Source organism: Somniosus microcephalus, unplaced genomic scaffold, assembly GCF_052327205.1.
Source record: "Somniosus microcephalus isolate GS21.2 unplaced genomic scaffold, FLI_Smic_1.0 unresolved_chr1, whole genome shotgun sequence".
Classification (NCBI taxonomy): domain Eukaryota; kingdom Metazoa; phylum Chordata; class Chondrichthyes; order Squaliformes; family Somniosidae; genus Somniosus; species Somniosus microcephalus.
In genome coordinates this window covers 212531-356709 of record NW_028225179.1, presented here as the reverse complement: position 1 = coordinate 356709, position 144179 = coordinate 212531, and the positions used below count along the sequence as shown (strand labels likewise).

Here is a 144179-nt window from a genome sequence, read left to right as displayed (position 1 = left end):
TCTCTCCTCAGTGTGATCTCCCTGGTGTGCTTGCAGGTGGGATGAACAAACAAATCCCTTTCCACACACGGAGCAGGTGAACAGACTGTCCCTGGTGTGACTGCGCCATTGAACTTCCAATGCTGACGGGGAACTGAATCCCTTTCCGCCGTCCCCACCTTTACCCGGTTTCTCCCTGGTGTGACGGTGCACGTGTCTCACCAGGTCAGGTGATCGGCTGAATCCGCGTCCACACACTGAACACGTGTGCAGTTTGTCTGCGTTGCGATCCCTGCTCTCTCCTTCCATGTGCAAAGGCCGATGATATTCAGGTCCTGATGAATCCAGCGACTCTGTCAGATCTTGACGTGGTGTTTGGTCTGAGCTTCCCGCCTGTAACTGCTCCACTTCTATAACCCTGTAAATTGAGATCAGAAAAGGATCAGAGGCAAACTGTTGTTCAATTTTTCCCTTTCCGAACCTAGGGGCAGTGAAGCCAATTTTCAGGCCCCAGCTGCTGCACAAGTTGGTTGAAAGGATCAGCAGTAATGGCGGCTGTAATACCCACAAGGCCCCGGCTCTGCAGAAAGTGCTCTGTTGATTCTGAGTCCCGCGCATGTGCTCATGGCCCCCGTGCGCTCCCTCCTGCTCTACAATCGCCCGCCCCGATCGGCCCACAACACGCATGCTCAGCACACAAAACCCCGCGGTTGGAACATCGGGCGTGCATGCGGAGCCACAACATCTGGTCCCCGTGAGCGGCTCAGGTGGGGGCGAGTCGGTGTTCCGCCTCAGCCGCCAGGGAGGTGCGCATGCGCAAGAGGACCCAACATTCTTCCCGTCAGCAATCACTCCCTCGTTTCTTTAATAAAAACAGAAAATGCTGGAAATACTCAGCAGGTCAGGCAGCATCTGTGGAGAGAGAAACAGATTTAACGTTTCAGGTCGATGACCATTCGTCAGAACTGCTTGCTCTTTAGTGTCAGCCGGTGGCTCAGTGGGTAGCACTCGCGCCTCTGAGTCAGAAAGTTGTGGGTTCATAGTCCCACTCCAGAGACTTGAGCACAAAAATCCAGGCTGACACTCCAGTGCAGTGCTGAGGGAGGGCTGCACTGTCGGAGGTGCCGTCTTTCAGATGAGATGTTAAATTGAGGCCCTGTTTGCTCTCTCAGGTGGATGTAAAAATCCCATGGCATTATTTCAGGAAAGAAAGACTTGCATTTATATAGTGCCACCAGATATCCGAAAGTGCTTTACAGCCAATGAAGTAGTCACTGTTGTAATGTGGGAAAGAGCAGGGGAATTATCCCCAGTGTCCGAGCCAATGTTTATCCCTCAATCAACATAAAAAATGATAGATTATCTGGTCATTATCACAGTGCTGTTTGTGGGAGCTTGCTGTGCGCTAACTGACTGCCGTATTTCCTACATTACAACAGTGACTACACTGCAAAAGTACTTCATTGGCTGTAAAGCACTTTGGGACGTCAGGTGCTGGTGAAAGGCGCTATATAAATGCAAGTCTTTCTTCCTTCACTGGTCTGACCAGCGACCTCTTCTGGCAGTTGGTTGATGACAGCCGAGAGTCCACGCATGCGCACAGGGAGCGGCGGTTTGGGCCGAGTCCGGCACAGTGACCCCTCCCGGTCACCAAGGTTAATGACCGCGCATCCCCAGAGGAGACCAACCCCCCTCCCCCACTCGGAGCTGCGCCTGCGCACTCGGATCCTGCCGGACGGAGTCAGCGCGGGGCCATTCCGGGGAAAGGCCTTGGTGTCGGTTCCAGAGTCCCGATCGGTGACGCAAAGTGAGTTTTCTCCGCTCCGATTGGGTGGAGAATGGCGCGGGGTGGATCGGGAGAGAATCGAGTGAAATAGAAAAACCTCAGAGTCCGCGAGGCCCCGGACCGAGCGGCGGCACTTGGACGGTGCACGTGATCTCCTCGGGGACACGTCACCTGGGCCCGCGGCCTGATTGACGGCAGCTTCCCACCAATAGGGAGCGAGCGGGGCGGGGCTGGAGGAGTGAGCCGGCGGCGGGTCCTCCAACCAATCGGGCAGCCCGAGGGGCGGGACTAGCAGCACCCAGTGGGCGGGGCTGGAGGAGCGAGCCGGTGGCGGGTCCTCCAACCAATTGGGGAGCCCGAGTGGCGGGACTAGTGCCGGCTGTCTGATCCGCAGGGCAGCGAGTTTCTCCAGTCCCTTGTTCAGGGCCCGGGGCCCGGGGAGGCTGTGGGCCTTCATTCCCCGCATTGGACACAAGGCTCTTTGTCTCAGGCATAGGGTGACGTCACACTGAAACTTTCCGCCCTCCTTTACAAAGATGGCTGCCGTTAACCTGGGTCTGTAAGGGGAAGAAATCCCTGCAACTGCAAACATGGGATATTCAAGTTATTATTTGGGGGCTTGCCTCCTGCACGAGTTGTTTATGAAGCCCCCCACCCACCTACTGGTCCATTACTCCCTCTGTCGCGATTTTTACCCGCTGCACCATCGCGCTCCCGGCTTCAGCTCCTCTCCATCTCCAGTAACGCACTGCGCATGCTCAATATACCGGTCCCTCCTGCGCCTGCACGCTGGGCTCTTGTAGTCTGGGTGCGGCACGTGGTCCACCGCGGGGAATGCTGGGTAAAAGACCAGATTAGTGAATGGAACATGATTTACTGTGATCAGATTGAGGACTGAACCATGTTCATTCTAGTAGTCATGGTTTGTTTCTGCTGATCTTAATAACTCCTGTATCTGCGCTGGAGATTAATATTCTGTTTAAATAGTGAATAAATAAAGCTCGAGGAACAGCACCTCATCTTTCGATTCGGCACTTTACAGCCTTCTGGACTCAACATTGAGTTCAACAATTTCAGACTTTAACCCTTACTCCCATTTTACATGCTGTATGATTTTGCCATCCCCATTTGCAACATTTTCCAAGACTCGGTTTCACAGCCACATTTCTTTCCTCAGCACCTGTCTCCGGTTCCAACTTATTCCACGTGGATTCCAACTGAACTTCCACCCTTCGTGTTTCAGATCCACCCAGGATAACTTTCCTGCCTCTTACCTTAGTAATATCTGTTACATCTCCAGCTTTTTCCAGTTCTGATGAAGGGTCCCAGACCTGAAACGTTAACTCTGTTTCTCTCTCCATGGATCCTGCCTGGCCTGCTGAGTATTTCCAGCATTTTCTGTTGTTATTTCAGTGAATAAATAAGCTTTGTTTCAAACACACAGTGTGTCAAATATTTGATTTCTCCATGATAAGAGAAGACGAATTGATGTTCTGTTCCAGACTGTTTAATTTTCGGGCCTTTTCTTACTCTAGATTATTTCCGTTCTCATCTCGTTTGCCTTCTACCACATCAAACCCCAAACTTGCTCCGTTTGAGTACACAACTTGTGGGTGTCATAGACTGAACTGTAGTGTCTCACTTACACTCAACTGCCATCAACTGGTCCAGGCAGCGGGCGGTCGAGGGGGTCGTTCGGCCCGACTGCCTGCCTCTCTTCCGGTGGCCCTGGAGATGGAGCACGCGGTGTCCGCCGGCAGGCTCGAGGCCTTCCGCGACCGGTGGGCGCTGCGGGGACTGGAGTGCATCATCACCCCGGCCAACGAAATTTTAATTTAATTTGTTAACTTTCATTTAATGGTTTTTTAAGTTACAGTTTATTTGTTTATGGTCCCTACAAAAGAGTAAACTCATCTACACACCGCAGGGACTGGGGTGCTTATCACCACAGGTAATGAAATGTTAATTGAATTATTAAGTTTGCTTTAATGTTTTAAGTTAAGCTACAGTTTATTTGTTAGCACAAAAGAGCACTCTCAGCTGCAATTCCTTTGAACCATAACTTTATAGAACTACTTGCATAAGTTTTGAAATCTGTTATTATCCGTATCATTTAACCCTTTGTGGATTCGATTTAGTAAAACTCCTCCAGACGGACTGCACGTGATAACCTTTGAAAGGTTCTGATCTTTGTAGTAGTAATTTCTGAGCTTGATGGTCTAGTTGATTTAATCTCTTGTTACTAACATACCTTGCACTATTTCTTTCATCGAGATAATTATTTCAAATACTTCCATTATCAGGTCTTTATTTCCTCCATTGATCCCTGTCAATGGTCCTTTGTTAGGGGCTGGGGTTAGGGTGTAGGCTTAGGGGTTAGTGGTTGTGGCCAGTGGTTATTGGTTAGGATTGGGGTTAGTGGTTGGGGTTAGTGGTTATTGGTTAGGATTGGGGTTAGTGGTTGGGGCCAGTGGTTATTGGTTAGGATTGGGGTTAGTAGTTGGGGCCAGTGGTTATTGGTTAGGATTGGGGCTAGTGGTTGGGGTTAGTGGTTATTGGTTAGGATTGGGGTTAGTGGTTGGGGCCAGTGGTTATTGGTTAGGATTGGGGTTAGTGGTTGGTGTTAGTGGTTATTGGTTAGGATTGGGGTTAGTGGTTGTGGGTAGTGGTTATTGGTTAGGATTGGGGTTAGTGGTTATTGGTTAGGATTGGGGTTAGTGGTTGGGGTTAGTGGTTATTGGTTAGGATTGGGGTTAGTGGTTGGGGTTAGTGGTTATTGGTTAGGATTGGGGTTAGTGGTTGGGGCCAGTGGTTATTGGTTAGGATTGGGGTTAGTGGTTGGGGTTAGTGGTTATTGGTTAGGATTGGGGTTAGTGGTTGGGGTTAGTGGTTATTGGTTAGGATTGGGGTTAGTGGTTGGGGCCAGTGGTTATTGGCTAGGATTGGGGTTAGTGGTTGCGGCCAGTGGTTATTGGTTAGGATTGGGGTTAGTTGTTGGGGCCAGTGGTTATTGGTTAGGATTGGGGTTAGTGGTTGGGGTTAGTGGTTATTGGTTAGGATTGGGGTTAGTGGTTGGGGCTAGTGGTTATTGGTTAGGATAGGGGTTATTGGTTGGGGTTAGTGGTTATTGGTTAGGATTGGGGTTAGTGGTTGGGGCCAGAGGTTATTGGTTAGGATTGGGGTTAGTGGTTGGGGCTAGTGGTTATTCGTTAGGATTGGGGTTAGTGGTTATTGGTTAGGATTGGGGTTAGTGGTTGGGGTTAGTGGTTATTGGTTAGGATTGGGGTTAGTTGTTGGGGCCAGTGGTTATTGGTTAGGATTGGGGTTAGTGGTTGGGGCTAGTGGTTATTGGTTAGGATTGGGGTTAGTGGTTGGGGCTAGTGGTTATTGGTTAGGATTGGGGTTAGTGGTTATTGGTTAGGATTGGGGTTAGTGGTTGGGGCCAGTGGTTATTGGTTGGATTGGGGTTAGTGGTTGGGGTTAGTGGTTATTGGTTAGGATTGGGGTTCGTGGTTGGTGCCAGTGGTTATTGGTTAGGATTGGGGTTAGTGGTTGGGGCTAGTGGTTATTGGTTAGGATTGGGGTTAGTGGTTGGGGCTAGTGGTTATTGGTTAGGATTGGGGTTAGTGGTTGGGGTTAGTGGTTAATGGTTAGGATTGGGGTTAGTGGTTGAGGCCAGTGGTTATTGGTTAGGATTGGGGTTAGTGGTTGGGGCTAGTGGTTATTGGTTAGGATTGGGGTTAGTGGTTGGGGTTAGTGGTTATTGGTTAGGATTGGGGTTAGTGGTTGGGGCTAGTGGTTATTGGTTAGGATTGGGGTTAATGGTTGGGGCTAGTGGTTACTGGTTAGGATTGGGGTTAATGGTTGGGGCTAGTGGTTACTGGTTAGGATTGGGGTTAGTGGTTGGGGCTAGTGGTTATTGGTTAGGATTGGGGTTAGTTGTTGGGGCTAGTGGTTATTGGTTAGGATTGGGGTTAGTGGTTGGGGCTAGTGGTTATTGGTTAGGATTGCGGTTAGTAGTTGGGGTTAGTGGTTATTGGTTAGGATTGGGGTTAGTGGTTGGGGTTAGTGGTTATTGGTTAGGATTTGGGTTAGTTGTTGGGGCTAGTGGTTATTGGTTAGGATTGGGTTTAGGGTCTAATTGAAGCCTGAGCGGGCCAAGTGATATACGAGGTCGACGCGTTACCCAACTTAGACTTATGTGAATAAACTCACACAACCAAATAGTTTGAGAGAAGTAAAAATGCACAGTTTAATGTAGAGAGCGCTCTGGGAGAAGAAGAACAGTAGACCCCGCGGTCTCAGCTGCCAGCTTCTCGGTTTTACAATAGTAGCCGAGCTTCTTTTATACAGTTTAAAAACAGGAAAGGTACCAGATCAGCAGTTATTACATTAATTCCTTGGCCAATCTGGTACTTTAGCATCCTTCAACTTTGGCCAATCCGATACCTTAGCAACCCTTAATCACATTCTGTCAAAAACAAGTTAATTATATTATTATACCGTTAGCTAGCTTCTTTCACAAACAACTTAATTATATCAATGTTAGCTAGCTTCTTTCATGTGACATGTTGGTATTTCGCAACCCTATTCTCACAGTGAGACCTATGTCCTGCCAGTTGCGTAACCCCGCCCTTAAACACCCTTTACCTCCCTTGTTCTTCCTAAACATAATTTTTCGCTCTTACAGTTTTACCCCAACAGTTGACTAGCCGTTCCTGTCTTACGTCTGTACAAGTGATATCACAAGTTGGTGCAAGCAGATCAAGTCAGCTGTCTGTTATGCCAGTGTCTGCAAAATGTCAATAAATGTCAAGTATTTCAGCAGGCACTATGGTGCCATTTTAAATTGTCCTCCAACAGCCCCTCCTTTTGGTCCTGGAGCACGATCCTCTTGCTCCCAGATGACCATCGTTCTTCGTTTCTTCACAGGGTTGGTTTACAACCACTGACTCATCTCGTGAGAACCGGTCGTTCCGGCCACGTCATCATACGTTTCTTCTTCTTCACCCGTATTTCTGGGCAGAAGGTCGGTGTATTCTTCGACAGAAGCTACTGGCAGCACAGCTTTCACAGCAGTTTGACAGCACATTTTAATGATACTCAATGCACAGCACAGCAGTATACATATCACAACCAAGATCAATATCATTTGCATTAGCCAAGCACCCCAGCCTGATCCTCCCAGTAACCAATCAAACCATCCGCCTCCAATATTGGATTGATGGAGCAAAGCTACTTGTTTTTGAATATGGTCCGCTAGGTTGGTAATATTTTCAGAACTGTCTGGGATATATGTACAGCATTCTGCTCCGATCATGGCACGTGTACCTCCCTGTGCAGCTAGTAGGTAATCTAGTGCCATTCTATTTTGTAGGGCAACAGTTCTTAGGGCTACCATTTCGGCACTCATCTCTCTCAGGGATTCAGCCATGTCATTGGCTACTCCCTCAATTATGGTTGCCAATAACCATATTTCTTGAGAAGTAAACACTATTCCAGCCGTGGGGAACATAGCTCCTAGTACCACCTGCCAGGTGGGAAGTTCTCTTTTAGTACGACTATGCTTGTGGTGGTCTTTCAATTCTTTTATGTGGTGCATATATGGTACTACATACCCCAAATAGCATGATCCTGCCCAATTCTCTGGTAGCCAGGGGTATGCTCTATGACCGCATATGAAGTATGTCCCATTATAGGCTGTCATTATCTGTCCCGGTTGTTCGGGGTTTATGTTGGCGCGGAAGATGGTAAAACCCATCTGGTTTTCAGTATCTGTTCAACTGGTCCCATTCCATGGTTTATTATTTGTCAAATTCATCAAATTGGTAGTATTGAACCACCAGCTTTCCATGGAATTTCCTGCATTATATGTGGTAAAATTTTGTATACAATGACTTTTTCCCACATCAATTCTGATCCCTTCAGTCTGTTCTGTACCACGCTCCCAACATATCTCCCCGATCGGCTGGCCCTTTCCTGACGTATTGGTAAGAACTAAAAAGGGGGGTTCTTTCGTATAATCATATGTTGGCTTATACCATTCTTTAAAATTTTCTAACGAATATCCTCCCCCCCAGAACTCATTCCTTAGGCTAGTCCATTTCTGTTCCCATGTTTTTCCGAAGGTGGATAAGGTGGTATTTTTCTGTTTCGTATGATTTTTATTAATTATCCATTCTGCCATATCTGTGAGGTTCAAGGGTATTGGTCGCAAGGGTATCCCTCCTTTTGCATGAGTGGGAGTATGGCTACATACCCAACAGGCATCTATCCCACTCAGTTTGGATTACTTATATGACATATATAAAAACGTATTTACATGCAGCTCCCTTTTCTTGCGGGAGTTAAGTATACCTTCCGTGACAATACCAATTAACGCAACTATACATAAAACACTTAACAGCCTCATGTTGTTTTGGGGCTGTCACCTTTTGCTTGCAGTATTCAATTTGTTGGTTTAAATTACATGTTTTTTTTCTCTCTGGAACAATTTATGGGTTATAGACTTTTAATTGGGTCCAATGTTTCCACTTTCCTACACCCCTTATGTCCAGACAGGCACAGGTGTCTCCATTGATTATAACCTCATAGGGTCCAGACCATTTTGGGGCAAATCCCGGTTTTCCAGGTAAGTTTTTTAACATTACCTTAGATCCAACGGGTGGAACCTCGGGGAGCATTTGTAATTTCAGCTCCTCGTCCCTTTCCTGTTGACGGTTCCTAACCCCCCACCCTCATTTCTTTCAGTTGGTTACTTAGTTCCAACACATATCGTTTTAGCCTGTCTTTTAAGGGCCCCACATCTGCTCCACCTGTTATAATGCCTTCTGGTAATTGCATTGCTCGTCCTGTCATTAGTTCATAAGGGGTTAGTCCAGTGGTACGATTGGAAGTTGCTCTCAACTTCATTAATATTATGGGTAACACCTCCACCCATGTTTTTCCAGTTTCGGCTATAGCTTTGGCCAGAGCTAATTTCAAAGTTCTGTTCATTCTATCTACCATCCCGGAGCTTTCGGGGTGGTAAGGTATGTGGAATTTCTGTTTGATTCCCATCAATTTGCAAATGGTTTTTACCACTGTTCCAGTAAAGTGCGTTCCTTGATCAGAATCTATTTGCAATGGTACTCTCCACCTTGGGATAACTTCTTCTGCCAAAAGACGCGCAACTGTTAATGCGGTACAATTTCGGGTAGGAAAAGCCTCTACCCACCTTGTAAACTGATCAATTATTACTAAACAATATATTTTTCCATGTGATGATGGCAGGGGGCCAGTAAAGTCAATTTGTAAGTGTTCCCAAGGTCCCCTAGGTTGAGGCTGATGTGCCATTCTAATTTTTACAGGCCTGCCTGGATTATATTGGTGTGGAGATGCCGGAGTTGGACTGGGGTGGACAAATGTAAGAAGTCACACAACACCAGGTTATAGTCCAACAGCTTTATTTGAAATCACAAGCTTTCAGAGCGCTGCCCCTTCACCTGAAGAAGGAGCAGCGCTCCGAAAGCTTGTGATTTCAAATAAAGCTGTTGGACTATAACCTGGTGTTGTGTGACTTCTTACATTGGATTATATTGTGCACACGTCACACACCGGTGACAGTGTTTTGCTATATCTCTTCCCATTCCAGGCCACCACCAATCTCTTGAGAGAGCTTCCTGCATGGCATCTCGTCCTGAATGCGTCAGGCCATGATGCAGATCCAGTAACGTTAACCTTACACACTCTGGTGCTAATACTTTAGTATCCTTCCTCCAGTTCCCATCTGATCCTTGTACTGGCTGTGATAAAAATGCTAACTTCCGGGAAGTTATGTCATCACTTCCTGTGAACTATGAACTATGAACTGTGTACATACCTCACTTCCTGTAAATGTCACTTCCTGTTGGACTGGTATAAATACTGGTCTGTTCAGTATTGTAAGAGGCTTCTACCAGAGGCATGGTAAAGACCTCTCTTGTATATAGTGTGTTTATAAGTTACTTAAAGCTTACTTTAAAGTTACTTGATGGTCAGTCTCCTTTTCTTACATCAATTTAAGTAACTTAGTATTTACACTGACAAATACTAGACCTTCAGACAAACTCGGAAGTTAAGGATCCAGGGAACCACCCATCATGGATAAAATCCTTAGACCTATTCGTCTGGACTTGGACCCGAATACACCAGCAGCTGGCAGGGTATGGAAGCATTGGTATCGTACTTTTGAGAATTTTCTGGATGAATGTAAAGTGGATGCTCCTGCTAAATTGAAGATACTTGTCAATTATGTGACCCCAAAAGTGTTCGAATATGTTGATGAATGGGATAATTACGAAGAGGTGATTCGGGCACTTAAGAAACTGTATGCGAAGACCCCAAATGAGGTCTATGCTAGACATCTACTGGCCACAGCCCGACAAGGGCCAGGGGAATCAATTGACGAATTCCTGCAAGAACTTCGCAGGCTCAGCGTAGATTGTAACTTTCAGGCAGCCTCAGCTGAGCTGTACCGCCAAGAAATGATTCGTGATGCTTTCATCTGCGGGATTGCCTCTCCATTTATACGCCAGCGTCTACTAGAAAGTAAAACACTTGAGCTACAAAAAGCTTTTGACCTAGCTTGTTCACTGGATTTGGCAAAGAGAAATGCAGACCTCTATCAGCTGCCCAGATCTCGATCTGCTGCTGTAGCTGCAACCAGACAATTCAAGCGGTCTCAGGTGAACCCTATCATGGGGGAATCTAATTCTGATAATTCTGATGAAGAAGAGGAGGACGACCCCACTTTAGCAGCCTCTTGGCAATCTAGGAAGGAATGCTTCTTTTGTGGAGATGCTTTTCACCCTAGGAAAACCTGCCCTGCTCGCAATGCAATCTGCAGTTATTGCGGGAAAAAAGGACACTTTGCTAAAGTTTGCCTATCAAGGGCCTCTACGAGGGCCAATCCAGCTAAGGCCTACCGAGCTGCCCCAATTAGGGCCTATCAAGATGCTCCAGCTAGGACCTATCAAGCTTCCTCTCGAGCTCTCTCCCGAAGAAGCACACCGAGAGTTTTAGCCACTCTCTGTGCAACGACACCAATTACAGCTGCTTGCCCACAGAACCTGTCTCAGGCAGCCACAAAAATTTCAATTAAAGGGCATACCTTAGATGCCTTAATTGACTCAGGAAGTACTGATAGTTTCATTAAGGAACAGATTGTTGCGAAATTGAAACTACATGTCTTCCCATCGGACCAGGCAATTGCGATGGCCCAGTCATCACTTAATACCAGAATCTCCGGCTTTTGTGTTGTTGATATGACACTTCATGGTCGTATGTATCCCTCCACCCGACTTTCAGTGCTCAAAGACTTATGTAGTGATCTCCTCTTAGGGCTGGACTTCCAAAAACAGCATAAGAAACTCACCATTGAGTTTGGTGGATCCAAACCCGGACTTACTATTTCTAATATACCATCTAAATTACCATTTTGTGCATTATCAGCAGCTTCACTTGATGAACCCTCATTATTTGCCAGTATTCCGCCTCAATGCCAACCGATAATAACGAAATCGCGGCGCTTTAATCAGGGAGACCAATCTTTTATTGCGGCTGAAATCTCTCGACTTCTAGCAGAGGATATCATTGAACCATGTTCGTCGCCCTGGCGGGCTCAAGTTGTCATTGTCAAGAACCCTCTAAAACCTCACAAACAGCGACTATGCATCGATTATTCGCAAACCATCAATCAATATACCGACTTGGACGCCTACCCATTGCCACGCATTGATGATATGGTTAATAAACTGGCCGAATACAAAGTGTTCTCAACTTACGATTTAAAAAGTGCCTATCATCAGTTACCCTTGAAGGTCTCAGATAAGCAGTACACAGCCTTTGAGGCTAATGGACGGCTGTACCAATTTCGTCGCCTCCCATTCGGGGTTACTAATGGAGTGGCTGTCTTTCAACGGGCAATGGATGGCCTGGTTAAGCAGGAAAACCTAAGGGACACTTTTCCCTATCTTGATAACATTACCATTGCAGGTCACGATCAACAGGAACACGACTCCAACCTCCAAAAATTTCGGGATGCCCTCCATCGCCGTAATTTGACCCTGAATGAATCCAAATCTGTTGAGTCGCAACCGACCATCAACATCCTTGGCTACTGCGTAGGCAATAGTATCATTAAGCCAGACCCAGAAAGACTTCGCCCGCTCCAAGAGCTCCCGTCACCTAAGAATCCGGCTTCTTTACGTCGGGCTCTCGGTCTGTTTGCATACTACGCTAAATGGATTCCTCATTTTTCGGACAAAATCCAACCCTTGCTGCATGCTAGATCATTTCCACTGGGAACAGCGGCTGTTGCAGCCTTTAACCTTCTCAAAAAACAGTTGGAGAAAGCGGCTCTTCACTCCATCGATGAGAATCTCCCTTTCGTGGTTGAATGTGATGCCTCGGAGGTGGCGATCTCGGCTACTCTGAATCAGGAAGGTCGTCCTGTAGCATTTATGTCCAGGACCTTACAAGGTGCCGAGCTACATTATCCTCCGGTTGAGAAAGAAGCCACAGCCATCATAGAGGCAGTACGGAAGTGGAACCATTTTCTAGCTCGCCAGCACTTTACATTGATCACGGACCAACGATCAGTCGCCTTCATGCTCGATAATCGAAAACGAACCAAAATTAAGAATAATAAAATACAACTTTGGAGGATGGAACTGGCCTCTTTTGGTTATACCATTCTCTATCGGCCTGGCAAGGAGAATGTGGCCCCGGACACCCTCACACGGGCATTCTGCTCCACTATGTCATCCTCCACTCTCATGGATGTCCACAATGGTTTGTGTCATCCTGGCGTTACGCGCATGCTACATTTCGTACGATCACGGAATCTCCCTTTTTCCACTGGAGATGTAAAGAAAATATGCTCAGAATGCCGGCTTTGTGCGGAATTAAAACCTCAGTTCTTCCGCCCCTCAGATGGTATACTCATACATGCAACCCAACCGATGCAACGACTTAGCATCGATTTTAAGGGCCCAGTGCCCTCTTCAACTCGGAACACATATTTGCTCACCATGATCGACGAATATTCACGTTTTCCGTTTGCCTTCCCCTGCTCCAATATGCTGGCGTTCACAGTAATCTGCTGCCTTGAGCAGGTATTTTCTCTCTGTGGCATGCCGGCTTATATTCACTCAGACCGGGGTCCATCCTTTATGTCAAGGGAACTCAAGGACTACCTCTCAGAACGGGGAATTGCTGCAAGCAAAACAACACCATACCATCCCATCGGAAATGGGCAGGTAGAGAGGTATAACGGTATCATCTGGAATTCCGTACGTCTCGCTTTAAGATCTCGGGGCCTACCAGACCAGCAATGGGAAACAGTGCTTCCGGATGCATTGCACTCTATACGGTCCCTGCTTTCTACAGCCACAAATACTACACCTCATGAGCGGTTCTTTGGATTCCAGCGTCGCTCATCTCATGGAACATCACTCCCGTCATGGCTAACTACTCCTGGACCTGTATTACTCCGAAGATACGTTCGGACGTCTAAAAATGACCCTCTTGTAGACGAGGTCGAACTAACCGATGCCAACCCCACCTATGCAAACATACGATATTCCGACGGCCGAGAATCTACCGTATCATTACGGGATCTGGCTCCCTGCCCACCAGGACCTAGTGGGACATCGGGTGATGGCATTTCACCAGGAAACTCTTGGGACCTATCGGGTACCCCTCTCCAGGATCCTGATCGGACACCAACTAGCTTGGTGCCGGCAGAACCCCGTGCTCAAGGTTGCGACCCTCCCAGTACCGTGCATGAAAGTACTGATCCGCCACAGACCAGCTCTGCACCTCCCTCTGAACAGAGGCAGTCCGACTTTGAACCTATTGGGGCTCGCACTCGAAGCCATGATCTCCCCGACCCTTCACAGGGCAATCCAGGCCACACAGACTCTGACCAATGGCCAACCGCATGTAAGCGGACCAGCGACCCTCTACGACGGGAATCCAAACGGGTACGACTCTTCCTTGTTCGGCGGCTGCGGACCAAAAGGTAGACCACAGCCTCCTAATCCTGCAGGAGGGAAGAATGTGATAAAAATGCTAACTTCCGGGAAGTTATGTCATCACTTCCTGTGAACTATGAACTATGAACTGTGTACATACCTCACTTCCTGTAAATGTCACTTCCTGTTGGACTGGTATAAATACTGGTCTGTTCAGTATTGTAAGAGGCTTCTACCAGAGGCATGGTAAAGACCTCTCTTGTATATAGTGTGTTTATAAGTTACTTAAAGCTTACTTTAAAGTTACTTGATGGTCAGTCTCCTTTTCTTACATCACTGGCCCTTTCTGTTTCCATTCATCCTTTTCTACTGGCGGGGTATCTTTCTGCAATTTCTGTATTTCAATTTCTTCCATTTGTATGCTCCCTACGGGATAACTGTCTTCCTCTTCCTCTAATTCTAGAGCTGCCTTGGCCGCCAAATCGGCCGCCTGATTACCCTGTTGCTTTAGCCAGTCAGGGTTACCCTGTTCTGGGGCCTTCTGGTGTGCCTTTATTTTTATAACGGCTACCTTACTTGGTTTTGCCGCCGCATCTAATAAGGCTCTTATTCGTTGTTGATGTTTAATAGGTTCCCCAGTAGTGGTTACAAATCCACGTCTTCCCCAGGCTGTCATATAGTCGTGTACTACCCCAAAGGCCTACCGGCTATCTGTATAAATATTGACAGTTTTTCCTTCTGCTAATTCAAGGGCTTTGGTTAGGGCGACTATCTCCGCAACCTGTGTGGATAGTCCTCCTTCTAATCGCCCGGATTTTACTGTTTTAAGAGGATTGTCCACTATTGCCCAGCCTGTTCTAGGTAAGCCGTTAATATGTTTGCGGGATCCATCTACATAGAAGACCTCTTCTGTCTGTTCCAAAGCTTCTTCCTTAATCCAACTTTCCTCAGCTTCCTCATCTATATCCCCACACTTATGTGGTTCTCCTTCGTTTAACATTCCTGCAGCTGGGTTAACTCCGGTGTCCCGAATTATTCGTACTGATTTATCCACTGGTACTAATACGGCTTCCCATCTTGCCCTCCTCATATTTGAAACTGACCTTAATCTTCCGGTATTTAACATTTCTACCAAGGTGTGTTTGGTATGGAGGATAATTTCTCCTGTCATTACGATGGGCTCACTAACCTTTACCGCCCATGCTGCACAATCCAGGGCAGCTACACACCGCGAAAGTCCGGCTGCTGCCGGACATCGTCGTGTGGAATAATAGGCTACCGGTCTATTATCACCCCCGTGGTCTTGAGTGACTACCGCAGCGTAGAAGCCTCCTTCATTTTCACAATAGATGTGAAATGGCTTACCTATATTGGGTAATCCTCATCCTGGAGCTAATGTTAAGGCAGTTTTTAGTTCGGTATACGCATTTTCTTGTTCCGATCCCCATTCTATCTGATCGAGGGCCGCTTTCCCTCCTTTTAATAATCTTTGTATTGGCTCCGCTATTTTAGCAAAGTTGGGGATGAAGTTCCTACTATAGTTAAAGAGTCCTAATACTTTCCTAACTCCTCTAACTGTACTGGGTCTGGGCATAGCCCGTATAGCCGCTTTTCTATCTTCTGGCATTGTTTTAGTTCCTTGCGAAATTTTATGGCCCAAATAGGTTACTTCTGATTTCCCAACTTGCGCTTTTTTGGGGTTCACTTTAAACCCTTTACTATTTAGTGCTCATAACAGCAAATCGAGTGCACAATTGTGGTCTTCCTCCTTCTCTGAAGCAATGAGGAGGTTGTAGTGTCCGTGTGTAGATAAAGACACTGAAGACAGGAGTTGGTTCATAGGTATTTACTAAGCAAGTCTGGGGGGGGTTCTAAAGGATATACACAATACACAGGCTTATATAGCCCAAGTGACAATTACCGGCATTACGCACACCTGGGGCTCTTAAAGGCACATACACCACAATTGCTCTTAAAGGCACATACACCACAATTCCTCCCCTTCTAGCTAACTAGTACATCATATTTTAAGTAATTATTAATTACATGCTATATGCAAAATAATATACATTGCTGTATTAATTAATTATAAGTTAGTCTCTCAGGAGGCTTCCTGACTCGGTCCGGATAACGCCTCGGGGGTGTAGTAGTTTCTGGTGGTGTAGTAGTTTCTGGTGGTGTAGTAGGTTCTTCTGGCAAGGCTGATTCGGCTTGAAGGCCAGTGTCGGGTTCATCGGGTTCCAGTATCACCGGATCGGAGGTAGATATGGGTATCTCTACTTCATCGTTAGATGTATAGCGTGGTGGTGTAGGTTGTCCCTTTTCGGATGACTTGATGATTTGGTCAGCATGGCGCCTTATTATGCTTTCTCCGATGTCCACGGTATACATCAGTGGTCCTAGTCGTGTGCAGATAGTTCCAGGCTGCCATTTCTCGGTACGGTAGTCCCGGGCCAAAACCGGTTGGCCTATCTGGAAGGCCCTAGTTGGCCTTTCATTCATGCCCTGAAACTGCCAGTTCTCCACGTCCCTTCGGATGTTGGGCTTGACCAAATCCAGCCGGCATCTTAGGTTTCTATTGTAGAACATCATGGCGGGAGTTTGGTTTGTAACCATATGTGTTGCATTCCTATATGCAAATAAGAAGTTATCCACCTTGTGCTGAAGTTTTATGTCTTCATTACCCATGGCCTTTATGGCCTTCTTGAAGGTCTGGAGAAACCTTTCAGCCAATCCATTGGTGGCGGGATGGTATGGGGCGGACGTGTAGTGCTTTACCCCATTGTTCTTTAAGAACTTTCTGAATTCTTCGGACACAAATTGCGGTCCATTATCAGAACATATCTGTTCCGGCAGCCCATTCCTGGCAAATATGGTCCTTAATACTGTGATGGTTTTTTCCGTGGTGGTGGAGGACATCTTTATTACCTCCGGCCACTTGGAGTGTGCATCAACTGCGATTAAGAACATTGAGTCCATAAATGGACCAGCAAAGTCGATGTGCACCCTTTGCCAGGGAGATGAGGGCCACTCCCATGGATGTAGAGGGGCCTGTGGCGGAGCATTTTGGACCTTCTGGCATCCTAGGCAGCTCTTGGTCATGTCTTCGATGTCTCCATCGATACCTGGCCACCATACAAACGCCCTAGCTAGGTTCTTCATTTTCACTCCACCCAGATGCCCCTCGTGAAGCTCCTTTAGCACTTTATCCTGGAGTTTGGGTGGAATCACCACTCTGGATCCACACATCAAGGTTCCTCGGCACACTGACAGCTGTTCTCTTCTTTGTGAGAATGCTGGCAACAGTGGTTCGCCATGTGCTGGCCCTCCCTTCACTGTTAAATCGTAGACCCGTGAGAGAGTAGGGTCATTTCTTGTCTCCCTTTCAATGGCAGAATTTGTCACCGGTAGACATTCCACTATGGTAGAGTGGAATATCTCTACTGGGTCTACTGTAGGTGCCTCTTCTATCGTTGGCAACGGCAGGCGTGATAAACCATCAGCATTCCCATGCTGTTTTGACCCTTTGTATTCAATGTTGTATTGGTGTGCCCCTAGAAAAAGGGACCACCTCTGTAGTCTTTGTGCCGTCATAATGGGGACACCTTTCTTAGGGTTGAATATGGAGATGAGGGGTTGATGGTCAGTCAGCAAGGTAAATTTTTGTCCGTGTAGGTCATGGTTGAATTTCTTCACTCCCCATACCAGGCTGAGTGATTCCCTGTCTATCTGGGAATAGTTACGCTCAGCTGAGTTCAATGAGCGTGACGCAAAAGCTATCGGCCGTTCCGAGCCATCAGGGAATCTATGGGACAATACCGCTCCTATGCCGTAAGGGGATGCATCGCACGCCAGTCTGATTGGTAGTGATGGGTTGTAATGAGCCAAAACTTTCTCGGATGTGATTAAGTCTTTACATTTATGGAAGGCACGTTTACAGTCTTCGTTCCATTTCCAAATCACTCCTGTGTGTAGAAGATCATTAAGAGGGTGTAGAATAGTTGATAAGTTCGGTAAAAATTTATGATAGTAATTTATTAATCCCAAGAATGACCTCAAAAGTGAAACATTTTCAGGTGCTGGGGCTTTTATAACTGCTTCAATTTTTTCAGGTGACTTATGCAACCCTTCCTTATTAATTATGTGGCCACAATATGATATCTGATTTTGGAAAAATTCGCACTTGGGGCGATTTGCTCGTAGGCCCCGTTCTTTCAGTCTAGTGAGCACCTGCTCCAAATTGGCAAGGTGCTCGTTGTCGTTTTCACCTGCTATAAGGATGTCGTCTAGGTAGCATTGAGTCCCTGGAATCCCTGCAGGACTTGCTCCATAGCTCTTTGCCAGATAGCTGGAGCTGATGCTACTCCAAAAACCAGTCGATTGTACTGGTACAGGCCTTTGTGTGTGTTTATTGCGAGATACTTTTTAGAGGTCTCCTCAACCTCCATTTGTAGATATGCCTGTGCCAAGTCAATTTTTGTGAAACGTTTCCCTCCGGATAGTGAGGCGAAAATATCTTCTATCCTCGGAAGAGGATACTGTACCGTGTGAAGGACCGGGTTTACAGTCACCTTAAAGTCCCCACAGATGCGAATTTTTCTCTGTTCCTCAAAGTTATTTTTCAATGCTTTTTTCATGACTGGAACGATGGGTGTTGCCCATTCGCTCCAATCTATTTTGGATAATACGCCTGACTTTTCCAAATTCTCCAGCTCTGCTTCGACTGCCGGACGTATTGCGTATGGCACTGGCCTTGCCTTAAAAAATTTTGGAATTGCTGCATCTTCCAATTTTATTGAGGCAGTGATGCCTTTCAAGGTTCCTAGTTTCTCTTGAAACACTTCTTTGGCGTTGGCCAAGATGTCTTTTAATCGTTCAGGTATGATGTCATCATTGTTTTTTTCCTTATTGGTCACCGTCAGTGCCTGAATGGAGTGCCAGTCTAAACGTATCTTCCTTATCCATTCACGTCCCAACAACGGTGGACCACCATCTTGTAGAATGTATAAATACAACTTTTGTATTTCTTTGCCGTTTTATACCACAGGCACCTTTATTTTTCCTTTGGGGTATACTTTCTGCCCCGTATATGTTTTTAAGATAATGGATGTGTCTTTTAGAGGTATATGCGAAAATAGCCTCTCGTAATCTCGTCGATTTATTACGGTTAGAGCTGATCCTGTATCTAGCTCCATTTTAACTGGGGACCCTGCTATTATGAGGGTAACCCAAATGGTCTGGTAATCTTCATTGGCAATTACATTATGTAATTTGAGAGAGCTTAGTCTCTTGTTCCCGGAGTCGCTATCGCTCTTCTGGTCTTTGGAGCTACTGTCCGTCATCATTTGTACCTTTCTGTGCTTTTCCTTATTGATTCTTTTCCCGTTAGTGGATTTTTTATTTTCAGATCGGCATACACATGGAATGTGTCCCATCTTTCCGCATCGCCTGCATGCTTTTTCTTTGAACCAGCAATCCCTCTGGTCATGGTTGGATCTGCCGCAGCGATAACATCTCTCGAAACCGCGTGTCATTTCATGGGTGCCGAAGTCCTGTGGCCTTTGCTGTATCTTTGCCGCTCCTATTGTACTGAAAGCCTTGTCCAGTGTTAAATCTTTTCCAGAAGATACCTTTTTTTGTGTTTCTACACTTAGGGGATCGCAGATGAATTTGTCTTGCAGAGAATCTGCCAGTCCTGCCTCGAATTGGCAGTGTAGGGTATCAACAATCTCTTCAAAATTCTTGTCCATCGGTTCGGCTGGAGTGATTAAGTTGCGTAACAGCTTGTATGTTTCTGCGCCCATTAGATCCAGAAGCACTGAAGCTTTTTTTTCATCTTCTATTCCATTTGCGGTGCAAAACACCTCCACTCTTTCTACATATGTGGTCCAATCCTCTATCTTGTTATCAAAAACATCAATATTGCCAAAGTTAGGCTCTGTTTCCTTATCAAAAGCATCAATATTGCCAGACTTAGGCATTTCAAAAAAAAGATATGGCGCTTCCCGCGCTTTTTTTTTCTTCTCTGTAGCAACGATATGGCGCTTCCTGCGCTTTCCCACCGCTGCTACCGATAACAACGATGTTTCACTGTGGTTTCCGTTTATTCACTGTTGGAGACTCGTTCCCGACGGAGGTCTAAACGCTGACCTGCTTGCCGCGCCGGCCGTCTCCCGAGTGCACCCTCCCAGTCCGTTATTGCTTGCCTCCGATTTCGCTGCCTGTCTCAGCTGTAGAGCCCGCCGCTGGAGCCCCAGCCTGACGCCCAGGAAGGATTAGCGCAGTACCTGCCACCAGCTTGGCCAGCTGGTGAAACCACAGTTTCTATTACTTCTTTGAGTCTTCTGGACGCTGGAGGAATCGATGTCCTTGAGGTGCTGCCGAATTGCAGGTAAGTCCGTTTCCACTTCGTCGCCACTGTAGTGTCCGTGTGTAGATAAAGACACTGAAGATAGGAGTTGGTTCATAGGTATTTACTAAGCAAGTCTGGGGGGGGTTCTAAAGTATATACACAATACACAGGCTTATATAGCCCAAGTGGCAATTACCGGCATTACGCACACCTGGGGCTCTTAAAGGCACATACACCACAATTGCTCTTAAAGGCACATACACCACAGAGGTCATCCACATATTGTAGAATAGTACTTCCCTTCGGGAGGTCAACTGTCTCCAGTAGAGACTGCATGACTCTATGGAATATAGCCGGACTGTTATGGAACCCTTGTGGCAAGCGGGTCCATGTGTATTGCGTATCTCCTATAGTGAACGCAAATTTCTCCTGGGATTCTGGGTCCAAAGGTAATGACCAGAATCCATTTGCAATATCTAATACTGTGAAAACTTTATGTTCTGCGCTTAACCCATTTAATATTGTCGCTGGACTTGCTACAATAGGTTGTAACTTTGGTGTTACTTTATTTAAAGCGGTATAGTCAATAGTTAATCTCCAAGTTCCATCGGGTTTTCCTACCGGCCAGGTAGGGGAATTGGTTGTGCTTTCCGTTTTACGCACTACTCCCTGTTCTTCCAATGTTTTAATTATTTCCGTAATTGCTTTCTTAGCTTTGGGTTTTATTGGGCATTGTCTATGCGGTTTATGCTCTGGTCCAGGGATTTTAATTGGTTCCATTCTTACTTTTCCAGTATCTAATTTATCCTCTGCCCATACGCCTTTTACGGCATTACATATTGTTCCAAAATTACCAGTTTCTAATTTCCAATCCCGGGAAAGAGGTTTAGCAGTTGCTATTTTAGTGCAATTTGCAGCATATTGGTTTACTTCAGTTTTACTTCCATCCTGTCTAGGCCAGATCAATTTTCCTTTATGACAGTCAATCAGGATTTTATATTCCCTCATAAGGTCGTTTCCCATTATAGTTCCTTCATTATTTTTACACACATAAAATCTCATCGGGATCAAATGGCCATCTAATTCGACCACTTGTACTGTACTTAAAAAGGCGGGGGTCTTTGTTCCCCCTAATCCGGTCAAATAAATGTTAGTTTATGTGATGGGTAAAGGTAAATCGGTTATAGACATCGATGCGCCAGTGTCCACTAGCATGTTACACTGTCGGCCCCCTACTAGTGCGGACACATAAATTCTACTATCTCCCTTATCTTTAATTACGGGGGCCGCTGCATGTCAGTGCCCTCCGTCCCGAGCATCCCTAAAGGCTTGGAGTTCTCGGTATTCATCACTGGTCATTTTTCCCGGTTCTGGATTTAATCTACTATAACATTTGTCCCATGTGTGACCTCTCTTTTTACAAAATGAGCATTCCTGTCGCGGGGCTCTACATTCTTTAGCAAAGTGTCCTTGTTTCCCACCATTCTCTTTGTGCTCCCAATGTCTGACTCGTATCCCATCCATCTCTCCGCATTTTTTTAATTAGGGTTCTCCTATCAGCCATATACTGATTACTAAGGGAGCCCGAAGGCCCCCATGTTTGACCCTTACCTGTGATCTTGTAAATCCTCTTCTTACCCTGTGTTGTCAGAGGTACGTCCTCCTCACGAAGAGAAGCAAGCGTACGTGCAACCTATATATCGGTGGTTCCCCGGGACCTTCTGCCGGTCCAACCCCGAAGGTAGTAAGCGACATCAACGAGTTTTACCTTATGATCCTTATAAATGCTCTACGAGATACAAACAAACAAAGAATACCACAAACTTTCGGTTAACTGTGAATTCTCACCTCTCGTCAAACCCCTTTCTTGTTCTTTTGATCAGTCGGTGCTCCGGTGTCACCCGTCGAGCGTCGCTAATTGATGGATGGTCAAAAATTTGACTACTCGCCCGAGATCACCTCTGGGTGCTCCGGCGCCCTCCGAGCTGATCCTGCCGACTACGTCAATTTGTTAGGGTCTAATTGGAGCCTGAGCGGGCCAAGTGATATACCAGGTCGACGCGGTACCCAACTTAGACTTATGTGAATAAACTCACACAACCAAATAGTTTGAGAGAAGTAAAAATGCACAGTTTAATGTACAGAGCACTCTAGGAGAAGAACAGTAGACCCCGCGGTCTCAGCTGCCAGCTTCTCGGTTTTACAATAGTAGCCGAGCTTCTTTTATACAGTTTAAAAACAGGAAAGGTACCATATCAGCAGTTATTACATTAATTCCTTGGCCAATCTGGTACTTTAGCATCCTTCAACTTTGGCCAATCCGATACCTTAGCAACCCTTAATCACATTCTGTCAAAAACAAGTTAATTATATTATTATACCGTTAGCTAGCTTCTTTCACAAACAACTTAATTATATTACTGTTAGCTAGCTTCTTTCATGTGACATGTTGGTATTTCGCAACCCTATTCTCACAGTGATACCTGTGTCCTGCCAGTTGCGTAACCCCGCCCTTAAACACCCTTTACCTCCCTTGTTCTTCCTAAACATAATTTTTCGCTCTTACACTTTTACCCCAACAGTTGACTAGCCGTTCCTGTCTTACATCTGTACAAGTGATATCACAAGTTGGTGCAAGCAGATCAAGTCAGCTGTCTGTTATGCCAGTCTCTGCAAAATGTCAATAAATGTCAAGTATTTCAGCAGGCACTACGGTGCCATTTTAAATTTTCCTCCAACAGACACGATGGGCCGAATCACCTCCTTCTGTGCTGTTAGATTCTATGATCAGTGTGAAGTCGCTGGTGTGTCAGCAGGTTGGATGACTGAGTGAATCCCTTCCCGCACACGGAGCAGGTGAACGGTCTCTCCCCAGTATGAACTTGCCGATGTAACAGCAGGCGGGATGACTGAGTGAATCCCTTCCCACACACGGAGCAGGTGAACGGTCTCTCCCCAGTGTGAAGTCGCTGATGTACCAGCACGTAGGATGACCGAGTGAATCCCTTCCCACACACGGAGCAGGTGAACGGCCTCTCCCCAGTGTGTAGGTGTTGGTGTCTCTTGAGCTCCCGGGAGCTTTTAAAACTATTCCCACACTCAGAACATTTAAAGGGTCTCTCGTTAGTGTGAACTCACTGGTGCCCCTTCAGCTCCCCGGAGCTTTTAAAGCTCTTCCCACAGTCAGAACATTTAAAGGGCCTCTCGTCAGTGTGAACTCGCTGATGTGTCAGCAGGTTGGGTAACTGAGTGAATCCCTTCCCACACACAGAGCAGGTGAACTGTCTCTCCCCAGTGTGAACTCGCTGGTGTACCCTCAGGTCCCTGGAGCTTTTAAAGCTCTTCCCACAGTCAGAACATTTAAAGGGCCTCTCGTCAGTGTGGACTCGCTGATGTGTCAGCAGGTTGGATAAATGCGTGAATCTCTTCCCACACACAGAGCAGGTGAACGGCGTCTCCCCAGTGTGACCTCGCTGATGTACCAGCAGGTTGGATGAATCAGTGAATCCCTTCCCACACACAGAGCAGCTGAACGGCCTCTCCCCAGTGTGTAGGTGTTGGTGTTTCTTGAGCTCCCTGGAGCTTTTAAAACTCTTCCCACAGTCAGAACATTTAAAGGGCCTCTCGTCAGTGTGAACTCCCTGGTGTCCCTTCAGCTCCCCGGAGCTTTTAAAGCTCTTCCCACAGTCAGAACATTTAAAGGGCCTCTCGTCAGTGTGAACTCGCTGATGATTCAGCAGGTTGGATGACTGAGTGAATCCCTTCCCACACACAGAGCAGGTGAACGGCCTCTCCCCAGTGTGAACTCGCTGATGTTCCAGCAGGTTGGATGACCGAGCAAATCCCTTCCCACACACGGAGCAGGTGAACGGCCTCTCCCCAGTGTGTAGGAACCAGTGTTTCTTCAGCTCCCGGGGGCTTTTAAAGCTCTTCCCACAGTCAGAACATTGAAATGGTCTCTCATCAGTGTGAACAAGCTGGTGTCCCTTCAGATACTGAGTGCTTTTAAAGCTCTTCCCACAGTCAGGACACTGAAATGGTCTCTCCCCAGTGTGAACTCCCTGGTGTGTTTGCAGGTGGGATGAACAAACAAATCCCTTTCCACACACGGAGCAGGTGAACAGACTGTCCCTGGTGTGACTGCGCCGTTGAACTTTCAATGCAGACGGGGAACTGAAGCCCTTCTCGCCGTCCCCACCTTTACCCGGTTTCTCCCCGGTGTGACGGTGCACGTGTCTCACCAGGTCAGGCGATCGGCTGAATCCGCGTCCACACACTGAACACGTGTGCAGTTTGTCTGCGTTGCGATCCCTGCTCTCTCCTTCCATGTGCAAAGGTCGATGATATTCAGGTCCTGATGAATCCAGCGACTCTGTCAGATCTTGACGTGATGTTTGGTCTGAGCTTCCCGCCTGTAACTGCTCCACTTCTATAACCCTGTAAATTGAGATCAGAAAAGGATCAGAGGCAAACTGTTGTTTAATTTTCCCCTTTCCGAACCTAGAGGCAGTGAAGCTGATTTTCAGGCCCCAGCTGCTGCACAGGTTGGTTGAAAGGATCAGCAGTAATGGCGGCTGTAATACCCACAAGCCCCCGCGCTCCAGAAAGCACTCTGTTGACTCTGAGTCCCGTGCATGTGCTCATGGCCCCCGCGCTCTCCTTCCTGCTCTACAATCGCCCGTCCCGATCGGTCCGCAACACGCATGCTCAGCACACAAAACCCCGCGGTTGGAACATCGGGCGTGCATGCGGAGCCGCAACATCTGGTACGCGTGAGCGGCTCAGGTGGGGGCGATTCGGTGTTTCGCCTCAGCCGCCAGGGAGGTGCGCATGTGCAGGACGACCCAACATTCTTCCCGTCAGCAATCACTCCCTCGTTTCTTTAACAAAAACAGAAAATGCTGGAAATACTCAGCAGGTCAGGCAGCATCTGTGGAGAGAGAAACAGAGTTAACGTATCAGGTCGATGACCATTCGTCAGAACTGCTTGCTCTTTAGTGTCAGCCAGTGGCTCAGTGGGCAGCACTCTCGCCTCTGAGTCAGAAAGTTGTGGGTTCATAGTCCCACTCCAGAGACTTGAGCACAAAAATCCAGGCTGACACTCCAGTGCAGTGCTGAGGGAGTGCGGCACTGTCGGAGGTGCCGTCTTTCGGATGAGATGTTAAATTGAGGCCCTGTTTGCTCTCTCAGGTGGATGTAAAAGATCCCATGGCATTATTTCAGGAAAGAAAGACTTGCATTTATATAGTGCCACCAGATATCCTAAAGTGCTTTACAGCCAATGAAGTACTACAATGAAGTAGTCACTGTTGCAATGTGGGAAAGAGCAGGGGAATTATCCCCAGTGTCCGGGCCAATGTTTATCCCTCAATCAACATAAAAAATGATAGGTTATCTGGTCATTATCACAGTGCTGTTTGTGGGAGCTTGCTGTGCGCTAATTGACTGCCGCATTTCCTACATTGCAACAGTGACTACACTGCAAAAGTACTTCATTGGCTGTAAAGTACTTTGGGACGTCCGGTGGTGGTGAAAGGCGCTATATAAATGCAAGTCTTTCTTCCTTCACTGGTCTCAGCAGCGACCTCTTCTGGCGGTTGGTTGATTGACAGACGAGAGCCCGCGCATGCGCACAGGGAGCGGCGGTTTGGGCCGGGTCCGGCACAGCGACACCTCCCGGTCACCAAGGGTAATGACCGCGCATGCCCAGAGGAGACCAGCCCGCCTCCCCCCACTCGGAGCTGCGCCTGCGCACTCGGATTCTGCCGGACGGAGTCGGCGCGGGGCCATTCCAGGGAAAGGCCTTGGTGTCGGTTCCAGAGTCGCGATCGGTGACGCGAATTGAGTTTTCTCCGCTCCGATTGGGTGGAGAATGGCGCATGGTGGATCGGGAGAGAATCGAGAGAAATAGAAAAACCTCAGAGTCCGCGAGGCCCCGGACCGAGCAGCGGCAGTTGGACGGTTGTGATCTCATCGTGGACACGTGACCCGGGCCCGCGGCCTGATTGACGGGAGCTTTCGACCAATAGGGTGCGAGCGGGGCGGGGCTGGAGGAGCGAGCCGGCGGCGGGTCCTCCAAGCAATCGAGGAGACTGAGGGGCGGGGCTGGAGGAGCGAGCCGGCGGCGGGTCCTCCAACCAATCGGGGAGCCCGAGGGGCGGGTCTAGCGGCACCCAGTGGGCGGGGCTGGAGGTGCGAGCCGGCGGCGGGTCCTCCAACCAATCGGGGAGCCCGAGGGGCGGGACTAGCGCCGGCTGATTGTCTGATCCGCAGGGCAGCGAGTTTCTCCAGTCCCTTGTTCAGGGCCCGGGGAGGCTGTGGGCCTTTATTCCCCGCATTGGACACAAGGCTCTTTGTCTCAGGCATATGGTGACGTCGAACTGAAACTTTCCTTCCTCCTTTACAAAGATGGCTGCCGGTAACCTGGGCCTGTATATGTTCCGATGTAGTCCTCCCACCACTGGCAGCGACAGTGATCCGTTCGTGCGACATAGCTGTACCGCGCAGGCGTAGTACCGCTCCCTTTCCTCTCTCTCTCTCCCGCGCAGGCGCAGTGCCGCTCCCCTGCCCTCCGGCGCAGGCGCAGGACCGCTCCCTCACCCCCCGCGCAGGCGCAGTGCCGCTCCCTTGCTCCCTCCCGCGCAGGTGCAGTGCCGCGCCCCTGCCCTCCGGCGCAGGCGCAGTGGCGCTCCCTTTCTTCCTCTCCCGCGCAGGCGCAGTGCCGCTCCCCTGCCCTCCGGCGCAGGCGCAGTGCCGCTCCCTTTCTTCCACTCCCGCGCAGGTGCAATGCCGCTCCCCTGCCCTCCGGCGCAGGCGCAGTGCCGCTCCCTTGCTTCCTCTCCCGCGCAGGCGCAGTGCCGCTCCTCTGCCTTTCGGCGCAGGCGCAGTGCCGCTCCCCTGCCCTCCGGCGCAGGCGCAGTGCTGCTCCCCTGCCCTCCGGCACAGGCGCAGTGACGCTCCCCTGCACTCCTGCGCAGGCGCAGTGCCGCACCCCAGCACTCCGGCGCAGGCGCAGTGCCGCTCCCCTGCCCTCCGGCGCAGGCGCAGTGCCGCTCCCCTGCTGTGTGCCGGGCCGGGCGGCGCGGGTTGATCGGTGCGTGAGGGTCAGACACAGGCTGGTTGCCCGGGTTACAGGGCCCGTTCTGTGACTGAGGGAACTCGGCCCGACAGCGGCTACTCAGCCCCGAGTTTGGATCACAGCGAGGGAGGGTCACTGCTCCGGGCAGCAACTCCGCACAGAAAATGGCGCATTTCCGCCTAGAGCTGTGAGAATGGGGGAGTCTCAGGAGGCCGGAAATTTACTGTGAGCAAAATCTCCAAACTAAACACACAGCCCCGCAACTGGGGATCTGAGCAAAGGCACAAATTCAAACAAATGCTCCGCCTTCACATTGGATTATTAGTAAGCAGATTAAAAGTCTACATTACATTATTTCACGCTTTCAATATTGTTCTTATTTTCTGCTTTGCCACAATTAGACCTCCCGGTGAATGATGGTGTGATTGACGAAGGTGATCACCTCGAAGTAAACAGGGATTGTCGACTGAGGAACAACAGCCGGTTAACCAGCACAGGATTGTGAGCACCAACCGGAGAGAACCCTTCTGATTCAAAGAGCTTTCAGAGATTGACTGTGGAACAAGGTAAGAGAGAGTCCCATTGACTCAGATACACACTGGTCCTGGAGATAGACTGGGGAGCAAGGTAAGAGAAAGTCCCATTGACTCAGATACACACTGGTCCTGTAGATGGACGGGGGAGAAAGGTCAGAGAGAGTCCCATTGACTCAGGTACACACTGGTCCTGGAGATGGACTGGGGAGAAAGGTCAGAGAGAGTCCCATTGACTCAGATACACACTGGTCCTGGAGATGGACTGGGGAGAAAGGTCAGAGAGAGTCCCATTGACTCAGATACACACTGGTCCTGGAGATGGAACGGGGACAAAGGTCAGAGAGAGTCCCATTGACTCAGGTACACACTGGTCCTGGAGATGGACTGGGGAGCAAGGTAAGAGAAAGTCCCATTGACTCAGATACACACTGGTCCTGGAGATGGACTGGGGAGAAAGGTCAGAGAGAGTCCCATTGACTCAGATACACACTGGTCCTGGAGATGGACTGGGGAGAAAGGTCAGAGAGAGTCCCATTGACTCAGATACACACTGGTCCTGGTGATGGACTGGCGAGAAAGGTCAGAGAGTCCCATTGACTCAGATACACACTGGTCCTGGAGATGGACTGGCGAGAAAGGTCAGAGAGAGTCCTATTCTGATCTGAACCTAGACTCACGTCCACTTCCCTGCCCTCTCCCCGTAACCTCTAATTCCCTTATCTGCTAGGAAAATGTCTATCTCCGTTTTAAATTTATTTAATGTCGCAGCTTCCACAGCTCTCTGAGGTAGCAAATTCCATAGATTTACCACCCTCTCAGTGAAGGAGTTTCTCCTCATCTCAGTTTTGAAAGGGCAGCCCCTTATTCTAAGATTATGCCCCCTAGTTCTAATCTCACCCATCAGTGGAAACATCCTCACTGCATCCACCCGATCAAGCCCCCTCACAATCTTATATGTTTCGATAAGTTCGCCTCTCATTCTTCTCAACTCCAATGAGTAGAGGCCCAACCTACTCAACCTTTCCTCATAAGTCAACCCCCTCATCTCCGGAATCAACCGAGTGAACCTTCTCTGAACCGCCTCAAGGGCAAGTATATCTTTTCTTAAATATGGAAACCAAAACTGCACGCAGTATTCCAGGTGTGGCCTCACCAATACCCTGTATAACTGCAGCAAGACTTCCCTGTTTTTATACTCCATCCCCCTTGCAATAAAAGCCAAGATTCCATTGGCCTTCCTGATCACCTGCTGTACCTGCATACTAACTTTTTGTGTTTCATGCACCAGGACCCCCAGATCCCTTTGTACTGTAGTACTTTGCAGTTTCTCTCCATTTAGATAATAACTTGCTCTTTGATTTTTTTCTGCCAAAGTGCATAACCTCACACTTTCCAACATTATATTGCATCTGCCAAATCTCTGCCCACTCACTTAGCCTGTCTATGTCCTTTTGCAAGTTTTTTATGTCCGCCTCACTCACTGCTTTCCCTCCCATCTTTGTATTGTCGGCAAACTTGGATATGTTGCACTCGGTCCCTTCCTCCAAATCGTTAATATAGATTGTAAAGAGTTGGGGTCCCAGCACTGACCCCTGCAGAACACCACTAGTTACTGATTGCCAGCCCGAGAATGAACCATTTATCCCAACTCTTTGTTTTCTGTTAGATAGCCAATCTTCCACCCATGCCAGTATATTACCCCCAATCCCGTGATTTTTTATCTTGATCAGTAATCTTTTGTGTGGAACCTTGTCAAATGCCTTTTGGAAGTCCAAATACACTACATCCGCTGGTTCCCCTTTATCCACCCTGTATGTTACATCCTCAAAGAATTCGAGCAAATTTGTCAAACATGACTTCCCCTTCGTAAAACCATGCTGACTCTGTCCTATTAAATTATGTTTATCCAAATGCTCTGTTACTGTTTCCTTAATAATGGACTCCAACATTTTGCCAACCACAGATGTTAGGCTAACTGGTCTATAGTTTCCAGCTTTTTGTCTACTTCCCTTCTTGAATAAGGGTGTTACATTAGCAGTTTTCCAATCTGCCGGGACCTTTCCTGAGTCCAGGGAGTTCTGGAAAATGATCACCAATGCATCCACAATCCCTACCGCCACTTCTCTCAAGACCCTAGGATGTAGGCCATCAGGTCCGGGGGATTTATCCGCCTTAAGTCCCATTATTTTACTGAGTACCATCTCCTTAGTGATTTTAATCGTGTTTAGTTCCTGCCCCCCCATTGCCCCCTGTTTGTCCAGTGTTGGGATATTTTTAGTGTCCTCTACTGTTAAGACTGATACAAAATATTTGTTTAGTGTCTTTGCCATCTCCATGTTCCCCATCACTAGTTTCCCGGTCCCATCCTCTAAGGGACCAACGTTCACTTTAGCCACCCTTTTTCTTTTTATATAGCTGTAGAAACTCTTGCTATCTGTTTTTATATTTTTTGCTAGTTTACTTTCATAATCTATCTTCCCTTTCTTAATTAATCTTCTAGTTATTGTTTGCTGGCTTTTAAATGCTTCCCAATCTTCTATCCTCCCACTAGATTTGGCTACTTTATATGCCCTTGTTTTCAGTCGGATACTATCCTTTATTACTTTACTAAGCCACGGATGGCTGTCTTTTCTTTTACTCCCCTTTTTCCTCAGTGGAATATATTTATCTTGAAAGATGTGAAATGTCTCCTTGAATGTAGACCACTGCTCTTGTGCCGTCTTACACTTTAATCTGTTTTCCCAGTCCACTTTAGTCAATTCTACTCTCATACCTTCATAGTCTCCTTTATTTAAGCTTAGCACGCTGGTTTGAGTTCCAACTCTCTCACCCTCAAACTGAATTTGGAATTCAACCATATTATGGTCACTCAGTCCAAGGGGATCCTTTACTAGGACATTTTTTATTAATCCTGTCTCATTACACAGGACCCGATCTAAGATTGCCTGCCCCCTGGTTGGTTCAGTTACATACTGCTCAAGGAACCCGTCCCTAATACACTCTATGAACTCTTCCTCAATGCTGCCATGCCCAATTTGATTAGTCCAGTCAATATGAAAGTTAAAATCCCCCATGATTATAGCTGTTCCCTTATTACAAGCCCCAACTATTTCCTGATTTATACTCCGACCAGCAGAGTTGCAACTGTTAGGAGGCCTATAGACTACGCCCACTAGTGACTTTTTCCTCTTATTATTCCTTATCTCCACCCAAACTGTTTCACTATCCTGATCCTTTGACCCAATATCATTTCTGACTATTGCAGTGATTCCATCCTTGATTAACATAGCAACCCCACCTCCCTTTCCTTCCTGTCTGTCCTTCCTAATTGTCAAATACCCTTGTATGTTTAGTTCCCAGTCATGATTATCTTGCAGCCATGTTTCCGTAATGGCCACCAGATCATACCCATGTGTAGTTATTTGCACCGTCAACTCATCAATTTTGTTACGAATGCTGCATGCATTCAGATAAAGAACTTTCAAATATGTTTTCTGACAATTTATTCCTGCTTTTACCCCTTTTACTACTTTACCTTTATCATTATTCATTCTGTCCCTTCCTGACATGCTCTGGTTTTTAATTCCCCCACTGCTACCTTGCTCTATTGCCTTCTCCGCTGTCATTTTTATTTTTCGCTCTCTTGAAACCTCCCCCCCACTAATTAGTTTAAAGCCCTCTCTACAGCCCTAGTTATTCGATTCGCCAGGATTCTAGTCCCAGCACTGGCCAAGTGAAGTCCATCCCAACGGAACAGCTGTCTCCTGTCCCAGTACTGATGCCAGTGTCCCAGGAAGCAAAACCCATTTCTCCCACACCAGTCTTTGAGCCACGCATTTAACTCTCTAATTTTATTTACCCTAGCCAAATTTGCACGTGGCTCAGGTAGTAATCCAGAGATTATTACCCTTGTGGTTCTGCTTTTTAATTTGGCCCCTAGCTGCTCAAACTCCCTCAGCAGAACCTCCTTCCTTGTCCTATCTATGTCGTTGGTGCCAACATGGACCACGACAACTGGATCCTCCCCCCTCCCACTCCAAGTTTCTCTCTAGCCCAGAGGAGATGTCCTTAACCCTGGCACCGGGCAGGCAACACAGCCTTCAGGACTCTCGCTCTCGGCTGCAAAGAACTCTATCTATCCCCCTAACGATACTATCCCCTACCACTACAACATTTCTTTTAACTCCCCCCACTTGAATGGCCCCCGGCTCCACGGTGCTGTGGCCAGGTTGCTCATCCTCCCCGCAGTCCCTGTTCCCATCCTCACAGGGAGTAAGAGCCTCAAACCTGTTGGACAAGAGCAAGGGCTGCGGCTCCTCCAACACTACCTCCTGGATCCCCGTACCTGCCTCACTTCTAGTCCCTGGCCACGGACTACATCTGAATTAATTAATCTAATTGATGTGACTACCTCCTGATACACAGAGTCCAGGTAACTCTCCCCCTCCCTGATATGTCTCAGTGTTTGAAGCTCGGACTCCAGCTCTTCAACACGGAGCCGGAATTCCTCGAGCAGCCAACACTTACTGCAAATGTGATCACCGTGAGCATCAATGGTGTCCACCAGCTCCCACATATTGCAGCAGCAACACATCACCTGATCTCCCATTCTATGTAATTAATTACGTTTATTAATATTATTTTTAAATACCCTCTGCTCTGATTCTAGATGATGAATATCGCACCTTAGAAACTATAAATCAGAGTTTAAGCTTAAAAAAAAAGAGAAATACCTACCAACCAATCACTTACCCGCTTTCTGATGACGTCACACTTGGATTAATTTTTACCTCTCTCCTTCCCTCCGAGTTCGGAGACTGGTTGGCCTTACCTGGTCTCTGGGGCCTTTTATAGCCCCGCTCTGCCGCTCGAGATTCCCGCCGATGCTGTGAGGCCTTACCTGGTCTCTGGGGCCTTTTATAGCCCCGCTCTGCCGCTCGAGATTCCCGCCGATGCTGTGAGGCCTTACCTGGTCTCTGGGGCCTTTTATAGCCCCGCTCTGCCGCTCGAGATTCCCGCCGACGCTGTGAGGCCTTAGCTGGTCTCTGGGGCCTTTTATAGCCCCGCTCTGCCGCTCGAGATTCCCGCCGACACTGTGAGGCCTTACCTGGTCTCTGGGGCCTTTTATAGCCCCGCTCTGCCGCTCGAGATTCCCGCCGACACTGTGAGGCCTTACCTGGTCTCTGGGGCCTTTTATAGCCCCGCTCTGCCGCTCGAGATTCCCGCCGACACTGTGAGGCCTTACCTGGTCTCTGGGGCCTTTTATAGCCCCGCTCTGCCGCTCGAGATTCCCGCCGACGCTGTGAGGCCTTACCTGGTTGTTAAAACCGGGTTTTCCTGGTATTCGTCTTGAGTTCCGTAGTACGAAGAATGATTTCAGGCTCGAGGGTTCGGAGAGTTAAAACAACATTTTATTACTTCCAACTGTTCGCAGTGGTCACACAGTATATTGAGGTCTTTTACAGTACATTCGTGTCCCGAGAGTCACACCGGGTTAAGCACGTGTTGCCAGCATTTACGTCCCCGGGAGGTGTCTGACTCTCTTGATGATCCACACGTCTTCTGGCTAAGAGCGAATACCGGTAGGGAAGCCCCTTTTATAGAGTGGGACAAGGGTCATTACATCACTTCCCTGGCAACAAGCGTTCTCCAATGGGGATCACTTAAGCCCTTTCAGTTTGGCCATGATCTGGTCTTCAGTCTGGCGGGCAAGTCCTGACTTGTCTCACTGCTGCATATGCCTTCCTGAAGTACCGGATCATGATTGGGCACCGCACAATAGCTAGTCAATCATCTTCTAGCTAGCAGTTAAGCCCTTTCAGTGACCTTTATTGCTCGTTAACACTTGGCCGCAGGCTGGGGCAGGTGTCTCTCTTTTCTGCTAGCTTTGCACTTTGCAAAGCTGGGGCTGCTCTTTAATCTAATCTAGACTTTCCTTGTGCGAAGCCATTTTTGTAAGCCAATTCATCGTACATTTTATTCACATTTCCACATGGTCTCTGGGGCCTTTTATAGCCCCGCTCTGCCGCTCGAGATTCCCGCTGACGCTGTGAGGCCATACCTGGGTCTCTGGGGCCTTTTATAGCCCCGCTCTGCCGCTCGAGATTCCCGCCGACACTGTGAGGCTTTACCTGGTCTCTGGGGCCTTTTATAGCCCCGCTCTGCCGCTCAATTTCCCGCCGACGCTGTGAGGCTTTACCTGGTCTCTGGGGCCTTTTATAGCCCCGCTCTGCCGCTCGAGTTTCCCGCCGACGCTGTGATACACACTGGTCCTGGAGATGGACTGGGGAGAAAGGTCAGAGAGAGTCCCATTGACTCAGATACACACTGGTCCTGGAGATGAACTGGGGAGAAAGGTCAGAGAGAGTCCCATTGACTCAGATACGCACTGGTCCTGGAGATGGACTGGGGAGAAAGGTCAGAGAGAGTCCCATTGACTCAGATACACACTGGTCCTGGAGATGGACTGGGGAGAAAGGTCAGAGAGAGTCCCATTGACTCAGATACACACTGGTCCTGGAGATGGACTGGGGAGAAAGGTCAGAGAGAGTCCCATTGACTCAGATACACACTGGTCCTGGAGATGGACTGGGGAGAAAGGTCAGAGAGAGTCCCATTGACTCAGATACACACTGGTCCTGGAGATGGACTGGGGAGAAAGGTCAGAGAGAGTCCCATTGACTCAGATACACACTGGACCTGGAGATGGACTGGGGAGAAAGGTCAGAGAGAGTCCCATTGACTCAGATACACACTGGTCCTGGAGATGGACTGGGGAGAAAGGTCAGAGAGAGTCCCATTGACTCAGATACACACTGGTCCTGGAGATGGACTGGGGAGAAAGGTCAGAGAGTCCCATTGACTCAGATACACACTGGTCCTGGAGATGGACTGGGGAGAAAGGTCAGAGAGAGTCCTGTTGACTCAGATACACACTGGTCCTGGAGATGGACTGGGGAGAAAGGTCAGAGAGAGTCCCATTGACTCAGATACACACTGGTCCTGGAGATGGACTGAGGAGAAAGGTCAGAGAGAGTCCCATTGACTCAGATACACACTGGACCTGGAGATGGACTGGGGAGAAAGGTCAGAGAGAGTCCCATTGACTCAGATACACACTGGTCCTGGAGATGGACTGGGGAGAAAGGTCAGAGAGAGTCCCATTGACTCAGATACTGGGATAGTCAGAGTCTGAAAGGCTTAGAGGGTGCAGTATTCTTAAAGTGCATCCAGGAGAGCTTTTTGAGCCAGCATGTAGAAAGTCCTACAAGAGAGGGGGCGGTACTGGATCTAATTCTCGGGAATGTGGCCGGCCAAGTGGAAGAAGTGTTAGTAGGTGAGCACTTTGGTGACAGTGACCATAATTCAGTGAGATTTAAGGTAGTCATGGAAAAGGACAGAGATGGACCGGAAATAAAGGTTCTAAATTGGGGGAAGGCCGATTTTAATAGGATAAGGCAGGATCTGGCCAAAGTGGACTGGGATCAGCTACTTGTAGGAAAATCCGCATCGGAGCAATGGGAGTCTTTCAGAAGGGAAATTGAGATCGTACAATGGCAACATGTTCCCGTAAAGGTCAAGGGTGGGCCCAAAAACCCCAGGGAACCTTGGATGTCAAGGGATATACGAGAATGGATTCGGAAAAAAAGGAGGGCTTTTGGCAGATACAAAAGGCTAAAGACAGAGGAAGCCCTAGAGGAGTATAAAAAGTGCAGGGGGATACTTAAAAAAGAAATTAGGAGAGCGAGGAGGGGCCATGAAATAACACTGGCGAGCAAAATCAAGGAAAATCCTAAGGTGTTTTATAAGTATATTAAGGGTAAGAGGATAACTAGGGAAAGAGTAGGGCCCATTAGGGACCAAAGTGGCAATCTGTGTGTGGAGCCGGAAGATGTAGGTGGGGTTCTAAATGAATTTTTTGCATCTGTTTTCACTATGGAGAAGGACGATGTAAACATAGATATAGGGCAGGGGGACTGTGATATACTCGAACATATTAGCATCGAGAAGGAGGAGGTATTGGCGGTTTTAGCAGGCTTAAAAGTGGATAAATCCCCAGGCCCGGACGAGATGTATCTCAGGCTGCTGTGTGAGGCAAAAGAGGAGATTGCAGGGGCTCTAACACAAATTTTCAGAACCTCTCTGGCCACAGGGGATGTGCCGGAGGACTGGAGAACAGCTAATGTAGTACCATTATTCAAGAAGGGTAGTAGGAATAAACCAGGGAACTACAGGCCAGTGAGCCTAACATCAGTGGTAGGGAAATTATTGGAAAAAATTCTGAGGGACAAAACTAGTCTCCACTTGGAGAGGCAAGGATTAATCAGGGATAGTCAGCATAGCTTTGTCAAGGGAAGATCATGTCTGACTAATTTGATTGAATTTTTTGAAGGGGTGACTAGGTGTGTGGATGAGGGTAGTGCAGTGGATGTGGTATACATGGATTTCAGTAAGGCTTTCGATAAAGTCCCGCATAGGAGACTGGTCAAGAAGGTAAGAGCCCATGGAATCCAGGGTGCCTTGGCACATTGGATACAAAACTGGCTGAGTGGCAGAAGGCAGAGGGTGATGGTCGAAGGTTGTTTTTGTGACTGGAAGCCTGTGTCCAGTGGGGTACCGCAGGGATCGGTGCTGGGTCCCTTGCTGTTTGTGGTCTACATTAATCATTTAGATGTGAATGTAAAAGGTATGATCAGTAAGTTCGCAGATGACACGAAAATTGGTGGGGTGGTAAATAGCGAGGAGGGTAGCCTCAGTCTGCAGGACGATATAAATGGGTTGGTCAGATGGGCGGAACAGTGGCAAATGGAATTTAACCCTGAAAAGTGTGAGGTGATGCACTTTGGAGGGACTAACAAGGTAAGGGAATACACAATGAATGGTAAGCTCCTAGGTAAGACGGAGGGTCAGAGGGTCAAGGATATCACTGAACGGCTGCAGGGCATTCTGAAGGGGGAGGGTGAACAGGCAGAGGTCGTGGTTCACATTGGGACCAATGACATGGGTAGGAAGAGGGATGAGGTCCTGCAGCAAGAATTTAGGGAGCTAGGTAGCAGATTAAAGAGCAGGACCTCAAAGGTTGTAATCTCTGGATTACTCCTGGTGCCACGTGCTAGTGAGTATAGGAATAGGAGGATAGAGCAGATGAATGCGTGGCTAAAGAGTTGGTGCAAGAGGGAGGGCTTTAGTTTCCTGGATCACTGGCTCTGTTTCTGGGGAAGGTGGGACTTGTACAAGTCAGACGGGTTGCACCTGAACCAGAGCGGGACAAATATCCTTGCGGGGAGGTTTGCTAGCACTGTTGTGGGGGGTTTAAACTAACCTGGCAGGGGGATGGGATACAGAGTGGAGCTACAATAGGGGGTGATGTACAGCCAAATATAGAGGAAAAAACAAGTCAGCTTGGAAGGAAGGGCAAATATGTAACGGCACAAGGGAGTAGGGCAAGGCTGGATGGCATTTATTTTAATGCAAGGAGTCTTGTGAATAAGGTGGATGAACTGAAGGTGTTGATTAACACATGGGAGTATGATATTGTTGCTATCACGGAGACATGGTTGAGGGAGGGGCAAGACTGGCAGCTCAATATTCCGGGGTATAGAATCTTCAGGCGAGACAGAGGGGGTGGTAAAAGAGGAGGGGGTGTCGCAATATTAATTAAGGAGTCAATTACTGCTATAAGGAGGGATGATATATTAGCAGGTTCCTCTAATGAGGCCATATGGGTGGAACTTAAAAACAAAAAGGGGGCAAGCACTTTGCTGGGAGTGTACTATAGGCCCCCAAACAGTCAGGGGGAAATAGAGGAACAGATATGTAGGCAAATCTCACAGAAATGTGCAAATAATAGGGTAATAATAGTGGGGGATTTCAACTTCCCCAATATTAACTGGGATAGTCAGAGTGTGAAAGGCTTAGAGGGTGCAGAATTCTTAAAGTGCATCCAAGAGAGCTTTTTGAGCCAGCATGTAGAAAGTCCGATAGCAAAATACTGCAGATGTTGGAAATCCGAAATAACAACAGAAAATGCTGGAAAAACTCAGCAGGTCAGGCAACATCCGTGGAGAGAAATTTGAGTTGACGTTTCGGGTTGGACCCTTCTTCAAAACTGGAAAGAAAAGAAACTAGATCGAAGGCAGGGCTGCGATCGGACAAAAGAATAAAAGAAACAAAAGAAGTAAAAGAGATTAGAAGCTAGATGAGATGGTAATAGGCTGGGATTAGGTGTAAAGTGTACTGGCAGGGCAAAAGATAGCTGCCAGGTGTGAGAGAGAAACAAAAGGAAAGGGGGTGGGGGGGAAAGGAGTGGAACAATTACAAGAGAAAATGAAATGGGGGCCGAGCTTATGATCTGAAATTGTTGAACTCGATATTGAGTCCGGAAGGCTGCAGACTGCCTAATCGGAAGATGAGGTGCTGTTCCTCTACATTGGGGAGACCAAACGCAGATTGGGTGACCGCTTTGCGGAACACCTCCGTTCAGTCCGTAAGGGTGACCCCGGGCTTCCGGTCGCCTGTCATTTTAATTCACCGCTCCATTCCCACTCGGACCTCACCGTCCTTGGCCTCTTGTATTGTTCCACGGAAGCTCAACGTAAACTCGAGGAACAGCATTTCATCTTCCGATTAGGCAGTCTGCAGCCTTCCGGACTCAATATCGAGTTCAACAATTTCAGATCATAAGCTCGGCCCCCATTTCATTTTCTCTTGTAATTGTTGCACTCCTTTCCCCCCCACCCCCTTTCCTTTTGTTTCTCTCTCACACCTGGCAGCTATCTTTTGCCCTGCCAGTACACTTTACACCTAATCCCAGCCTATTACCATCTCATCTAGCTTCTAATCTCTTTTACTTCTTTTGTTTCTTTTATTCTTTTGTCCGATCGCAGCCCTGCCTTCGATCTAGTTTCTTTTCTTTCCAGTTTTGAAGAAGGGTCCAACCCGAAACGTCAACTCAAATTTCTCTCCACGGATGTTGCCTGACCTGCTGAGTTTTTCCAGCATTTTCTGTTGTTATGTAGAAAGTCCTACAAGAGAGGGGGCAGTACTGGACCTAATTCTAGGGAATGTGGCCGGCCAAGTGGAAGAAGTGTTAGTAGGAGAGCACTTTGGTGACAGTGACCATAATTCGGTGAGATTTAAGGTAGTCATGGAAAAGGACAGAGATGGACCGGAAATAAAGGTTCTAAATTGGGGGAAGGCCGATTTTAATAGGATAAGGCAGGATCTGGCCAAAGTGGACTGGGATCAGCTACTTGTAGGAAAATCCGCATCGAAGCAATGGGAGTCTTTCAGAAGGGAAATTGAGATCGTACAATGGCAACATGTTCCCGTAAAGGTCAAGGGTGGGTCCAAAAACCCCAGGGAACCTTGGATGTCAAGGGATATACGGGAATGGATTAGGAAAAAAAGGAGGGCTTTTGGCAGAGACAAAGGACTAAAGACAGAGGAAGCCCTAGAGGAGTATAAAAAGTGCAGGGGGATACTTAAAAAAGAAATTAGGAGAGCGAGGAGGGGCCATGAAATAACACTGGCGAGCAAAATCAAGGAAAATCCTACGGTGTTTTATGTATATTAAGGGTAAGAGGATAACTAGGGAAAGAGTAGGGCCCATTAGGGACCAAAGTGGCAATCTGTGTGTGGAGCCGGAAGATGTAGGTGGGGTTCTAAATGAATTTTTTGCATCTGTTTTCACTATGGAGAAGGACGATGTAAACATAGAAATAGGGCAGGGGGACTGTGATATACTCGAACATATTAGCATCGAGAGGGAGGAGGTATTGGCGGTTCTAGCAGGCTTAAAAGTGGATAAATCCCCAGGCCCGGATGAGATGTATCCCAGGCTGCTGTGTGAGGCAAAAGAGGAGATTGCAGGGGCTCTAACACAAATTTTCAGAACCTCTCTGGCCACAGGGGATGTGCCAGAGGACTGGAGAACAGCTAATGTAGTACCATTATTCAAGAAGGGTAGTAGGGATAAACCAGTGAACTACAGGCCAGTGAGCCTAACATCAGTGGTAGGGAAATTATTGGAAAAAATTCTGAGGGACAAAATTAGTCTCCACTTGGAGAGGCAAGAATTAATCAGGGATAGTCAGCATGGCTTTGTCAATGGAAGATCATGTCTGACTAATTTGATTGAATTTTTTTGAGGGGGTGACTAGGTGTGTGGATGAGGGTAGTGCAGTGGATGTGGCTTAGTGGCAGAAGGCAGAGGGTGATGGTCGAAGGTTGTTTTTGTGACTGGAAGCCTGTGTCCAGTGGGGTACCGCAGGGATCGGTGCTGGGTCCTGTAGTGTATGTACCCGTCTACCTTTAAGAGAACTATTGTATGTAACCGTTCACCTTTAAGAGAACTACTTTAGGTGTGGCACTACTTGTTTGGCTTCTGTATACTGTAATACCGACAGTGACCACACCGGGTGGTTGGAGTCTGGAACTGACTGCCTGAAAGGGTTGTGGAGGCAGAAACCCTCACAACATTTAAGAAGCATTTGGATGTGCACTTGAAATGCCATAGCATACAAGGCTACGGGCCAAATGCTGGAATATGGGATTAGATTAGACAGGGCTTGATGGCCGGCGCGGACACGATGGGCCGAAGGGCCTCTATCCGTGCTGTATTACTCTATGACTCTATAAGTGCTGTGGCAGGTTTTATTGGGCAGATTCGCCCTGACCTTCGAATAGTAAAGTCCTGTTGTATGTTACTCCTGAAGTCTGTGTCGTAATTAACTGCACAAACCACAGACTTTACAGTGGCGACGAGTCCGATCGTACCCTGCGGCAACAATACTTCCAAAGCAACTAAAGAGCGTCGAAAAGAGGCAACCGCCCTCGTCGTTCTGCTGGGAGAAAACCTCGAGGCTGCAGCAATAGAAAGGAGGAAGACTTTAGCGACAAAAACTTCCATCAGCAACAGGCACTGACTGTCCCTTCTGCCACGGTGCGGAGTGAGCCGATCAGCAAGAAGCAAGGCGGCCACGGTGACTGTGAGTAAGGGAAAGTGAAAAGAATAGCCGGAGGATAAGGGCTGTGCACTCGACCACGGTCGAGGGGGGAAGGAGCCGGACAATAAAAAAAAAGTCGGGTCCAACGGCGTCGTGAGACAGCTAGTCCGCGACCGGCGGGGAAAAGCTGGGCAGTGACCGAAGCCACGAAGCGCTGCGACCGGGAGCGTAGGCGCGGGAAGAGAGAAACTCAGCCGCAGCCGGGGAGGGAAGCACCGGACTGCGAGAGGGCTGGGAGGCGCGATTGGGAGCCGAGCAAGCGGGAGAGGCAGAGCCGACCAAGAGAGACAGCGCGAGAGCCAGTCCAGCGGCTGAACTGTCCTCCGTCAACGGGGTGTACCCAGCGCCGGTAGAGCCGAGCGAGCGGGAGAGAGACAGAGCCGAGCAAGGGGAACTGTGCGAGAGCCAGCCCAGCGGCTGAACCTGTTCGCCGTCAACGGGGTACCCAGAGCCGGTTGCCCTGCCAGGAAAAAAAAAAGGGGAAAGCCTTGAAGCCGACGCGCTGGCTGTGAACCTGAAAGCCAGCGGCCGTCGCCCGTGGGGAAAGTGTACCCCTCCCGCCAGGGAAGAAACGCGGGAAGCCGCCATTAGGCGGGGAAGAAGACAGAAGCGGGAAACCGCCATTGAAGTGGGCGGGGAGAGGAAATAAGAGCGGGAAACCGCCATCTTAGAAAAAAAAAATAATAATTTAAAGAAATACTTGTATTGTTCCCAAGGAGAGGAAGATGCCTAAGCGTGGTAACATCAACGATTTTAATTCTGAGATAGAAGACTGGGCCACGTACGTGGAACGCATTGAGATACATTGTAAGGCTAATAAAATAGCAAATGATGAAAAAGCTTTAACCTTACTTAACACAATGGGTGCGAACACATTCGGGTTATTGAAGCATCTTCTATCACCAGCTAAACCGGCGGATCAGTCTTTCACGAATATTGTTGCTGTCCTGAAGGATCATTTTAACCCCGAACCACTGATGTTAGTGGAACGATCAAAATTTTATGCGAGAACGCAACGGAAAGAGGAAAGCAACGCGGAGTACCTGATTGAACTGCGCAGGCTAGCGAAAGACTGTCAGTTTAGGGACAACCTGGAAGAGGCACTGAGAGACAAATTCGTGTGCGGAATGTTGAAGGAAGAAACACAAAAACGACTGCTCGAAGAGAACGATCTTACACTTGATAAGGCTGTCCTTATTGCAGCATCGAACGAAGCCGCAGTGAAAGGAACTGCGGAAATGCAGCTAAAGGCAGCGGCACTCAGGGTGCAACAAATTACTTCGGGTACAACAAAATGCTATCGTTGTGGGAAGACAACACACGACCAGAACCAATGCTGGTTTAAAAACCAAGAATGTAGGAAATGTGGCAAGCTCGGTCACATAGCTAAGGTATGCCGGTCAGGAAAGAAGACCAACAATAATGAGTCACCACAAAAGTGGTACAGAAAGGTACAGGAGGTGACTAGGAAGAGTCCGGAGGAACAGAAGTCGGACTCACACTCCAACTGCAAAGGACTGGATAGTCTGAGAATTCACAATGTGAGTAACGAAGCTGACCGACAAACTATCTGGATCACACTACAGATTACAAAAGTCCAAGTGAAAATGGAAGTGGACACCGGATCGGCGCTGACGGTCATGAATAAGCATGACTATAAAAAGTTATTCAAGCATATTCCCCTACGGGATACGGAACTAGTACTGCAGATATACACGGGGCACAAATTATTCCCCATCGGAAAGATAGAAGTCAAGGTGAGATACAAGGACAAAGAGCACCAAAGGATGGACCTGTATGTGTTGCCTGAGGGAGGTCCACCACTTCTGAGACGGGAGTGGATCCGGAAAATAAAGATAGACTGGCATTCACTAAACACCATGACGGTGGATTCCGGAAAGGAAGAGGTCAAACCTGAACGGTTGTCCAGAATATTGGACGAAGCTAAAGAGGTATTCCAGCAAGGACTGGGAACACTGCGAGGAATTAAAGCAAAGGTTAAGATTGCAGAACATGCAAGCCCAAAATTTTTCAAAGCCAGATCGGTCCCTTACACCATACGACCAGCTGTGGAGGCAGAACTGGAAGAACTTGAACGATCAGGGGTACTGTCAAAAGTGGACTGGAGTGAGTGGGCCACGCCCATTGTTCCCGTCATGAAGTCTTCAAGTAATAAGCCAGGGGGACCAGGGAAGGTCCGCATCTGCGGAGACTTCAAGATCACAGTGAATCCGGTGCTGCACACGGTACAATACCCGCTTCCGCGGATTGAAGATATCTTTGCTTCGTTTGCTGGAGGGAAACACTTCACCAAGATAGACCTGGCTCAGGCATACTTACAAATGGAAGTCGAGGAAGAGTCACGCCAGTACCTCACCATCAACACACACAGAGGCTTGTATCGTTATAATAGACTGGTTTTTGGGGTAGCTTCGGCTCCAGCAATTTGGCAGAGGGCCATGGAGCAGGTATTACAAGGAATTCCAAGCACGCAGTGCTACTTAGACGATATCCTGATTACGGGAGAAGACGAGGAAGAACACCTCACAAATTTGAAACTGGTGCTCACCAGGTTGAAGGAATATGGCCTTCGAGTCAATCGCAAGAAGTGTGAGTTTTTCCAAAAACGGATCTCGTACTGCGGCCATGTCATTGACCGAGAGGGGCTGCACAAGTCACCTGACAAGATAGAAGCTGTCGTGAAGGCCCCCGCTCCAGAAAACGTATCACAGTTAAGATCATTCTTGGGGTTGATTAATTATTATCACAAGTTTCTGCCAAATCTATCCACGGTGCTGCATCCGCTGAATGCTCTGTTGCGGAAAGAAATACCATGGAAGTGGAGTGAGGAATGTAAAAAGGCTTTTCGCAGAAGCAAGGAGTTGATTACCTCTGAAGAAGTGTTGGCTCATTTCAATCCAACGTTACCCCTTCGTCTAGCTTGTGATGCTTCCCCTTATGGAATTGGAGCAGTACTTTCACACAAGTTACCAAATGGCTCGGAAAGGCCAGTGGCATTCGCGTCCCGATCATTGACCTCCGCGGAGCGAAATTATGCTCAAATAGATAGGGAGGCCCTCAGCCTTGTGTGGAGCGTGAAGAAATTCAATCATTACCTGCAAGGTAAGAAGTTCACATTACTGACAGACCACCAGCCGTTGGTGTCCATATTCAACCCAAACAAGGCCGTTTCCACCATGACAGCACAAAGGTTACAAAGGTGGTCCGTGTTACTTGGGGCACACCAATATGACATCGAATACAAAAGGTCCAAACAGCATGGAAATGCTGATGGGTTATCGCGCTTGCCATTGCCGATAGTAGAAGAAGCGACTACATTGGACCCGGTAGAGATGTTCCACTCATCCATAGTGGAGTGTCTACCAATAACAAATTCGATGATCGAAAATGAAACAAGAAATGACCCGACTCTTTCACGAGTCTATGATTTAACGGTGGAGGGATGGCCAGCACAGGGCGAATCAACGCTGCAAGCATTTTCACAGAGGAAAGAACAGCTGTCAGTGTGTCGAGGAACCCTGATGTGTGGATCTAGAGTGGTGATTCCACCCAAACTTCAAAAGAAGGTGTTAAAGGAGCTGCACGAGGGACATCTGGGTGGAGTGAAGATGAAGAACCTAGCAAGAGCGTTTGTATGGTGGCCAGGCATTGATGGAGACATCGAAGAAATCACTAAGAACTGCCTAGGATGTCAGAAGGTTCAGAACGCGCCACCACAGGCTCCTCTGCATCCATGGGAGTGGCCCTCATCTCCTTGGCAAAGGGTACACATCGACTTTGCTGGTCCATTTATGGACTCAATGTTCCTAATAGCGGTGGATGCACACTCCAAGTGGCCGGAGGTAATAAAGATGACCACCACCACCACAGAAAAAACCATCACAGTGTTAAGGACTATGTTTGCTAGGAATGGCCTGCCGGAACAGATCTGTTCTGATAATGGACCGCAATTTGTGTCCGAAGAATTCAAGAAATTCTTAAAGAGCAATGGGGTTAAGCACTACACGTCAGCCCCATACCATCCCGCCTCCAATGGATTGGCTGAAAGGTTTGTCCAGACCTTCAAGAAGGCCATAAAGGCCATGGGTAATGAAGACATTAACTTACAACATAAGGTGGATAGCTTCTTGTTGGCGTACAGGAATGCAACACATGCGGTCACAAATCAAACTCCCGCCATGATGTTTTTTAATAGACGACTAAGATGCCGGCTGGATTTGCTCAAGCCAAACGTCAGAAGGGACGTAGAGAACCGGCAATTCCAGGGCATGAATGAAAGGGCCACTAGATCTTTTCAGATAGGTCAACAAGTTTTGGCCCGGGACTACCGTACCGAGAAATGGCAGCCTGGAACTATTGGAAAAAGGCTAGGCCCGTTGATGTATACGGTGGACCTTGGGGACAGTATAATAAGGCGCCATGTTGACCAGATCATAGGGTCAGCCACAAATGGCCAGCCTACTTCACCACCTTACCCGGTTACTGTTGAAACAGAGATACCCAGAACACCTACCTCCGATCTGGTAATACTGGATTCAGAGGAACCTGACACTGTCTTTCAAGCCGAATCGACTTTGCCAGAAGCACCTACTACCCCGCCGGGAATGACGACACCACTGAGGCGTTATCCGGACAGAGTCCGGAAACCTCCAGAGAGACTGAATCTGTGAACTGTCTTGCATAAAGTTGTATATATGTTATAATGTATGTTTAATGGGAAATCAGTATGTTGTAAGCTAAAAAGGGAGGATTGTAGTGTATGTACCCGTCTACCTTTAAGAGAACTATTGTATGTAACCGTTCACCTTTAAGAGAACTACTTTAGGTGTGGCACTACTTGTTTGGCTTCTGTATACTGTAATACCGACAGTGACCACACCGGTGCTGTGGCAGGTTTTATTGGGCAGATTCGCCCTGACCTTCGAATAGTAAAGTCCTGTTGTATGTTACTCCTGAAGTCTGTGTCGTAATTAACTGCACAAACCACAGACTTTACAGGTCCCTTGCTGTTTGTGGTCTACATTAATGATTTGGATGTGAATGTAAAAGGCATGATAAGTAAGTTTGCAGATGACACGAAAATTGGTGGGGTGGTAAACCACTGTTTGTATTCCACTGTGTACATGCCTGTACATGCCTCGGCTGACTCCTCCCACAAATCCTGGTGTAAAGGTGACTGCTCCGCAGCCCCTTTGTATTCTGGACCGGTCGACCACTCGAGGCACACCTTCATTCTCTTGTTAATAAAAGCCTGTTAATTACTCGCTTAATCTCAGTCTTTTGAGTTATTGATAGCGCATCAGGTGCTAAATAGCGAGGAGGGTAGTCTCAGTCTGCAGGACGATATAGATGGGTTGGTCAGATGGGCGGAACAGTGGCAAATGGAATTTAACCCGGAAAAGTGCGAGGTGATGCACTTTGGAGGGACTAACAAGGCAAGGGAATACACAATGAATGTTAAGACCCTAGGTAAGGCGGAGGGTCAGAGGGACCTTGGTGTGCATGTACATAGATCCCTGAAGGCAGCAGAACAGGTGGATAAGGTGGTTAAAAAGGCATATGGGATACTTGCCTTCATTAGCCGAGGCATAGAATATAAGAGCAGGGAGGTTATGATGGAGCTGTATAAAACGCTAGTTAGGCCACAGCTGGAATACTGTGTGCAGTTCTGGTCGCAACACTATAGGAAGGATGTGATTGCTTTGGAGAGGGTGCAGAGGAGATTCACCAGGATGTTACCTGGGCTGGAGCGCTTCAGCTATGAAGAGAGACTGGACAGGCTGGGTTTGTTTTCCTTGGAGCAGAGAAGGCTGAGGGGGGACCTGATTGAGGTGTACAAAATTATGAGGGGCATAGATAGGGTAGATAGAAAGGAGCTTTTTCCCTTAGTAGAGGGGTCAATAACAAGGGGGCATAGATTCAAGGTAAGGGGCAGGAGGTTTAGAGGGGATTTGAGGAAGAAATTTTTCACCCAGAGGGTGGTTGGAATCTGGAACTCACTGTCTGAAAGGATGGTAGAGGCAGAAACCCTCGCAACATTCAAGAAGCATTTGGATGAGCACTTGAAATGCCAGAGCATACAAGGCTACGGACCAAACGCTGGAAAATGGGATTAGGTTAGACAGGGCTTGATGGCCGGCACCGACGCGATGGGCCGAAGGGCCTCTTTCCGTGCTGTATAACTCTATGACTCTATGACTACAGTTCATTCTATGACACCCACAAGTCGTGTACTCAAACGGATCAAGCTTGGGGTTTGATGTGGTAGAAGGCGAACGAGATGAGAATGGAAATAATCTCGAGTAAGAAAAGGCCCAAAAATTAAACAGTCTGGAACAGAACATCAATTCGTCTTCTCTTATCATGGAGAAATCAAATATTTGACACTTTGTGTTTGAAACAAAGCTTATTTATTCACTGAAATAACAACAGAAAATGCTGGAAATACTCAGCAGGCCAGGCAGCATCCGTGGAGAGAGAAACAGAGTTAACGTTTCAGGTCTGGGACCCTTCATCAGAACTGGAAAAAGCTGGAGATGTAACAGATATTACGAAGGTAAGAGGCAGGAAAGTTATCCTGGGTGGATCTGAAACACGAAGGGTGGAAGTTCAGTTGGAATCCACGTGGAATAAGTTGGAACCGGAGACAGTTGCTGAGGAAAGAGATGTGGCTGTGAAACCGAGTCTTGGAAAATGTTGCAAATGGGGATGGCAAAATCATACAGCATGAAAAATGGGAGTAAGGGTTAAAGTCTGAAATTGTTGAACTCAATGTTGAGTCCAGAAGGCTGTAAAGTGCCTAATCGAAAGATGAGGTGCTGTTCCTCGAGCTTTATTTATTCACTATTTAAACAGAATATTAATCTCCAGCGCAGATACAGGGGTTATTAAGATCAGCAGAAACAAACCATGACTACTAGAATGAACATGGTTCAGTCCTCAATCTGATCACAGTAAATCATGTTCCATTCACTAATCTGGTCTTTTACCCAGCATTCCCTGCAGTGGACCACGTGCCGCACCCAGACTACAAGAGCCCAGCGCGCAGGCGCGGGGGGGGCTGGTATATTGAGCATGCGCAGTGCGTTACTGGAGATGGAGAGGAGCTGAAGCCGGGAGGGCGATGGTGCAGCGGGTAAGAATCGCGACGGAGGGAGTAATGGACCGGTAGGTGGGTGGGGAGGCTTCATAAACAACTCGTGCAGGAGGCAAGCCCCCGAATAATAACCTGAAGATCCCGTGTTTGCAGTTGGGGGGATTTCTTCCCCTTACAGGCCCAGGTTAACGGCAGCCATCTTTGTAAAGGAGGACGGAAAGTTTCAGTGCGACGTCACCCTGTGCCTGAGACAAAGAGCCATCTTTGTAAAGGAGAGTGGAAAGTTCCAGTGCGACGTCACCCTGTGCCTGAGACAAAGAGCCATCTTTGTAAAGGAGAGCGGAAAGTTCCAGTGCGACGTCACCCTGTGCCTGAGACAATAAGCCATCTTTGTAAAGGAGGGCGGAAAGTTTCAGTGCGACGTCACCCTGTGCCTGAGACAATAAGCCATCTTTGTAAAGGAGGGCGGAAAGTTTCAGTGCGACGTCACCCTGTGCCTGAGACAAAGAGCCATCTTTGTAAAGGAGAGCGGAAAGTTTCAGTGCGACGTCACCCTGTGCCTGAGCCAAAGAGCCTTGTGTCCAATGCGGGGAATAAAGGCCCACAGCCTCCCCTGGCCCCGGGCCCTGAACAAGGGACTGGAGAAACTCGCTGCCCTGCGGATCAGACAATCAGCCGGCGCTAGTCCCGCCCCTCGGACTCCCCGATTGGTTGGAGGACACGCCGCCGGCTCGCTCCTCCAGCCCCGCCCCGCTCGCTCCCTATTGGTGGGAAGCTGCCGTCAATCAGGCCGCGGGCCCGGGTGACGTGTCCCCGAGGAGATCACGTGCACCGTCCAAGTGCCGCCGCTCGGTCCGGGGCCTCGCAGACTCTCAGGTTTTTCTATTTCTCTCGATTCTCTCCCGATCCACCCCGCGCCATTCTCCACCCAATCGGAGCGGAGAAAACTCACTTCGCGTCACCGATCGCGACTCTGGAACCGACACCAAGGCCTTTCCCCGGAATGGCCCCGCGCCGACTCCGTCCGGCAGGATCCGAGTGCGCAGGTGCAGCTCCGAGTGGGGGACGGGGGTTGGTCTCCTCTGGGCATGCGCGGTTGTTACCCTTGGTGACCGGGAGGGGTCGCTGTGCCGGACTCGGCCCAAACCGCTGCTCCCTGTGCGCATGCGCGGACTCTCGGCTGTCAATCCAGCAACCGCCAGAAGAGGTCGCTGGTGAGACCAGTGAAGGAAGAAAGACTTGCATTTATATAGCGCCTTTCACCACCACTGGACGTCCCAAAGTACTTTACAGCTAATGAAGTACTTTTGCAGTGTAGTCACTGTTGTAATGTAGGAAATGTGGCAGTAAATTAGCGCAGAGCAAGATCCCACAAACAGCAATGTGATAATGACCAGATAATCTATCTTTTTTTATGTTGATTGAGGGATAAACATTGGCTCGGACACTGGGGATAATTCCCCTGCTCTTTCCCACATTACAACAGTGACTACTTCATTGTAGTACTTCATTGGCTGTAAAGCACTTTAGGATATCTGGTGCCACTATATAAATGCAAGTCTTTCTTTCCTGAAATAATGCCATGGGATCTTTTACATCCACCTGAGAGAGCAAACAGGGCCTCAATTTAACATCTCATCCGAAAGACAGCATCTCCGACAGTGCCGCACTCCCTCAGCACTGCACTGGAGTGTCAGCCTGGATTTTTGTGCTCAAGTCTCTGGAGTGGGACTATGAACCCACAACTTTCTGACTCAGAGGCGCGAGTGCTACCCACTGAGCCACTGGCTGACACTAAAGAGCAAGCAGTTCTGACGAAAGGTCATCGACCTGAAACGTTAACTCTGTTTCTCTCTCCACAGATGCTGCCTGACCTGCTGAGTATTTCCAGCATTTTCTGTTTTTATTAAAGAAATGAGGGAGTGATTGCTGACGGGAAGAATGTTGGGTCGTCCTGCGCATACGCACCTCCCTGTGGCTGAGGCGAAACACCGACTCGCCCCCACCTGAGCCGCTCACGCGTACCAGATGTTGCGGCTCCGCATGCACGCCCGATGTTCCAACCGCGGGGTTTTGTGTGCTGAGCATGCGTGTTGCGGACCGATCGGGACGGGCGATTGTAGAGCAGGAAGGAGAGCGCGGGGGCCATGAGCACATGCGCGGGACTCAGAGTCAACAGAGCACTTTCTGGAGCGCGGGGGCTTGTGGGTATTACAGCCGCCATTACTGCTGATCCTTTCAACCAACCTGGGGCCTGAAAATCAGCTTCACTGCCCCTAGGTTCGGAAAGGGGAAAATTAAACAACAGTTTGCCTCTGATCCTTTTCTGATCTCAATTTACAGGGTTATAGAAGTGGAGCAGTTACAGGCGGGAAGCTCAGACCAAACATCACGTCAAGATCTGACAGAGTCGCTGGATTCATCAGGACCTGAATATCATCGACCTTTGCACATGGAAGGAGAGAGCAGGGATCGCAACGCAGACAAACCGCACACGTGTTCAGTGTGTGGACGCGGATTCAGCCGATGGCCTGACCTGGTGAGACACGTGCACTGTCACACCAGGGAGAAACCGGGTAAAGGTGGGGACGGCGGGAAGGGCTTCAGTTCCCCGTCAGCATTGGAAGTTCAACGGCACAGTCACACCAGGGACAGTCTGTTCACCTGCTCCGTGTGTGGAAAGGGATTTGTTTGTTCATCCCACCTGCAAACACACCAGGGAGTTCACACTGGGGAGAGACCATTTCAGTGTCCTGACTGTGGGAAGAGCTTTAAAAACCCCGGGGAACTAAAGCAACACCAACTTGTCCACACTGATGAGAGACCATTTCAATGTTCTGACTGTGGGAAGAGCTTTAAAAGCGCTCAGTATCTGAAGAGACACTGGCTCCTACACACTGGGGAGAGGCCGTTCACCTGCTCTGTGTGTGGGAAGGGATTCACTCAGTCATCCAACCTGCTGACACATCAGCGAGTTCACACTGACGAGAGGCCCTTTAAATGTTCTGACTGTGGGAAGAGCTTTAAAAGCTCCGGGGAGCTGAAGGGACACCAGCGAGTTCACACTGGGGAGAGACTCTTTCAATGTTCTGAGTGTGGGAAGAGTTTTAAAAGCTCCGGGGAGCTCAAGAGACACCAACGCCTACACACGGGGGAGAGGCCGTTCAGATGCTCTGTGTGTGGGAAGGGATTCGCTCATTCATCCCACCTGCTGCTACATCAGCGAGTTCACACTGGGGAGAGTCCATTCACCTGCTCCGTGTGTGGGAAGGGATTCGCTCATTCATCCCACCTGCTGCTACATCAGCGAGTTCACACTGGGGAGAGACCGTTCACCTGCTCCGTGTGTGGGAAGGGATTCACTCAGTCATCCAACCTGCTGATACATCAGCGAGTTCACACTGACGAGAGGCCCTTTAAATGTTCTGACTGTGGGAAGAGCTTTAAAAGCTCCGGGGAGCTGAAGGGACACCAGCGAGTTCACACTGGGGAGAGACTCTTTCAATGTTCTGAGTGTGGGAAGAGTTTTAAAAGCTCCGGGGAGCTCAAGAGACACCAACACCTACACACTGGGGAGAGGCCGTTCACCTGCTCCGTGTGTGGGAAGGGATTCGCAAATTCATCCCACCTGCTGCTACATCAGCGAGTTCACACTGGGGAGAGACCGTTCACCTGCTCCGTGTGTGGGAAGGTATTCGCTCGGCCCTCCAACCTGCTGACACATCAGCGAGTTCACACTGGGGAGAGACCGTTCACCTGCTCCGTGTGTGGGAAGGGATTCACTCAGTCATCCAACCTGCTGACACACCAGCGACTTCACACTGATCATAGAATCTAACAGCACAGAAGGAGGTGATTCGGCCCATCGTGTCTGTACCCATCGTGTCTTTGGAAGAGCTGTCCAATTTAGTCCCAAACCCCAGCTTTATCACCAGAACTCTGCAAACTAGCCCTCTTCAAGGACTCATCCAATTACTGTTTGAAAATCCCTGTGGAACCTGATTCCAGCATCCTTTCAGATGGTGCGTTCCAGATCTGAACAACCCTCTGTACGAAAACAATTCTCCTCATTTCACCTATAGTTCTTTTAGTAACTATTTTAAATCTGTGACCTTTGGTTACCAACCCACTTGCCAGAGTGAACAGTTTCTCCCTACTTGCTCGATCAAAACCCCTCATCATTTTGAACACCTCTATTAGGTCTCTTAACCTTCTGCTCTAAGGGGAACAATCCCAGCTTCTCCAGTCTCTCCACATAACTGAAGTCCCTCATCCCTGGTACCATCCTGGTCAACCTCCTCTGCACCCTCTCCAAGGCCTTGACATCCTTCCTAAAGTGTGGTGCCCAGAACTGTACACAAGACTCCAGCTGAGGCCAAAACACTACAGCTGTACAAAACCCGGGTTAGACCACACCTGGAGCACTGTGAGCAGTTCTGGGCATCACACCTTCGGAAGGATATATTGGCCTTGGAGGGAGTGCAGCGTAGGTTTACCAGAATGATACCTGGACTTCAAGGGTTAAGTTACGAGGAGGGATTACACAAATTAGGGTTGTATTCCCTGGAATTTAGAAAGTTAAGGGGTCATCTGATCGAAGTTTTCAGGATATTAAGGGGAACAGATAGGGTAGATAGAGAGAAACTATTTCTGCTGGTTGGGGATTCTAGGACTGGGGGCATAGTCTAAAAATTAGAGCCAGACCTTTCAGGAGTGAAATTAGGAAACACTTCTACACACAAAGGGTGGTAGAAGTTTGGAACTCTCTTCCGCAAACAGCAATTGATGCTTGATCAATTGTTAATTTTAAATCTGAGATTGATAGGTTTTTGTTAACCAAAGGTATTAAGGGATATGGGCCAAAGGCGGGTGTATGGAGTTAGGTCACAGATCAGCCATGATCTCATAGAATGGTGGAACAGGCTCGAGGGGCTGAATGGCCTCCTCCTGTCCTATGTTCCTAACTAGTGATTTGTAAAGGTTTAGTGTAACTTCCATGTTTTTGTATTCAATGGCCCTATTTACAAAGCCAAGTATCCCATACGCTTTCTGAACCGCCTCACCAACTTGCCGCGGCACTTTCAAAGATTTGTGACTATGGGCCCCCAGGTCCCTCTGCTCTTGCACCCCCTCAAAATAGTCCCATTTAGATTATACGGCCTCTCCCTGTTGTTTCTCCCAAAGTGCATCACTTCACACTTATCCTCATTTAATTTCATCTGCCTTGTGTCTGCTCATTTCACAGTCTGTCTCTGTCCTTCTGAAGTCTGCTACTACTACACTCACAAAACTTGGCAACATAGTAAACAGTATCATCCGTAAACTTTGAAATTGTTCACCTATACCCAAGTCCAGGTCATTTATATATAACAAGAAAAGCAATGGTCCTAATTCCGACCCCTGGGGGAACCCACTGCATACTTCCCTCCAGTCAGAAAAACATCCCTCAGCACTGCTCACTGCCTCCTCTCCCTTAGCCAATTATATACCCAAATTACCATTAGCCCTTTAATTCCCTCTGCTGCTATTTTCAGAGTAAGTCTCTTATATGGTATTTTATCAAATGCCTTTTGAAAGTCCATATATACAACATCTGCTGCACTACCTTCATCAACCCTCTGTTACTTCATCAGAGAACTCAATCAGGTTAATCAGACACGATTTACCTTTAACAAATCCATACTGGCTGCCCCTTATTAATCCATGCTTCTCCAAGTGAGAATTAAATTTGTCCTTGACAATGGTCTCTAGTCGTTCACCCACCACTGTAGGGGTCGCAAAATCCCCTCAGCCCCCGAAGATCGGGAAATATTAATCCACATCGTGGACGAAGACTTGTGTGATTTAAATTGTCTCTGGGTTGGACAATGTTTTGAAACATACCCAGAACCGCAAAAGGCTGCGTTAAAAAGCTCGTAAGCTAGGCAGCACTTGGACACTGGAATCAAAGAACTTTGTGAAAATCGCACACTTTTAGATTGTACATTTTATTAAAAGATGTATACTTGAGTTTTGGACTGTTTAAATTGCCCAGGGCATAAAAATGGCTGAACAGACTTCATGGAAACAGAATTTTAAAAGGCAGCAGAAAAGGACAGACAGGCTGTTAGCATATGAAAAGCTCAGCGCTGCCCTGTAGTAAGTTTGAATGGAGACTGAGCTGTCAGTCACCCTGTGGTATTGGGTGGGTCTGGTAGCCTACAAGCTGCTTGTTTACACTGGGGAGTGGCCCATTTGAATCAGCCAATCATCGGACGGCAAGCACAATGGGTTGCTAACACACATCCATTCACTGAAATTGACTACTACGTGATGTCTCCATGTATGAATGGAGGAAGTTAAATGCCCTTCTCTTGTGTATTCGGACTTTTCGGCGCGAAAACAGCAGGGACCCCCAGGAAGTCCTCTGCCCCCTTTTTTGTCTCTTACTCTTTGGACTGCAGGTGAGCAAGGTTTTGACCCACTAGCAAGACAATCTAGGGAGAAGTAAAGGGGTGGTAATTTAAGGGAAATGTTGCTAAGATTGTACGGTTAACATTGTAGCCATTTATCCCTCGTTTTTGCCGTCTGCCTTCCCCTGTTAAGCAATTTTACCGTGATTACTTTGATCGTGTGGTGTAATTTCTTTAGTTTTAATAAAATTTGACTTTCTTGCATCCAGACCATTTGTCCGTTTTTAATATATCATTAATTATAAGTTCCTCAAGTCAGAACTGGAGGGTGGGGGGGGGGGGGTTTAGCAATTCAAAACCACTGATTGGAATTGGTCACAGTGCAGTGGCAAAGGCTGCCTGACCAGGTAAATTACCGTAAACCAGGTAAAGAATGCCCACCTACACCACTGACATTAGACTGATTGGCCTGTAGTTACCAGGTTTATCCCTCTTCCCTTTTTTCACCTGGGGACAGCGCGTCACAATCGGCCCCAGCGCACCTGAGTTGGAGAGGAGGCCCCGCCCCCTTGCCGCACCACCATTGGTTGGAGGACCAGGCCGCCCAGGTCAGTCCTCCCAGCTCAGCCCTCTTCCTATTGGTCAGAGCTCCCGTCAGTCCCAGGCCGGGCCAGTCTCCATCCACCTGATTGGGCCTCTTCCTCTGATGATGTCACAATCGGCGCTCCATTCGGTGTCCGCGGAGGTCCCGCCTGCCCGACTCTCAGGTTTGGTTTTTCTCGTCTTTTACTTTATAATCTCGCTCTCTGCTCCCCCCTCACCTCGATTTAAATCGATTCCCCAACACTTGACTTTACCGCGGCCGCTGATTCCGCCTCTTCCCCGTGCCCGGCCTTCCGCCTCCTCCTCGGAGGCCCCGCGCAGGCGTACTGGCAGCCTGGTGTTGTGAGGGGGCCGAATGAGCATGCGCGGCCCCGCCTCTCCACATTTAAAGGGACACCCACCCCCTCCACATTTAAAGGGACACCCACCCCCTCCACATTTAAAGGGACTCTGCCCCCCCCCGCATTTAAAGGGACATCCACCCCCTCCACATTTAAAGGGGCATCCACCCCCTCCACATTTAAAGGGGCATCCACCCCCTCCACATTTAAAGGGACACCCACCCCTCCACATTTAAAGGGACACCCACCCCCTCCACATTTAAAGGGACATCCACCCCCTCCACATTTAAAGGGGCATCCACCCCCTCCACATTTAAAGGGGCATCCACCCCCTCCACATTTAAAGGGACACCCACCCCTCCACATTTAAAGGGACACCCACCCCCTCCACATTTAAAGGGTCACCCACCCCCTCCACATTTAAAGGGACATCATCCCCTCCACATTTAAAGGGACACCCACCTCCTCCACATTTAAAGGGACTCCCTCCCCCACTCTCATGTCCTCTACTGTGGAGGAGGAATTCCTGGAGTGTTTACGGGATGGTTTCCTGGACTAATATGTCGAGGAACCAACCAGAGATCAGGCCATCTTCGACTGGGTATTATGTAACGAGAAAGGATTAATTAGCAGTCTTGTTGTACAAGGCCCCTTGGGTCGGTGTGATCATAATATGATCGAATTCTTCATTAAGATGGAGAATGAAGTAGTTGACTCAGAGACTAGGGTCCTAAATTTAAATAAAGGAAACTACGATGGTCTGAGGAGCGAGTTGGGTAGGATTGATTGGGGAATGGCACTCAAAGGGTTGACGGTGGATAGGCAATGGCAAACATTCAAAGACTGCATGGATGAACTACAGAAGTTGTTCATCCCAGTTTGGCACAAAAATAAAACAAAAAAGGTGACTCAACCGTGGCTAACAAGGGAAATTAGGGACAGCATAAGATCCAAGGAGAGGACATATACAGGAAACTTTCGTTTAACCGGAGGTTAAAAGTCCAGAAAGCTCTATCTACCAGCAAAATTCAGGAGCTGTTTTCTATAAGTTTTTTTACTTCTCGTTGCTTTTTTTTCCCCCAGTCAGGCTCTGCAAGGTCTGTAGCTAAGCAACAGCTTCAGCTAGAGACGCTTGCAGCTGCAGCCGACTGTTTTGAAGCTGTTGCTAAGCAAGAGGGTTTGTTGATTCACACGGAGCTGGAAAGCTCTGTATGTTTTAACATTCGCGCTGGTTTATACGGCTGTTTTGATCTAACGGCACCAGCTCGGTCCTGTCAGTGCCAGATAACAAAGTTTCCTGTAAATTGGCCAGAAAATGCGGTAAACCTGAGGATTGGGAGCAGTTTAGGATTCAACAAAGGAGGACAAAGGGATTAATTATGAAGGGGAAAATAGAATATGAGAGTAAGCTTGCAGGGAACATAAAAACTGACTGTAAAAGCTTTTATAGATATGTGAAGAGAAAAAGAACATAAGAAGTAGGAGCAGAAGTAGACCATACGGCCCCTCGGGCCTGCTCCGCCATTCAATAGGATCATGGCTGATCCGAACCTAGACTCACGTCCACTTCCCTGCCCGCTCCCCGTAACCCCTAATTCCCTTATCAGTTAGGAAACTGTCTATCTCCGTTTTAAATTTACTTAATGTCGCAGCTTCCACAGCTATCTGAAGTAGCAAATTCCATAGATTTACCACCCTCTGAGTGAAGAAGTTTCTTCTCATCTCAGTTTTGAAAGGGCAGCCCCTTATTCTAAGATTATGCCTCCTAGTTCTAGTCTCACCCATCAGTGGAAACATCCTCCCCACATCCACCCGATCAAGCCCCCTCACAATCTTATGTTTCGATAAGATCGCCTCTCATTCTTCTGAATTCCAATGAGTAGAGGCCCAACCTACTCAACCTTTCCTCATAAGTCAACCCCCTCATCTCCGGAATCAACCGAGTAAACCTTCTCTGAACTGCCTCGAGAGCAAGTATATCTTTTCTTAAATATGGAAACCAAAACTGTACGCAATATTCCAGGTGTGGCCTCACCAATACCCTGTATAACTGAAGCAAGACTTCCCTGCTTTTATACTCCATCCCCCTTGCAATAAAAGCCAAGATTCCATTGGCCTTCCTGATCACCTGCTGTACCTGCATACTAACCTGTGTTTCATGCACCAGGACCCCCAGACCCCTTTGTACTGTAGCACTTTGCAGTTTCTTTCCATTTAGATAATAACTTGCTCTTTGATTTTTTTCTGCCAAAGTGCATAACCTCACACTTTCCAACATTATATTCCATCTGCCAAATTTCTGCCCACTCACTTAGCCTGTCTATGTCCTTTTGCAGGTTTTTTATGTCCTCACTCACTGCTTTCTCTCCCATCTTTGTATCGTCGGCAAACTTGGATACGTTGCACTTGGTCCCCTCCTCCAAATCGTTAATATAGATTGTAAAGAGTTGGGGTCCCAGCACTGACCCCTGCGGAACACCACTAGTTACTGACTGCCAACCCGAGAATGAACCATTTATCCCAACTCTCTGTTTTCTGTTTGATAGCCAATCTTCCACCCATGCCAGTATATTACCCCCAATCCTGTGATTTTTTATCTTGTGCAGACTGATTAAATGTTCTGACTGTGGGAAGAGATTTAAAAGGTCCCAGGATCTGAAGAGACACCAGCCTGGGCTGGGAAAGGGGGACATGAGACAACATTCTCCCTCTTACCCCCTTTCTAAACTCCTTTTCCAGGGTTTTAGAAGTGGAGCATTTACAGACAGGAAGCTCAGATCAAACATCACCTCAAGATCAGACAGAGTCGCTCGATTCATCAGGATCTGAATATCATCGGCCTTTGTACATGGAAGGAGAAAACAGCTGTAAGAACCGGGTTTTTCTGGTCCTCTTTTTGAGTTCCGTAGTACGAAGAATTCCAGGCTCGAGGGTTCGGAGAGTTAAAACAACATCATTTTATTCATTACTGTTCGGAGTGGTCATACAGCATATCGACAGTACATTCGTGTCCCGAGGGTCACACCGGGTTAGACACGTGGTGCCAGCATTTACGTCCCCGGGAGATGTCTGACCCTCTTGATGTTCCACACGCCTTCTGGCTAAGAGAGAGAGAATACCGGTGGGGAAGCCCCTATTATACCGTGGGACAAGGGTCACTACATCACTTTCCTGGCAACAAGTGTTTTGTTACATCACTTCCCTGGCAACAAGCGTTCTCCAATGGGAATCACTCAAGCCCTTTCGGTTTGACCATGATCTGGTCTTCAGTCTGGCAAGCAGGTCCTGACTTGTCTCACTGCTGTGGGCACCGAACAATGGCTAGTCAATCATTCTCTAGTCAGCAGTTAGGCCCTTTCAGTGGCCCTGATCTGGTCGTTAGCACTTCGTTAACACTTGGCCTCAGGCTGAGGCAGATTCTCTGTTCTGCTAGCTTTTGCACTTTGCACAGCTGGGGCTGCTTTTTAATCTAATCTAGACTTTCCTTGTGTGGAGCCATTTTTGTAAGCCAATTCATTGCCCATTTTATTCCCATTTCCACATCCAAACCATTTTTGTAAGCCAATTCATTGCCCATTTTATTCCCATTTCCACATCCAAACCATTTTTGTAAGCCAATTCATTGCCCATTTTATTCCCATTTCCACATCCAAACCATTTTTGTAAGCCAATTCATTGCCCATTTTATTCCCATTTCCACATCCAAACCATTTTTGTAAGCCAATTCATTGTCCATTTTACTCACGTTTCCACATCCCTCCCTTTGATTCTTTATACAATCTACAAGAATCATTATATACAAGGTATACTCTTGATAGTGCACTTTATCAAAAACACACCCTGTGTCTCTGTTTTGTTTGTGTTCTGGCCATGAACACAACCAAAAGGGTTTTAATTTCGAATTTACAGATAACTGTGTAGGGGGGCACGGTGGCATAGTGGTTAGCACTGTTGCCTCACAGCGCCAGGGACCCGGGTTCAAATCTGGCCTCGGGCGACTGTCTGTGTGGAGTTTGCACATTCTCCCTGTGTCTGCGTGGGTTTCCTCCGGGTGCTCTGGTTTCCTCCCACAGGCCAAAGATGTGCGGGTTAGGTTGATTTGGCTATGATAAATTGACCCTTAGTGTTAGGGGATTAAATACGTGGGGTTACGGGGATAGGGTGGGGTATGTGTCGGTGCAGACTCGATGGGCCGAAATGGCCTCTATCTGCACTGTAGATTCTGTGATTCTGTGACCAAACAGGCTTCCTCTGGGGGTTCCCCCTGCTTTGCTGTGTCTACTTCTACCCTAATTCGGGAGAGACGAGGGGGTATAGTAGCTCCTGCATGACTTATACAACATTTGATACTATTTACAACAATAATAATTCCCAAAATTACACCACTTATAACAATCAAACCATACAGTAATTTCTGTCCCAATGTTTTCAGCCATGTAAACCATCCTTCACCCCCTCCGGCTTCAATGAAGTCGGCCAGTTGATTTTTAATCTTGTCTATAGCGTCTTGGATATTTTGTCTCTCACTATTGACGTTTGTAATGCATTTGTCTCCTATAATCATACACATACCTCCCTCTTGTGCCAAGAGGTAGTCCAAAGCATATCGGTTTTGCATGCTAAAAAGACGTAGGGTTGCCATTTCCTTATTTATGGCGATTAATGCTTTAATGGTGCTATTGCCCAGGAGGGTGATTCCGCACATTAGATAATTCCTATTCTTGGCTGCTATCACTCCTGCGCCCCCTCCCAATGATATGGCCGATAGAATACCCCACCCTACTGAACTACCCAGTGTGGTCGGATCTCACCAATCTGCACAGAACTCCTCGGAGACTGCTCGGCGTTTCCGTCTGGATGGTGTACTGGTGGGGCAGGGAACAGCTACGGGGGCGATTACTCCTACTGCGAAGAGAGAGGGGAGTTTTGGCGTCGCTGTTGTATACGTTCCATTGAGGAGGAACGCAAACCCGTGCTTCGCTCGGTAACATTTGACCTCCCGGTTATTAACCTTCGCAAACTGTGTATAATAATAGTTAAGGGGGTCATTTGAGTTTCCCCCAGACCCGGACAGCTGGAATGTATCAAATGGGAAGATCCATTTACCGGATGATACATGGGTCCCGTTACACTGACCACAAATGAATTGTCTTCCTGCTGTGACATTAAAGCACCTTTGTTCCTCGCATGTACAGGCCAGCTGGCCCCTGTGTACCTGACAGTGGTGTCGGGCACATTGTTGTTGTATGCAGGTTTTGTCCTGGGGGATAAGGGCATATACGCATCCCCATCCTTTACCCGTAAAACACAGGGGATAGCTACCTGACGTTGTGCAATTCTCACCCATGAGCCCTCGGCAACCGGGGTCTGTTGAGCTTATTAGCTGCACGCATTGCCCCCGAACGCCCTGGCTATATCGACCCGTCTGGCCCTTGCATGTCTGTTTCATTATGTCGGCGGTATATAGTGGGAGGGGTTGCCAACCTGGTGTGGCTGCAAACAAGGATTCCACTGATGTGGCCAGGGGGTAGCATACACTCCGGTTTCCGTGTATCTGTAGGTGGGTCCGATAAAATAAGTTATTCTCTATACCTCCTACCCATGTTAGAAAAGGGGTAAAGGAGATGGCTAGCAATATGTTGATGGGAATCATGGTACACAATAAGTCCAATTTATTCTTCTGTTGGAGCTCCTGTCGTATCTCTTTTCACGTGTGACGCATGTATCCAAGCCTTCTTTCCTTGTACTTTCACGGCTGCTCCTGTGGTCAACAGGATGACATACAGACCTTCCCACTTGTCTTCCAGGGGGGCTGGCTTTATTTTCTTTACCCAAACTTGTAGCCCGGGGACTAAACTGTGTCCTCCCGGTGGGGGTTCTTGCCAAGCTGCGCTGACCTGTTGGGAAGCAAAACTGACAGCATCTGTTAGATCTTTGCAATACTTTAGTACTGTGTCACTTAGAAGATGAATGTCAGCCCTACGTAGATCTATTGTTCCGGGTAGCGACATTGGTCTACCGGTAACGACCTCATAGGGGCTGAGTCCAGTGGTCCTATTCGGGGTGGCTCGAATACTACATAGGACAAGGGGTAGGACCTGAGGCCATGGCACTCCTTCAGAGTGATACTTAGTGAGCCATTGTTTAATTGTCCTGTTTGCTCTTTCCACTTGTCCCGATGATTGGGGGTGGTATGGGCAATGCAATGACCATTGTATTTGTAGTAGTCTGCAAAGTTCTTTTTCCCTTGTTTCATGGGGGCCGAAACACAAGGTCATTTTGTGGGTTCTATCGAATTCTGTTGTGACCGCCCACCCTGCCAATCGGGTTCCTTTTTTCACAAAGGATGACCCATCCGTGTAAAGGACCATTTCGGGATTGTGTAAGGGTAGTTCCTGTGTCTCAGCCCTCTGCTGCTCAACTTTCGGCACTTTCTCGAGAGCCAGTTTCTTCCCCGAGATTTCCCTCGGTCGATTACACTGTAGTTAAAAGTCTCGCTTGCTAAATACACCACCTTAGTCTTTCCATCTAATGGGCAGTCTTGGGCATATTGTGTGGGGAAGACCGTCAATTCTGCTCCTGTATCCAATAGGCAGTCTACTTCCAGTGGGGGTGAGTTATCTGTTTTTCCCACCAACAAAGTCATATAGAGGCCGTCCCTGGCTTGGGTGATTAAAGCTCTCAGTTGCCAAGGTACCTCTACCTTCGGGGGTTCGTTGGTGGGGTCTATTGGTTTTTTGAATGCTGTCTGGCTATGCTGTCGAAGGTTTCCCTTCCGGTGGAGTTTGAGTTCCGGTACATTTCTACCATCGCCATCTCTCCAGGGCTAAGGGTCGGTGGGGAGGGGGTAATTGCCTGGGTATCATACAGGCCGGCGGCGCCCAGGGTCTGCCACGGATTTGTGCCGGGTTGATTATCTGGGACTGCCTGTCCTTGCCATTGTCCTCCCCCACCTCTTCCTCTACCCCTGTTGCCCACTCGGCATGTTCTAGCCCAGTGTCCCTCTTTCCCACATTTGTGGCAATTGCCTGGTTTCTTATCTGGGTTTTCCCAGGGGGGTGCAGAGTTTACTCGCTCCGGGGGGTTTAGTTTCATGGCTCGGAGCTGGGCACAGTGTTCTCTATCCTGGGTTACGGCTTGTTGGGTCAGGTCCGCAAAAGAAACTGCGTTTGTTTTCCAGTTTGCCATTGTTAATTTTACCAATTTTGCCAGGTCAGGTCTCAAACCACTCATAAAGGCGTTTTTCAATGGTTCATGGGTGCAGGCATCCACCTCTGCTTCGGTATTCTGTCCCATGCCAGAGTACTCTACCCACTGGTTGGCGAAACGACCGGCGAAGTCATTGGGGTCTTCTTTTTCTTTTTGGACACAGGAGGCTATTTTGGACCAGTCTGGATTGGTCGGGCCCCTTTCCTGTAGCCAATTCCTAATGGCCGTCCACCCTTCTGTCCTATCGGCTTCTGATTCTACCAGAGCTAGGTCAGGGGGGGACTATTAGGACTGGTGGCGCTGGAGGTGGTACGGCAGGGAGTGCGGCTCCGGCAGCTGGAGGTGGGTTGGCTGCTTGATGCGCCGCTAAGGCCACTTGGTGTGCTTGTCTGGCTGCGTTAAGTAGGGCGTTTGCTCGTCTGGTGACGGCCATATTTACTATTGCCGTCAGGGCGGCCGACTCTCTTGCACTAACTACTACTGCTATAACCTGGCATCCATCAAATGGGTGCAGGTTATAGATTGTTCTTTTTCGTTCCAAGAGCTGCCAGGCTTTTACTCCGCTTTTCTTTGGGTGCGGCATATCAGTTGCCCATTGATCTATATCTTTTGGGTTGGCCGGGTAATAGGTATAAATTCGGAGATTTCAGCCGCCTACTTCATGTTTTTGTAACCTGATGGGGGCAAGGCGTGGGGGTGGTTTCTTGGTTATATCTTCTTCATCTGATGAGTCCGTAAGAGGGGTATTTATTTTAGCAATATGGGCTTCGTTTGATCGGGGTTGGAGCGTGGGCTGTTCATATGCCGGAGGGGCTGTAGGGGGCGCTGCAGGATAGGTAGGATACAAGGGTGTTGGAGTAGTCGTCACCACTCCGGGATTTTCCCTATTTTCCCTGTGTATCTCCCTTTCTTTCTTGGTTTTTGCCTTCCACTTTTCTGCTCTTTCGTTTGCTTTTTCAAGGCATTTTTGGTGTTTCTCTAACTCGGTTTTGTATTTTGTTATTTGTTCATGGAGAGCTGTTTTTTGTTCTTTCACTTTGGCCTCTGCCGCCTTCCGAGTTATTTCCCCTCTCTGCCTACACTGTTTCAAGGTGGCCAATACCCAGCCCGTTTTTCTTTTCCCTCCTTTCATACGGGTGGTCTTGCCCCATGCTCTTTTTATATCATCAAGGGACCATTGTCCTTTTGAGGCACCAAATTTTTGTTCGATATTATATTCATGTTGTGGGACATTGAACGTACTTTCTATATACTGCTTGAGTTGGATTACTATTTCTTCTAACGTGGTCTCAGGAGGGGCTCTGCCTCCTTTTTCTGTCGTTGGTTTTCTACTTGGTTCCATCATGTTGCCACAGGTCGTAGACTTAACGAATAAGTTTAAAATAGACTAGAGTCGTCCCGGACTCTGCCACGTGCTAGCTAGCAATGGGACCTGTGCTCCGTTAACCGCCAGCCAGAGGGTACGCTACCCGGTTGGTTCGTTCAATAAAGATTGCAGAGACAGGGTGCAAAAAGGGCACAATAAATTCCAGTGCTTACCTTTTTCCCCTTTCTTGATGTCTTGCGATCCTGCCGTGACTACGCCAAGTTGTAAGAACCGGGTTTTTCTGGTCCTCTTCTTGAGTTCCGTAGTACGAAGAATTCCAGGCTCGAGGGTTCGGAGAGTTAAAACAACATCATTTTATTCATTACTGTTCGGAGTGGTCATACAGCATATCGACAGTACATTCGTGTCCCGAGGGTCACACCGGGTTAGACACGTGGTGCCAGCATTTACGTCCCCGGGAGATGTCTGACCCTCTTGATGTTCCACACGCCTTCTGGCTAAGAGAGAGAGAATACCTGTGGGGAAGCCCCTATTATACCGTTGGACAAGGGTCACTACATCACTTCCCTGGCAACAAGTGTTTCCTTACATCACTTCCCTGGCAACAAGCGTTCTCCAATAAGGGATCACTCAAGCCCTTTCGGTTTGACCATGATCTGGTCTTCAGTCTGGCAGGCAAGTCCTGACTTGTCTCACTGCTGTGGGCACCGAACAATGGCTAGTCAATCATTCTCTAGTCAGCAGTTAGGCCCTTTCAGTGACCCTGATCTGGTCGTTAGCACTTCGTTAACACTTGGCCTCAGGCTGAGGCAGATTCTCTCTGTTCTGCTAGCTTTTGCACTTTGCAAAGCTGGGGCTGCTTTTTAATCTAATCTAGACTTTTCTTGTGTGAAGCCATTTTGTGAGCCAATTCATTGCCCATTTTATTCCCATTTCCAAATCCAAACCATTTTTGTAAGCCAATTCATTGTCCATTTTATTCACGTTTCCACATCAACGTGTTCCTGTAAAGGTCAGGGTGGGTCCAAAAACCCCAGGGAACCTTGGATGTCAAGGGATATACGGGAATGGATTAGGAAAAAAAGGAGGGCTTTTGGCAGAGACAAAGGACTAAAGACAGAGGAAGCCCTAGAGGAGTATAAAAAGTGCAGGGGATACTTAAAAAAGAAATTAGGAGAGCGAGGAGGGGCCATGAAATAACACTGGCGAGCAAAATCAAGGAAAATCCTACGGTGTTTTATGTATATTAAGGGTAAGAGGATAACTAGGGAAAGAGTAGGGCCCATTAGGGACCAAAGTGGCAATCTGTGTGTGGAGCCGGAAGATGTAGGTGGGGTTCTAAATGAATTTTTTGCATCTGTTTTCACTATGGAGAAGGACGATGTAAACATAGAAATAGGGCAGGGGGACTGTGATATACTCGAACATATTAGCATCGAGAGGGAGGAGGTATTGGCGGTTCTAGCAGGCTTAAAAGTGGATAAATCCCCAGGCCCGGATGAGATGTATCCCAGGCTGCTGTGTGAGGCAAAAGAGGAGATTGCAGGGGCTCTAACACAAATTTTCAGAACCTCTCTGGCCACAGGGGATGTGCCGGAGGACTGGAGAACAGCTAATGTAGTACCATTATTCAAGAAGGGTAGTAGGGATAAACCAGGGAACTACAGGCCAGTGAGCCTAACATCAGTGGTAGGGAAATTATTGGAAAAAATTCTGAGGGACAAAATTAGTCTCCACTTGGAGAGGCAAGAATTAATCAGGGATAGTCAGCATGGCTTTGTCAACGGAAGATCATGTCTGACTAATTTGATTGAATTTTTTGAGGGGGTGACTAGGTGTGTGGATGAGGGTAGTGCAGTGGATGTGGCTTAGTGGCAGAAGGCAGAGGGTGATGGTGGAAGGTTGTTTTTGTGACTGGAAGCCTGTGTCCAGTGGGGTAACGCAGGGATCGGTGCTGGGTCCCTTGCTGTTTGTGGTCTACATTAATGATTTGGATGTGAATGTAAAAGGTATGATCAGTAAGTTCGCAGATGACACGAAAATTGGTGGGGTGGTAAATAGTGAAGAGGGTAGCCTCAGTCTGCAGGACGATATAGATGGGTTGGTCAGATGGGCGGAACAGTGGCAAATGGAATTTAACCCTGAAAAGTGTGAGGTGATGCACTTTGGAGGGACTAACAAGGCAAGGGAATACACAATGAATGTTAAGACCCTAGGTAAGGCGGAGGGTCAGAGGGACCTTGGTGTGCATGTACATAGATCCCTGAAGGCAGCAGAACAGGTGGATAAGGTGGTTAAAAAGGCATATAGGATACTTGCCTTCATTAGCCGAGGCATAGAATATAAGAGCAGGGAGGTTATGATGGAGCTGTATAAAACGCTGGTTAGGCCACAGCTGGAATACTGTGTGCAGTTCTGGTCGCCACACTATAGGAAGGATGTGATTGCTTTGGAGAGGGTGCAGAGGAGATTCACCAGGATGTTACCTGGGCTGGAGCGCTTCAGCTATGAAGAGAGACTGGACAGGCTGGGTTTGTTTTCCTTGGAGCAGAGAAGGCTGAGGGGGGACCTGATTGAGGTGTACAAAATTATGAGGGGCATAGATAGGGTAGATAGAAAGGAGCTTTTTCCCTTAGTAGAGGGGTCAATAACAAGGGGGCATAGATTCAAGGTAAGGGGCAGGAGGTTTAGAGGGGATTTGAAGAAGAACTTTTTCACCCAGAGGGTAGTTGGAATCTGGAACTCACTGTCTGAAAGGGTGGTGGAGGCAGAAACCCTCACAACATTCAAGGAGCATTTGGACGAGCACTTGAAATGCCAGAGCATACAAGGCTACGGAGCAAACGCTGGAAAATGGGATTAGGTTAGACAGGGCTTGATGGCCGGCACGGATGCGATGGGCCGAAGGGCCTCTTTCCGTGCTGTATAACTCTATGACTCTATGACTACAGTTCATTCTATGACACCCACAAGTCGTGTACTCAAACGGATCAAGCTTGGGGTTTGATGTGGTAGAAGGCGAACGAGATGAGAATAGAAATAATCTCGAGTAAGAAAAGGCCCAAAAATTAAACAGTCTGGAACAGAACATCAATTCGTCTTCTCTTATCATGGAGAAATCAAATATTTGACACACTGTGTGTTTGAAACAAAGCTTATTTATTCACTGAAATAACAACAGAAAATGCTGGAAATACTCAGCAGGCCAGGCAGGATCCGTGGCGAGAGAAACAGAGTTAACGTTTCAGGTCTGGGACCCTTCATCAGAACTGGAAAAAGCTGGAGATGTAACAGATATTACTAAGGTAAGAGGCAGGAAGGTTATCCTGGGTGGATCTGAAACACGAAGAGTGGAAGTTCAGTTGAAATCCACGGGGAATAAGTTGGAACCGGAGACAGGTGCTGAGGAAAGAGATGTGGCTGTGAAACCGAGTCTTGGAAAATGTTGCAAATGGGAATGGCAAAATCATACAGCATGAAAAATGGGAGTAAGGGTTAAAGTCTGAAATTGTTGAACTCAATGCTGAGTCCAGAAGGCTGTAACGTGCCTAATCGAAAGATGAGGTGCTGTTCCTCAAGCTTTATTTATTCACTATTTAAACAGAATATTAATCTCCAGCGCAGATACAGGAGTTATTAAGATCAGCAGAAACAAACCATGACTACTAGAATGAACATGGTTCAGTCCTCAATCTGATCACAGTAAATCATGTTCCATTCACTAATCTGGTCTTTTACCCAGCATTCCCCGCGGTGGACCACGTGCCGCACCCAGACTACAAGAGCCCAGCGCGCAGGCGCGGGAGGGGCCGGTATATTGAGCATGCGCAGTGCGTTACTGGAGATTGAGAGGGGCTGAAGCCGGGAGGGCGATGGTGCAGCGGGTAAGAATCGCGACGGAGGGAGTAATGGACCGGTAGGTGGGTGGGGAGGCTTCATAAACAACTCGTGCAGGAGGCAAGCCCCCAATAATAAGCTGAAGATTCCGTGTTTGCAGTTGTGGGGATTTCTTCCCCTTACAGGCCCAGGTTAACGGCAGCCATCTTTGTAAAGGAGGACGGAAAGCTTCAGTGCGACGTCAACCCATGCCTGAGACAAAGAGCCATCTTTGTAAAGGAGGGCGGAAAGTTTCAGTGTGACGTCACCCTGTGCCTGAGATAGAGCCTTGTGTCCAATGCGGGGAATAAAGGCCCACAGCCTCCCCGGGCAACGGGCCCTGAACAAGGGACTGGAGAAACTCGCCGCCCTGCGGATCAGACAATCAGCTGGCACTAGTCCCGCCACTCGGGCTCCCCGATTGGTTGGAGGCCCTGCCGCCGGCTTGCTCCTCCAGCCCCGCCCACTGGGTGCCGATAGTCCCGCCCCTCGGGCTCCCCGATTGGTTGGAGGACCCGCCGCCGGCTCGCTCCTCCAGCCCCGCCCACTGCGTGCCGCAGGCCCCGCCACTCGGGCTCCCCGATTGGTTGGAGGACCCGCCGCCCGCTCGCTCCTCCAGCCCCGCCCACTGGGTGCCGCTAGTCCCGCCACTCGGGCTCCCCGATTGGTTGGAGGACACGCCGCCGGCTCGCTCCTCCAGCCCCGCCCTGCTCGCTCCCTATTGGTCGGAAGCTCCCGTCAATCAGGCCGCGGGCCCGGGTGACGTGTCCCCGAGGAGATCACGTGACCGTCCAACTGCTGCCGCTCGGTCCGGGTCCTCGCGAACTCTGAGGTTTTTCTATTTCTCTCTTTATTCTCTCCCGATCCACCCCGCGCGATTCTCCACCCAATCGGAGCGGAGAAAACTCACTTCGCGTCACCGATCGCGACTCTGGAACCAACACCAAGGCCTTTCCCCGGAATGGCCCCGCGCCGACTCTGTCCGACAGGATCCGAGTGCGCAGGTGCAGCTCCGAGTGGGGGAGGGGGTTGGTGTCCCCTGGGCATGCGCGGTTGTTGCCCTTGGTGACCGGGAGGGGTTGCTGTGCCGGACTCGGCCCAAAACGCCGCTCCCTGTGCGCATGCGCGGACGCTCGGCTGTCAATCAACCAACCGCCAGAAGAGGTCGCTGGTGAGACCAGTGAAGAAAGAAAGACTTGGACTTCTATAGCGCCTTTCACCACCACCGGACGTCCCAAAGTACTTTACAGCCAATGAAGTACTTTTGCAGTGTAGTCACTGTTGTAATGTAGGAAATGCGGCAGTCAATTAGCGCACAGCAAGCTCCCACAAACAGCACTGTGATAATGACCAGATAATCTATCATTTTTTATGTTGATTGAGGGATAAACATTGGCTCGGACACTGGGGATAATTCCCCTGCTCTTTCCCACATTACAACAGTGACTACTTCATTGTAGTACTTCATTGGCTGTAAAGCACTTTAGGATATCTGGTGGCACTATATCAATGCAAGTCTTTCTTTCCTGAAATACTGCCATGGGATCTTTTACATCCACCTGAGAGAGCAAACAGGGCCTCAATTTAACATCTCATCCAAAAGACAGCACCTCCGACAGTGCCGCATTCCCTCAGCACTGCACTGGAGTGTCAGCCTGGATTTTTGTGCTCAAGTCTCTGGAGTGGGACTTTGAACCCACAACTTTCTGACTCAGAGGCGAGAGTGCTGCCCACTGAGCCACTGGCTGACACTAAAGAGCAAGCAGTTCTGATGAATGGTCATCGACCTGAAACGTTAACTCTGTTTCTCTCTTCACAGATGCTGCCTGACCTGCTGAGTATTTCCAGCATTTTCTGTTTTCATTAAAGAAACGAGGGAGTGATTGCTGACAGGAAGAATGTTGGGTTGTCCTGCGCATGCACACCTCCCTGGCGGCTGAGGCGAAACACCGACTCGCCACCACCTGAGCCGCTCACGCGTACCAGATGTTGCGGCTCCGCATGCACGCCCGATGTTCCAACCGCGGGGTTTTGTGTGCTGAGCATGCGTGTTGTGGACCGATCGGGACGGGCGATTGTAGAGCAGGAGGGAGAGCGCGGGGCCATGAGCACATGCGCGGGACTCAGTCAACAGAGCACTTTCTGCAGAGCCGGGGCCTTGTGGGTATTACAGCCGCCATTACTGCTGATCCTTTCAACCAACTTGTGCAGCAGCTGGGGCCTGAAAATCGGCTTCACTGCCCCTAGGTTCGGAAAGGGGAAAATTAAACAACAGTTTGCCTCTGATCCTTTTCTGATCTCAATTTACAGGGTTATAGAAGTGGAGCAGTCACAGGCCGGAAGCTCAGACCAAACATCACGTCAAGATCTGACAGAGTCGCTGGATTCATCAGGACCTGAATATCATCGGCCTTTGCACATGGAAGGAGAGAGCAGGGATCGCAACGCAGACAAACCGCACACGTGTTCAGTGTGTGGACGCGGATTCAGCCGATCGCCTGACCTGGTGAGACACGTGCACCGTCACACCAGGGAGAAACCGGGTAAAGGTGGGGACGGCGGGAAGGGCTTCAGTTCCCCGTCTGCATTGGAAGTTCAATGGCGCAGTCACACCAGGGACAGTCTGTTCACCTGCTCCGTGTGTGGAAAGGGATTTGTTTGTTCATCCCACCTGCAAACACACCAGCGAGTTCACACTGAGGAGAGACCATTTCAATGTTCTGACTGTGGGAAGAGCTTTAAAAGCCCCAAGGAACTAAAGCTACACCAACTTGTCCACACTGATGAGAGACCATTTCAATGTTCTGACTGTGGGAAGAGCTTTAAAAGCGCTCGGTATCTGAAGGGACACCAGGGAGTTCACACTGATGAGAGACCATTTCAATGTTTTGACTGTGGGAAGAGCTTTAAAAGCCCCAAGGTACTAAAGCTACACCAACTTGTCCATACTGATGAGAGACCATTTCAATGTTCTGACTGTGGGAAGAGCTTTAAAAGCCCCGTGGAACTAAAGCAACACCAACTTGTCCACACTGATGAGAGACTATTTCAATGTTCTGACTGTGGGAAGAGCTTTAAAAGCCCCGGGGAACTAAAGCTACACCAACTTGTCCACACTGATGAGAGACCATTTCAATGTTCTGACTGTGGGAAGAGCTTTAAAAGCGCTCGGTATCTGAAGGGACACCAGGGAGTTCACACTGATGGGAGACCATTTCAGTGTCCTAACTGTGGGAAGAGCTTTAAAGGCCCCAGGGAACTAAAGCGACACCAACTTATTCACACTGATGAGAGACCCTTTAAATGTTCTGACTGTGGGAAGAGCTTTAAAAGCCCCCAGGAGCTGAAGGGACACTGGCTGCTACACACTGGGGAGATGCCGTTCACCTGCTCCGTGTGTGGGATGGGATTCACTGATTCATCCCACCTGCTGGTACATCAGCGAGTTCACACTGACGAGAGACCCTTTAAATGTTCTGACTGTGGGATGAGCTATAAAAGCTCCGGGGGTTTGAAGAGACACCAACACCTACACACTGGGGAGAGGCCATTCACCTGCTCCGCGTGTGGGAAGGGATTCATTCAATCATTCCACCTGATGGTACATCAGCGAGTTCACACTGGGGAGAGACCGTTCACCTGCTCCGTGTGTGGGAAGGGATTCACTCAGTCATCCAGCCTGCTGGAACACGAGCGAGTTCACACTGACGAGAGGCCCTTTAAATGTTCTGACTGTGGGATGAGCTTTAAAAGCTCTGGGAAGCTGAAGGGACACCAGCGTGTTCACACTGGGGAGAGACTCTTTCAATGTTCTGAGTGTGGGAAGAGTTTTAAAAGCTCCGAGGAGCTCAAGAAACACCAACACCTACACACTGGGGAGAGGCCGTTTACCTGCTCCATGTGTGGGAAGGGATTCACTCAGTCAACCACCCTGCTGGTACATCAGCGAGTTCACGCCGGGGAGAGACCATTCACCTGCTCTGTGTGTGGGAAGGGATTCACTCAGTCATCCAACCTGCTGACACATCAGCGAGTTCACACTAACGAGAGACCCTTTAAATGTTCTGAGTGTGGGAAGAGCTTTAAAAGCTCCGGGGTGTTGAAGAGACACCAGCGACTTCACACTGATCATAGAATCTAACAGCACAGAAGGAGGTGATTCGGCCCATTGTGTCTTTGAAAGAGCTGTCCAATTTAGTCCCACACCCCAGCTTTATCCCCAGAACTCTGCAAACTAGTCCTCTTCAAGGACTCGTCCAATTACTGTTTGAAAGTTCCTGTGGAACCTGATTCCAGCATCCTTTCAGATGGTGCGTTCCCGATCTTAACAACCCTCTGTATGAAAACAATTCTCCTCATTTCCCCTCTAGTTCTTTTAGCAACTATTTTAAATCTGTGACCTTTGGTTACCGACCCACTTGCCAAAGTGAACAGTTTCTCCCTACTTGCTCGATCAAATCCCCTCATCATTTTGAACATCTCTATTAGGTCTCCTCTTAACCTTCTCTGCTCTAAGGGGAACAATCCCAGCTTCTCCAATCTCTCCACATAACTGAAGTCCCTCATCCCTGGTACCATCCTGGTCAACCTCCTCTGCACCCTCTCCAAGGCCTTGACATCCTTCCTAAAGTGTGGTGCCCAGAACTGTACACAAGACTCCAGCTGAGGCCAAAAGCCTGCAGCTGTACAAAACCCTGGTTAGACCACACCTGGAGCACTGTGAGCAGTTCTGGGCACCGCACCTTAGGAAGGATATATTGGCCTTGGAGGGAGTGCAGCGTAGGTTTACCAGAATGATACCTGGACTTCAAGGGTTAAGTTACGAGGAGGGATTACACAAATTAGGGTTGTATTCCCTGGAATTTAGAAAGTTAAGGGGTGATCTGATCGAAGTTTTCAGGCTATTAAGGGGAACAGATAGGGTAGATAGAGAGAAACTATTTCCGCTGGTTGGGGATTCTAGGACTGGGGGCAGAGTCTAAAAATTAGAGCCAGACCTTTCAGGAGTGAAATTAGGAAACACTTCTACACACAAAGGGTGGTAGAAGTTTGGAACTCTCTTCCACAAACAGCAATTGATGCTCGGTCAATTGGTAATTTTCAATCTGAGATTGATAGGTTTTTGTTAACCGAAGGTATTAAGGGATATGGGCCAAAGGCGGGTGTATGGAGTTAGGTCACAGATCAGCCATGATCTCATTGAATGGCGGAACAGGCTCGAGGGGCTGAATGGCCTCCTCCTGTCCTATGTTCCTAACTAGTGATTTGTAAAGGTTCAGTGTAACTTCCTTGTTTTTGTATTCAATGGCCCTATTGACAAAGCCAAGTATCCCATACGCTTTCTGAACCACCTCACCAACTTGCCGTGGCACTTTCAAAGACTTGTGAATATGGACCCCCAGGTCCCTCTGCTCTTGCACCCCCTCAAAATAGTCCCATTTAGATTATACGGCCTCTCCCTGTTGTTTCACCCAAAGTGCATCACTTCACACTTATCCTCATTTAATTTCATCTGCCTTGTGTCTGCTCATTTCACAGTCTGTCTCTGTCCTTCTGAAGTCTGCTACTACTACACTCACAAAACTTGGCAACATAGTAAATAGTATCATCCGTAAACTTTGAAATTGTTCACCTATACCCAAGTCCAGGTCATTTATATATAACAAGAAAAGCAATGGTCCTAATCCCGACCCCTGGGGGAGCCCACTGCATACTTCCCTCCAGTCAGAAAAACATCCCTCAGCACTGCTCACTGCCTCCTCTCCCTCAGCCAATTATATACCCAACTTACCATCAGCCCTTTAATTCCCTCTGCTTCTATTTTCAGAGTAAGTCTCTTCTGTGGTATTTTATCAAATGCCTTTTGAAAGTCCATATATACAACATCTGCTGCACTACCTTCATCAACCCTCTGTTACTTCATCAGAGAACTCAATCAGGTTAATCAGACACGCTGTACCTTTAACAAATCCATCCTGGCTGCCCCTTATTAATCCACGCTTCTCCAAGTGAGAATTAATTTTGTCCTTGACAATGGTCTCTAGTCGTTCACCCACCACTGTAGGGGTCGCAAAATCCCCTCAGCCCCCGAAGATGGGGAAATATTAATCCACATCGTGGACGAAGACTTGTGTGATTTAAATTGTCTCTGGGTTGGACAATGTTTCAAAACATACCCAGAACCGCAAAAGGCTGCGTTAAAAAGCTCGTAAGCTAGGCAGCACTTGGACACTGGAATCAAAGAACTTTGTGAAAATCGCACACTTTAAGATTGTACATTTTATTAAAAGATGTACTCTTGAGTTTTGGACTGTTTAAATTGCCCAGGGCATAAAAATGGCTGAACAGACCTCATGGAAACAGAATTTTAAAAGGCAGCAGAAAAGGACAGACAGGCTGTTAGCATATGAAAAGCTCAGCGCTGCCCTGTAGTAAGTTTGAATGGAGACCGAGCTGTCAGTCATCCTGTGGTATTGGGTAGGTCCGGTAACCTACAAACTGCTTGTTTACACTGGGGAGTAGCCCGTTTGAATCAGCCAATCATCGGACAGCAAGCACAATTGGTTGTTTACACACATCCATTCACTGAAATTGACTACTACGTGATGTCTCCATGTATGAATGGAGGAAGTTAAAAGCCCTTCTCTTGTGTATTCGGACTTTTCGGCGCGAAATTGCGCACGGACCTTTTCGGCGCGAAAACAGCAGGGACTCTCAGGGTATAAAGATTAAGCCCAGGAAGTCCTCTGCCCCCTTTTTTGTCTCTTACTCTTTGGACTGCAGGTGAGCAAGGATTTGACCCACTAGCAAGACAATCTAGTGAGAAGTAAAGGTGTGGTAATTTAAGGGAAATGTTGCTAAGATTGTACGGTTAACATTGTAGCCATTTATCCCTCGTTTTTGCCATCTGCCTTCCCCTGTTAAGCAATTTTACCGTGATTACTTTGATGGTGTGGTGTAGTTTCTTTAGTTTTAATAAAATTTGACTTTCTTGCATCCAGACCATTTGTCCGTTTTTAATATATCATTAATTATAAGTTCCTCGAGTCAGAACTGGAGGGGGGGGGTTTAGCGATTCAAAACCGCTGATTGGAATTGGTCACAGTGCAGTGGCAAAGGCTGCCTGACCAGGTAAATTACCGTAAACCAGGTAAAGGATGCTCAGCTACACCACTGACATTAGACTGATTGGCCTGTAGTTACCAGGTTTATCCCTCTTCCCTTTTTTTAAACAGGGTGTAACATTTGCAATCCTCCAGTCTTCTGGCACCACTCCCATATATCTGAGGGAGATTGAAAGATTGTGGTCGGAGCTTCTGCTATCTCCACCCTAGCTTCCCTCTGCAATCTAGGATGCATCCACCTGGACTGGGTGACTTGTTAAGTTTGAGTGATGACAACCTATTTAGCACCTCCTTTCTATCTATTTTTTCCCATTTCTCTACTCCCCCATCCTCTACTGCGACATTAACTTCATCCTCTTCTTTTGTGAAGACAGATGCTAAGTACTCATTCAGTACCTCAGCCACGCCCTCTGCCTCCGTATGATGAGCTCCTATTTGGTCCCTAATCAGCCCCACCATTCCTTTAACTATCCTTTTACTTTTCATATGTTTATAAAAGATTTTTGGGTTCCCTTTTACATTACCCACTAATCTTTTCTTGTATTCTCTCCCTTGTGTCAGCTGGGGCTCAGTGGGCAGCACACTTGCTCTCTGAGTCAGAAGGTTGTGGGTTCTAGTCCCACTCCAGGGACTTGAGCACATAAAGCGAGGCTGACACTCCAGTGCAGTGCTGAGGGAGTGCTGCACTGTTTCTGATGAGACTTTCAACTGAGGCCCCGTCTGCTCTCTCAGGTGGATGTAAAGGATCCCATGGCACTCTTTTGAAGAAGAGTAGGGGAGTTATCCCCGGTGTCCTGGCCAATATTTATCCCTAAACCAACATAACAAAAACAGATTACCTGGTTATTATCACAATGCTGTTTGTGGGAGCTTGCTGAGCACAAATTGGCTGCCGTGTTTCCCACATTACAACAATGACTCCACTTCAAAAGTACTTCATTGGCTGTAAAGAGCTTTGAGATGTCCGGTGGCCGTGAAAGGCGCTATATAAATGCAAGTCTTTCTTTCATATATCCTTTTTCAATTTCCCCCCACTCTCTGTATTCTCCTGGTTTTTGACTGCATTCTGTACCTGACATTTGTCGTAAACCTTTTTCTGTTTTATTCTAACGTCTACATCCTTTGTCATCCAGGGAGCTTGAGCTTTGGTCGCCCCATCTTTCCTCCTTATGGGAATATGCTTGGTTTGTACCTGGTGTCAAATTTTGTTTTATAACGCTCCCGTGAAGCACGTTGGGACATTTTACTACATTAAATACGTTCTATAAATACAAATTGTTGTAATTGTCTGAAATTAACAAATTCCACAGAGGAAAAATAACAGTATTTTTACTCCCAAATATTAAATATTTTGTTCCACAAGATTTATCTGCTTTTATTGATTAATTTAAAAAGTCTCTATTAAAACCTGAGCCAGTGTGTTGTGAGACAAAGAGCCTTGTGTCCAATGCGGGGAATAAAGGGCCACAGCCTCCTCTGGCCCCGGACCCTGAACAAGGGACTGGAGAAACTCGTTGCCCTGCGGATCAGACAATCAGCCGGCGCTAGTCCTGCCCCTCGGGCTCCCGGATTGGTTGGAGGACCCGCCGCCGCCTCGCTCCTCCAGCCCCACCCCGCTCGCTCCCTATTGGTCGGAAGCTCCCGTCAATCACCCGGGCACTGTGAGCTGAGCATGCGCGGACCTTGGCAGCTGCCGCTGACACATCAGGTGAGAGAGCTGAGGGAGCGGGTTAATGAACCCCAGGGGAGGCTGTGAGATTCGCAGCAGCTCAGCTCTGGTCAGTGCTGTGTGAACGGGCTGCTCCACACCCCGACTGCTCACGGGGAATGCCAGTGCGGAGGGCCCAGTGCAGAAGGCCCAGGGTGGAAGGACCAGAGGAGAGTGTCCTAGGCGGGAGGCCCAGCACGGAGGACCCCAGGTGGGGGGCCCAGGGCGGAGGACCCCAGGCGGGGGGCCCAGCACGGAGGACCCCAGGCGGGGGGCCCAGGGCGGAGCGGCTGGTCGACAGAAGCGGAGTCGGGAGATGCTGTGGGTGAGCATGCTGCACGGTTTCTAAAGTTGAAGAACGGTCTCCGGCCCGAATGAGTTCCAGCGGCCCCACCTGTGCTTCGTCTGGTGGCAGCTGTGAGGCTTTGTTTCGGTGATGGGATCGGGTTTGTGCGCTGCCATTTTGGTGGAGGAAAGACAGACTGTTCCTATCTATAGTCTGGTGCTTGAACAGCCATAAGATGGGAAAAGAGAACGGGATACAAGTGAAAAAGGAAAATAAAAGACAAAACAAGGTATATCGGCAAGGAATAACCAATGTCTTGATGGCTGGGTCCTGTGAGTGATAACAGCAAGAAGAAGGAAATTTGAGTACTCGTTTTCCTCTTTTACGGGATTTGAGAAAGTGGTCGGCTTCTTTTCTGTGGAAAGGTTGGAGACTGTGGATAAGGATTATGACATTATATGGTTGGATAACATCAAGTGACGAGGAGGAGTTATTAGAGTGCCAATAGGACTGGCGTTGAACTGGTATTACTTGTTTTTTGAAGAAGTTTTGGGTTCTGGTTAAAAGTAGTTTACTTGAAGTCTTAAGTGATTTTTTGATATGGTTGTAGGACTTTGTATATTGTGGTGTTATTTAGTGTTAAAGCCTTCCTTAATCGAATGAACGAACGCTCTAGTGAACGCACGCATGCGGATACAAATATATGCACGCATGCACGCATACACAATGGAACTTACGTTCGACCGAATAAAGGGCCCTCGCTCCCCAGGATGAAGGCCCGCTTGGTGAGCATGAAGCCTGCCGGACGGATGAACGAACGCACGCATGCACGCAGATAGAAATGGCAGACATGTACACAGTCATGCACAATGGAACTTACACTTGAGCGAACGAATGGAGGAATGAATGATTGAACGATGCCAGTTGGACTGGTGTGTACGGATTCTTGGTTTATTAAATAGTTGCAGTTTGTACTGTAAATATTGATTTACCTGTAAAATGTATTGTTGTATTTATATTGTTGACCATAATTGGTCAATGAATGTAATGGATTTACTATGTAACTGATGAGTTGTATAAGTACTGTTGTACTTGAATGTTAAAATTTAAAAAGGACAACAGGTTATACCAAGCAAAAATGACGAGTTACTAGATTGCCAGTAGGACTGGTATGTATTGTTTTTTACTATGGGTACCTGTATTGTTGACATTGTTTTTGTCTAGAAAAATTTATTATTGTATTTGTACTGTTAATCTTAAAGCTGTTTTTTTTTAAGGCTTAGCCTTATTGTGGTTAATGAATGTAATGGATTTATCATGTAATTGATGAGTTGTAACAAGTACTACCAGATTTAAATAAAAGAGAAAAAATGAACCCCAGGATCCCTGATAGCCAGCCAGGAATCTTGTGCTCAATGGAGAGAGAGACAAAGAGAGGCAAAGAGAGAGAGAAAGGGGGGTGGGAAGGAGGGAGGCCGCAGGGGCTCGGCCTCCACTGAAGATGGTGGGTGGGTGCTCGCAGGGGTGCAATCTCCAAAAAATAAGTCTCTATTGATGGTCTTCTTGTGGGGGGAGAAGATGTCTTCACCTGGGAAAATAAAGCTGGAGATGCCCAGGCTCAGTCCACCACCAGGTCTTAATGATGTGATAATTAAATGATGACTTCACCTGGGCAGCTCCAGCTGTCCCAGGTCAAGCAATAGGGAGGGGTGTTTGCTAGTGGTGTGTGTGCCCTAATTTTTACAAGAGCCACACACACTCACACACACACCTGGATGTTTTCTTCTCCTTCTTCTTTCCTCCCCCCCACTTAAATACAAAGTCTTTATGAGAGTGCACCCTGAAACACCCACCTGTAGAAGTTTTCCAACAGTTCTCCCTCCTTCTGAACAGATGTAGGATGTTTGTTTTTCTCACCTCTCTCCCTCTCCTGTAATGGAGACCAGTTGGGGAAACAGTGATGGAATGGCTTCCCTTTGTTGGTAGCTCTGGTCTGGTCTCCTGGTCTCTCCTCTCCTCTCCTCTGGCACCCCAATAGTAGCTGCAGCAGCAACAGATGTGGTCTCTCCTCCTGGATACAGAGAGAGAGACCTCACCTGTCCTCTCCTCTCCTCTCCTCTCTTCTGGCACAGCAGCAGCACAAGATCCTGGCTGGCTATCAGGGATCCCGGGGTTCATTTTTTCTCTTTTATTTAAATCTGGTAGTACTTGTTACAACTGATCAATTACATGATAAATCCATTACATTCATTGACCACAATAAGGCTAAGCCTTAAAAAACAGCTTTATGATTAACAGTACATGCATATATTTGTATCCGCATGCGTGTGTTCACTAGAACGTTCGTTCGTTCGATTAAGGAAGGATTTAACACTAAATAACACCACAATATACAAAGTCCTACAACCATATCAAAAAATCACTTAAGACTTCAAGTAAACTACTTTTAACCAGAACCTGAAACTTCTTCAAAAAACAAGTAATACCAGTTCAACGCCAGTCCTATTGGCACTCTAATAACTCCTGGTCTTCACTTGATGTTATCCAACCATATAATGTCATAATCCTTATCCACAGTCTTCAACAATTCCACAGAAAAGAAGCCGACCACTTTCTCAAATCCCGTAAAAGAGGAAAACGAGTACTCAAATTTCCTTCTTCTTGCTGTAATCACTCACAGGACCCAGCCATCAAGACATTGGTTATTCCTTGCCGATATACCTTGTTTTGTCTTTTATTTTCCTTTTTCACTTTTATCCCGTTCTCTTTTCCCATCTTATGGCTGTTCAATCACCAGACTATAGATAGGAACAGTCTGTCTTTCCTCCACCAAAATGGCAGCGCACAAACCCGATCCCATCACCGAAACAAAGCCTCACAGCTGCCACCAGACGAAGCACAGGCGGGGCCGCTGGAACTCATTCGGGCCGGAGACCGTTCTTCAACTTTAGAAACCGTGCAGCACGCTCACCCACAGCATCTCCCGACTCTGCTTCTGTCGACCAGCCGCTCCGCCCTGGGCCCCCCGCCTGGGGTCCTCCGCCCTGGGCCCCCCGCCTGTGGTCCTCCACCCTGGGCCCCCCACCTGGGGTCCTCCGTGCTGGGCCTCCCGCCTAGGACACTCTCCTCTGGGTCCTCCGTGCTTGGCCCCCCGCCTGGGGTCCTCAATGCTGGGCCCCCCGCCTGGGGTCCTCAATGCTGGGCCCCCCGCCTGGGGTCCTCAATGCTGGGCCCCCCGCCTGGGGTCCTCAATGCTGGGCCTCCCGCCTGGGGTCCTCCATGCTGGGCCTCCCGCCTGGGGTCCTCCATGCTGGGCCTCCCGCCTGGGGTCCTCCATGCTGGGCCACCCGCCTGGGGTCCTCCATGCTGGGCCACCCGCCTGCGGTCCAACGTGCTGGGCCTCCCGCTTGGGGTCTCCGTGCTGGGCCACGCGCCTGGGGTCCTCCGTGCTGGGCCTCCCGCCTGGGGTCCTCCGTGCTGGACCTCCCGCCTAGGACACTCTCTTCTGGGTCCTCCGTGCTGGGCCACCCGCCTGGGATCCTCCGTGCTGGGCCTCCCGCCTGGGGTCCTCCGTGCTGGGCCTCCCGCCTGGGGTCCTCCGTGCTGGGCCTCCCGCCTGGGGTCCTCCGTGCTGGGCCTCCCGCCTGGGGTCCTCCGTGCTGGGCCTCCCGCCTGGGGTCCTCCGTGCTGGGCCTCCCGCCTGGGGTCCTCCGTGCTGGGCCTCCCGCCTGGGGTCCTCCGTGCTGGGCCTCCCGCCTGGGGTCCTCCGTGCTGGGCCTCCCGCCTGGGGTCCTCCGTGCTGGGCCTCCCGCCTGGGGTCCTCCGTGCTGGGCCTCCCGCCTGGGGTCCTCCGTGCTGGGCCTCCCGCCTGGGGTCCTCCGTGCTGGGCCTCCCGCCTGGGGTCCTCCGTGCTGGGCCTCCCGCCTGGGGTCCTCCGTGCTGGGCCTCCCGCCTGGGGTCCTCCGTGCTGGGCCTCCCGCCTGGGGTCCTCCGTGCTGGGCCTCCCGCCTGGGGTCCTCCGTGCTGGGCCTCCCGCCTGGGGTCCTCCGTGCTGGGCCTCCCGCCTGGGGTCCTCCGTGCTGGGCCTCCCGCCTGGGGTCCTCCGTGCTGGGCCTCCCGCCTGGGGTCCTCCGTGCTGGGCCTCCCGCCTGGGGCCCTCCGTGCTGGGCCTCCCGCCTGGGGTCCTCCGTGCTGGGCCTCCCGCCTGGGGTCCTCCGTGCTGGGCCTCCCGCCTGGGGTCCTCCGTGCTGGGCCTCCCGCCTGGGGCCCTCCGTGCTGGGCCTCCCGCCTGGGGTCCTCCGTGCTGGGCCTCCCGCCTGGGGTCCTCCGTGCTGGGCCTCCCGCCTAGGACACTCTCCTCTGGGTCTTCCACCCTGGGCCTTCTGCACTGGGCCCTCCGCACTGGCATTCCCCGTGAGCAGCCGGGGTGTGGAGCAGCCCGCTCACACAGCACCGAGCAGAGCTCAGCTGCTGAGAATCTCACAGCCTCCCCTGGGGTTCATTAACCCGCTCCCTGAGCTCTCTCACCTGATGTGTCAGCGGCCAAGGTCTGCGCATGCTCAGCTCACACTGCCCGGGTGATTGACGGGAGCTTCCGACCAATAGGGAGCCGGCGGCAGGTCAACCAGCCAATTGGGGAACCCGAGGGGCGGGACTAGCGGCACCCAGTGGGCGGGGCTGGAGGAGCGAGCCGGCGGCGGGTCCTCCAACCAATCGGGGAGCCCGAGGGGCGTGGCTTGCGGCACCTAATGGGTGGGACTGGAGGGGCGGGGCTAGCGGCACCCAGTGGGCGGGGCTGGAGGAGCGAGCCGGCGGCGGGTCCTCCAACCAATCGGGGAGCCCGAGGGGCGGGACTAGCGCTGGCTGATTGTCTGATCTGCAGGGCAGCGAGTTTCTCCAGTCCGTTGTTCAGGGCCCGGGGCCCGGGGAGGCTGTGGGCCTTTATTCCCCGCATTGGACACAAGGCTCTTTGTGTCACAACACACTGACTCAGGTTTTAATAGAGACTTTTTAAATTCAACAATAAAAGCAGTTAAATCTTGTGGAACAAAATATTTAATATTTGGGAGTAAAAATACTGTTATTTTTCCTCTGTGGAATTTGTTAGTTTCAGACAATAACAACGATTTGTATTTATAGAACGTATTTAATGCAGTAAAATGTCCCAACATGCTTCACGGGAGCGTTATAAAACAAGATTTGACACCAGGTACAAACCAAGCATATTCCCATAAGGAGGAAAGATGGGGCGTCCAAAGCTCAAGCTCCCTGGATGACAAAGGATGTAGACGTTAGAATAAAACAGAAAAAGGTTTACGACAACTGTCAGGTACAGACTACAATCAAAAACCAGGAGAATACAGAGAGTGGGGGGAAATTGAAAAAGGACATATGAAAGACCTGCATTTATATAGCACCTTTCATGACCACCAGACATCTCAAAGCTCTTTACAGCCAATGAAGTACTTTTGAAGTGGAGTCATTGTTGTAATGTGGGAAACACGGCAGCCAATTTGTGCTCAGCAAGCTCCCACAAACAGCATTGTGATAATAACCAGGTAATCTGTTTTTGTTATGTTGGTTGAGGGATAAATATTGGCCAGGACACCAGGGATAACTCCCCTACTCTTCTTCAAAAGAGTGCCATGGGATCTTTTACAGCCACCTGAGAGCAGACGGGGCTTCAGTTTAAAGTCTCATCAGAAACAGTGCAGCACTCCCTCAGCACTGCACTGGAGTGTCAGCCTAGCTTTATGTGCTCAAGTCCCTGGAGTGGGACTAGAACAACCTTCTGACTCAGAGAGCAAGTGTGCTACCCACTAAGCCACAGCTGACACAAGGGAGAGAAGACAAGAAAAGATTAGTGGGTAATGTAAAAGGGAACCCAAAAATCTTTTATAAACATATGAAAAGTAAAAGGATAGTTAAAGGAATGGTGGGGCCGATTAGGGACCAAATAGGAGCTCATCATACGGAGGCAGAGGGCGTGGCTGAGGTACTGAATGAGTACTTAGCATCTGTCTTCACAAAAGAAGAGGATGAAGTTAATGTCGCAGTAGAGGAGGGGGAGTAGAGAAATTGGATAAAAATGGATAGAAAGGAGGTGCTAAATAGGTTGTCATCACTCAAAGTTAACAAGTCACCCAGTCCAGGTGGATGCATCCTAGATTGCAGAGGGAAGCTAGGGTGGAGATAGCAGAAGCTCCGACCACAATCTTTCAATCTCCCTCAGATATATGGGAGTGGTGCCAGAAGACTGGAGGATTGCAAATGTTACACCCTGTTTAAAAAAAGGGAAGAGGGATAAACCTGGTAACTACAGGCCAATCAGTCTAATGTCAGTGGTGTAGCTGAGCATCCTTTACCTGGTTTACGGTAATTTACCTGGTCAGGCAGCCTTTGCCACTGCACTGTGACCAATTCCAATCAGCGGTTTTGAATCGCTAACCCCCCCGCCCTCCAGTTCTGACTTGAGGAACTTATAATTAATGATATATTAAAAACGGACAAATGGTATGGATGCAAGAAAGTGAAATTTTATTAAAACTAAAGAAACTACACCACACCATCAAAGTAATCACGGTAAAATTGCTTAACAGGGGAAGGCAGATGGCAAAAACGAGGGATAAATGGCTACAATGTTAACCTTACAATCTTAGCAACATTTCCCTTAAATTACCACCCCTTTACTTCTCACTAGATTGTCTTGCTAGTGGGTCAAAACCTTGCTCACCTGCAGTCCAAAGAGTAAGAGACAAAAAAGGGGGCAGAGGACTTCCTGGGCTTAATCTTTATACCCTGGGAGTCCCTGCTGCTTTCGCGCCGAAAAGGTCCGTGCGCAATTTCGCGCCGAAAAGTCCAAATACACAAGAGAAGGGCTTTTAACTTCCTCCATTCATACATGGAGACATCACGTAGTAGAGTCAATTTCAGTGAATGGATGTGTGTAAACAACCAATTGTGCTTGCTGTCCGATGATTGGCTGATTCAAATGGGCTACTCCCCAGTGTAAACAAGCAGCTTGTAGGTTACCGGACCCGCCCAATACTACAGGGTAACTGACAGCTCGGGCTCCATTCAAACTTACTACAGGGCAGCGCTGAGCTTTTCATATGCTAACAGCCTGTCTGTCCTTTTCTGCTGCCTTTTAAAATTCTGTTTCCATGAGGTCTGTTCAGCCATTTTTATGCCCTGGGCAATTTAAACAGTCCAAAACTCAAGAGTACATCTTTTAATAAAATGTACAATCTTAAAGTGTGCGATTTTCACAAAGTTCTTTGATTCCAGTGTCCAAGTGCTGCCTAGCTTACGAGCTTTTTAACGCAGCCTTTTGCGGTTCTGGTATGTTTTAAAACATTGTCCAACCCAGAGACAATTTAAATCACACAAGTCTTCGTCCACGATGTGGATTAATATTTCCCAATCTTCGGGGGCTGAGGGTATTTTTCGACCCGTACATTCCTCCCTTCGATACTTCCAACTTGCTTGTAGTATCCTCTTGAAGAAGTGAGCCAAATTATCTGACCCCCCACAAACAATCATCCCCTGTATTTACCTATAGCTACCTATCACTGATTCCCCGACCCGTCTATTCCCCTCAAATCCGAGAAAAACCATGGTTCGGTAGGCATCTACTGTTACATCAATTACAAAATGTTACAATAAGGGATCTCATACCCCTGCACCACTTGTTACATTATAACATATTACAAGCTGTTGCAATCTTGGTTATACAATGTAATCAAAATGATGCCAAGCACGGAGAGGGTCCTACGCCTCTGCACCGCTTGGAACTGTAAAACAAAATACAAAAGTCTTCATTAAACATTTGAAACAAAACGCGAAAATAAACCCCGACCATCACGTGCCAATGATGGGTCGCGAAATTCGAGTGGGTATTGCTCCTCCCACCCGGGCAGTAAATGTTCCTTCCACCCCCCCCTTTAAAGGTCTTAAGCTTTTAAAACATACAGAATGGATTTTACAGAACAGTCTGATCCACCAGCCCCGAGCCGTTCCCTTGTCCCTTTGTGGAGGCGGAGTACCCTCATGTTTCACAGACCGAGACCGGGGAGTATGGGATTGTGACTCCCAGTCCCACCCCCTCCCGTCTTCCCTCGACTGGCTGCAGAAAATGATGGGTGCCTGTGTGACGGCTCTCACTGGCCCCACACTCAAACTTGGATCCCAGATCCGGCCACCCACTCATCCTTCCCAGCCACACTTACACTCTAACTTTACCCGTGGGCCCCAGGTGAGTTCCTCCCTTCCCCGAACACACCCACGTGACTCTTGGGTCTCCCCCTCCCCTTTACAATCTTTCCCGGGCCACCACCACCCACTTCCGGGGAACACATCCCTATCTGACAAGGCGCCTGCGCTTCCCCACCATGACTCCTCAATAGCTAGGTTTCCCGCAAGTGAAATTTGGTCAGGATAGTGCTGGGTTGGGGCCGTGCCCGTGCCCCACCCAGCTGGGGCCATCTCTTCCACGTAGGATAAATAGGCAGGTTCCTCCGGACCCTGTCCGGTTTCTCCCGAAGGTCGCTGCGGGGTCTCCTCCTAGATTCGTCCAGTGGCGAGGTGATCCCCAACATTCTGTATAACCATATCTTCATTCGATGCTCAGCTCGGACTGGGCGAACAGGGCTGCTCCTTTGTCCACTCTCCTGCAAAAGAACTTAAAAGGACATGCAGCCAGGTCTCTCACTGACCTGCTGTCTTAGGTGGAGACATGGTCGGGTCCCTCGGCCTCGGACCAAAATACAAGCATTTGGCACACTTATAAACTTAAACCTTGAACTTAAACTTAAAACTACTAGTTACATTCTAAACTTAAAATTTAAACACCTTAAAAGCAAGCTATAAACATTGGTAACTTAACACAAAGCTATAATACAAATGCCGCCCATCTCCGGACGGCCAGGTTAATCTCTGGTGTCACTGTCGCAGATTACTGCTGCCTGCAGCAAAGCTTGACTGCCTCCTGCTTCTGGTCCCTGGCAGCTTATGGCTGCTAGTTGGGGACCTCTGTGGTCTGTTTCCTCCCGGGCTTGGGAGATTGCTCTTTGTGGTGGGTACTCTGGTGACCATCTTATCTTGGGCTTGTGGACCCACTGAGACCTCCTGAGGGGCGTCTCTGTGGGGGAAACTTTGGCTGATGGACCCTGAGCCTGGGTCACAGCCCTAGCTGGCTGGGAACCTTCTCCCCCTGATGCAAACAGCCCGCACTGTTTAATATACCTGGCAGCCTGCCAGTAATCTGGGTTTGTCTCCTTTTCCCTACCCACTCCTGTACTGGGGGCAGGTATCCCCTCACCACCCGCTGCTGGTGGCTGAAAATCTTCCTCTCCAGGTCCAAAACCTGGTACCAGCTCCTTCCATATGTCCCCTGCAAGAGGAATTGCTATCCCTTCCTCCCAGAGTCCCACACCATAGGGGGAACCACTCTAGAAGCGGGCTGGGAAGCTTGTCCCTTTAACAAGGCAACTGCGCCTGCGTGAGAAAACTGAAGAGGAGCCGCTGTGGTCACGGGCTGGGGAACTGCACCTGCGCGAACAGGCCGTTCAAAAGACTGGGGAATTCCTGTCTCCAGACCGGCAACTACGCATGAGCAGGCAGTCTCTTCAAAAGGCGGCTCCTCCCTGGAGCCCCCCAAGCGATTTTCTGTGAATGAACTCGCAGCAGCCTGCAGATTTCTACTCTCAGGCTGCGGTTTCTCTGTTTCTGAACTAAATAACTGGTTCAAATTTAAACGTTGGCCAAAACTTAGGTCCCGCTGGGGCGGGGAAGTGTCCCAATTGGTGGGCCGGACAACTTTTCCCTTGAAACAAGCCACAGCGCCTGTCTTTACAGCCTGTGAACTTGAACTTGTATGGTCAGATTTATACAATTTACATTGGTTGGCGTGGAACCACTTTGTGCACCGGGGTAGTTTTACTGCCTAGACCATGGGGCTGTCCCTATCAACTATAGTATAGGGTCCCATGTAGAGTGGCTCTAAACTTCCCACCTGGGAAAAGTTTCTTATCATCACTAGGTCTCCTATCTCCCACTGGTGGCTCTTGCTAGGCTCGAGCAGCAGCTGGTTATTCTGATGCTGCTTCCCCATGCTGTCTGCTGCCTGCACATAAATTACCCCCGCCTGCTCCTGACCGGTGAATCCCGATAGTATGTATGGAACCCCGTTAGAGAGAGGTGAGGTGGTGGGATTATCCATATGGATCACGGTGCATGATGCCCCCGTATCCAATAGATAAGTCCCTGTAACCTTCTCTACCTCCATCTGTACGAGCGGTCTCTTCCATTCATCGTACCGGAGATTACACAGACGGACAGGCTGCGCGGGCTCCAGTCATTGTGGGGAGGCAGAGGTGGGCGAGGGGGCTGCAGCACCACTGATGGCTGCTACCCTTCCCTGATTGGCCCTGAGGAAAGATTTTATCGACTCCATGACGGACTCGACTGTATCGGGAGAAGTTTCTGTCTGCCTTCTGAGTTGGGCCTCGGGGGTCCTGGCTTTATCATCTCTCCCAGGCTTTTCACAATCCCTGCGCCAGTGGCCATCCTCCCCACACCTGTAACAAGTGACCTTGTTCTGGGAGGGACGGCTCCCCTCATGGCGCCACTCTTTCTTGTATTGAGCCCCAGGTTTAACCTCGTGGACCTTACCCTTTTGCTGGGGGGTCCCACTATTCCTACCATTCCTATATGCTACCGTGAGCTGCCGGATTACAGTCTCTTAAGTTGCTAGGGGGTCTCGGTGGTCAAACCAAGAATCAGCCTTTGCTTTTATCTGGGGCAGGCAATTGGACACCAGGCAACGAAGCCATTGGGTCCGCTGCTGCTGGTTCAGGTGTGCCCTATCTTGTCCCCCTGTACACGCACTGTTGTAGACTGGCCACAGCCTGTCTGCAAATGCCTGTGGGGTCTCCCCTTCCTTCTGCAGAGTTTTCCCTATGCGATCGAACGGACTGCCGTTGTTCGCACCCATGGCTTCCAGTGTTTCCTCCTTTAGGTCCTCAAAACCCTTCTGCCCTCTCTTAGCCTCATCTGAAAGGGTCTGATAGAGCTTACTATCTACAGAGAAAAGCAACATTTTGGCTTTCTCTTCGTCATCACAGCCGTTAACACAGGCTGCCTGTTCTATCTCTTGGAAGTGCACTGAGGGGTCTCCCTTTTTGGAGAGCAGGGGAATATGTTTCACCAGGCCTCTGAGCTGTGGGTATCATAGGGTACCAGATAGGTATGCTGAACAGCCCCTGGGTTATTATCGTTCACGGGCGGACCGTACCTCCGTTGTCGGAGGGGGTACACTGATCCTGGTCCCCGCCTGCCTAGTGGGACTTGCTGGCGTTCTCCTACCACCCATTGTCCACCCCTTCTTGCTGCCAGAGCTCCTCAAAACTCAGAGCTGTGGGCTGCGGTCTTGGGACCTCTAATTCCCGAGCCAGCTCTGTTCTGTGTGCTGCCTGTGGGGCGGTTTGATTTGGGCTGCTGGTACTGTCCGACAGACTTCCCTTCGGACTTATGAGACATACCATCCCTTTAGTCCTTAATAACTCCATACCCAAACTCTCTATCTTTCTGTTACATGGGGTATGATCTGCTCCACTAAATCTTTGGTTGCAGGCCAGCTTATAAGCTGCCTTTACCTCCCTAACCTTTTCTTCCTGCTCTGTTACTTCTGAGGTGAGGTGGGCATTCTCTTCCCGCAGTTTCATCTCGTTACTCTTTGCTTCTGTAATTTGGCACTTTAGGAACTCTATCTTGTGCCTCGTGTGGCTTTTGCCCTCGCTGGCTTCTTGGGTGAGATGTGTGTTTTCCTCCTGTAGCCTCATCTCACTGTCCCTAGCCTCTGTGACTTCCTGCACAAGGCGCTCTATCTCTGCCTGGCATTTTGTGACCTCTAGTGTGAGGCGTGCATTTTCTTCCCACACCCTCATCCCACTATCTCTGGCCTCATTCACCTCTCTTATGAGGCGTTCTACCTCCGCCTGGCATTTTTCAAACTCTGACTCCCGATTATTGGCCTCTGTAACCTCCGCCCGCACCCTCATCTCACCCTTCTTAACCCAGCCACCGATAATATAATAGGTCAGCTTACATGCTGCCGCTAACTTATGCAGGGCTACCCAGGCTGAAAGCAAGAAAAGCAAGAGCTGATGCTTTCTCCAGATCCAGACCACTTATCATATCAAAAACTGCCACCAGTCCTGCTGCGGTTGCCAATTTGTAGGTGGGCATCCTTTACCTGGTTTATGGTAATTTACCTGGTCAGGCAGCCTTTGCCACTGCACTGTGACCAATTTCAATCAGCGGTTTTGAATCACTAAAAACCCCCCCTCCAGTTCTGACTGGAGGAACTTATAATTAATGATATATTAAAAACGGACAAATGGTCTGGATGCAAGAAAGTCAAATTTTATTAAAACTAAAGAAACTACACCACACCATCAAAGTAATCACGGTAAAATTGCTTAACAGGGGAAGGCAGATGGCAAAAATGAGGGATAAATGGCTACAATGTTAACCTTACAATCTTAGCAACATGTCCCTTAAATTACCACCCTTTTACTTCTCACTAGATTGTCTTGCTAGTGGGTCAGAAGCCTTGCTCACCTGCAGTCCAAAGAGTAAAAGAGACAAAAAAGGGGGCAGAGAACTTCCTGGGCTTAATTTTTATACCCTGGGAGTCCCTGCTGTTTTCGCGCCGAAAAGGTCCGTGCGCAATTTCACGCCGAAAAGTCCAAATACACAAGAGAAGGGCTTTTAACTTCCTCCATTCGTACATGGAGTCATCACGTAGAGACATCACGTAGGAGAGTCAATTTCAGTGAATGGATGTGTGTTAACAACCCATTGTGCTTGCCGTCCGATGATTGGCTGATTCAAATGGGCTACACCCCAGTGTAAACAAGCAGCTTGGAGGTTACCGGACCCGCCCAATACCACAGGGTGACTGACAGCTCGGGCTCCATTCAAACTTACCACAGGGCAGCGCTGAGCTTTTCATATGCTAACAGCCTGTCTGTCCTTTTCTGCTGCCTTTCAAAATTCTGTTTCCATGAGGTCTGTTCAGCCATTTTTATGCCCTGGGCAATTTAAACAGTCCAAAACTCAAGAGTACATCTTTTAATAAAATGTACAATCTTAAAGTGTGCGATTTTCATAAAGTTCTTTGATTCCAGTGTCCAAGTGCTGCCTAGCTTACGAGCTTTTTAACGCAGCCTTTTGCGGTTCTGGGTATGTTTTAAAACATTGTCCAACCCAGAGACAATTTAAATCACACAAGTCTTCATCCACGATGTGGATTAATATTCCCCGATCTTCGGGGGCTGAGGGGATTTTGCGACCCCTACAGTGGTGGGTTAACGACTAGAGACCATTGTCAAGGACAAAATTAATTCTCACTTGGAGAAGCATGGATTAATAAGGGCAGCCAGTATGGATTTGTTAAAGGTAAATCGTGTCTGATTAACCTGATTGAGTTCTCTGATGAAATAACAGAGGGTTGATGAAGGTAGTGCAGCAGATGTTGTATATCTTCGGCTGAAAATTCAGTAGCCTTAGTGCCTCATTTGAGGCGCTAGAGGGCCTTGCGCCGGAGTTATGGCCAGTAGTGAAATTCCCTGGGGCCCTAAATCGGCGTTGCTCCGGTAGCGCTGCGCCGGCACCGATGACGTCATCGGTGTGCGCAGCGTCCCGGTTGCCGTGGTAACCCGCCCGAACTCCGAAATTGAGTTGCGGCCGCCTCGCCCGTGGCAGCCGCAACCAGCGTTTTGTCAGAGGTGCCTTACTGCAGTTAGCGCCGGCGCATTAAAGGCCCCGCGGCGGCCGGCCGCTTTCCCGCCGGCCGCCTGCCCGCAGCTCCCTCCCCGGACTTCTCTCCGCCCCCCCCCCCCAGAACAGATGCAAGCCCGGCACTTGTCCGAGGTGCCGGGCTCATTTTTGAGCAGATTTGCGCGGGCCGCGGCCGGGTGCAGGCAGCTCCTCCTTAACGGAAGGAGGAGGCCTGCACTTCCCCAGCCTGCCGCACCGCATCGGGTGCCGCAGCGCCGGAATTGCGGCGTGAAACGGCAGTTAGCGCCCTTTTCCAGGCGCTAAGACCCTTCAGTAACGCCGGCAGCCGTTTGGGCGCGGCGCCACTGAATTTTTGGCGCGCGCAGGGGACTTAGCGCCGGCCCTAATTTCCGGCGCTAAAGCCCTGGCTAAGCCAAAACCCAATTTCTGGGCCCTGGACTTTTAAAAGGCATTTGATAAAATACCACATAAGAGACTTACTCTGAAAATAGAAGCAGAGGGAATTAAAGGGCCGATGGTAATTTGGGTATATAATTGGCTAAGGGAGAGGAGGCAGTGAGCAGTGCTGAGGGATGTTTTTCTGACTGGAGGGAAGTATGCAGTGGGCTCCCCCAGGGGTCGGGATTAGGACCATTGCTTTTCTTGTTATATATAACTGACCTGGACTTGGGTATAGGTGAACAATTTCAAAGTTTACGGATGATACTATTTACTATGTTGCCAAGTTTTGTGAGTGTAGCAGTAGCAGACTTCAGAAGGACAGCGACAGACTGTGAAATGAGCAGACACAAGGCAGATGAAATTAAATGAGGATAAGTGTGAAGTGATGCACTTTGGGTGAAACAACAGGGAGAGGCCGTATAATCTAAATGGGACTATTTTGAGGGGGTGCAAGAGCAGAGGGACCTGGGGGTCCTTATTCACAAGTCTTTGAAAGTGCCGCGGCAAGTTGGTGAGGCGGTTCAGAAAGCGTATGGGATACTTGGCTTTGTAAAGAGTGCCATTGAATACAAAAACAAGGAAGTTACACTAAACCTTTACAAATCACTAGTTAGGAACATAGGACAGGAGGAGGCCATTCAGCCCCTCGAGCCTGTTCCGCCATTGAATGAGATCATGGCTGATCTGTGACCTAACTCCATACACCCGCCTTTGGCCCATATCCCTTAATACCTTTGGGTAACAAAACCTATCAATCTCAGATTTAAAATTAACAATTGACCGAGCATCAATTGCTGTTTGTGGAAGAGAGTTCCAAACTTCTACCACCCTTTGTGTGTAGAAGTGTTTCCTAATTTCACTCCTGAAAGGTCTGGCTCTAATTTTTAGACTCTGTCCCCAGTCCTAGAATCCCCAACCAGCAGAAATAGTTTCTCTCTATCTACCCTATCTGTTCCCCTTAATATCCTGAAAACTTCGATCAGATCACCCCTTAACTTTCTAAATTCCAGGGAATACAACCCTAATTTGTGTAATCCCTCCTCGTAACTTAACCCTTGAAGTCCAGGTATCATTCTGGTAAACCTACGCTGCACTCCCTCCAAGGCCAATATATCCTTCCTAAGGTGTGGTGCCCAGAACTGCTCACAGTGCTCCAGGTGTGGTCTAACCAGGGTTTTGTACAGCTGCAGGGTTTTGGCCTCAGCTGGAGTCTTGTGTACAGTTCTGGGCACCACACTTTAGGAAGGATGTCAAGGCCTTGGAGAGGGTGCAGAGGAGATTGACCAGGATGGTACCAGGGATGAGGGACTTCAGTTATGTGGAGAGACTGGAGAAGCTGGGATTGTTCCCCTTAGAGCAGAGAAGGTTAAGAGGAGACCTAATAGAGGTGTTCAAAATGATGAGGGGATTTGATCGAGCAAGTAGGGAGAAACTGTTCACTTTGGCAAGTGGGTTGGTAACCAAAGGTCACAGATTTAAAATAGTTACTAAAAGAACTAGAGGGGAAATGAGGAGAATTGTTTTCATACAGAGGGTTGTTCAGATCTGGAACGCACCATCTGAAAGGATGCTGGAATCAGGTTCCACAGGAACTTTCAAACAGTAATTGGGCGAGTCCTTGAAGAGGACTAGTTTGCAGAGTTCTGGGGATAAAGCTGGGGTGTGGGACTAAATTGGACAGCTCTTTCAAAGACACGATGGGCCGAATCAGCTCCTTCTGTGCTGTTAGATTCTATGATCAGTGTGAAGTCGCTGGTGTCTCTTCAACTCCCCGGAGCTTTTAAAGCTCTTCCCACAGTCAGAACTAAGGAAGTGGTACTCGGTAAAATAATGGGACTCAAGGCGGATAAATCACCTGGACCTGATGGCTTACATCCTAGCGACTTGAGGGAAGTGGCGGTAGGGATTGTGGATGCATTGGTAATAATTTTCCAAAACTCCTTGGACTCGGCAAAGGTCCCGGCAGACTGGAAAACTGCTAATGTAACACCCTTATTTAAAAAGGGCAGTAGACAGAAGGCTGGAAACTATAGACCGGTTAGCCTAACATCTGTGGTAGGTAAAATTTTGGAGTCCATTATTAAGGAGACAGTAACAGGACATTTGGATAATCATAATTTAATAGGACAAAGTCAGCATGGTTTTATGAAGGGGAAGTCATGTTTGACAAATTTGCTGGAGTTCTTTGAGGAAGTAACATATAGGGTGGATAAAGGAGAACCAGTGGACGTAGTGTATTTAGACTTCCAAAAGGCATTTGACAAGGTGCCACACAAAAGATTATTGCTTAAGATAAAAAATCACGGGATTGGGGGTAATATTCTGGCATGGATAGAGGATTGGCTATCTAACAGAAGGCAGAGAGTTGGGATAAATGGTTCATTCTCAGACTGGCAATCAGTAACTAGTGGTGTTCTGCAGGGGTCAGTGCTGGGTCCCCAACTCTTTACAATCTATATTAACGATTTGGAGGAGGGGACCGAGTGTAACATATCAAAGTTTGCAGATGATACTAAGATGGGGGGGAAAGTAGTGAGTGAGGAGGACATAAAAAACCTTCAAGGGGACTGAAATAAAGAGTAGATTTGCCTTTCTAAATATAGGCTTTATTAACCTTAAAAATCCAGCAGCACATCTTCAACACCCAGTCCCAACCAAGGCTGTAGAGAACTGAATTTATGATGGCCACCACAAATCACATGACATCAACTACCAATGAGTTTACAGCATATATCTCAAGGCAGAAAACAGGCAACCAATTACAATGCTTCTTACAAAACAAGAATAATCACCACAGGGACATCGACAGGCTAAGTAAGTGGGCAGAGATTTGGCAGATGGAATACAATACTGGAAAGTGTGAGGTTATGCACTTTGGCAGGAAAAATCATAGAGCAAGTTATTATCTTAATGGAAAGAAACTGGAAAGTACTGAAGTACAAAGGGATCTGGGGGTCCAGGTGCACGAAACTCAAAAGGTTAGTATGCAGGTGCAGCAAGTGATTAAGAAGGCCAATGGAATGTTGGCTTTCATTGCTAGGGGGATAGAATATAAAAATAGGGAGGTATTGCTTCAGTTGTACAAGGTATTGGTGAGACCGCACCTGGAATACTGCGTACAGTTTTGGTGTCCATACTTAAGAAAGGACATACTTGCTCTCGAGTCAGTACAAAGAAGGTTCACTCGGTTAATCCCGGGGATGAGGGGATGGACATATGAGGAGAGGTTGAGTAGATTGGGACTCTACTCATTGGAGTTCAGAAGAATGAGAGGCGATCTTATTGAAACATATAAGATTGTGAAGGGGTTGGATTGAGTGGATGCAGGGAAGATGTTCCCGATGATGGGTGAAACTAGAACTAGGGGGCATAGTCTTAGAATAAGGGGCTGCTCTTTCAAAACTGAGATGAGGAGGAACTACTTCACTCAGAGGGTGGTAGGTCCATGGAATATGCTGCCCCAAAAAGCTGTAGAAGCTACATCATTACATAAATTTAAAACAGAAATAGACAGTTTCCTAGAAGAAAAGGGAATTAAGGGTTACGGGGAGCGGGCAGGAATTTGGACATGAGTCTAGGTTCGGATCGGTCATGGCCCTGTGGGTAGCGGAGTGGGCCCAGGGGCCGTGTAGCCTGATCCTGCTCCTATTTCGTGTGTCTAATTCTGTTAGATGCAGGAGATGGTTCTGTGACAGTGGATTGGCAGTTAGGATCAGATCAGCCATGATCTTATTGAATGGCGGAGCAGGCTCGAGGGGCCGATTGGCCTACTCCTGCTCCTATTTCTTATCTTCTTATGTAGAACATTTAAAGGGCCTCTCGTCAGTGTGAACTCGCTGGTGTACCAGCAGGTAGGAGGGCCGAGCGAATCCCTTCCCACACACGGAGCAGGTGAACAGCCTCTCCCCAGTGTGTAGGTATTGGTGTCTCTTCAGGTCCCCGGAGCTTTTAAAGCTCTTCCCACAGTCAGAACATTTAAAGGGCCTCTCGTCAGTGTGAACTCGCTGATGTGTCAGCAGGTTGGGTAACTGAGTGAATCCCTTCCCACACACGGAGCAGGTGAACGACCTCTCCCCAGTGTGAACTCGCTGGTGTCTCTTCAGCTCCCTGGAGCTTTTAAAGCTCTTCTCACAGTCAGAACATTTAAAGGGCCTCGCGTCAGTGTGAACTTCCTGATGTGTCAGCAGGTGGGATGACCGAGTGAATCCCTTCCCACACACAGAGCAGGTGAACGGCCTCTCCCCAGTGTGTAGGTGTTGGTGTTTCTTGAGTGCCCCGGAGCTTTTAAAACTATTCCCACACTCAGAACATTGCACGAGTCTCTCCCCAGTGTGAAGTCGCTGGTGTCCCTTCAGCTCCCCGGAGCTTTTAAAGCTCTTCCCACAGTCAGAACATTTAAAGGGTCTCTCGTCAGTGTGAACAAGTTGGTGTAGCTTTAGTACATTGGGGCTTTTAAAGCTCTTCCCACAGTCAGAACATTGAAATGGTCTCTCATCAGTGTGAACAAGCTGGTGTCCCTTGAGATACCGTGCGCTTTTAAAGCTCTTCCCACAGTCAGAACATTGAAATGGTCTCTCATCAGTGTGGACAAGTTGGTGTTTCTTTAGTTCCCCGGGGCTTTGAAGGCTCTTCGCACAGTCAGGACACTGAAATGGTCTCCCATCAGTGTGAACTCCCTGGTGTGTTTGCAGGTGGGATGAACAAACAAATCCCTTTCCACACACGGAGCAGGTGAACAGACTGTCCCTGGTGTGACTGCGCCGTTGAACTTCCAATGCAGACGGGGAACTGAATCCATTCCCGCCGTCCCCACCTTTACCCGGTTTCTCCCTGGTGTGACGGTGCACGTGTCTCACCAGGTCAGGCGATCGGCTGAATCCGCGTCCACACACTGAACACGTGTGCAGTTTCTCATCGCTGCGATCCCTGCTCTCTCCTTCCATGTGCAAAGGCCGATGATATTCAGGTCCTGATGAATCCAGCGACTCTGTCAGATCGTGACGTGATGTTTGGTTGTGAGCTTCCCGCCTGTAACTGCTCCACTTCTATAACCCTGTAAATTGAGATCAGAAAAGGATCAGAGGCAAACTGTTGTTTAATTTTCCCCTTTCCGAACCTAGGGGCAGTGAAGCTGATTTTCAGGCCCCAGCTGCTGCACAGGTTGGTTGAAAGGATCAGCAGTAATGGCGGCTGTAATACCCACAAGGCCCCGGCTCTGCAGAAAGTGCTCTGTTGACTCTGAGTCCCGCACATGTGCTCATGGCCCCCACGCTCTCCCTCCTGCTCTACAATCGCCCATCCCGATCGGTCTGCAACACGCATGCTCAGCACACAAAACCCCGCGGTTGGAACATCGGGCGTGCATGCGGAGCCGCAACATCTGGTACGCGTGCGCGGCTCAGGTGGGGCCGAGTCGGCGTTTCGCCTCAGCCGCCAGGGAGGTGCGCATGCGCAGGACAACCCAACATTCTTCCCGTCAGCAATCACTCCCTCGTTTCTTTAATAAAAACAGAAAATGCTGGAAATACTCAGCAGGTCAGGCAGCATCTGTGGAGAGAGAAACAGAGTTAACGTTTCAGGTCGATGACCGTTCGTCAGAACTGCTTGCTCTTTAGTGTCAGCCAGTGGCTCAGTGGGCAGCACTCTCGCCTCTGAGTCAGAAAGTTGTGGGTTCATAGACCCACTCCAGAGACTTGAGCACAAAAATCCAGGCTGACACTCCAGTGCAGCGCTGAGGGAGTGCGGCACTGTCGGAGGTGCCGTCTTTCGGATGAGATGTTAAATTGAGGCCCTGTTTGCTCTCTCAGGTGGATGTAAAAGATCCCATGGCATTATTTCAGGAAAGAAAGACTTGCATTTATATAGTGCCACCAGATATCCTGAAGTGCTTTACAGCCAATGAAGTACTACAATGAAGTAGTCACTGTTGTAATGTGGGAAAGAGCAGGGGAATTATCCCCAGTGTCCGAGCCAATGTTTATCCCTCAATCAACATAAAAAATGATAGATTATCTGGTCATTATCACATTGCTGTTTGTGGGAGCTTGCTGTGCGCTAACTGACTGCCGCATTTCCTACATTACAACAGTGACTACACTGTAAAAGTACTTCATTGGCTGTAAAGCACTTTGGGACGTCCGGTGGTGGTGAAAGGCGCTATATAAATTAAAGTCTTTCTTCCTTCACTGGTCTCACCAGCGACCTCTTCTGGCGGTTGGTTGATTGACAGCCAAGAGCCCGCGCATGCGCACTTGGAGCGGCGGTTTGGGCCGAGTCCGGCACAGCGACCCCTTCCGGTCACCAAGGGTAATGACCGCGCATGCCCAGAGGAGACCAACCCCCCTCCCCCACTCGGAGCTGCGCCTGCGCACTCGGATCCTGCCGGACGGAGTCGGCGCGGGGCCATTCCGGGGAAATGCCTTGGTGTCAGTTCCAGAGTCGTGATCGGTGACGCGAAGTGAGTTTTCTCCGCTCCGATTGGGTGGAGAATGGCGCGGGGTGGATCAGGAGAGAATCGAGAGAAATAGAAAAACCTCAGAGTCTGCGAGGCCCCGGACCGAGCGGCGGCACTTGGACGGTGCACGTGATCTCCTCGGGGACACGTCACCCGGGCCCGCGGCCTGATTGACGGCAGCTTCCCACCAATAGGGAGCGAGCGGGGTGGGGCTGGAGGAGCGAGCCGGCGGCGGGTCCTCCAACCAATCGGGAGCCCGAGGGGCAGGACTAGCAGCACCCAGTGGGTGGGGCTGGAGGAGCGAGCCGGCGGCGGGTCCTCCAACCAATCGGGGAGCCCGAGGGGCGGGACTAGCGGCACCCAGTGGGCGGGGCTGGAGGAGCGTGCGGGCGGCGGGTCCTGCAACCAATCGGAGATCCCGAAGGGGCGGGGCTAGCGCCAGCTGATTGTCTGATCCGCGGGGCAGCGAGTTTCTCCAGTCCCTTGTTCAGGGCCCGCGGCCCGGGGAGGCTGTGGGCCTTTATTCCCCGCATTGGACACAAGGCTCTTTGTCTCAGGCATAGGGTGACGTCACACTGAAACTTTCCGCTCTCCTTTACAAAGATGGCTCTTTGGCTCAGGCATAGGGTGACGTCGCACTGAAACTTTCCGCTCTCCTTTACAAAGATGGCTCTTTGGCTCAGGCATAGGGTGACGTCGCACTGAAACTTTCCATCCTCCTTTACAAAGATGGCTGCCGTTAACCTGGGCCTGTAAGGGGAAGAAATCCCCACAACTGCAAACACGGGATCTTCAGCTTATTATTGGGGGCTTGCCTCCTGTACGAGTTGTTTATGAAGCCCCCCACCCACCTACCGGTCCATTACTCCCCTCCATCGCGATTTTTACCCGCTGCACCATCGCGCTCCCGGCTTCAGCTCCTCTCCATCTCCAGTAACGCATTGCGCATGCTCAATATACCGGCCCCTCCCGCGCCTGCGCACTGGGCTCTTGTAGGCTGGGTGCGGCACGTGGTCCACTGCGGGGAATGCTGGGTAAAAGACCAGATTAGTGAATGGAACATGATTTACTGCGATCAGATTGAGGACTTAACCATGTTCATTCTAGTAGTCATGGTTTGTTTCTGCTGATCTTAATAACTCCTGTATCTGCGCTGGAGATTAATATTCTGTTTAAATAGTGAATAAATAAAGCTCGAGGAACAGCACCTCATCTTTCGATTCGGCACTTTACAGCCTTCTGGACTCAACATTGAGTTCGACAATTTCAGACTTTAACCCTTACTCCCATTTTTCATGCTGTATGATTTTGCCATCCCCATTTGCAACATTTTCCAAGACTCGGTTTCACAGCCACATCTCTTTCCTCAGCACCTGTCTCCGGTTCCAACTTATTCCACGTGGATTCCAACTGAACTTCCACCCTTCGTGTTTCAGATCCAACCAGGATAACTTTCCTGCCTCTTACCTTAGTAATATCTGTTACATCTCCAGCTTTTTCCAGTTCTGATGAAGGGTCCCAGACCTGAAACGTTAACTCTGTTTCTCTCTCCACGGATGCTGCCTGGCCTGCTGAGTATTTCCAGCATTTTCTGTTGTTATTTCAGTGAATAAATAAGCTTTGTTTCAAACACAGTGTGTGTGTCAAATATTTGATTTCTCCATGATAAGAGAAGACAAATTGATGTTCTGTTCCAGACTGTTTAATTTTTGGGCCTTTTCTTACTCTAGATTATTTCCGTTCTCATCTCGTTCGCCTTCTACCACATCAAACCCCAAGCTTGCTCCGTTTGAGTACACAACTTGTGGGTGTCATAGACTGAACTGTAGTGTCTCACTTACACTCAACTGCCATCAACTGGTCCAGGCAGCGGGTGGTCAAGGGGGTTGTTTGGCCCGACTGCCTGCCTCTCTTCCGGTGGCCCTGGAGATGGAGCACGCGGTGTCCGCCGGCAGGCTCGAGGCCTTCCGCGACCGGTGGGCGCTGCGGGGACTGGAGTGCATCATCACCCCGGCCAATGAAATTTTAATTTAATTTGTTAAAAAACCATTAAATGAAAGTTAAGATACAGTTTATTTGTTTATGGTCCCTACAAAAGAGTAAACTCATCTGCACACTGCAGGGACTGGAGTGCTTATCACCACAGGTAATGAAATGTTAATTGAATTATTAAGTTTCCTTTAATGTTTCAAGTTAAGTTACAGTTTATTTGTTAACACAAAAGAGCACTCTCAGCTGCAATTCCTTTGAACCATAGCTTTATTGAACTATCTTGCATAAGTTTTGAAATCTATTATCTGTATCATTTAACCCTTTGTGGATTCGATTTCGTAAAACTCCTCCACACGGACTGCACGTGATAACCTTTGAAATGTTCTGAGCTTTGTAGTAGTAATTTCTGAGCTTGATGGTCTAGTTGATTTAATCTCGTTACTAACATACCTTGCACTATTTCTTTCATCAAGATAATTATTTCAACTACTTCCATTATCAGGTCTTTAGAAACATAGAAACATAGAAGATAGGAGCTGGAGTAGGCCATTCGGCCCCTCGAGCCTGCTCCGCCATTCATTGAGATCATGGCTGATCATCCAATTTCAGTACCCGGTCCCTGCCTTCTCCCCATATCCCTTGATCCCTTTAGCTTTAAGAAATATATCTAACTCTTTCTTGAATATATTTAATGAATTGGCCTCAACTGCCTTCTGTGGTAGAGAATTCCACAGGTTCACCACTCTCTGGGTGAAGAAATTCCTCCTCATTTCAGTCCTAAATGGCTTACTCCTTATCCTTAGACTGTGACCCCTGGTTCTGGACTCCCCAGCCATCATAAACATCCTTCCTGCATCTAGTCTGTCCAGGCCTGACAGAATTTTATAGGTTTCGATGAGATCCCCTCTCAATCTTCTAAACTCCAGTGAGTATAAGCCCAATTGACACAATCTCTCCTCATACGTCATTCCTGCCATCCCAGTTATCAGCCTGGTGAATCTTCGCTGAACTCCTTCCATGGCAAGGACGTCCTTCCTCAGGTAAGGCGACCAAAACTGCACACAATACTCAAGGTGTGGTCTCACCAAGGCACTGTACAACTGCAGCAAGACATCCTTGTTCTTGTACTCGAATCCTCTTGCTACGAAGGCCAACATACCATTTGCCTTCTTAACCGCCTGCTACACCTGCATGCTTACCTTCAGCGACTGGTGCACAAGAACACCCAGGTCTCTTTGCACTTCCCCTTCTCCCAATCTATTGCCATTCAAATAATAATCTGCCTTCCTGTTTTTGCCACCAAAGTGGATAACCTCACATTTATCCACATTCTAGTGCATTTGCCATGTTTCTGCCCAATCACCCAACCTGTCCAAATCGTACTGGAGTTTCTCGACATCCTCCTCACAGCATACCCTCCCACCCAGCTTTGTGTCGTCTGCAAATTTGGAGATATTACATCCAATTCCCTCGTCCAGATCATTAATATATATTGTGAACAGCTGGGGTCCTAGGACCGATCCTTGCGATACCCCACTAGTCACTGCCTGCCACTCGGAAAATGACCCGTTTATTCCAACTCTTTGCTTTCTGTCCGCCAACCAGTTCTCTATCCAAGTCAATACCTTGCCCCCAATCCCATGTGCCTTAATTTTGCACGCTAATCTCTTATGCAGGACCTTATCGAAAGCCTTCTGAAAGTTCAAATACACCACATCCACTGGTTCTCCCTTATCTATTTTACCAGTTACATCCTCAAAAAATTCCAGTAGATTAGTCAAGCATGATTTACCTTTTGTAAATCCATGTTGACTTTGTCTGATCCAGTCACTGCTTTCCAAGTGCTCTGCTATTACATCTTTTATAATGGACTCTAGCATTTTTCCCACTACCGATGTCAGGCTTACCGGTCTATAATTCCCTGCTTTTTCTCTGCCACCTTTTTTGAATAGTGGGGTAACATTAGCTACCCGCCAATCCATGGGTACTGTTCCAGAGTCTATCGAGTTCTGGAAGATGACGAGCAATGCATCTACTATTTCTAGGGCCACTTCCTTAAGTACCCTGGGATGTAGATTATCAGGCCCTGGGGATTTATCGGCCTTCAGGCCCATCAATTTTCCTAACACCATTTCCCTACAAATACTGATTTCTTTCAGTTCCACCCTTTCATCAGACCCTATGTTCCCCGGCATCTCTGGGAGGTTATTTGTGTCCTCCTTTGTGAAGACAGAACCAAAATATGTATTTAGTTGGTCAGCCATTTCTTTGTTCCCCATTATAAATTCCCCCGATTCTGACTGCAAGGGACCTACGCTTGACTTCACCAATCTTTTTCTCTTCAGATATCTATAAAAGCTTTTACAGTCAGTTTTTATGTTCCCTGCAAGCTTACTCTCATATTCTATTTTCCCTTTCTTAATTTATCCCTTTGTCCTCCTTTGTTGAATCCTAAACTGCTCCCAATCCTCAGGATTATTGCTTTTTCTGGCCAATTTATATGCCCTCTCCTTGGACCTTATACTATCCCTAATGTCCCTTGTTAGCCACGGTTGGGTCACCTTTTTCATTTTATTTTTATGCCAAACTGGGATGAACAAATTCTGTAGTTCATCCATTCGGTCTTTGAATGTTTGCCATTGCCTATCCACCGTCAACCCTTTGAGTGCCATTCCCCAATCAATCCTACCCAACTCGCTCCTCAGACCATCGTAGTTTCCTTTATTTAAATTGAGGACCCTAGTCTCCGAGTCAACTACTTCATTCGCCATCTTAATGAAGAATTCGATCATATTTTGATCGCTCCGACCCAAGGGGCCTCGTACAACAAGATTGCTAATTATTCCTTTCTCGTTACATAATACCCAGTCTAAGGTGGCCTGATCTCTGGTTGGTTCCTCGGCATATTGGTCCAGGAAACCATCCCGTAAACACTCCAGGAATTCCTCCTCCACAGTATTGTTACTCATTTGGTTGGCCCAATCTATATGTAGATTAAAGTCACCCATGACGACTGCTGTGCCCTTATTGCAAGCTTCTTTAATTTCCCTTTTAATGCCATCCCCAACCTCCGCCTTACTGTTTGGAGGTCTATAAAACACTCCCACTAATGTTTTATCCCCTTAGTATTTCTCAATTCTACCCATACAGATTCCACCTCATCAGAGCTAATATCCTTCATTACAATTGTGTTAATCCCTTCTTTAACCAGTAATGCTACCCCACCTCCCTTTCCTTTTTGCCTATCTTTCCTGAATATCGAATACCCCTGGATGTTGAGTTCCCAGTCCTGGCCTTCCTTGAGCCACGTTTCCGTAATCCCAACCAAATCGTATTTGTTTACTTCTATTTGCGCAGCCAATTCATCCACCTTATTACAAATGCTCCTCGCATTAAGACACAAAGCCTTCAGGCTTGTTTTTTTAACGCTCTTAGACCTATTAGAATTATTATTTACTGTGGCCATGTTTGATTTAAACCGTTGATTTCTCTGACTGCCACTTTTGTTTTTCTCCTTCCTATCTTTTGCTTTTATCCTTGTTTCCCTTTCCTGTCTCTCTGCTCAGGTTCCCAACCCCCTGCCATTTTAGTTTAAACCCTCCCCCACAGCATTAGCAAACACTCCCCCTAGGACATTGGTTCCAGCCCTGCCCAGGTGCAAACCGTCCGGTTTGAACTGGTCCCACCTCCCCCAGAACCGGTTCCAATGTCCCAGGAACTTGAATCCCTCCCCCTGGCACCATTCCTCTAGCCACGTATTCATCTGAAGTATCCTATTTCTACTCTGACTAGCACGTGGCACTGGTAGCAATCCTGAGATTACTACCTTTGAGGTCCTGTTTTTTAATTTATCTCCTAACTCCCTATATTCCGCTTTTAGGACCTCATCCCGCTTTTTACCTATATCGTTGGTGCCAATATGCACCACGACAACTGGCTGTTCACCCTCCCCTTCCAAGATGTTCTGCAGCCGCTCGGAGACATCCTTGACCCTTGCACCAGGGAGGCAACACACCATCCTGGAGTCTCGTTTGCGGCCGCAGAAACACCTATCTATTCCCCTTACAATTGAATCCCCTATTACTATAGCTCTACCCCTCTTTTTCCTCCCATTCTGTGCAGCAGAGCCACCCCTGGTGCAAGGAAGTTGGCTGCTGCTGCCTTCCTCTGATAAGCCATCCCCCCAACAGTACTCAAAGTGGTGTATCTGTTGGAGAGGGGGATGGCCACAGGGGACCCCTGCACTACCTGCCTGCGCCTAGTACTCTGCCTGTTGGTCACCCGTTCCCTTTCTTCCTGTCCAACCTCTACCTGCGGTCTGTCCAACTCCGTAAATGTGCTATTCACGATGTCCTGAGCATCGTGAACGCTCCAGTATGTATCCAATTGCAGCTCCAGCGCCGCAATGCGGTCTGTCAGTAGCTGCAGCTGGATGCACTTCCTGCACATGTAGTTGTCAGGGACACAGGAAGTGTCCCTGAGTTCCCACATACTGCAGGAGGAGCATATCACGGGGCCCGGCTGTCCTGCCATGACTTACCCTTTAATTAATTTAATTTAAATTAAATCCATCAATCCCACTATTACACTACAGTTAACTGGTTTACCAACAGTCCCCACTACACCAGAGAGACCTTAGAAACTATAAACCAGAGTTAAAGTTTAAAAAAAAAGAGAAATACTCACCAACCAATCACTTACCTGCTTCCTGGTGACATCACACTTTGATTACTTTTTACCTCTCTCCCCTGCTGTTCAACTGGTCGGGCCTCGCCTCGCTCGCTGCCGCCGGTGTAACTGCCGCCGACGCTCAGTGTTCCCACGCAGGTCCGCTCTGGTCGGGCTGCTCCTCGCTCGCTGCCGCCGATTTTAAACTGCTGCCGATGCTCAGTGTTCCCACGCAGGTCCGCTCTGGTCAGGCTGCTCCTCACTCACTGCCGCCAATTTTAAACTGCCGCCGATGCTCAGTGTTCCCACGCAGGTCCGCTCTGGTCGGGCTGCTCCTCACTCACTGTCACTGATTTTAAACTGCCGCCGATGCTCAGTGTTCCCACGCAGGTCCGCTCTGGTCGGGCTGCTCCTCACTCACTGCCGCCGGTTTTAAATTGCCGCCGATGCTCAGTGTTCCCACGCAGGTCCGCTCTGGTCGGGCTGCTCCTCACTCACTGCCGCTGGTTTTAATCTGCCGCCGATGCTCAGTGTTCCCACGCAGGTCCGCTCTGGTCGGGCTGCTCCTCACTCACTGCCGCTGATTTTAAACTGCCGCTGACGCTCAGTGTTCCCACACAGGTCTGCTCTGGTCGGGCTGCTCCTCACTCACTGCCGCCGGTTTTAAACTGCCGCCGATGCTCAGTGTTCCCACGCAGGCCCGCTCTGGTCGGGCTGCTCCCCACTCACTGCCGCCGATGCTCAGTGTTCCCACGCAGGTCCGCTCTGGTCAGGCTGCTCCTCACTCACTGCCGCCAGTTTTAAACTGCCGCCGATGCTCAGTGTTCCCACGCAGGTCCGCTCTGGTCGGGCTGCTCCTCACTCACTGCCACCGATGCTCAGTGTTCCCATGCAGGTCCGCTCTGGTCGGGCTGCTCCTCACTCACTGCTGCCGATTTTAAACTGCCGCCGATGCTCGGTGTTCCCATGCAGGTCCGCTCTGGTCGGAGGAGACATTGGGTCGATTGGGCTTATACTCGCTGGAGTTTAGAAGCATGAGAGGGGATCTCATTGAAACTCATAAAATTCTAACAGGACTAGACAGACTAGATGCAGGAAGGATGTTCCTGATGGCCGGGGAGTCCAGAAACAGGGGTCACAGTCTAAGGATAAGGGCTAAGCCATTTAGGTCTGAGATGAGAAGGAATTTCTTCACCCAGAGAGTGGTGAACCTGTGGAATTCTCTACCACAGAAGGCAGTAGAGGTCAATTCATTAAATATATTCAAGAAAGAGTTGGATATATTTCTTAAGGCTAAAGGGATCAAGGGATATGGGGAGAAGGCAGGGACAGGGTACTGAATTTGGATGATCAGCCATGATCTCATTGAATGGCGGAGCAGGCTCGAGGGGCCGAATGGCCTACTCCTGCTCCTATCTTCTATGTTTCTATGATGTGGTGTACATGGGCTTCCAAAAGGCATTTGATAAAGTGCCACATCCATGGGCTTCAACTTTTCTGAGAAGCCCATTAACAAAAGGGACAGTGGCAGCATGGATATGAAATTGGCCCAGTGACAGGAAACAGAGAGTAGTGGTGAACGGTTGTTTTTCGGACTGGAGGAAGGTACACAGTGGCGTTCCCCAGGGGTCGGTTCTAGGACCACTGCTTTTCCTGATATGTTCTGGATGAGCAAAAATGTTCTCCAATTAAATATTGGGAAGACCAAAGCCATTGTTTTCGGCCCCCGTCACGAACTCCGTTCCCGAGCCACTGACTCCATCCCTCTCCCTAACATCTGTCTGAGGCTGAACCACACTGTTCGCAACCTTGGTGTCATATTTGACCCTGAAATGAGCTTCTGACCACATATCTGCAGTATAACAAAGACCGCCTACTTCCACCTCCGTAACATCGCCCGTCTCCACCCCTGCCTCAGCTCATCCGCTGCTGGAACCCTCATCCATGTCTTTGTTACCTCTAGACTTGACTATTCCAACGCACTCCTGGCTGGCCTCTCACATTCCACCCTACGTGAACTTGAGGTCATCCAAATCTCGGCTGTCCGTGTCCTAACTCGCACCAAGTCCCGTTCACCCATCTCCCCTGTGCTCGCTGACCTATATTGGCTCCTGGTTAAGCAGCGCCTTGATTTCAAAATTCTCATCCTTGTTTTCAAATCCCTCCATGGCCTCGCCCCTCCCTATCTCTGTAATCTCCTCCAGCCCCACAACCCCCCTGAGATATCTGCGCTCCTCTAATTCTGCCCTCTTGAGGATCCCTGATTATAATCACTCAACCTTTGGTGGCCGTGCCTTCTGTTGCCGGGGCCCTAAGCTCTGGAATTCCCTGCCTCAACCTCTCCACCTCGCTATCTATCTTTCCTCCTTTAAGACGGTCCTTAAAACCTACCTCTTTGACCAAGCTTTTGGTCACCTGTCCTAATTTCTCCTTATGTGCCTCGGTGTCAAATTTTTTTTGTCTTAAAATACTCCCGTGCAGCACCTTGGGACGTTTTACTACATTAAAGGCGCTATATAAATACAAGGTGTTGTTGATATATATCAGTGACTTGGACGTGGGTGTACAGGGCACTATTTCAAAATTTGCAGATGACAGAAAACTTGGAAGTATAGTGAACAGTGAGGAGGATAGTGATAGACTTCAAGAGGACATAGACAGGCTAATAGAGAGGGTTCGAGTACAGGAACAAGGATGTCTTGCTGCAGTTGTACAGGGCCTTGGTGAGACCACACCTTGAGTATTGTGTGCAGTTTTGGTCGCCTTATCTGAGGAAGGATGTTCTTGCCATGGAGAGAGTTCAGCGAAGATTCACCAGGCTGATACTTGGGATGGCAGGAATGACGTATGAGGAGAGATTGAGTCGATTGGGCTTATACTCGCTGGAGTTTAGAAGAATGAGAGGGGATCTCATTGAAACTTATAAAACTCTAACAGGACTAGACAGACTAGATGCAGGAAGGATGTTCCCGATGGCCGGGGAGTCCAGAACCAGGGGTCACAGTCTAAGGATAAGGGGTAAGCCATTTAGGACTGAGATGAGGAGGAATTTCTTCACCCAGAGAGTGGTGAACCTGTGGAATTCTCTACCACAGAAGGCAGTAGAGGCCAATTCATTAAATATATTCAAGGAGTTAGATATATTTCTTAAGGCTAAAGGGATCAAGGGGTATGGGGAGAAAGCAGGGACAGGGTACTGAATTTGGATGATCAGCCATGATCTCATTGAATGGCGGAGCAGGCTCGAGGGGCCGAATGGCCTACTCCTGCTCCTATCTTCTATGTTTCTATGTTTAATGGAATGGGCGGACATGTGACAGATGAAATTTAACGCAGAAAAGTGCAAAGTGATTCATTTTGGTAGGAAGAACAAGGAGAGGCAATATAAACTGAAGGGTACAATTCTAAAGTGGGTGCAGGAACAGAGAGACCTGGGGGTATGTGTGCACAAATCATTGAAGGTGGCAGGGCAGGTTGAGAAAGTGGTTAAAAAAGTATACGGGATCCTGGGCTTTAGAGGCATAGAGTCCAAAAGCAAGGAAGTGATGATGAACCTTTATAAAACACTGGTTCGGCCTCAACTGGAGTATTGTGTCCAATTCTGGGCACCGCACTTTAGGAAAGATGTGAAGCCCTTAGAGAGGGTGCAGAAAAGATTTACAAGAATAGTTCCAGGGATGAGGGACTTCAGTGACGTGGAGAGACTGGAGAACCTGGGGTTGTTCTCCTTAGAACAGAGAAGGTTAAGGGGAGATTGACCAGAATGGTTCCAGGGATGAGGGACTTCAGTGATGTGGAGAGACTGGAGAAGCTGGGGTTGTTCTCCTTAGAACAGAGAAGGTTAAGGGGAGATTGACCAGAATGGTTCCAGGGATGAGGGACTTCAGTGATGTGGAGAGACTGGAGAAGCTGGGGTTGTTCTCCTTAGAACAGAGAAGGTTAAGGGGAGATTGACCAGAATGGTTCCAGGGATGAGGGACTTCAGTTACGTGGATAGACTGGAGAAGCTGGGGTTGTTCTCCTTAGAGCAGAGAAGGTTGAGAGGAGATTTGATGGAGGTGTTCAAAATCATGAGGGGTCAGGACAGAGTAGATAGAGAGAAACTGTTCCCATTGGTGGAAGGGTCGAGAACCAGAGGACACAGATTTAAGGGGATTGGCAGAAGGTCCAAAGGCGACATGAGGAAAAACTTTTTTACGCAGCGAGTGGTGAGGATCTGGAATGCACTGCCTGAAAGGGTGGTGGAGGCAGATTCAATCACGGCTTTCAAAAGGGAATTGGATAAGTGCCTGAAGTAAAGAAATGTGTAGGGTTACGGGGAAAGGGCGGGGGAGTGGGACTAGCTGAGAGTCAGCACGGGCTCGACGGGCCGAATGGCCTCCTTCTGTGCTGTAACCATTCTGATTCTATAGGAGCAGGAGTCGGCCATTCGGCCCCTCGAGCCTGCTCCGCCATTGAATAAGATCATCGACCCCAACTCCACTTTCCCGCCCGATCCCCATATCCCTCGATTCCCCGAGAGCCCAAACACCTTTCGATCTCAGCCTTGAATCTACTCAATGACTGAGCCTCCACAGCCCTCTGGGGCAGAGAATTCCACAGATTCACCGCCCTCTGAGTGAAGAAATTCCTCCTCACCTCAGTCTTAAATGGCCCACCCCTTATCCTGAGACTGTGACCCCTGGTTCTGGACACTCCAGAACTTCAGCCAGGCAAAGCCGCCATCGGTCACTGCAAGAACGGTTAAATGTTTAAAAATGAAACAACAACAACAACTTGTATTTATATAGTGCCTTTAAAACATCCCAAGGCGTTTCATAGGAATATTATAAGACCAAAAAAAATGACACCGAGCCACATAACAAGAAATTAGGGCAGGTGACCAAAAACTTGGTCAAAGAGGCAGGTTTTAAGGAGCGTCTTAAAGGAGGAAAGAGAGGTAGCGAGGCGGAGAGGTTTAGGGAGGGAATTCCAGAGTTTAGGGCCCAGGCGGCTGAAGGCACGGCCACCAATGGTGGAGCGATTATAATCAGGGATATTCGAGAGGCCAGAATTAGAGGAGTGCGGATACCTCGGGGTGGGGGGTTGTGGGGCTGGAGGAGGTTACAGAGATAGGGAGGGGCGAGGAGGGCCATGGAGGGATTTAAAAACAAGGTTGAGAATTTTGAAATTGAGGCGTTGCTGAACCGGGAGTCAATGTAGGTCAGCGAGCACAGGGGAGATGGGTGAACGGGACTTGGTGCGAGTTAGGACACGGGCAGCCGAGTTTTGGATGACCTCAACTTGACGTGGGCTGGAATGTGGGAGGCCAACCAGGAGTGTGTTGGAATAGTCAAGTCTCGAGGTAACAAAGGCCCGGGTGAGGGTTCCAGCAGCGGATGAGCTGAGGCAGGGGCGGAGACGGTCCATGTTACGGAGGTGGAAGTAGGCAGTCTTTGTTATGCTGTGGATATGTGGTCAGAAGCTCATTTCAGGGTCAAATATGACACCAAGGTTGTGAACAGTGTGGTTCAGCCTCAGACAGATGTTAGGGAGAGGGATGGAGTCAGTGGCTCGGGAACGGAGTTTGTGGGGTGTCTGTCCCTTTAACTACAATTCATAGAATCATAGATATTTACAGCACAGAAGGAGGCCATTCGGCCCATCATGTCCGTGCCGGCCGACAAAGAGCTCTTCACCCTAATCCCACTTTCCAGCACTTGAAGTGCCCTAACCTACAAGGCTACGGACCAAGTGCATATCCAAATACTTTTTAAATGTGATGAGGGTCTCTGCCTCTCCCACCCTTTCAGGCAGTGAGTTCCAGACCCCCACCACCCTCTGGGTGAAGAAACATCCCCTCAACTCCCCTCTAATCCTCCGACCAATTACTTTAATTCTCTGCCCCCTGGTTATTGATCTGTCTGCTAAGGGAAATAGGTCCTTCCTATCCACTCTATCTCGGCCCCTCATTATTTTATACACCTCAATTAGGTCTCCCCTCAGCCTCCTCTGTTCCAAAGAAAACAACCCCAGCCTCTCCAATCTTTCCTGGTAGCTGAAATTCTCTAGTCCTGGCAACATCCTCGTAAATCTCCCGTCTCGAGCAGTCACATCTTTCCTGCAATGGGACGACCAGAACTGCACGCAGCACTCTAGCGGTGGCCTAACTGGAGTTTTGTACAGTTCAAGCAGAACCTCCCTGCTCTTACACGATACAGAAATAGAGAGGCACTGACATATGAGGAGAGATTGGGTCGATTGGGCTTATACTCGCTGGCGTTTAGAAGAATGAGAGGGGATCTCATTGAAACTTATAAAATTCTAACAAGGCTAGACAGACTAGATGCAGGAAGGATGTTCCCGATGGCGGGGGAGTCCAGAACCAGGGGTCACAGTCTAAGGATAAGGGGTAAGCCATTTAGGATTGAAATGAGGAGGAATTTCTTCACCCAGAGAGTGGTGAACCTGTGGAATTCTCTACCACAGAAGGTGGTGGAGGCCAATTCATTAAATATATTCAAGAAGGAGTTAGATATATTTCTTAAGGCTAAAGGGATCAAGGGATATGGGGAGAAGGCAGGGACAGGGTACTGAATTTGGATGATCAGCCATGATCTCATTGAATGGCGGAGCAGGCTCGAGGGGCCGAATGGCCGACTCCTGCTGCTATCTTCTATGTATTCAATCTTTCCTTGCAGCTGAAATTCTCTAGTCCTGGCAACATCCTCGTAAATCTCCCGTCTCGAGCACAGTCACATCTTTCCTGCAATGGGGACGACCAGAACTGCACGCGATGGCCTAACTGGTGTTTTTGTACAGTTCAAGCAGAACCTCCCTGCTCTTACATGATACAGAAAGAGAGAGGCACTGCCCCTTTAAATACCTGGGGACACATAGAAACATAGGAGCAGGAGTAGGCCATTCGGCCCCTCGAGCCTGCTCCGCCATTCAATGGGATCATGGCTGATCATCCAAATTCAGTACCCTGTCCCTGCTTTCACCCCATACCCCTTGATCCCTTTAGCCTTAAGAAATATATCCAACTCTTTCTTGAATATATTTAATGAATTGGCCTCTACTGCCTTCTGTGGTAGAGAATTCCACAGGTTCACCACTCTCTGGGTGAAGAAATTCCTCCTCATCTCTGTCCTAAATAGCTTACCCCTTATCCTTAGACTGTGACCCCTGGTTCTGGACTCCCTGACCATCGGGAACATCCTTCCTGCATCTAGTCTGTGTAGTCCTGTTAGAATTTTATAAGTTTCAATGAGATCCCCTCTCATTCTTCTAAACTCCAGCAAGTACAAGCCCAATCGACCCAATGATACTAAGATGGGGGGAAAGTAGTGAGTGAGGAGGACATAAAAAACCTTCAAGGGGACATAGACAGGCAAGTAAGTGGGCAGAGATTTGGCAGATGGAATACAATACTGGAAAGTGTGAGGTTATGCACTTTGGCAGGAAAAATCATAGAGCAAGTTATTATCTTAATGGCAAGAAACTGGAAAGTACTGAAGTACAAAGGGATCTGGGGGTCCTGGTGCACGAAACTCAAAAGGTTAGTATGCAGGTGCAGCAAGTGATTAAGAAGGCCAATGGAATGTTGGCTTTCATTGCTAGGCGGATAGAATATAAAAATAGGGAGGTATTGCTTCAGTTGTACAAGGTATTGGTGAGACCGCACCTGGAATATTGTGTACAGTTTTGGTGTCCATACTTAAGAAAGGACATACTTGCTCTCGAGTCAGTACAAAGAAGGTTCACTCGGTTAATCCCGGGGATGAGGGGATGGACATATGAGGAGAGGTTGAGTAGATTGGGACTCTACTCATTGGAGTTCAGAAGAATGAGAGGCGATCTTATTGAAACATATAAGATTGTGAAGGGGTTCGATCGGGTGGATGCAGGGAAGATGTTCCCGATGATGGGTGAAACTAGAACTAGGGGGCATAGTCTTAGAATAAGGGGCTGCTCTTTCAAAACTGAGATGAGGAGGAACTACTTCACTCAGAGGGTGGTAGGTCCATGGAATATGCTGCCCCAAAAAGCTGTAGAAGCTACATCATTACATAATTTTAAAACAGAAATAGACAGTTTCCTAGAAGTAAAGGGAATTAAGGGTTACGGGGAGCGGGCAGGAATTTGGACATGAGTCCAGGTTCGGATCGGTCATGGCCCTGTGGGTAGCGGAGCGGGCCCAGGGACCGTGTAGTCTGATCCTGCTCCTATTTCGTGTGTCTAATTCTGTTAGATTCAGGAGATGGTTCTGTGATAGTGGATTGGCGGTTAGGATCAGGTCAGCCATGATCTTATTGAATGGCGGAGCAGGCTCGAGGGGCCGATTGGCCTACTCCTGCTCCTATTTCTTATGTTCTTATGTTCTTATTAATCTCTCCTCATACATCATTCCTGCCATCCCAGGTCTCAGCCTGGTGAATCTTCGCTGAACTCCTTCCATGGCAAGAAAATCCTTCCTCAGATAAGGCGACCAGAACTGCACACAATACTCAAGGTGTGGTTTCACCAAGGCCCTGTACAACTGCAGCAAGACATCCTTGTTCCTGTACTCAAACCCTCTTGCTACGAAGGCCAACATACCATTTGCCTTCTTAACCACCTGCTGCACCTGTATGCTTACCTTCAGCGACTGGTGCACAAGGACACCCAGGTCTCGTTGCACTTCCCCTTCTCCCAATCTATTGCCATTCAGATAATAATCTGCCTTCCTGTTTTTGACACCAAGGTGGATAACCTCGCATTTATCCACGTTATATTGCATCTGCCATGCTTCTGCCCAATCACCCAACCTGTCCAAATCATACTGGAGTTTCACGGCATCTTCCTCACAGCACACACGCCCACCCAGCTTTGTGTCATCTGCAAACTTGGAGATATTACATCTAGTTCCCTCGTCCAGATCATTAATATATATTGTGAATAGCTGGGGTCCAAGGACTGAACCCTGCGGTACCCCACTAGTCACTGCCTGCCACTCGGAAAACGACCCGTTTATTCCAATCCCATGAGCCGCCGCTGTTTCCCGGTTTCTTCAGCCGGTTCCACCAAGTCCGACTCAGGACAAAGGACAGGAGCCAGGCTCCCAGAATGGCCCACGGCCCCGGGGAGCATGCGCACTCTCAGCGGGGGAATCAGCGCGTTGGATAGAGCGGTTTCTGGGGCGCGGGGAATTGTGGGTGCTGCTGCCGCCATTAGTCAGTGGCTGTGGGGAAGAGTTTTATTGCAGGCTGACGGAAGTCGGTCCCTGGCCGCCTGTGTAGGTCTTTTTGTTGCAGCAGTTTGAGCTGGAGTGGAGTTGGAGGAGAAGCTGCTGGGTTTTCGATGGAATCTGGAACAGTACCCATGGATTGGAGGGTAGCTAATGTTACCCCACTATTCAAAAAAGGTGGTGGAGAGAAAACGGGGAATTACAGACCGGTAAGCCTGACATTGGTAGTGGGGAAAATGCTGGAGTCCATTATAAAAGATGTAATAGCAGAGCACTTGGAAAACAGTGACAGGATCGGACAAAGTCAACATGGATTTACAACAGGTAAATCATGCTTGACTAATCTACTGGAATTTTTTGAGGATGTAACTTGTAAAATAGATAAGGGCGAACCAGTGGATGTGGTGTATTTGGACTTTCAGAAGGCTTTCGATAACATAAGAACATAAGAAATAGGAGCAGGAGTAGGCCAATCGGCCCCTCGAGCCTGCTCCGCCATTCAATAAGATCATGGCTGATCTGATCCTAACCGCCAATCTACTATCACTGAACCATCTCCTGAATCTAACAGAATTAGACACACGAAATAGGAGCAGGATCAGGCTACATGGCCCCTGGGCCCGCTCCGCTACCCACAGGGCCATGACCGATCCGAACCTAGACTCGTCCAAACTCCTGCCCGCTCCCCGTAACCCTTTACTTCCAGGAAACTGTCTATTTCTGTCTAAGGTCCCACATAAGAGATTAGCGTGTAAAGTTAAGGCACATGGGATTGGGGGGCAAGGTATTGACTTGGATAGAGAACTGGTTGGCAGATAGAAAGCAAAGAGTTGGAATAAACGGGTCTTTTTCCGAGTGGCAGGCAGTGACTAGTGGGGTAACGCAGGGATCGGTCCTTGTGTGCAGTTTTGGTCACCTTATCTGAGGAAGGTCATTCTTGCCATGGAAGGACTCCAGCCAAGATTCACCAGGCTGATACCTGGGATGGCAGGAATGATGTATGAGGAGAGATTGGGTCGATTGGGCTTGTACTCGCTGGAGTTTAGAAGAATGAGAGGGGGTCTCATTGAAACTTATAAAATTCTGGCAGGACTAGACAGACTAGATGCAGGGAGGATGTTCCCGATGGTCGGGGATTCCAGAACCAGGGGTCACAGTCTAAGGATAAGGGGTAGGCCTTTTAGGACAGAAATGAGGAGGAATTTCTTCACCCAGAGAGTGGTGAACCTGTGGAATTCTCCACCACAGAAGGAAGTAGAGGCCAATTCATTAAATATATTCAAGAAGGAGTTGGATATATTTCTTAAGGCTAAAGGGATCAAGGGGTATGGGGCGAAAGCAGGGACCGGGTACTGAACTTGGGTGATCAGCCATGATCGCATTGAATGGCGGAGCAGGCTCGAGGGGCCGAATGGCCTACTCCTGCTCCTATCTTCTATGTTTCTATCTCTTATGCGGGACCTTATCGAAAGCCTTTTGAAAGTCCAAATACACCAGATCCACTGGTTCTCCCTTATCTATTTTACCAGTTACATCCTCAAAAAATTCCAGTAGATTAGTCAAACACGATTTACCTTTTGTAAATCCATGTTGACTTTGTCCGATCCGGTCACTGTTTTCCAAGTGCTCTGCTATTACGTCTTTTACAATGGACTCTAGCATTTTCCCCACTACCGATGTCAGGCTTACCGGTCTGTAATTCCCCGTTTTCTCTCTACCACCTTTTTTGAACAGTGGGGTAACATTAGCTACCCTCCAATCCATGGGTACTGTTCCAGAGTCTATCGAGTTTTGGAAGATGACCAGCAATGCATCTACTATTTCTAGGGCCACTTCTTTAAGTACACCAGGATGTAGATAATATCTATGTTTCTATGTATTCAATCTTTCCTTGTAGCTGAAATTCTCTAGTCCTGGCAACATCCTCGTAAATCTCCCGTCTCAAGCACAGTCACATCTTTCCTGCAATGGGGCGAGCAGAACTGCACGCAGCACTCTAGCCGGTGGCCTAACTGGTGTTTTTGTACAGTTCAAGCAGAACCTCCCTGCTCTTACATGATACAGAGAGAGGCACTGCCCCTTTAAATACCTGGGGGGGCACCCATTCCCCTTTAAATGGCCAAGCAATTTTTTTGTTGAAAAGGGGCCGCAGTCCCCTTTGACTCACCCCCCTCTCACCCACCACAAATACTCACAAGAGAGAGAGAGAGAGAGAGGAGGAAGAATGCTGGTCTTTGTCCCTTTAAAAGTGGCTGCCCACCAAAATGTTCACAGCACCAGGGCTCTCTGTTCTGGATTAAAGAGAAAAGATTCACTTATTTTAAAATGAATGCAGTTGATGAACAGCCTTGCAATAAAGGTAATGCAAAGGAATAAACACTCACAAGCTGGGTTTTTTCCATCCCCTCCTCCCCTTCAACAGCTCCTGCAGACAATGAAAGCAGGAAAGTGGCGCGCGCAGCCCACCGAGATCCCGCCCCGCCATTGGTTGGAGGACCGTCAGCCCGCCCGGTCCTCCCAGCCCTTTCCGCGCTCCTGATTGGCGGGCGCCTCGCGTCAATCACCCCTCCTCCGATTACGCGCTGACGCCAGCACGCAACGCCCAGTGGTTGGTTGGATCGGCGCACGCAGCCCACCGAGGTCCCGCCCCCCTCCCTCCTGCGCCGCCATTGGTTGGAGGACCGTCAGCCCGCCCGGTCCTCCCAGCGTTTTCCGCGCTCCTGATTGGCGGGCGCTTCGCGTCAATCAACCCCCCCCCTCCGATTACTCGCTGACGCCAGCACGCAACGCCCAGGGGACGGTTGGATCGGCGCGCGCCACCGCAAGGTAAAAAAATAAGACACCCCACACAAATGAGGAAAAACAATAATAATAATAATCGCACTTTAGAGCGGAGGAGGTTGGGGGAATTAATGAGTGTTTTCAATTTGTTTTGGAAAAATTTTTTTTTGAAAAGCTTCCCAACGGTGCGAGGTGGGCTGCGCATGCGCTCCAGCCAGCCGTTGACTCCCCCACGTGGGCCCGGGGGCCGGACACGCCCACTTACCTTCCCCTGCACCAATCACAGCGCGGGCAGGCGCTTCAACAATCGCCACCTGTCAATCGCCCTCCCTTCCCCTGCCGCTCGTGGTGTCGATTGACAGCGGTGTCAGCCAATGAGGTGCAGGAAGGGGCGGGACCAGGGCCAGGACTGACAGCAAGCCTGAACTCACTCAATTAAATACCTGCCTGCAGCCAAAAAAACACTTTTATTGAGTCAGCCAAAAAACAGCAAAGCAAATAAGGTTTCCTGAGTCAGCAAAGCCTATTTTAAAGAATTATAGAGCGATATCGCAGGGATCGGTGCTAGGACCCCCAGCTATTCACAGTACATATTAATGATCTAGACGAGAGAACGAGATGTAATATCTCCAAGTTTGCAGACGACACAAAGCTGGGTGGGCGTGTGTGCTGTGAGGAGGATGCCGAGAAACTCCAGTATGATTTGGACAGGTTGGGTGATTGGGTAGATGCATGGCAGATGCAATATAATGTGGATAAATGCGAGGTTATCCACTTTGATGGCAAAAACAGGAAGGCAGATTATTATCTGAATGGCAATAGATTGGGAGAAGGGGAAGTGCAAAGAGACCTGGGTGTTCTTGTGCACCAGTCGCTGAAGGTAACCATGCAGGTGCAACAGGCGGTTAAGAAGGCAAATGGTATGTTGGCCTTCATAGCGAGAGGGTTCGAGTACAGGAACAAGGGTGTCTTGCTGCAGCTGTACAGGGCCTTGGTGAGACCACATCTTGAGTATTGTGTGCAGTTTTGGTCGCCTTATCTGAGGAAGGATGTTCTTGCCATGGAGGGAGTGCAGCGAAGATTCATCAGGCTGATACCTGGGATGGCAGGAATGACGTATGAGGAGAGATTGTGTCGATTGGGCTTATACTCGCTGAAGTTTAGAAGAATGAGAGGGGATCTCATTGAAACTTATAAAATTCTAACAGGACTAGACAGACTAGATGCAGGAAGGATGTTTCTGATGGCCTGGGAGTCCAGAACCAGGGGTCATAGTCTAAGGATAAGGGGTAAGCCATTTAGGACTGAAATGAGGAGGAATTTCTTCACCCAGAGAGTGGTGAACCTGTGGAATTCTCTGCCACAGAGGGCGGTGGAGGCCAGTTCATTAAATATATTCAAGAAGGAGTTAGATATATTTCTTAAGGCTAAAGGGATCAAGGGATATGGGGAGAAGGCAGGGACAGGGTACTGAGTTTGGATGATCAGCCATGATCTCACTGAATGGCGGAGCAGGCTCGGGGGCTGAATGGCCTACTCCTGCTCCTACCTTCTATGTTTCTATACAGGGCAGGAGGAGGCCATTCAGTCCCTCGAGCCTGTTCTGCCATTCAATGAGATCATGGCTGGTCTGCAGCCTCACTCCATACACCCGCCTTTGGCCCATATCCCTTAATAGCTTTGGTTAACAAAAATCTATCAGTCTCCGATTTAAAATGAACGATTGATCGATCATCAATTGCTGTTTGCGGAAGAGAGTTCCAAACCTCTACCACCCTTTGTGTGTAGAAGTGTTTCCTAATTTCACTCCTGAAAGGTCTGGCTCTAATTTTTAGACTCTGCCCCCAGTCCTAGAATCCCCAACCAGCGGAAATAGTTTCTCTCTATCTACCCTATCTGTTCCCCTCAATATCCTGAAAACTTCCATCAGATCGCCCCTTAACCTTCTAAATTCTAGGGAATACAACCCTAGTTTGTGTAATCTCTCCTCATAACTTAACCCTTGGAGTCTTTGAACGAGCTCTCCAATTATTCCCACTCCCCTCATATCCCTGCAAATTTTTCCCCTTAAAGTATCGATCCAATTCTCTTTTGAAAGTTACTATTGAATCTGCATCCACCGCCCTTTCAGGCAGCGCGTTCCAGATCACAACAACTCGCTGTGTAAAAAACTGTTTCCTCATGTCACCTCTGGTTCTTTTACCGATTATCTTCAATCTGTGTCCTCTGGTTACAGACCCTCCTGCCGCTGGAAACAGTTTCTCTTTATTTACTCTATCCAAACCCTTCATGATTTTGAACGCCTCTATTAAATCTCTCCTTAACCTTCTGCTCTAAGGATAACAACCCCAGCTTCTTCAGTTTTTCCACATAACTGAAGTCCCTCATCCCTGGAACCATCCTGGTAAATCTCCTCTGCACCCTCTCCAAGGCCTTGACATCCTTCCTAAAGTGTGGTTCCCAGAACTGGACACAATACTCCAGCTGGTGCGTAACCAGTGATTTATGAGGGTTTAAGAACATAAGAAATAGGAGCAGGAGTCGGCCATTCGGCCCTTTGAGCCTGCTCCGCCATTCAGTGAGATCATGGCTGATCTTCTGCCTCAACTCCATTCACCGGCCCTATCGCCATATCCCTTGATGTCCTTACTAGTCAGAAATCTATCGACTTCTGTTTTAAATATACCCAATGACTGAGCCTCCACAGCCCTCTGGGGTAGAGAATTCCAAAGATTCACCACCCTCTGTGTGAAGAAATTTCTTCTCATCTCAGTCCTGAATGGCCGACCCTTTATCCTGAGGCTGTGGCCCCTGGTTCTAGACTCCCCAGCCAAGGGAAACATTCTCCCAGCATCCACCCTATCAAGCCCTGTAATAATTTTGTATGCTTCAATGAGATCCCCTCTCATTCTTCTGAATTCAAGAGAATACAGGCCTAGTTTACTCAATCTCTTCTCATACGACAGTCCCGCCATCCCAGGAATCAATCTCGTGAACCTTTGTTGCACTCCCTCTATGGCAAGTATGTCCTTCCTTAGGTAAGGAGACCAAAATTGTACACAGTACTCCAGGTGTGGTCTCACCAAGGCCCTTTATAATTGGAGTAAGACTCCTGTACTCAAATCCTCTTGTAATGAAGGCCAGCATACCATTTGCCTTCCTAATGGCTTGCTGCACCTGCACATTCACTTTCAGTGACTCATGTACAAGGACACCCAGGTCCCTTCGAGCATCTGCATTCCCCAATCTTTCACCATTTAGGAAATACTCTGCCTTTCTGTTTTTTCTACCAACGTGGATAACTTCACATTTATCCACATTATATTCCATCTGCCATGTTCTCGCCCACTCACTGAGCCTGTCGAGATCCCCTTGAAGCCACTTCACATCCTCTTCACAACTGAAACTGCCACCTAGCTTTGTATCATCAGCAAATTTGGAAATGTTACATTTAGTCCCCTCATCCAAATCATTGATATAGATTGTGAATAGCTGGGACCCAAGTACCGATCCTTGTGGTACCCCACTAGTCACAGCCTGCCATCCTGAAAAAGATCCGTTTATCCCTACTCTTTGTTTTCTGTCTGTTAACCAGTTCTCAATCCATGCTAGTATATTACCCCCAATTCCATGTGCCCTAATTTTGTTCACCAACCTCTTGTGTGGGACCTTATCGAAGGCCTTCTGAAAATCCAGATACACCACATCTACTGGTTCCCCTTTGTCTACTCCACTAGTTACATCCTCAGAGAACTCCAATAGGTTTGTCAAACAGGATTTCCCTTTCATAAATCCAGGTTGACTCTGCCCAATCTTACTATTAGTTTCTAAGTGCCCAGTTATTGCATCCTTTATAATAGATTCCAGCATTTTCCCAACTACTGATGTGAGGCTAACAGGTCTGTAGTTCCCCCTCTCCCTCCTTTCTTAAATAGCAGGGTTACATTTGCTATCCTCCCATCTGTAGGAACCGTTCCAGAAGCTATAGAATTTTGGAAGATGACAACCAATGCGTCCACTATCCCAATGGCCACCTCTTTCAAAACCCTAGGATATAGGTCATCCAGTCCTTGGGATTTATCGACTTTTAGTCCCATTAATTTTGCTAGTACTGTTTTATTACAAATAATAATTTCTTTAAGTTCCTCATTCTCGCCACACCCTTGGTTTTCTCGTATTTCTGGGAGGTTTTTTGTGTCTTCCCCCGTGAAGACAGAAACAAAGTATTTATTTAATTTCTCTGCCATTTCCTCATTCCCCATTATAAATTCTCCCATCTCTGACTGTAAAGGACCTACATTTACCTTCGCCAGTCTTTACCTTTTCACATACCTATAGAAGCTTTTAAATCCGTTTTTATATTTTCGCTAGTTTGTGCTCATAATCCATTTTCCCTTTTATCAATTTCTTAGTCCCCCTTTGCTGATTTCTAAACAGATCCCAATCCTCAGGCTGACCGTTTTTTCTGGCAACTTTATAAGCTTCCTTCTTTGACTTAATACTCACTTTAATTTCTTTTAGCCATGGTTGGATCACTTTTCCTTTTGAGTTTTTATGCCCTAGAGGAATATCTGTTTGTTGCAAATTATGCATTATTTCCTTGAATGTTAGCCATTGTATGTCCTCCTTCATACCTTTTAGTGTAGTCTCCCAATCTACCATGGCCAACTTGTCCCTCATACCCTTGTAGTTTCCTCTGTTTAGATTGAAGACCTTAGTTTCGGATTGGACTACATCACTCTCAAACTTAATGTAAAATTACATAGAAACTTAGAAACATAGAAGATAGGAGCAGGAGTAGGCCATTCGGCCCCTCGAGCCTGCTCCGCCATTCACAGAATCACAGAAATCACAGAAACCTCACAGTGCAGATGATCCCCATAACCCCTACACCAACCCATATCCCACCCTATCCCCGTAACCCCACGTATTTAATCCCCCTAACACTAAGGGTCAATTTATCATAGCCAATCAACCTAACCCGCACATCCTTGGACTGTGGGAGGAAACCGGAGCACCCGGAGGAAACCCATGCAAACACGGGGAGAATGTGCAAACTCCACACAGACAGTCACCCGAGGCCGGATTCGAACCCGGGTCCCTGGCGCTGTGAGGCAACAGTGCTAACCACTATGCCACCGTGCTGCCCATCAATGCGATCATGGCTGATCATCCAAGTTCAGTACCCGGTCCCTGCTTTCTCCCCATATCACTTGATCCCTTTAGCCTTAAGAAATATATCCAACTCCTTCTTGAATATATTTAATGTATTGGCCTCTACTGCCTTCTGTGGTAGAGAATTCCATAGCTTCACCACTCTCTGGGTGAAGAAATTCCTCCTCATTTCTGTCCTGAAAGGCCTACCCCTTATCCTTTGACTGTGACCCCTAGTTCTGGACTCCCCAACCATCGGGAACATCCTCCCTGCATCTAGTCTGTCCAGTCCTGCCAGAATTTTATAAGTTTCAATGAGATCCCCTCTCATTCTTCTAAACTCCAGCGAGTACAAGCCCAATCATCCCAATCTCTCCTCATACGTCATTCCTGCCATCCCAGGTATCAGCCTGGTGAATCTTCGCTGAACTCCTTCCATGGCAAGAATATCCTTCCTCAGAAAAGGCAACCAAAACTGCACACAATACTCAAGGTGTGGTCTCACCAAGGCCCTGTACAGCTGCAGCAAGACATCCTTGTTCCTGTACTCAAACCGTCTCGCTACGAAGGCCAACATACCATTTGCCTTCTTAACCGCCTGCTGCACCTGCATGCTTACCTTCAGCGACTGGTGCACAAGGACACCCAAGTCTCGTTGCACTTCCCCTTCTCCCAATCTATTGCCATTCAGATAATAATCTGCCTTCCTGTTTTTGCCACCAAAGTTGATAACCTCACATTTATCCACATTATACTGCATCTGCCATGCTTCTGCCCAATCACCCAACCTGTCCAAATCATCCTGTAGTTTCTCGGCATCCTCCTCACAGCACACACGCCCACCCAGCTTTGTGTCATATGCAAATTTGGAGATATTACATCTAGTTCCCTTGTCTAGATCATTTATATATATTGTGAATAGCTGGGGTCCAAGGACCGATCCCTGCGGTACCCCGCTAGTCACTGCCTGCCACTCGGAAAAAGAGACGTTTATTCCAACTCTTTGCTTTCTGTCTGCCAACCAGTTCTCTATCCAAATCAATACCTTGCCCCCAATCCCATGTGCCTTAACTTTACACGCTAATCTCTTATGTGGGACCTTATCGAAAGCCTTCTGAAAGTCCAAATACACCACATCCACTGGTTCTCCCTTATCTATTTTACTAGTTACATCCTCAAAAAATTCCAGTAGATTAGTCAAGCACAATTTGACTTTGTCCGATCCTGTTACTGTTTTCCAAGTGCTCTGCTATTACATCTTTTATAATGGACTCTAGCATTTTCCCCACTACCGATGTCAGGCTTACCGGTCTGTAATTCCCCGTTTTCTCTCTACCACCTTTATTGAACAGTGGGGTAACATTAGCTACCCTCCAATCCATGGGTACTGTTCCAGATTCCATCGAATGTTGGAAGATGATTAGCAATGCATCTACTATTTCTAGGGCCACTTCCTTAAGTACCCTAGGATGTAGATTATCAGGCCCTGGGGATTTATCGGCCTTCAATCCCATCAATTTCCCTAACACCATTTCCCTACAAATACTGATTTCTTTCAGTTCCTCCCTGTCATTAGACCCTATGTTTCCCGACATCTCTGGGAGGTTATTTGCGTCCTCCTTTGTGAAGACAGAACCAAAATATGTATTTAATTGTTCTGCCATTTCTTTGTTCCCCATTATAAATTCCCCTGATTCTGACTGCAAGGGACCTACGCTTGACTTCACCAATCTTTTTCTCTTCACATATCTATAAAATCTTTTACAGTCAGTTTTTATGTTCCCAGCAAGCTTACTTTCATATTCTATTTTCCCTTTCTTAATTAATCCCTTTGTCCTCCTTTGTTGAATCCTAAACTGCTCCCAATCCTCAGGTTTACTGCTTTTTCTGGCCAATTTATATGTCCTCTCCTTGGATCTTATGCTATCCCTAATTTCCCTTGTTAGCCATGGTTGAGTCACCTTTTTTGTTTTATTTTTATGCCAAACTGGGATGAACAAATTCTGTAGTTCATCCATGCGGTCTTTGAATGTTTGCCATTGCCTATCCACCGTCAACCCTTTGAGTGACATTCCCCAATCAATCCTACCCAACTCGCTCCTCAGACCATCGTAGTTTCCTTTATTTAAATTCAGGACCCTAGTCTCTGAGTCAACTACTTCATTCTCCATCTTAATGAAGAATTCGATCATATTATGATCACTCTGACTCAAGGGGCCTCGTACAACAAGATTGCTAATTAATCCTTTCTCGTTACATAATACCCAGTCTAACCATCCCGTAAACACTCCAGGAATTCCTCCTCCACAGTAGAGGACATGAGAGGGGGGGTGGGTGTTCCTTTAAATGTGGAGGGGGTGGGTGTCCCTTTAAATGTGGAGGGGGTGGGTATCCCTTTAAATGTGGAGGGGGTGGGTGTCCCTTTCCATGTGGAGGGGGTGGGTATCCCTTTAAATATGGAGGGGGTGGGTGTCCCTTTAAATGTGGAGGGGTGGGTGTCCCTTTAAATGTGGAGGGGGTGGGTATCCCTTTAAATGTGGAGGGGGTGGGTGTCCCTTTAAATGTGGAGGGGGTGGGTATCCCTTTAAATGTGGAGGGGGTGGGTGTCCCTTTAAATGTGGAGGGGGTGGGTGTCCCTTTAAATGGAGTATAAAAACAGGGAAATCTTGCTTCAGTTATACAGGGTACTGGTGAGGCCACACCTGGAATACTGCGTGCAGTTTTGGTTTCCATATTTAAGAAAAGATATACTTGCTCTCGAGGCAGTTCAGAGAAGGTTCACTCGGTTGATTCCAGAGATGAGGGGGTTGACTTATGAGGAAAGGTTGAGTAGGTTGGGCCTCTACTCATTGGAGTTCAGAAGAATGAGAGGCGATCTTATTGAAACATACAAGATTGTGAGGGGGCTTGATCGGGTGGATGCGGTGAGGATGTTTCCACTGATGGGTGAGACTAGAACTAGGGGGCATAATCTTAGAATAAGGGGCTGCCCTTTCAAAACTGAGATGAGGAGAAACTTCTTCACTCCGAGGGTGGTAAATCTATGGAATTTGCTGCCCCAGAGAGCTGCAACATTAAATAGATTTAAAACGGAGACAGACAGTTTACATAAGAACATAAGAAATAGGAGCAGGAGTAGGCCAATCAGCCCCTCGAGCCTGCTCCGCCATTCAATAAGATCATGGCTGATCTGATCCTAACATCAAATCTACTTCCACTCTCCATCCCACCCGAACCCATGTGATCTCCCGGGAGAGGCGAAAAACCAGATAAAAAATCCAATGACCAATTTGGGTGAAAAAAATCTGGGAAATTCCTCTCCGACCCATCTAGGTGATCGAAACTCGTCCAGGAGATCACTCTGTCCCTGTATTTCCTGCAGTACTTACCTTCTGTAAAAGGTGATCTCCACCCCAGCCAGGAACAGGCCCAATTTACTCTTGAAGGACTCCTAGCTGGCAGCCTGTTCCCGAGGTCTCCACTAATCCCTGTGAATAGAACCATCTCCTGAAATCTAACACAGAATTAGAACACAAGAAGTAGGAGCAGAACCAGGCTACACGGCCCCTGGGCCCACTCCGCCACCCACAGGGCCATGACCGTTCCGAACCTAGACTCATGTCCGATTTCCTGCCCACTCCCCGTAACCCCTAATTCCCTTTACTTCTAGGAAACTGTCTATTTCTGTTTTAAATTTATTTAATGATGTAGCTTCCACAGCTTTCTGGGGCAGCAAATTCCACAGACCTACTACCCTCTGAGTGAAGAAGTTTCTCCTCATCTCAGTTTTGAAAGAGCAGCCCCTTATTCTAAGATTATGCCCCCTAGTTCTAGTTTCACCCATCATTGGGAACATCCTCACCGCATCCACCCGATCAAGCCCCTTAACAATCTTATATGTTTCAATAAGATCGCCTCTCATTCTTCTGAACTCCAATGAGTAGAGTCCCAATCTACTCAACCTCTCCTCATATGTCCACCCCCTCATCCCCGGGATTAACCGAGTGAACCTTCTTTGTACTGCCTCGAGAGCAAGTATGTCTTTTCTTAAGTATGGACACCAAAACTGTATGCAGTATTCCAGGTGCGGTCTCACCAATACCTTGTATAACTGCAGCAATACCTCCCTGTTTTTATATTCTATCCCCCTAGCAATAAAAGCCAACATTCCATTGGCCTTCTTGGATCACCTGCTGCACCTGCATACTAACTTTTTGAGTTTCGCGCACCAGGACCCCCAGATCCCTTTGTACTGCAGTACTTTCCAGTTTCATGCCATTAAGATAATAACTTGCTCTATGATTTTTCCTGCCAAAGTGCATAACCTCACACTTTCCAGTATTGTATTCCATCTGCCAAATCTCTGCCCACTTACTTAGCCTGTCTATGTCCCTTTGCAGGTTTTTTATGTCCTCCTCACTCACGACTTTCCCTCCCATCTTTGTATCATCACAGAATCACAGAATCTACAGTGTAGATAGAGGCCACTTCGGCCCATCGAGCCTGCACCGACACATATCCCACCCTATCCCCATAACCCCATGTATTTAATCCCCTAACACTAAGGGTCAATTTATCATAGCCAAATCAACCTAACCTGCACATCTTTGGACTGTGGGAGGAAACCGGAGCACCCGGAGAAAACCCACGCAAACACGGGGAGAATGTGCAAACTCCACACAGACAGTCGCCCGAGGCCAGATTTGAACCCGGGTCCCTGGCGCTGTGAGGCAACAGTGCTAACCACTATGCCACCGTGCCCCCCCCTGCAAACTTTGATATGTTACACTCGGTCCCCTCCTCCAAATCGTTAATATAGATTGTAAAGAGTTGGGGACCCAGCACTGACCCCTGTGGAACACCACTAGTTACTGATTGCCAGTCTGAGAATGAACCATTTATCCCAACTCTCTGCTTTCTGTTAGATAACCAATCCTCCACCCATGCCAGAATATTACCCCCAATCAAGTGATTTTTTATCTTAAGCAATAATCTTTTGTGTGGCACCTTGTCAAATGCCTTTTGGAAGTCTAAATACACTACATCCACTGGTTCCCCTTTATCCACCCTGTATGTTACATCCTCAAAGAACTCAAGCAAGTTTGTCAAACAGGACTTCCCCTTCATAAAACCATGCTGAGTTTGTCCTATTAAATTATGTTTATCCAAATGTCCCGTTACTGTCTCCTTAATAATGGACTCCAAAATTTTACCAACCACAGATGTTAGGCTAACTGGTCTATAGTTTCCAGCCTTCTGCCTACTACCCTTTTTAAATAAGGGTGTTACATTAGCAGTTTTCCAGTCTGCCGGGACCTTTGCTGAGTCCAGGGAGTTTTGGAAAATTATTACCAATGAATCCACAATCCCTACCGCCACTTCCCTCAAGACCCGAGGATGTAAGCCATCAGGTCCAGGTGATTTATCCGCCTTGAGTCCCATTATTTTACTGAGTACCACTTCCTTAGTGATTTTAATTGTATTTAGCTCCTCCCCCCCCCCCGAGAGCCCCCTGTTTGTCCAGTGTTGGGATATTCTTAGTGTCCTCTACCGTAAAGACTGAAACAAAATAATTGTTCAGTGTTTTTGCCATCTCCATGTTTCCCATCATTAATTTCCCGGTCTCATCCTCTAAGGGACCAACATTTACTTTAGCCACCCTTTTTCTTTTTATATAACTATAGAAACTAGCTGATAAGGGAATTAGGGGTTACGGGGAGCGGGCAGGGAAGTGGACATGAGTCTAGATTCGGATCAGCCATGATCCTATTGAATGGCGGAGCAGGCCCGAGGGGCCGTATGGCCGACTCCTGCTCCTACTTCTTATGTTCTTATAAATGTGGAGGGGGTGGGTGTCCCTTTAAATGTGAAGGGGGGTGGGTGTCCCTTTAAATGTGGAGGGGGTGGGTGTCCCTTTAAATGTGAAGGGGGGTGGGTGTCCCTTTAAATGTGGAGGGGGTGGGTGTCCCTTTAAATGTGGAGGGGGTGGGTGTCCCTTTAAATGTGGAGGGGGTGGGTGTCCCTTTAAATGTGAAGGGGGTGGGTGTCCCTTTAAATGTGGAGGGGGTGGGTGTCCCTTTAAATGTGGAGGGGGTGGGTGTCCCTTTAAATGTGGAGGGCGGTGGGTGTCCCTTTAAATGTGGAGAGGCGGGGCCGCGCATGCTCATTCGGCCCCCTCACCACAACACCAGACTGCCAGTGCGCCTGCGCGGGGACTCCGGGGAGCGTACGGAAGGCCGGGCCCGGGGAAGAGGCGGAATCAGCGGCCGGGGTAAAGTCAAGTGTTGGGGAATCGATTTAAGTCGAGGTGAGGGGGGAGCGGAGAGCGAGATTATAAAGTAAAAGACGAGAAAAACCAAACCTGAGAGTCGGGCGGGACCTCCACGGACACCGAACGGAGCGGATTGAGCCGCGCGGGGGGGGGGGGGCGGAGTGAGCCGGAGCAATGTGATTCTGACTGACGGGAGCGCGGACCAATAGGAAGAGGGCTGAGCTGGGAGGACTGAACTGGGCGGCCTGGTCCTCCAACCAATGGCGGCGCGGCAAGGGGGCGGGGCCTCCTCTCCAGCTCAGGTGCGCTGGGGCCGATTGTGACGCGCTGTCCCCAGGTGAGAGCAGCTCAGTCAGCACAGAGCTGGGGCTGGAATCTGGGAGAGGGGCCGCAGGCAGCACAGAGCTGGGGCTGGAATCTGGGAGAGGGGCCGCAGGCAGCACAGAGCTGGGGCTGGAATCTGGGAGAGGGGCCGCAGGCAGCACACAGCTGGGGCTGGAATCTGGGAGAGGGGCCGCAGGCAGCACAGAGCTGGGGCTGGAATCTGGGAGAGGGGCCGCAGGCAGCACAGAGCTGGGGCTGGAATCTGGGAGAGGGGCCGCAGGCAGCACAGAGCTGGGGCTGGAATCTGGGAGAGGGGCCGCAGGCAGCACAGAGCTGGGGCTGGAATCTGGGAGAGGGGCCGCAGGCAGCACAGAGCTGGGGCTGGAATCTGGGAGAGGGGCCGCAGGCAGCACAGAGCTGGGGCTGGAATCTAGGAGAGGGGCCGCAGGCAGCACAGAGCTGGGGCTGGAATCTGGGAGAGGGGCCGCAGGCAGCACAGAGCTGGGGCTGGAATCTGGGAGAGGGGCCGCAGGCAGCGGGCCTGGCAAAGGGGCAGAAGCTTCACAATACAAGCTTCTTTCAAATGTAAAATTGTTTCCTACAGGCAGCCTTGGTCACTCTGCAAAAAAAACTGTTTAACAATTCATCATAACTCCCCTGCTTTAGGAGAGGCGTAGAGTGCAAAAGCAAGGAAGTTATCATGAAACTGTGTAAAAGACTGGAGTCAGCTGTGGCTCAGTGGATAGCAGAGTCAGAAGGTTGTGGGTTCAGTTCCCGCTCCAGGGACTTGAGCATATAAAGCGAGGCTGACACTCCAGTGCGGTGCTGAGGGAGCGCCGCACTGTCGGAGGGGCAGTACTGAGGGAGCGCCGCACTGTCGGAGGGGCAGTACTGAGGGAGCGCCGCACTGTCGGAGGGGCAGTACTGAGGGAGCGCCGCACTGTCGGAGGAGCAGTACTGAGGGAGCGCCGCACTGTAGGAGGGGCAGTACTGAGGGAGCGCCGAACTGTCGGAGGGGCAGTACTGAGGGAGCGCCGCACTGTCGGGGGGGCAGTACTGAGGGAGCGCCGCACTGTCGGAGGGGCAGTACTGAGGGAGCGCCGCACTGTCGGAGGGGCAGTACTGAGGGAGCGCCGCACTGTCGGAGGGGCAGTACTGAGGGAGCGCTGCACTGTCGGAGGGGCAGTACCGAGGGAGCGCCGAACTGTCGGAGGGGCAGTACTGAGGGAGCGCCGAACTGTCGGAGGGGCAGTACTGAGGGAGGGCCGCACTGTCGGAGGGGCAGTACTGAGGGAGCGCTGCACTGTCGGAGGGACAGTACTGAGGGAGCGCTGCACTGTCGGAGGGGCAGTACTGAGGGAGCACTGCACTGTCGGAGGGGCTGTACTGAAGGAGTGCTGCACTGTCGGAGGGGTTGTACTGAAGGAGTGCTGCACTGTCGGAGGGGCAGTACTGAAGGAGTGCCGCACTGTCGGAGGGGCAGTACTGAGGGAGCGTCGCACTGTCGGAGGGACAGTGCTGAGGGAGCGCCGCACTGTAAGAGGGCCGTCTTTCGGAAGACACGTTTAGGTGGACATAAAAGATCCCATTATTTCGAAGAAGGGCAGGAAAGTTATCCCTGGTGTCCTGGCCATTATTTATCATGTAAATTAGCTGCAGTGTTTCCCACATTACAACAGCGACTACACTTCATAAAGTAATTCATTGGCTGTAAAACCGTTGGTCGTGAAAGGCGCTGTATAAAGGCCAGTCTTTCTTTATTTTCTCTCCTGTATTTACATTAATTACTTATATAAACCTCTTTTACTGTCTCTTGCAAGGGGAGGAATTGCAGACGGGCAGCTTAACGCAAACTTCACACGAAGATCTGACGGAGTCACTCGATTCATCAGGACCTGAATATCATCGACATATGGAAGCGGAAAGCAGCAATCAGACTGCGGGCAAACTGCACACGTGTCTTGTGTGTGGACGTGGATTCAACCGAAGGTGCAGCCTGGGGAGGCACAAGTGTAACCAAAGCGAGGAGAGTCTGTGCAAATGTCGGGAATGCGGGATAGGATTCAGTTGCCTTTCCGAGCTGGAGACTCATCAACGCAGTCACTCTGTGAAATGGCCATTCACCTGCTCCGTGTGCGGGAAGGGATTCACTGCACAATCCGCTCTGCTGAGACACCGGCGAGTTCACACCGGGGAGAGGCCATTCACCTGCTCAGTGTGCGGGAAGGGATTCACTACACAATCCGCTCTGCTGAGACACCGGCGAGTTCACACCGGGGAGAAGTCGTTTGCCTGCTCTCACTGTGAGAAGAGGTTTAACCAGTCTTACCAACTGTTGATACACGAGCGTGTTCACACCGGGGAGAGGCCATTCACCTGCTCCGTGTGTGGGAAGGGATTCACTCTCTCCTCCACCCTGCTGATACACCAGCTGGTTCACACTGACGAGAGGCCGTTCTCCTGCTCCGAGTGCGGGAAAGGATTCAATTGTCCCTCCTCTCTGCGGGAACACCAGCTGGTTCACACTGACGAGAGGCCGTTCACCTGCTCCGAGTGCGGGAAAGGATTCACTCGTCCCTCCTCTCTGCGGAAACACCAGCTGGTTCACACTGACGAGAGACCGTTCACCTGCTCCGAGTGCGGGAAAGGATTCACTCGTCCCTCCACTCTGCGGAAACACCAGCTGGTTCACACTGACGAGAGGCCGTTCTCCTGCTCCGAGTGCGGGAAAGGATTCACTCGTCTCGACTCTCTGCAGGAACACCAGCTGGTTCACATTGATGAGAGGCCGTTCTCCTGCTCCGAGTGCGGGAAAGGATTCACTCGTCCCTCCTCTCTACTGCTGCACCAGCGAGTCCACACTGACGAGAGGCCGTTCTCCTGCTCCGAGTGCGGGAAAGGATTCACTCGTCTCAACTCTCTGCGGGAACACCAGCTGGTTCACACTGACGAGAGGCCGTTCACCTGCTCCGAGTGCGGGAAAGGATTCACTCGTCTCCGCTCTCTGCAGGAACACCAGCTGGTTCACACTGACGAGAGGCCGTTCACCTGCTCCGAGTGCGGGAAAGGATTCACTCGTCTCGCCTCTCTGCGGGAACACCAGCGGGTTCACACTGATGAGAGGCCGTTTAAATGTTCCGACTGCGACAAGAGTTTCAAATGTTCCAAGGGCCTGAAGAAGCATCGACGCATCCACACCAGGGAGAGGCCGTTCAGCTGCTCTCACTGCGGGAAGAGGTTTGGTCAGTCATCGCACCTGGTGAGACACCAGCGACTGCACACCGGGGAGAGGCTGTTCACCTGCTGTGTGTGTGAAAAGGAATTCACCACTTCAACTCACCTGCTGAGACACCAGCGAGTTCACACCTGAGCGCACTGGTCCCATTCTGCTGTTAATCACATGAAGGACTGTTCTGTGTTAATAATGGCAATTACGGGGTTGGGGGGGTGGGGGGCGGTTTGAAGATGCTGATAATAACCCCACTAACTAGGCTGGAGTTTAAGAGGTGTCAGCCTCAGCTCAGTGGGTGACACTCTCACCTCTAGGGTCAGAAGGTCGTGGGTTTGAGTCCCACTCTGGAGACTTGAGCACGTATCTAGGCTGACACTCCAGGGCAGTACTGAGGGAGAGCTGCTCTGTCAGCGGTGACATCTTTCGGATGCAACGTTAAACCAAGGCCCCCTCTGCCATCTCAGGGGGGCGTAAAAGATCCCGTGGCCATCATTTTGAAAAACGGAAGCGAGAAAGGATCTTGACTCGGAAGATCAGGAAGTAGAATAAGGAGCTAAGGAACAACAAGGGGTAGAAAACACTGGTAGTATATAGGCCCCCTAACCATAGCTAAACCGTTGGACAGAATATTAATCAAGAAATAACAGGAGCTTGCAACAAAAATAATGAAATAATCTTGGGGGACATTAGTCTTCATATAGAATGGACAAATCAAATTGGCAAAGGTAGTCTGGAGGATGAGTTCATGGGATGCATTTGGGACAGTTTCCTAAAACAATATGTCATGGAACCAACCAGGGAACAGGCTATTTTAGATCATGTGTTGTGTAATGAGACAGGGTTAATTAGCAATCTTATAGTAAAGGATCCTCTGGGGCAGAGTGATCATAATATGATAGAATTTTACGTTAATTTTGAGAGGCATTTGCCTCAGTCCAAAACTAGAGTCTTAAACTTAAATAAAGCCTATTGCATAGGTATGAGGGGCGAGTTGGCTAAGGTAGATTGGAAAAATAGATTAAAAGATATGGCGGTAGATAAGCAGTGGCTAGCATTTAAAGAAATATTTCATAATTCTCAACAAAAATACATTCCATTGAGAAACAAAAACTCCACAGGAAAAGTGATCCAACCGTGGCGAACTAAAGAAGTTAAGGATAGCATTAGATTGAAAGAAGAAGCTTATAATGTTGCAAAGAATAATAGTAAGCCTGAGGATTGGGAGAGTTTCAGAAACCAGTAAAGGTTGACCAAAAAATTGATAAAAAGGGAAAAAATAGAATGAGAGAAAACTAGTAAGAAATATAAAAGCAGATTGTAAGAGTTTCTACAAGTATGTAAAAAGGAAAAGAGTAGCAAAAGTAAACGCTGGTCCCTTTCCTACATTGCAACAGTGACTCCACTTCAAAAAAAGTACTTAATTGGCTGTAAAGTGCTTTGAGAAGTCCGGTGGTCGTGAAAGGCACTATATAAATGCAGGGAAGCAGCTAGCCTCTGTATGATTGAGAGCTGACCATGTGGGGAATTGGTCACAAGAACCTATCTCCTCCTCATCATTGTCCTCCCTCTAGCCCCCCATTCACACCAGCCGCTACCTTATCTCACTGTACTTTGAGTTGTATGTCACGATGCTGATGAAAAGGAATAAAGCTGCCCATGTAAGTCCTGTATGTAATAGTAAGACCAACAGGCTGGAGCGTGTAGTCAGGATCTGTCTTATCTCAGGGTTGAGAAGATATCAATAAACAGCTAAAACCTGTTTTTTTGTGTTGTCATCTCAATCCCTCACTATGTTACTGCTTTGTACCACAGTGCAGCCCCTGTACTTTCCAACATACGTACACATGTACAGAGCTGCGAGAACACTGAATGTGGTGTGTAATGAATGGCTGAACAGGCGGCTGAAGGTAAGATGGGCAGAGTAGTGTACGGTATGTGTCAAACCTGGGGACTGGGTGGTTGGACCGTGTGTCATCTACTGCCCCCGGATATTCCTCATTTGACTTGTGCTGGTCAGATTCATTTTTGTAATTGAGAAAACCTGCCAAACATTGTTTTTAACATTGCAGACCCTTCAGTACAAGGCAGGCGTGCGTATACTGGCTCTGCATATTCCGGAACATGAACCCATCTATCGTAGAGGTAAAACAGCTTATCTTCCGCTGTGAATTCAAATATTTTACTGGAATGATTAATCAGATATTTGAAGCTGTTGGTTCACAGGTAATAGATTCTGCTTGGACTGTGTTGTAATAGGTTTAGCCTATGTTTCTATAGGGACAGGGTACTGAGTTTGGATGATCAGCCATGATCTCATTGAATGGCGGAGCAGGCTCGAGGGGCCAAATGGCCTACTCCTCCTCCTATCTTCTATGTTTCTATGTTAGAGGCTGAGGCAGCAGAAATTATTATGGGGAATAAGAAAATAGCAGAAACATTAAAAAAATGTCTTCACAGTAGAAGACACAAAAAGCACAGCAACAATGGTGGGGAACCAAGGGTGTAATGAGGGTGAGGAACTTAACGTCATTAATATAAGTAGAGAAAAGGTACTCGGAAAACTAATGGGACTAAAAGCCGACAAATCCCCTGGACCTGGCGGCCTACATCCTAGGGTTGTAAAAGAGGTGGCTGAAGAGAGAGTGGATGCATTGGTTTTGATCTTCCAAAATTCCCTAGATTGTAAGAACATAAGAACATAAGAAATAGGAGCAGGAGTAGGCCAATCGGCCCCTCGAGCCTGCTCCGCCATTCAATAAGATCATGGCTGACCTGATCCTAACCGCCAATCTAGTATCATAGAACCATCTCCTGAATCGAACAGAATTAGACACACTAAATAGGAGCAGGATCAGGCTACACGGCCCCTGGGCCCGCTCCGCCACTCACAGGGCCATGACCGATCCGAACCTAGACTCATGTCCAAATTCCTGCCCGCTCCCCGTAACCCTTAATTCCCTTTACTTCTAGGAAACTGTCTATTTCTGTTTTAAATTTATGTAATGATGTAGCTTCTACAGCTTTTGGGGCAGCATATTCCATGTATCTCCCACCCTCTGAGTGAAGTAGTTCCTCCTCATCTCAGTTTTGAAAGAGCAGCCCCTTATTCTAAGACTATGCCCCCTAGTTCTAGTTTCACCCATCATCGGGAACATCCTCCCGCATCCACCCGATCCAACCCCTTCACAATCCTATATGTTTCAATAAGATCGCCTCTCATTCTTCTGAACTCCAATGAGTAGAGTCCCAATCTACTCAACCTCTCCTCATATGTCCATCCCCTCATCCCCGGGATTAACCGAGTGAACCTTCTCTGTACTGACTCGAGAGCAAGTATGTCCTTTCTTAAGTATGGACACCAAAACTGTACGCAGTATTCCAGGTGCGGTCTCACCAATACCTTGTACAACTGAAGCAATACCTCCCTATGTTTATATTCTATCCCCCTAGCAATGAAAGCCAACATTCCATTGGCCTTCTTAATCACTTGCTGCACCTGCATACTAACCTTTTGAGTTTCATGCACCAGGACCCCCAGATCCCTTTGTACTTCAGTACTTTCCAGTTTCTTGCCATTAAGATAATAACTTGCTCTACGATTTTTCCTGCCAAAGTGCATAACCTCACACTTTCCAGTATTGTATTCCATCTGCCAAATCTTTGCCCACTTACTGTCTATGTCCCCTTGCAGGTTTTTTATGTCCTCCTCACTCAGTACTTTCCCTGCCATCTTAGTATCATCTGCAAACTTTGATATGTTACACTCGGTCCCCTCCTCCAAATCGTTAATATAGATTGTAAAGAGTTGGGGACCCAGCACTGACCCCTGCGGAACACCACTAGTTACTGATTGCCAGTCTGAGAATGAACCATTTATCCCAACTCTCTGCCTTCTGTTAGATAGCCAATCCTCTATCCATGCCAGAATATTACCCCCAATCCCGTGATTTTTTATCTTAAGCAATAATCTTTTGTGTGGCACCTTGTCAAATGCCTTTTGGAAGTCTAAATACACTACGTCCACTGGTTCCCCTTTATCCACCCTGTATGTTACTTCCTCAAAGAACTCCAGCAAATTTGTCAAACATGACTTCCCGTTCATAAAACCATGCTGACTTTGTCCTATTAAATTATGGTTATCCAAATGTCCTGTTACTGTCTCCTTAATAATGGACTCCAAAATTTTACCTACCACAGATGTTAGGCTAACCGGTCTATAGTTTCCAGCCTTCTGTCTACTGCCCTTTTTAAATAAGGGTGTTACATTAGCAGTTTTCCAGTCTGCCGGGACCTTTGCTGAGTCCAGGGAGTTTTGGAAAATTATTACCAATTCATCCACAATCCCTACCACCACTTCCCTCAAGACCCTAGGATGTAAGCCATCAGGTCCAGGTGATTTATCCACCTTGAGTCCCATTATTTTACAGAGTACCACTTCCTTAGTGATTTTGATCGTGTTTAGCTCCTCCCCCCCATAGCGGTAGAATGGTTCCAGCGGATTGGAAGGTCGCAAATGTAACACCGCTATTCAAGAAAGGAGGGAGAGGAAAAACAGGGAACTACAGGCCAGTTAGCGTGACATCAGTGTAGGATAGGGTGCACCTGTAGGATTTAGTAAACATTATTAAGATTCGATAACCATTCTAATATAACTATAATATGTGAAATTGTATGTTAAGAGCCTAAAAGCCTGTATAAAATGGAGAATGGCTGAGAGCAAAGCAGGATGGGATTATGCCAACCTGACTAAAAAGCTCTGTTTAAAATTACTGAAGTAATGGAATGTTGTGTTAACTTTACGGAGACGAGGAATTCAGCAATATTATGCTTAAAGAGATAAAACTAGAGAGGTAGATAAGAGTTGGAGACGTCCTTCATTGGTCCAGCTATTGGATGGACCGACTGTTTTGTCAACATTCTGGGGAGTGTTCTGTGAAAAGTGAACATCTGAGATAAGGGTACTTTGTTATGCATGGAGAAAAAGTCAGAAGGATCAAACAAGGTCATAAGATGGGTAAAGAGGGGAACAAGACTTTTTACCAGATGTTAGAGGGTTAATTACTGCCATGTCGGCAAAACGAGAGGGAAATGGGTATAAAGATACAGGTTTTGAACATCGAAAGCACGCACTGTGTAACCAGAGATTGATAGGAGCTTCGGTCAACAGAACACAGCAAGATACATCAGGAGACTTGCGCCGCGGACACTCGGAAGGAATGCCGGGGTTTGAACGAACAGACTGTGACTATCTTCTTGTTAAGTACTACTTCTTTGTACCGGATGTTTAATGCTTAATAAACCTGTTTTACTGATACACACTATACCTGGACCCAGAGTGGTTTGTGTAGTCATGGACACATTATTATAAGAGCTTTTGAAAGCTACATCAGTCATCGGGAAAATGCTGCAATCCATTGTTAAGGAAGTTGTGTATGTACCTTTAAGAGAGAACTGACTTTTTATACTGTAGTACCGGCAGTGACCACACCTGTATATAAAGCCATAGCAGGCTTCTGTACTTTCAGTTTAAGCTTACCCTCTGTTCAGTAAATACCTGTTATTATTGTTCTCCTGCAGTTGTGTATTATTGATATGCGGACACTACACTGGCGACGAGCAGGTTCGAACTCACCTGCAGTACTGCATCACCTCACGGGGATCTTTCCCTGAAAAGAAGCTTCTTGGAGGTCGAAGTCAGAGCAATGGGCGTCGACCGCGGGCAACCGCCCAGGGATCCATCGGAGTTCGGAGAATTACAGGGGAGGCTGTGGAGAGCTGGGCTTGGCTCCCCAGTCAAGGTGATCCAGCAAACCGTGCTGGTAGCAGGTAGTGTGCTGACCCTTCCGGACTGCGGCGGGCTCGAGCTCGATCGAGCGGCTCTGCAAAGGGGCCGTGCAGCGTCGTCGGGAGGAAAAGAGAGAGAGGGTGGCGCGCACAAGAACCGGGCAGCGTAGAGAAAATAAAACGAGGGGAAGGAAAAGTGAGACGCGCCGAAGCCGCGGGTCGCCGCCATTACCCTGTAGAATGCTAGGAGTAGCGTGGCAGCAAGGGGAAGAAGCAAAAGCGCGGGAGGCACCATTTTATTCCATTGGGGAAGAAGAAAAAGCGCGGGAGGTGCCATTTTAAACCACCCAAGATGCCAAAGAGTGGCAGTATCACTGCTTTCGACAACGAGGTAGAAGACTGGACCACGTATGTGGAAAGAATTGAAGTGTACTGCAAGGCAAATGAGGTGGCCGATGGAAAGAAGGCGTCGGTATTATTAAATTTGATGGGCGCGAGAACGTACGGCCTATTACGGAATTTAATTACCCCAGCTAAACCAATGGAGAAAAGTTTTGAAGAGATTGTTAATATCTTACAGGAACACCTAAACCCTACACCACTTCTGATAGCAGAAAGATTCAAGTTCCATAAAAGAAACCAGCACAAAGATGAGAGCAATGCTGACTATCTTATGGAACTACGCAAGTTATCGAAGCACTGCCAGTTCGGAGCAGGACTGGCAGACACCTTAAGGGATAAGTTTGTCTGCGGGCTCCAGAGTGAAGGAACCCAGAAATGACTACTTTCGGAAAAGGACCTGACGCTAGAACAGGCTTTCAGCGTGGCAGTATCCTACGAAGCAGCAGCACGGGGAGCTGCGGAAATACAACAGAAACAACAAGAATACAGCGCTAACGAAATGGTGTATGGAGCAGAAAAGTGCTATCGCTGCGGCAGAACAACCCATGATCAGAAGGACTGCTGGTTTAAGGACAAAGTATGCAGGCAATGTGGGAAAATGGGACACATAGCAAGAGTCTGCAGGTCGGGAAAGAAAACCAACACTAAAAGAACTACTAAGGAAAAGTACAAGAAAGTAAAAAAAATGACAGACAGTAGTTCAGAAGGTCAGGAGAGTGATAATGACTCCGGGAGCAGGAGACTAAGTTGTCTAAAGTTACACAACGTGATCGCAAAGGAGGATCACCGAACCATTTGGGTCACCCTCATGATAGCAGGGTCCCAAGTAAAGATGGAATTGGACACAGGATCAACCCTAACTGTCATGAATCAACGAGACTATGAGCGGCTATTCTCACACATACCCTTGAAGGACACGTCCATTGTATTGAAGACATACACGGGGCAAAAAGTCTACCCCAGAGGAAAAATAAGGGTGCCAGTTAAATACAACGGCAAGGAAACACAGAAACTATATATATATACTACAAGATGGAGGACCACCATTATTGGGACGTGAATGGATCCGAAAAATACAATTGGATTGGCATTCCATTCAGGCGCTAACCGTGACTGACAAAAAGGATGATGACGTCACACCTGGACGACTGTCAAAAATTCTAACTGACGCGAAAGAGGTGTTCCAACAAGGACTTGGGACTCTAAAAGGAGTAACGGCAATGATAAAAATCGAAGATAACGCAAACCCAAAATTTTTTAAGGCCAGACCGGTACCGTACGCGATCCGCCCAACCGTTGAAGCAGAGCTGGAGAGTCTGGAGCGTTTGGGTGTGCTGTCCAAGGTGGACTGGAGCGAGTGGGCCACACCCATCATTCCTGTAATGAAGAAATCATTAAGCAGCGCGCCTGGGGAGCCGAAGAAGGTTCGCATCTGTGGGGACTTCAAGGTAACTGTGAACCCAGTCCTGCACACAGTACAATATCCACTTCCACGGAAAGAAGATATTTTCACCTCACTATCTGGAGGGAAATGCTTTACGAAGATTGATCTGGCCCAAGCGTATCTACAAATGGAGGTGGAAGAAGCATCTAGGAAATACCTCACGATAAACACTCACAAAGGTCTTTACCAGTACAACCGACTGGTATTTGGGCTAGCATCAGCCCCGGCTATTTGGCAGAGGGCGATGGAACAAGTCCTGCAAGGGATCCCGGGGACCCAGTGTTATTTGGACGACATCCTGGTTACGGGCGAAAATGACAGTGAACACCTTGCCAACCTGGAGCAGGTGCTCACTAGATTGCAGGAATATGGGCTACGAGCCAACCGTCCCAAATGCGAGTTCTTCAGGAGACAAATCTCGTATTGTGGCCACATGATTGATGAGGAAGGGTTGCATAAGTCGCCGGACAAGATTGAGGCTGTAGTCAAGGCTCCAGCACCAGAAAATGTGTCGCAACTGAGGTCGTTCCTTGGGTTGGTGAACTACTACCATAAGTTCTTGCCGAATTTATCTACAATTCTGCACCCATTGAACGCCCTCCTTCAAACTGGTGTAACATGGAAATGGAGTGATGAGTGTAAGCGTGCCTTTCAGGAATGTAAATGCCAAATCACTTCAAAAGAAGTATTGGCCCACTACAGCCCAACACGACCGATTCGTTTGGCATGTGATGCGTCACCTTACGGCATTGGAGCGGTGCTGTCACACAAATTCCGTGATGGTTCAGAGAGGCCAATAGCCTTTGCATCGCGCTCGCTAACCTCAGCCGAGCGTAACTACGCCCAGATTGGCAGGGAGGCCCTCAGCCTGGTGTGGGGGGTGAAGAAGTTCAATCACTATCTGCACGGGCAGAAATTCACCCTACTGACTGATCATCAACCCCTGGTCTCAATTTTTAACCCAAAGAAGGGCGTTCCGGTGATGACGGCGCAACGGCTGCAAAGATGGTCACTTTTTCTAGGGGCACATCAGTATGACATAGAGTACAGAGGTACGAAACAACATGGAAACGCTGATGGGCTGTCGCGCCTACCATTGCCTACGGCGGAAGAAGCACCTGCAGTGGACCCGGTGGAGATATTCCATGCGACCATAGTCGAATGTTTGCCTGTTACAAATGCAAGTATTGAGAAGGAAACCCGAAACGACCCGACACACTCTCGGGTCTATGATTTGATGGAGAAGGGATGGCCAGCATATGGCGACTCACTGTTGCCAGCATTCTCACCAAGGAGGGAACAGCTGTCAGTGTGCCGGGGAACCTTGATGTGTGGATCCCGAGTGGTAATTCCACCCAAGTTGAGAGATTGAGTACTCTATGAGCTTCACGAGGGTCACCTGGGAGGGGTAAAAATGAAGAGCCTAGCCAGGGCATTTGTGTGGTGGCCGGGAATCGATAAAAAAATTGAGGATATGACCAAGAGATGCACAGGATGCCAGAAGGTCCAAAACGCTCCACCACAGGCCCCGCTACATCCATGGGAGTGGCCCTCATCTCCATGGCAACAGGTACACATTGATTTCATTGGTCCATTTATGGACTCAATGTTTCTAATCGCTGTGGACGCCCATTCGAAATGGCCAGAGGTCATTAAAATGTCCACCACCACGGAGAAAACTATTGCAGTCCTAAGGACCATCTTCGCCAGGAATGGGTTGCCAGAACAGATCTGTTCCGACAATGGCCCACAGTTTGTGTCTGAGGATTTCCGGAGGTTCCTGAAGAATAATGGGGTGAAACATTACACATCTGCCCCATATCATCCAGCCACAAATGGATTGGCTGAGAGGTTTGTTCAGACCTTTAAAAAGGCCATAAAAAGCAATGTATAATGACGACATACCACTGCAACACAAGGTGGATAACTTCCTGTTTGCTTACCGGAATGCGACACATGCAGTAACCAACCAAACTCCAGCCGTACTGTTTTTCAACCGGAGACTAAGATGTCACTTGGATTTGCTCAAACCAAACATAAGACGAGATGTTGAGGATAAGCAGTTCCAGCACATAAATGAGAAGCCAACCAGGAGCTTCAAGATAGGGCAACCAGTCTTGGCCCGTGACTACCGAACAGAAAAATGGCAGCCAGGAACGATATGCACACAGCAGGGACCACTATTGTACACAGTGGACGTTGGAGAGAGCATCGTGAGACGCCATGCTGACCAGATTCTAGAGTCACAGGAACAAGCCAAACCCATACCACGAGCATGTGCACCTGGTAATGAACCCGAAGTACAGTTTGCGTCTACCTCAGAAGCAGTGGTATTGGAAGCTGACGAACCAACCAATGACAATGAGCCAGAATCGACTCCGCCGCAAGAACAGGATACTTGAGAAAGGTGCTATCCAGTCAGGATCAGGAAGCCTCCTCAAAGACTGAACTTATAAATGATTATTTCAGTTGATGTATATAGTACAGAGAAAATTGTAATTGTAATTAGTTATTATTTAGTTGTTAAATGAATGTTATGTACTGTTTATCTAAAAGGGGAGGAATTGTTGTGTATGTACCTTTAAGAGAAGAACTGATTTTATACTGCAGTACCGGCAGTGACCACACCTGTATATAAAGCCATAGCAGGCTTCTGTACTTCAGTCTTAAGTTACCCTCTGTTCAGTAAATACCTGTTATTATTGTTCTCCTGCAGTCCATGTATTATTGATACTTGGACACTACAGTGGGACTAGCTGAAGTGCTCTTGCAGAGAGCCGGCACAGGCTCGATGGGCCAAATGGCCTCCTTCTGTGCTGTAATTCTATGATTCAATGAGTTCTTTGACGAAGTAACAGGGAGGGTTGATGAGGATAATGCGGTTGCTATCTTGGATATGGATTTTCAAAAGGTGTTTGACAAAGTACCACATAATAGACTTGTTCGTAAAATTAAAGCCCATGGGATTAAAGGGACAGTGGCAGCGTAGATACAAAATTGTCTGAGGGACAGAAAACAGAGAGTGGTGGTGAACGGTTGTTTTTCAGACTGGAGGGAAGTTTACAGTGGTGTCCTCCCGGGGTTTGGTATTAGGACCAATGTTTCCCTTAATTTTTATTTTTGGGTGCACGGTCCCTTTAACGGGCTGTGCAGCCCATTCAAAATTTCACGTGCGAAATCGTTCAGCCGGTGAATGGCCTGTGCAGGGCCTCCAGGCATAGTGGGAGTGTTGGTTTGGACCACTGCTCTTTTTGAGATATATTCATGACCTGGACTTGGGTATACAGGGCATCATTACAAAGTCTGCAAATGAGATGAAACTCAGAAATGTAGTAAACAATGAGGAGGATAGTAACAGACCTCAGTGGGACACGGACAGGCTGGTAAAATGGGCAGACACATGGCAGATGAAATTTAATGCAGAGAATTCTGAAGTGAACATTTTGGTAGGAAGGATGAGGAATGGCAATATAAACAAAATGGTACTATTTTAGAGGGGTGCAGGGATTTGGGGGTGTATGCACACAAATCTTTGAAAGTGGCCAAACAAGCTGAGAAGGCTGTTAAAAGACATACGGATTCCTTGGCTTTATTAATAGAGGCATAGAGTACAAAAGCAAGGAAGTTATGTTAAACCTTTATAAGACACTGGTTAGGCCTCAGCTGGAGTATTGTGTCCAATTCTGGGCATCACACTTTAGGGAGGATGTGAAGGCTTTGAAGAGGATGCAGAAAACATTTACTAGAATGGTACCAGGGATGAGGGACTTCAGTTATCTGGAGAGACTTGAGAAGCTGGAGTTGTTCTCCTTAGAGCAGAGAAGGTTAAGAGGAGATTAACAAGCATAATGTATCCAAATTTGCTGACAATACAAAGCTAGGTGGGATCGTAAGTTGTGAAGAGGACAGGAGATATAGACAGGTTAAGTGATTGGGCAAGAAGTTGGCAGGCAGAGTATTTTTTTTGTTTATGGGATGTGGGCATCGCTGGCATGGCCAGCATTTATTACCCATCCCTAATTGCCCTTGAGAAGGTGGTGGTGAGGCTTGCTGGGCCATTTCAGAGAGTGGTTAAGAGTCAACCACATTGCTGTGGGTCTGGAGTCACATGAAGGTCAGACCGGGTAAGGACGGCAGATTTCCTTCCCTAAAGGGCATTAGTGAACCAGATGGGTTTTTACAACAATCCGGTAGTTTCATGGTCACCATTACTGGAATATCTTTTTATTCCAGATTTATTTAATTAGCTGAATTTAAATTCCCCAGCTGCCATGGTGGGATGTGAACTCATGTCTCTGGATCATTAGTCCAATAATGTACCACTATGCTATCGTACCGTATAATGCAAGGAAGTGTGAAATTATCCACTTTGGTAGGAAGAATGGAAAAGTGGAATATTTTTTATAAGGTTAAAGGCTAGTAACTGTTGGGATTCGGAGAGATTTCGGTATGTTATGTTAGCCTTTCTGGCAAGGAGGTTGTAGTATAAGAGTAAGGAAGTCTTGCTGCAATTATATAGGGCTTTGATGAAACCACACCTGAAGTACTGTGTACAGTTTTGATCTCCTTAGCTGAGGAAATATATAATTTCCTTAGAGGGAGTGCCGCGAAGGTTCACCAGACTGATTCCTGGGATGGGGGATTGTCCTATGAGGAGAGATTGAGTAGACTATGCCTATATTCCCTAGAGTTTAGAAGGATGAGAAGTGATCTCATTGAAACATACAAAATTCTTACAGGGCTTGACAGGGTAGATCTAGGGAGGATGTTTCCCCTGGCTGGAGAGTCTAGAACCAGGGGTCATAGTCTCAGAATAAGGGGTCGGCCATTTAGGACTGAGATGAGGAGAAATTTCTTCACTCAGAGGATGGTGAATCTTTGGAATTCTCTACCCCAGGGGGCTGTGGAGGCTCAGTCATTAAGTATATTCAAGACAGAGAACGATAGATTTTTGAATATTAATGGAACCAAGGGATATGGGGATAGTGCAGGAAAGTGGAGATGAGGTCGAAGATCAGCCATGAATGGCGGAGCAGGCTCGAAGGGTCAAATGGCCTAGTCCTGCTCCTAATTCTTATGTACTTATGATCGTGGGGAGTGTGGGTGGGATATTGGGGCATGCGGGTGGAATCATGGAGAGTATGGGTGGGGAATGAGGAGTGGGATTGCGAGGAATGGGATTGTGGGAAGTGGGGTGTGCTTTGTGGGTGGGGTATGTGGGTGGGATCATGGGGAGTGTGGGTGGGGTGGGGATGGGGAGTGGGGGTGGGAAGATGGGGAGGGAGGATGGGGGGATGGGGAGTGTGGGTGGGGAGTGGGAGTGTGGGTGGGAAGTGGAGATGGGGCGTGTGGTTGGGGAGTGGGGGTGGGGAGTGTGGTTGGGGAGTAGGGTTGGTGAGTGTGGGTGGGGAGGGGATGGGGAGTGTGGGTGGGGAGTGGGAGTGTGGGTGGGAAGTGGAGATGGGGCGTGTGGGTGGGGGTGGGGAGTGTGGTTGGGGAGTAGG

The 144179-nt window shown here is 48.5% G+C and overlaps 1 protein-coding gene and 1 pseudogene across 4 annotated transcripts; one reads left to right on the top strand and one right to left on the bottom strand.

The window, feature by feature from the left end:
- The first annotated feature begins 27126 nt into the window (after positions 1–27126).
- LOC147093059 (uncharacterized) lies at positions 27127–133725 on the top strand. Of its 4 annotated transcripts, XR_015074675.1 has the most exons (4): positions 27130–27416; positions 27593–27757; positions 69910–70105; positions 133115–133725. XR_015074675.1 is itself a non-coding variant. In XM_085974249.1 (3 exons), the coding sequence occupies exon 3, from the start codon at positions 50304–50306 to the stop codon at positions 51687–51689; it is 1386 nt and encodes a 461-aa protein (XP_085830375.1). In that variant the 5' UTR covers positions 27127–27515; positions 27593–27757; positions 50195–50303; the 3' UTR covers positions 51690–54511. The 4 variants fall into 4 exon arrangements, 2 of the variants coding, with proteins under 2 accessions (XP_085830375.1, XP_085830374.1); XM_085974249.1 differs by lacking the exons at positions 69910–70105; positions 133115–133725 and adding an exon at positions 50195–54511 and having other exon boundaries at positions 27127–27515; XM_085974248.1 differs by lacking the exons at positions 69910–70105; positions 133115–133725 and adding an exon at positions 50195–54511 and having other exon boundaries at positions 27128–27416.
- Positions 58125–60924, bottom strand: LOC147093060 (uncharacterized; annotated as a pseudogene).
- Positions 133726–144179: the final 10454 nt, after the last annotated feature.

Bases quoted from the DNA above. Each gene is read 5' to 3' on its own strand.
- LOC147093059 (XM_085974249.1), top strand. From the start codon at position 50,304: ATGGAAGGAGAGAGCAGGGATCGCAACGCAGACAAACCGCACACGTGT.